The sequence below is a fragment of the Cibotium barometz genome, chromosome 30 (genome assembly GCF_041138505.1).
Source record: "Cibotium barometz isolate CiBa-2024 chromosome 30, ASM4113850v1, whole genome shotgun sequence".
NCBI lineage: Eukaryota > Viridiplantae > Streptophyta > Polypodiopsida > Cyatheales > Cibotiaceae > Cibotium > Cibotium barometz.
Window position 1 is genome coordinate 29,086,524 of NC_141075.1, and position 144,179 is coordinate 29,230,702.

The window sequence follows — 144,179 nt, forward strand, 5'->3', positions numbered from 1 at the left end:
AATGGATGTATGCATGTAGATGTGGATGTATGGATGTGAATGTGAATGTGTATGTGCATTAATGTATCGTCGATATGAGGAAATGAATGAGAATGAGTACACATTGTGAATGGAATGTGGAATAAGTAATGTGGACTAAGGAGGGATAATGTGGAAAGACGAGAGTTCGATTTAAAAACTGTATTTTTGTGACTGTTTGTAAATGAATGTTTTATGTCAAGAATGCTGGGGAAGCATTTTGACCGTCTTGTAGATTAAGGTCAAGGAGACCTAACTGATAAAGTTGCAACTGCTGACGGAGAGTCAATGGAGGACGTGTCACGTAGCAAGGTCGCGGCCGAGGTCTTGACCAGCCTCGGTTAGATTTAAATGGTGAGCTTCCGATACGGTGGATTAGGGACCAAGGAAGCGGCCTATGAGTGAAGCGCTAGGTCACCTGCGAAGGATCCTAGAGGGTGCTGACCATACAGTGCTCGGGCTCTGGGTCGCCGAAGATACCCACACGTGCGTCGTGGAAGATATTGGAACAAGGAGTAAGAGTTGTTTTTTGAAATCGGGCATGGATCTGGTTGATTGACCTTGCTGGTCCTCAAAACGGATGAGTCCATGGCTCTTTTATATGGATCTATGGGTTGATCTTGTTGATCTTCCACAGAGATTCCATTCTATTATATGAATATATTGCCGATTACTATGAGCTAGGAACTATGGAAAAGGCCCCTGAGCGAACAGGTGGTGAGCGTTCTGGTTGCCAATGATGCCATAAGTATACCGATGAATGAATGACTGGAAATAAGGATTCAACCAAAGACTGAGGATTGTCATCAGTGACATAATGGTTTCATTAATGGATTGTTTTAAAGTTAGCTGATGCTAAGAAAAAGGCAATTTCATATTGGGTGTGTAAGTGGTGTGACTAGTTTTATGTTTGCATGAACTTCCGGCTAGGGGGCCTTGGAACTCTTTTCCTTGGTACCCGGGACAAAACCTAACCAAATTCTTAATTGGATCCCATCACTTCAGTGGTTGGGCGGTTGGCTAACCCATGGGACTGGATGGGGTTAGGCTGGACTGATGGATGGGGTTAGGCTGGACTGATGGATCCGTAAATCGAGATTTAAATTCTATTATTACGATAGATGAAGTAAATCCTGGATAGTAATTGTTCTATGGATAGGAATCAACGGCTGTGCCTCTTGATGGGGAAAAAAGCGTTGATCCCAATGATCCAAGTGCAAGTTTCTTCCTTGATGTGACCAAGTACCGTTAGAGGTGCAGTCGGATCAGTTTGATCAGTAATGATCTTGACTACGTTAGAGTAAGGAGTTATCTTGGTGGAATCGCCCGTGCTTTCCGGGTAAAGGAAGTTTTTCCGGTTTCGGTTTTGGATAAACCGACGGATTAGTCTCTTGTCCGGATATTCGTGGGCGAGGCCCCGAGTGTGAGACCCCTGCCCTGCGCACGATGTGCTACTTCCGCTGCTAGTACCCCGAATCCGTTGCGTGGTGGAGACCGGGATCTTACAATACAGTTGACCAATATTCCAGTTTTTCATGCACGGACCAAGCATATAGAGGTCCAATATCACTCTGTCAGGGAGAAAGTATTGGATGGTATAGTGGATTTGAAGTATGTGAAGACTGAAGAGCAGGTTGTCGACATATTTACGAGGCCACTTGGGAGAGAGAAGTTTGAGTACTTCTGTACCATGTTGGGAGTACATGCAATGAGCTTCAGGGGGAGTGTTGATAGTTTAAGCTCATCTTCATCTATGGCTATACATCATGAGCTTGAGAGGGACTGTTGAGATTACAAGCTCGATGATAGTTGGAGCCAGGCAATATGTGCTGGCATGGTAGTAGACAGTAGCATGTGTGGCAATAAATGGCCACGTCTAGCTTGTGTAGTCTTATTCTATTATGCATTATGTGAGTGTGGATATGGCTTCCCTCTATGGTTAGGGTTACATCAATCTATTAGGTTTTGCTTTTGTGTGTGTGTTCTCTCTCACTATCTGTCTTTTATCAATGAGAAGTGTGAACAAGCATTCAAGAACCTAAAGATGATGTTATCTCTGCAGCACCGATCGTGCAACCTCTAGATTAGGAGAGGCATTTTCATGTCTTTGTGGATGCATCAAATGTTGCCATTGGCAGTGCTTTAATGCAACAAACCAAGGCTGGATGGTTTCGTCCAACTCATTATGCCAATTGAATGTTGTCTGTAGGGGCTGAGAAGAATTACTCCATGACAGAGAGAGAAGCTCTGGACATGGTGTATTTTGTTAACAAGTTTAGGCATTATCTTTTGAGTAATCGATTCTTTTTTCATGTCGATGCATTAATTTATCTTGTGAGCAAACCTCATTTGATAGGCAAATTGGCAAGATGGATGTTGTTGTTGCAAGAGTTTGAGTTCACCATCAAACATAGACCCGCCGGCAATGAGCATGTAGTTTTGTTGATTTCCTATCTCGGATATAGACTTTGGAGAGCCAGCGAGGTTTTAGATCACTTTTCAAATGGAGAATTGTTTATTCTGGATATTCCACCAAATACAGGGTATGATGAAATGTTGTTGTTCTTGATGAATGGATCATTTCCAAAAGGCATGAGCCAAGATCATTAGAAGAGTTAGCACTTTGAAGCAGAACATTTACAATTGTAGCTGGACAATTTTACACGATGGGAATTGATCAAATCTTGAGGCAGTGTGTCCTAGATCATGAGAAGATAGTAGTAATCACAGAAACTCATTAAGGCATCAGTGGAGGCAATTTTGTCAGAGAAATCACCAGCCGAAAGAAATTCCAAGCTAGATTATGGTGGCCAACAGTGCTAAAAGATATATGGTAATTCGCTCTAAAGCCTGCTAGATTATGGTGGACAACCAAATGCATCAGATAGAATGCCACACAATCTAGTGTTGCCTCTAGAACCATTTTAAAAGTGGGGACTAGATTTTGTGGGTCTATTCCAACCACCAGCTCAGAGAACCAGCAAGTATATACTGATAGCCACTAATAATTGCAGCAAATGGGTTGAAGCCAAGGCTCTTCGAGATAACACAGCTTGTAGAAAAATTCTTATATGAAATGATTTTGACCAGGTTTGGATGCCCAATAGAACTAGTTAGTGATCAAGGTGGAAACTTAATGAACCAAGTTATCTGGAGTTTAACTAAACATCACATGATTATTCATAAAGAAATCCATAGTGTATTATCCACAAGCCAATGGTCAGGCCGAATCAACCAATCAAGTATTGCAACAAATCTTGAAGAAGATTGTGAATGAGAATAGAACAGATTGGGATCAGAAGTTGTATTCAAAACTTTGGGCATTCTAAACAGCATATAAAGTGGCAATTGAAAGTACTCCCTTCTCATTGGTTTATGGTTCCAAAGTAGTAGTACCAATGGAATTTATAATTTCCAGTTTCAAGGTGGCAGTAACCCATAGATTATTGCTAGAAGAATGAGTCACACATTGACTGGAGCAATTGTTGCTAGCATTGGGAGAAAAAATGCTAATGTCATCTCGAAGTGGCGGAAGCTTTTTGTGGACAAAAATGCTAAATTTAAAATTTTTGATGCAGGTGATCCTGTATTATTGTTTAATTCCAAAATTGGTCCATGGACAAGCCCATACCAAATATTCGCAAATCTTGGCACCAGAACATTTGAATTTAACATCATTAGATTGTGTGAAATCGCCAAAACCTAGATTCAGATTAAAGCCCTATTTTGGAAGGCTACCAGAACCAATGCATGTGCCAGTGTGCACTATTTTTATCACACACTCATATGACACGTGTCCATGTCCACGTAGCAATCATGCATTGTCTAGTGTGCAAGGCTATTGGGTTATTATTATTATATCATGGGGCAGCCTCGGCTTCATTTCTCTTAGCCGCCCTGTCAAATAAAATTGTGTGCACCATCATTCTGCTCATTAAGAAATTATGTGTCTCAATTTTTGCCGTTTGAATGTTTTACGCCAACCCTACATCTCTATTATCAAAACTTGCATTTTTCACAAACACTTTTTCATCGCAAAGTTCATTGTCATCTTGCTCTCGCTTTCTATCTTTCACTTACCATCTCTCTTCTTGCTTTCTGTTTTCTTTTGCAAAGATGGTGGAATTCGAGAAGCTTACTGATGTTCTCGATGTGAATGTCATTCACAATCGTGTCTGGCTAGAAAAGGTGGGGCTACTGCAGTTTGCTTCTCTTCCATAGAACCATCAGGAATTCAGCAATGATTTAATAAAGAAGATGCATGAGGTGTAGAAGAATGGATTTATCAAGATGATGACACAGGGCACCTAGTTGTTTGCTGACTCTGGAGTATGTGGCTCAAGTTTTTCAATTGCTACCGAAGGGAGCAGTAAATATTCCTATAGCATCAAATGGTGATATGGAATTTTACTTGGTTCTAAGGGAGCAGGTAAGGAGAGCAAACTACCCAATTATAAGGATTCCCATAATAGGTTGTATTTCATATTTATTATAGAGACAATATTTCTTAGTCACATAAATTGGCATATATGTCACAGAGGGCCATGGGATTATATTTATATGCATCAGCTGTGGGAAGCCCATTGCATAGGCACATATTCTTTTTCACAACTTATAAAAAATGCTAAAGAGAATAGGCCCTCAATTAAAGATAAAGAGAATAGGCCCTCAATTAAAGATAAAGATTAGCCCTTTACTTGTAGTTTTTGCAAAATGGAGTCCCAACAACCAGTGTGCCAAACCCATTGACAGCAGCAATAGCCAACAAGCAGGGGCACCAGGGCTACTCCATGGAAAAAATAAAAGAAAGAAATCCCATGACAAACTGACTTTGGATGTGGCTCCTGGCACTAGTGAAGAGATTGAGAGGGAAGGCCAACAGATTTCTAACAATATGGAGAAATTCCAAAATCTAGAATTTTCAGAGTAGATTCCACTCCTAATCGTAATTTCTAAGCTAATCCTTAGATCAAAGCAATGAAATTTAAGCTGAAGCGCTTCCTTATCCATCACACCAATCATGCTAAGAGCACACCCACATTCGAACCTTCACATGCTTCCATAAACAAACAATGCATATACATCACATGAACAGTGTCCAAACAATTGTTGAAGACATGAATTCAAGCACATATGCACCATACACAAAACCAAAGCAATGTAAACCATCGCAAGTTTGAAAAGACATCACAATTCTCTAATCGAAACTCCAAGTATTTCTCTAGCTGCATGTATTCTGGCAAGGTCTCTTCTCAAGACATTTCTTTTTGAATTCTTGGGATTGCACCTAATTTCTCAAAATCTCAACTCTTTTTCTTATATGACCTTCTAAGGTCATTATAATTTCTATCTAAGGACAATTTGTTCTCAAGTCATTATAATTTCTGTCTTAAGGATAATTTCTTCTCAAGTCATTATTATTTATGACCTTCTTGGGATTGCACCCAATTTCTCAAAATCTCACAACTCTTTTTTTATATGACCTTCTAGGGTCATTATAATTTTTGTCTGAGGATAATTTCTTCTCAAGTCATTATAATTTATGTCTAAGGTCAAGTTAAGATCCTTCCTTAGCCATTTTTGGTCTAATTTCACAGCCTTATGATTTAGGATCCCTAAGGTCCTTAATCTTGACTCCTTGTCATAAACTTTTCTAAGGTTATCTTAAAATATAAAGCTTTTCTCCTATTTTATTTATAGGATTTCACTATTTTCTTCCCTAATTTCTAGAGATATAAACTATGAATATAAACTATGTTTATTACTAATGAAAAATTGGTTTCACATGGGTCTTTTATTCCTCGATTCTTTTCAAGTAAACTAAGGTCAATTTTTACACATATCTTGAATAATATTTTTGTACATCCAAGCATTGATTATGAGATAATCTGAGTCTTTCTCTCTCTAAAATCTAAGGTAATTATTAATCTAATTTATCCCTAAAATTAATTATTTAAGTCACTTTAAAATCCAAACTCCTTTGAAATAATTTATTCAATTTAAATCCTAAATCAATATTCAAACCATATACATTAGGACTGGTTCTCTCTATAGTCTTTGATTCAATCTAGGTTGATTCTTCTAATTCTAAGGTTGTGTCCAATTCTCTTAATCTAACTTGCTTAGATTAATCTAGGTGTAAAACACATAATTATGTATGGCATCCAAAATAATTTATTCATCGATTAAGTCTAAGGCTAATGTGCTACATAAGGGTCATTAATTCTCCAATTTTGAAATATGTGTAGAAACCTTATCCTTCTTAAAAAACTAATAAATTCTCAACCTTAATCTAGTTTATATTCCTATGGGTGGAAGGGTCAATTTTAATCTATTAAACCCGTTCTAATCGTACATCATTTATTAAAACCTTACCCTAAGGTATAGGTAGGCATTCCTAGGGTATAGTGTACTGAATTAAACTGAGAATTATTGATGTAATTATTCAAATTTGAATCAAGATGATCAACTCAATTCAATTTCAAGAAATAGCAAGAAAAATATCAATTTTTGAATATGAGAGTTAATTGACCCCTTTTGGCTTAGCTTTGGGGTTGGAGTAGAGTCTAATTGTGAATTAGATATGCTTCATAAGCCTGTTGAAGTCCAAAGTTTTCCTAGAGCTCTCCCCAATGTGTTGTAGTGATCCCAAATCTCTTTTACATGTGTAATTCAAGTACCCAAAGTTAACAATGATTGTACTAGGTAAAATGATTGTACTAGGTAAAATGATGTGCATATGGCTTAAAACTATGTAAAGTACCCTCTCCACTACTCTCTTCTCTCCTTCGTGAAAAATTATTGTATTTCTCAAGGGCTAGGGAACCTTTATATACTTAAAAATCATGGTTGGCTACTCCACATACTCCCCTATAGTTAACTCAAGTCTAGCAAGCCACAATATCCCAGGCAACTAGAGCTAGAAATGCATGCAACCATCCATTTCCCATCCATGTAACCCTTACTCTTGATGAACTATCCCTTCTCATGTGCGGTTCACTCCAACTAATAGTCTCCATGCTTATCTCCTTAGTTAATTTATTTCTTTGGCCCTCAAATTCAACCTTAGGCTGTTAACCTTACCCATTTAATCTTAGATAATTTAATGTACACATTTCCATTTACAATTGCCAAGGCTAATATTTTACATCCACATATAGGTCTTATTTTCAATGAGCATAGGAAATATTTGATTTATCATCATTACTCTTTAATTTACCTATTAAAAATTTTAAAATATTTTATAAAGGTATTTTTACCTCTTTAATCATATTGATGTGCTGAGGGGTGCACCTATACACATGGAAGAGTCCTGATAAAAATTGTGCACTTATTGTCTTAATCAAATTTGCTAAAAACTAACCCTATTCACTTATTAATCTTATTTTTCTAGGATCTAAATCTTTAGCTTGACACTTATCTCTCTGGTCTGTCTCTAGAATATGCACCATATAAAGCAATACCTCTTGTTAACTTGATATTTCTCTCTCTAGCTCTCTCTAAAATATACACCATATAAAGAAATACCCATGTTAATTTATCACATGGTAAAAGGTGTCTTACATCATGTTCATTTACCCAAAGTAGCCCCTTAGCTCGATAAGGTTAGCCTCACGGCCTTTTGCAAAACCAATCACCATAGGTCTTGGATCTCCCTCACCCTGCACTACATTGAGCCCTACCATAATACGAAAATTTAAAGGAGGTCGAGATGCTGGATGAGTCACATTGCCAAATCCCTCTCATTGAGGAGATCTCATAAGAAGAAGCCTACACTTTCAGCCACCATCGCATCCAAATTCCACAGTGGGAAAGGCACCATGGACAAGGTTTGACACCTGATCTCACCAATGAGATGACGGCCTCAATTCCAATGGGGCTAAATTTGATAACATCATAGTCTTCAAATGGGTGCCACCAACCCATGTGTTCACCTACCTTATTAGAGGGCCTGGGACCACCACAATAGTGTGTTTGACCATCCTAGCCAATTTTCGACCAATTGGTAAATTATGCTCGTGTGCTCACCTTCCTCATTCACTAGCAGGCCTGAGACCACCACAACTATGTACCCCTTACCATCCTAACCAAAACTCTTGTTATGGTGGGCTACCACACCTCCAAGAGGGAACTCTACACATTCACCTAATGGATGAGCAATATATCACAACCGTCGTGGGGATCTCGAGTCCCTTGAGGCCTCCAAGCTTGCTTGTCAAGCTCCAAAATCCAAGCTCCACCTCCACACTGTCACCGTGGAGTTGCTCACACCATCACATAGACCAATCATCCTCTTTCTCTCACTCTCTCATACAAGCATAAGTACACAAGCATGAAAGAGGCACAATGCTAGAATGCTCTCACTCCTCACTCTCTCTCAAGTCACAAGGGGAGAGCTCTCAATAGCACAAAGGGGATTGTGTCCTTTTCATTATGAGAAAATGCCTTATATACAATTGGCCCTTATTCACACTTGGGCACCCAAAACTTACTTACTAGGCCTTGGGCCCTTATTCACACTTGGGCACCCAAAACTTACTTACTAGGCCTTGGGTGGCCAATATCTCACAATGTACAACCTTTATAGTGCCTTTTCATGACACTTATTGATGTCCTCAATTGAGGATCATGTTGTTAGTCCAAATGGGATTAACAACTCTTTCCAACCAACCAATAAATTGGGTCGAAGACTTTACCACTTAACTCTAAAGCACTTACAAGTGCCCGATGCGCAAGTTACATTGCATCCATATGCTCACAAAGATCCTTCAATCGTGCCACTGGCAAAGACATTTCACCCCTTATGCCTTGCCATCCCATTCCCAACTCATGGTGTAGTGTCCCATTGACAATGCCAAGTGCCAACCTCCCCTGAAGACACAAATGAGATACATCACATAGCCCATCCGTTTCTTCCCCAAGGCCAACCATAGAGGAGCCTTCAACCACCCACACACCGTTGGCACAACCCACAACCTCAACCTCCCATAGACATAATCCACATTCCCTAATCCACTCAAGCTTTGCAAGTGATATATTTGAGCCTCAAGACTTCTTTGCACCCAATCCACATCTAGGAGAGTCATGTGGAGCCCAAGCCAAAGATGCCCATGAAGAGAGGCGCCACAAGTGACCCACGAGCCGGCTCCCACCACGCTTAGTCACTCCTAACAATTGCTTCACGTTTACCCATGAGAAGAATGCGTAGCTCAAAGCTGAGCTCAAGATAGGGAAGAGAGTCAAAGAAAGCACTTAAGTTAGAGAAGTCTTCGTGTTGGAAGTGTGCACACATAGGGACACAACTTTAGCCCATTGCTCATGCATGACATCACCTACATACTTCACCTTAAGCATCACATTTTTCTCCACATCTTGCATCTCACGATTTACGTGCACACATGCACCTACAACCTAACCTCATCAAAATCCCAACCCTCCAAGTACATTTGTAGTGGGGGACCATGGCAACCACAAGCCACCTGGCCCATGGTATGACCCGTTGCATGGAGAACCCTCTACCTTACAGCAGCAGGTACCTACAAGCTTCAATGCATGCAACCTTTGCTTTGCCTCCACTTTCACACCAATGGAGGCATTGTATAAAAACATCTACATTGCCTATCACCTTCCATGATGCCTCACCAAGTGGCCCTACCACCAAGGATACCCAAATCTTCTCGCAACTTTGCCCTGTGCATCTGGCCGACTATTTTGCAGATCGGCCTTGAACCAAACCACTTAACCTCAGCCCTACTACCAACTTCTTAGCATATCATGGACCATCCACACCCTTCCACCTTGGCAGCAACTTCACTAGCAACTTGGGTAATGTGAGGGTACAATCAACACCATAAGGAAGGGGGGTATGTTAACCACTCTATAGGTTCCACCTACTCAACCTACTGTAAGATGATTTGTGTATAAGAATATGGCACAACAGAAAGAGATAACAAGACAAAGCACAATAGACAATGCAATGGATAGAATTCAAAAATTCTGATTATACCAAAGAGGTACAAGTGATGGTGTTGTCCACCTGTGCACTCTCAAGTAGAGCTTAGATGGCGATCTAGACAGACTCTGGATGGAGGATGTACGAAGTGTAGAAGGGTTTGGATACTCACAAGCATTGGATGCCTTAGCTCATGGCAACCATGTCCATATATAGTACTGTAGACAATGTGGTAGACACATATACAACAAGGGTGGTTACACTGCATAGACCTCGTCATCATCGCGTATCAAGAACGCGGCCCACTGACCCACTGACCACCGCCCACTAATGATAGACATGGTATTTGAGGGTATATTCTAGGGAATATTCATCATACTATCGCCTTAGGGGCTCCCGCCCCCAAACTCCCACCAAGGGGGCTGCTAGCCCCCTAGGACCCCCTAGCTGGGGCGATGCCACGAGCCACCTAGGCCCGGCCCCAGCTAATGCTCATACCCCTAACCATATCCTAACCATCATCAATGGTCACAATAATGACCCCATTGTGGCATCTAAGCCAGGGTTCCCACTAAAGACATATGCACCATGGCTACTCCTCATAATGGGGGCCTAACAAATGTGCATTATACATCAAAGGGAGATACATGCTGAGAGGCGAGCATTGAGTGTATACTAACATTGTCATCTTACCCATTCAAATGGGCACTCATCTTTTTTAAGACAATGCTAGAACATATAAATTGGCCTTACCTTATGCCTAATGTTAAATAGAGAAGGTCAGCGAACTCCATGGACATAGTTGCTTAAGAGGCCATACCATTTTTTAGTTTAGATGGAAACTAGTCACTACATAAGTCATTTTTTACAATAAGAAATTTACAATCATTCCCTTGCAATGGAATACTTATGATCTCTTCTATTCTCTACTCTTTCTTGCTTGTATGCTATTGGATTCTTGCATGCTAGATGGATGCCTACTTGAAAAGGTTTTGCTTGTAGATCTCCCTCTTCCATTACCTTCTTCTTCTTGCTCTTCTCTTCTATACTCTTGCTTGCTTGTGCACTATTCAATTCATGCATGCTAGATGGATGCTTGCTTGAGTAGGTTTTTCTTGTTGGTTTCTCTCTTCCATTAGCTTCTTCTTCCCCCATCACTTGTGAGAGAAAACCACCACAAAAGACGAATCTCAATTTGCCTCTATCTAGGCGAAGAGATCTCTTCTTTCACCCCATTGGTAAAGGAGCATTCCGATGTGTATTTTGATGTGCTAATAGAGTGAGTATGTGATGTTGGATGAGCTAGTGCACCCACATTATAAATTTCCATTTGTGGCTCAAATTGAAGGACCAACAACACATGATTCGGCAAGGCTATGGTAAACTCTTAACTTGAACAAGCATTTGAGAAATGCACGTATTGTCCTACATACAATGAGCCCATAGTCTAAAGAGGAGTTTGCAAATGGAAAAATGCTGAGAAATATCCTACAAATTTCCCTCTTAAACCTCATCTAAAGTTTATGTTTGGATGTCCCATCACTTGCTCATTTATGGACAGGCATGCAAAAACCACTAGAAAGTTACAAATCCCTGCTAGTTGTGGAGCATTATAACACCTCAAACGTGAATGACCAATCTCAAAGAGGAACCCCATAATGTATGACTTAGACTAAAAATTTGATGGGATCATTAATCCTTTCTCCATATAGTCATCCAAATGGTCAACATGGCATGTTATGGTAGTCAACTACAATATTCCACCTTTCATGGTGGATAAAAAAGAATAACTTGATTCTTAGCCTTTTGATTCATGTCTCGATTGGTAACTCAACATATGATTCCTTTTTTTATTTACCATCATGTAGAGTGATGCAAGATTAACTTGCCAATTGTCTTGATCTGTTAGGAAAGCACCAAGTATCAAACATGAACATGTACTTGGTACCTTCTATCAAGGAGCTTTGGCAGGGTTTTGAGATGCATGATGGTAGATATAAATCTTACAAGCATCAAAACTTCCTTTTACAAGGCATACTCACATAAACCATTCATAACTATCCAGGCTTTTCACTATCTTTGGGTATGGAGTGTATACAAGATATTTAAATCATTCTCATGAATGATAGTTCTTGCTAGAAAAAGTTAATGTTTTGGGTCCTACATGTGGGGATTAGAATTGGATTCAAGATGGAGTGTGAGCTTACACAAGTGTGTATATACATTTTAGAACTGGCAAAAAGTTAATCTTTTGGGCCCTACTTGTGGGGATTAGAATTGGATTCGAGATAGAGTGTGAGCTTTCACAAGTGTGTATATACATTTTATAGGAGGTTTTTGCCTATGGACCACCCATTCATAACTATTAAGACACAAAATTTTTCAATGGCAAAATAGTACTTGAAGTTTTTTATATTGCAAATTATGGGCGGGTATGTAGTTGCCCAAAGATATTGCTTTGCCAAAGATGAAAGAAGATTCCATAATGCTTTTATGCCTTATGGGAAAGGAGAAAAGGAATCACCTAGCATCTTCTTCGGTATACAAGTTCATCCACCTCGTTGACAAAATGTGACTTACATGTGAGAAGCCGATGGATGTTCTTCTTTAGAGTGGTTTATGAAGGTGGTCAAAAATTTTGTTCACAATTAACTGGAGGGCTCCATGGAAAATGTTTAGCTTGTTCCAAAGAACATTGTTATACATAATTGAGCATATGGTGAGCATGGATCCCGTTGCACACACCCAAGATTATTGACAGAGGAACAAGCTGATCAGATCGTGAACAGGGGATGTGTTATTTGGAAAAGGCAAGGAGAGTAAGCTCTCATATGAGTTTTGCTAATGCATAAACACCTTTCTATTATACATGCAATGCATGTGGCAAAGTGGGTTGACTTGTATCATGAGGAAAAGAGTGCAAGACTCCTTGTTGTAAGCAGGACCTTGCAACATTATCACCCATCTATAGGCATGCCTAACGAGACTTTGGATAGGGCTTTAGGATAAGGGATGATAGCTCTTCAGGGGTGAAAATTTTGAGATATCTTGTGCTGGGTGCATTTTCCATGTAAGATAGATACATGTATATGCAATTTCTATGTTCATGTAGACGATTGCTATGTTTATGTAGATAGTTCTACTTCACATATTATGTAAAAATTTAAACGCTATCTTTTTCCTTATTTGAATAGGCATAATTTCATAGTAGTATGTGGGCTTATGGTCAATATCTTTGGATTGCGAGAGTTGATTTATGATGTACCTTGATGGATTCTAGCAGTGTTCCCTCATTCTCATTAACAAAATATCTTGCTTAAGCTTTGCGGTTGTTTAGTGTCAAAGGCATGGCTTTTGGTCCTCACTCCATTTTCGATCTAACGTTTGATGGCATGGTAATACAGGCTTGTGGTGTAGGTTTTCTTGACTAAAAAACCTAAATATAAGGGTTCCCTTTGTAGAATCCTTACACTTCTAATAGCTTGGTTGGGACCCAACAGAATGTTGCAGTTGTTCGACTTGAACTGGGATTTAAGGCCACTGCTTGGCTCTCTTTAGCTTTGACGATGGGGTGAAATACCCCTGAGGTTTTTGGAACCCAAATAGAAGGGCTTTTGTCATAGAAACCTTAGGCTTCTAACATCTTGATAGGGTTCCAACAACGAGCTCGAGGTGGCGGGGTAAAATTCTATTGCATAGGGAAGTCACCTGCAGATTTGATGAAGAGCTTGGATCTCACTGTGTAGACTTGATCAAATTGAATTCTGACTTCACCAACTTGTAGAGAATGCTTGAAAACACTTGGGAAGGAATTAGACCCATTTGATTTGCGGAAGTGAAGATCTCAAATTTTCTCCCAGAAATAGGCGCCTGCAAAAAACGCGATTTCTCCTTCGTCTGGCCACGGTTTGCTGCATTGTTTCGACTGGCTAGAGCACAAGAGTGTTGGCTATAGTGTACAAGTTTCTTTAATTTCACAATGGAAGGACTACTCCAACATTTTGGTTCATGATGAGGACGCTCACAAATAAGTGTGGGAGGAATGATAGCACCTAAATTTGGTACCAATTTGGCATCAACAAAGTTTCTACATCAACAAAATTTATCATTTTATCAAACTTCGTTGGCATTTATGCCTTTGGAATAATTTTATTACTATATCTTTTTATCACTTTTGTAAGTGTCGGCATATACAACAGATCCACAATTTTTACATGTCGTGCACATTTGCTCCCAACTTTGGTAGTGCATAGAAACTTTAGTGTGTAGGCACAATAAAGGTCTCAATTAGAACCTTAGGATATACATGTATTTGAGTTTTTTTCATATGAATAAAAAATCAAGAAAAGTTGGTTAGATGGTTGGAGGGGAGTTGCATGGCCACTTTCTTGTTCTGGCATCTTCTCTATCTTGAATCTTGTGCAGCAATATCTCCGTTTAGTGATGGGGAGAGTGAGAATCAAGAGAACACCATAGCTTAGAACGTGTGGGTGCAATTTTGGGCAAATTTCTTTTCTTTTCTCCTTCATAAAGCCTAGAGAAAAGCTCTCAACATATATTTTGCTAGCTTTTACCCACAAAATTGGACTACAAATAGGGAACTTCATTGGTGCACATTCACCGGGAGAAGCGGGGATGATGGGGAAAAATTGGACTACAAACAGGGAATTTCCTTCATGAAGGAACATGAGGCATGAAGGGCATCCCTTTCCATTTCATCAAGGTCGGTGCTATGCCAACCCGTTTTAATATATCTAGGAAGGCAAGGCCAAGTTGTCATTTCTGGGGTGGCCGAGTCGGGATCATTGGTGCATTCACTGGGAGAAACGGGGATGATGGGGAGTTGCATGGCCACTTTCTTGTTCTAGCATCTCCTCTATCTTGAATCTTATGCAGCAATGTCTCCTTTTAGTGATGGAGAGAGTGAGAATCAAGAGAGCACCATAGCTTAGAATGTGTGTATGCAATTTTGGGTATTTTCTCATGTAATTTCTTTCCTTTTCTCCTTCATAAAGCCTAGAGCAAAGCTCTCAGCATATACTTTGCTTGCTTTTACCCACAAAACTAGACTACAAATAGGGAATCTCATTGGTGCATTGACCAGGAGAAGCGGGGATGATGGGGCCCTCAAGAGCGCCACATGTGCAAAGACTATACATGTATGGATACATTCAAAGCATTTGTGCTAACCACATCTACTCAGCCACACGTTGCCTCTACCTAGGAATCATAATGACCACATGTCGCCTTTGCCTACACATTCAGTGAGATGGCCAATGTATCAAGAAATAAGGTTTTGTAAATATAACCCTAATTTACAAAGGTTTACAAGATTATGGTGCTAATGTCTTTTACAAGCTATCGTTTACACAGAGTCATATGCATAACTTTCCCCAAGCTACGATTCTAGCTTTCTTACACACTAGTGCATGTGTTTATTAAGGAGATGTTCATGTTATGCACAATACACACACTAAGCCATTAAATAATTTAAGCCCGTAGTTTGTTTTCTTTCAATGATAAAATGCCAAAGAAATGGGAGCACACATGGGTGGGTGAGTTTGCAAGTTTTATCTCTTATTTCATGCAAAATAGGGTTCTTGGGTTCCATAAGAAAGAGTTTCATTATTTTCTCCATAATGTGTATTAAGTGGTTTCTTGAGGGTGAAATGTGCAGGTGGTTTCTTCCTTACCATTGATGGGTTTGAGAATTTTGGAGTTTGTGGAGAATTAGAGATTTTGGGGAGATGAAGAGTGATAATGAGTTTGAGTAGGAGACTTGGGTGGAAGAAGAGTGTGAAGATGAAGCTGAAGAGATATAAATAGAGTGTAGGAGTTTCTTTGAGTTCACAACAGATGGTCTAGTCCAACATTTTGGTTCACAAGGATGCTCATAAGCTAACCGTGGGAGGAATGATGATAACACCTAAATTTGGTACCAATTTGGCTGTCTACATCAACAAAAATTATCTTTTTATCAAACTTTGTTGGCATTTATGCCTTTGTAATAATTTTATTACTATATCAATGATGTGCACGTTTGCTCCCATAGAAACTACAATGTGTAGGCACAATAAAGTTCTCAATTGGAACCTTAGGATATACAAGTATTTGAGTTTCTTTCATATGAATTAAAAAACAAGAAATGTTGGTTAGATGGTTGGAGGGGAGTTGCACGACCTCTTTCTTGTTCTAGCATATCCTCTATCTTGAATCTTGTGCAATAATGTCTCCTTTTAGTGATAGAGAGAGTGAGAATCAAGAGAGCACCATAGCTTAAAATGTGTGTGTGCAATTTGGACATTTTCTCATGTAATTTCTTTTCTTTTCTCCTTCACAAAGCCTAGAGAAAAGCTCTTAGCATATACTTTGCTAGATTTTACCCACAAACTTGGGCTACAAATATTCATTGGTGCATTTGCTGGGAGAAGTGAGCATTAGAAGGTGTGCAAAAAAAGATGAATGCAAAAAGCTTTATTATTTCTATTCTTCAATCACTTTCTAATCAAGGTCGAGTACTATCAATTTTAATTTCATGGAGGTGGAGGGAAGCAGTTAATGTGCATCCATGCCATTATCTTGCCTAGACTAAGAGAAACCAGGCAAAAAACAGACGATGTGCAATGGACACACTCGCATCATAAGCTTCCTAAAGGAGAAGGCCATGGTGGGTACAAAGTCTTGTAGGTCATATATTATCAAGCATTGTTGGTTTTGTAGAGAAGACAAGCATGGCCACTTGACATAACTGTATCACATCAAGAAGAAGCAAGTCAAAGATTTTCAAATGCATAGGTTAAAGCCCAAGACTCCATTCTAAACCTGGCCCTCACATGAACTCTAATGCTTAAAGCGAGAAATCACGGTTGCTTAAAAGTCACCCTTTGTTTCCAAGCTTCAGAATGGTAATCATACATGAGCCTCACCAAGCTCACAACAAGCAAGAAGCATAAGAAGAAGATAATGGGGCCCTCAGGAGTGTTATCATGCTTGTGTAAAGATTTTACATGCATGGATACATTTAAAACATTTACGCCAGCCACACATCACCTCTACTTATAGATTCAATGACAACCAGTGCATCAAGAAGATAAGGTTTGCAAATAACCTTAATTAAAGAAGCTTTATAAGATTTTGGTGTGAATGCCTTTTATAAGATGTTATTCAAACACAATCATATATGTAGAACTTCCCCCAAGCTACGATTCAACCTTTCTTACACACCGATGCAAAAGTGTTTACCAAAAAGATATTCATGTTGCATGTTAACCCTTGCCAAAGACCTCTATGGCATCGATGCCGGCCACCATATCATTTTCACCACCCTTGGGCCACAGGCATTGGAATGACCGGGGAATAGGCCCACTGCATAGAAACAATGTATTTTAAGAGCTAGTGAATGGTTAAATTGATCATATTTCAGGTTTTTGCAAGAAAAGAGTAAATAGGAAATCTCAAAACAACTTTGATTTTGATGCATATTCTTATTTTCTTTACATTCTTTTGTTATCTTAGGAATGTTGTATTCAATTTTTCATGTTACTCTAAAACTGTGTCCTTTGATTTTTGCAATTCAAGGTTTTTTTTTGTCAATTTTTACATTTTTTGTTTTCTGTTATTTTTAAATTTCATACATAAAAACAATAAATTATGCTTTAAATTTAATGAATTAGGTGAAATTGATCTTAAATTTGATTTTGGGACAATTTTGACTCCTTAAACGGAGAAATTGGGTTAGAAACAATGATTTGGGATAGGATTTGCAAACCATATTAATTTTTGTGTTTTATAAATTTTTTTTTCGTTTTTGCGTTAGTGCTATTTACACAGGTTAACCTAGCTTAATCCACCTATAATTTGGGCCACAAGTTATAAGTCTTTTGGCTAGCCGCATTTAATGGTAGATTTTTCAGACTCACTGACACCTTATAAAAAGGAGGTCATGAATGCACCATTAAACATCCCCAAATTGTTGGATTTTATAATCTCACAAACAAGTACAACGATAACTGCCCAATTGAATGGAGATCCTGAATTATTTGAAGCGATGAATGTAGGATTACCATCATTTGCTAATGCATAAGGCACGTCCCCAATATACAATAAAGACACCTCAAGTTGTGCCCGAATCAATAGTCCCAGTGGAAGAAGAAAATGTCAAATCTATGGTTAAATTCCACTTAATAAACTAGGACAATACTTTGAAATCGATGAATCTTACGCATTACTGCCAGTCAATTGCCAAGGGCATCACAGTAATGGGAGTCCTAGATGGTGCTACGAGAGTGAGCATAATCACCAAGAAATGCTGGGACAAGATGATCAAGCTTTGTCTAGCAAGATGGCTGACGAGACTGTCGCCAAACCTATTAGGATGTTACGAGATTTAAAGGTCGAGGTTTTTAAACCTCAGGTTAAACATGCCTTCATTGTTATATGGACTTTTCCAAACAACCCGAATCGTATATGAAATAATCTTAGGATTCCCCTTCATGATAGAGACAAATGTGGTGCACAACTGGTGTAAGAACCATGTCTATATCCAATTCGATGATTCCATTATCAAGGTTTATCTTATGACTAGCCGCATACATCTTGTGGGTAGTGGAGGACTTTCTGAAAAATTTCCAGACACGACCACTCATTCAGCCCCATTACAACATTGCTATACTTGTAGAGAAGAGACCAATGTAGGGAAGGACCCACCCTACAAGGACGCTAACAAACAAGTTATTTAGCCTAAAGATGATCTAAACTAGACACATATGATCGCTATAAGAGATAGTTGGGAAACCAAAGAATCGACATGGGTTACACCTAATGGTGAGGAGCTCCCCAAGGTTGTGCCATTATGAATGATTCGTGCTCTACCTTCTAATGTTAAGGGGATTGGTTATAGTGAACTTAAGTCCACATGGGGTGACTCTGACACAAGCACCAATGGTGGTGAGAAGTCTTAAGCAGAGACCAAAAGTGACACAACTCCTGAGTTACTACTACGAGCAAAACAGAGTTGACAACATCAAGAGAAACGATGGAAAGTGAAATAAAAACTGCAGGGAGTATCTATGAATCTGATACTAAGTCCCAATCTGAAGAAAGGGATGAAGTCCTTCAAAACACCAAGGAGCATCTCCAAAAATGATGAAGACCTAAACGCTATGTAGCCAATCATCATAGAAGGCTGCAAGAGAGGACAACTACTACCCAATGCCTATAATATGTTGGTGCATTTAGTGCACATCTTAAGTTTATTGACAACTATGTTGGTGCATTTAATGCACATCGTAAGTTTATTGACAACTATGCACATCGTAAGTTTATTGACAACTATGGAGAGGAATAACAAAAAGTTATGTATTGCAATCCTCCTCCCACTGAGTTGATAGCCAAAATTGATGTCGGGATAAACCAAAGTTCAATCACTCCACTAGGCAAAAGAAGGACAAACAGTTGGCCCAAAAAGAGAAGGAAGCAGAAGCTACAACTAAGGTAGAGCTGAAGAAAATCAAGAGCCAACACCTAACTTGCGCCCTAAATCTTTTACAATAAGGCACCGCAAGTTAGTGTTTAATAATGCCACATGAAAACCAACAAGTGAAGAAGAAGGAGTCTATGATGGTCTGACTAAAGTAAAAGAGTAAGGCCTAGTTGAACCTAAGAAAGACCCTAAGCCATTCTTTATAGCAAAAGACCTCACTCCGAAGCAGAAAGCTGAACTCATTAATCAATCTCCTCAAGAAATATAAGGATTGCTTCACATGGACTTACCATGATATGAAGGGAGTACTTGATGAGGTTGTGCAGCACTCAATCCCCATTCTACCAAATGCTAAACCTATCTATCAACAACCTTACCCAATGAATCCAAAGTATGCTAAAATTGTTAAGGAAGAGATAGACACATTCATCAAATGTGGATTCATCTATGATATTGAACATTCGGAATGGGTGTCACGCATTGTGGTTATGCCTAAATGGAAAATTGCGAGTATGTGTCGATCTCAAAAAGGTCAACGCAGTAACAAGACGAGATCATTACCTCTTGCCATATTCAGAACATGTCATCGAGCAAGTAACTGGCAAGGAAGCATACAGCTTCTTAGACGGGTATTGAGGATATAACCAAATTTCCATTGCTCTAGAGGATCAAGCTAAAACTACTTTTATTACAAAACACGAAGTTTATGCTTATAGAGTTATGCCATTTTGCTTAACAAATGCACTAGGCACATTCCAACGGCTTATGAACACCGCCCTTTAAATATTTTCTAAGGACGTTTTTTGAATCTTTCTTAGATGATTTGTGCATTCATTCATCATGGAAGGAGAATTTATCCTGCTTACGAAAGGTATTTAAATGATGCAAACTTCATGCCCTATCTCTAAACCCATTCAAATGCCAATTCTAGGTTAAACACAGAGTCATCTTAGGATATATAATTTCCAAAAATGGGATTTCCACAGATGAGAGTAAAATGAAAATTATCTTAGAATTACCCCCACCAACAAGCTACAAGGGATTCCAAAGGTTTATGGGACATGTAGGCTATTATAGGCGATTCATCCTCTTCTATGCTGAGATTGCATATCCCTTGTACAAGCTTCTCATCATATTTAAGTGGATAGAAGAATGCCAACAAGCCTATGATACATTAAAGCAATCTTTGGCTAGCGCTCCCATATTACGAGTGCCAAATTAGGATGTTATCTTCCATGTGTATATTAATGCTTATAACTTTGCAATTGGATGCATGCTAGCCCAGCCAGGTGAACATTAACTGGACTATCCCATAGTTTTTTTCAGTGTCGATAGTTATGCGAGGCTGAGATAAATTATACCAACATGGAGCATAAAGGTTTAGGAATGGTATATGCCGTGAAGAAATTTTGACATTATCTTTTAGCTAATAAATTTGTTTTCTATGTTAATCATTAAGCCTTGCTATACCTTGTTAATAAACCTTGCTCCACAGGACAGGTGGTTGTTGATTCTTCTCGAGTTTGATTTCACAGTGGTGGTAAGACCTCGCAAGAAACATGTCATGGTGGCTGATCATCTATCTCGTGTACCTAATGGTGAAGCACCAACTGGAATAGATGATGATCTACCTGACGCTACACTGTTTAAAGTTGAGGCTATACTAGAGCAGAATGAAAAAATTGTTACCTTTCTAGCTAATGATTTTCCAAAGGCAAATAAGCTAAGAAAAGATCTAGCAAGAAGGAAATTCCTAAAACAATCAGAACCTTACCAATTGATTGCTAGAACTCTTCATTGAAGAGGTAAGGACGGCATATTAAGACGTTGCCCCAAGGAGGATGAATACTTATATGTCATCGAACAAGCACACCAAGGGGTAGCTGGTGGGCACTTTTCAATAGATATTACTGTAATAAAAATACTCCAATCAAAGATTGTGCACAAGGATGTAACGAGTGCCAACAATGTGCTAAACCCTCCAATCAAAGATTGTGCACTATTTGTCAAAGGATGTAACGAGTGCCAACAATGTGCTAAACCACAAAAGAAGGACATTATGCCCTTGTATCCTATTAAAGTTCTAGAACCCTTTATGAAATGGGGCATTAATTTGTGAGATCCATTAGTCCGACTGCACGTAGCACCCAAGCAAGGTACATTTTAATAGCTATAGATTATGTCATGAAATAGGCTGAAGCAAAAGCTTCAAGAAAAGCAGATATTGTGGCAACAGCTAAGTTTCTTTATGAGAATATGATTACCCGCTTTGGTCGTCCTTTCAAGCTAGTGAGTGACCAAGGAAAACATTTTATAAATGATGTAATCCAACATCTCAACATAACATTCATGATCTCACACTGTAATTCCACTCCATACTACCAGTAAATGGTCAAGCTGAGAGCACCAACAAATTCCTCATTTTCGTATTAACAAAAACTATTGAAGCTTGACGCAATGATTGGGAATTCAACTCACAATAGCTTTATGGGCTAACCAAACCTGTGCAATTGGTTGTACACCATTTAAGATGCCATTCAAGGTTGAGGTTGTAATGCCCTAGGAATTCATGATACCCAGCTTAAGGGTAGAGACTTAAGGGTAGAGACTTAAGGGTACATGTTGGACCGACCGGTTATTCATTCTTGAACAACTAGAGGAAGAAAGACAAATTGTTGTGTAGAACATGTTAACACAAAAGGATTGCTAAAAAAGTGGTTTGATAATAATCTTAAGGATAAGAAAATCAATGAGGGAGACCTTGTACTTATGTACAGAGTCAGCAATGAATAAAAGAAACTCAGATATTTCTTAATGATAGTAAATTCAAAATTATGGTCCACTTACCAAGGAATCCTTGTGGGTCGCACATGATAAGAAGGCAGCCAAGGAAAAAGTGGAATTAAAGAAAGATCAAGCTCGACAAGAAGCTAAAGAAAGGCAAATACGATAACAACAAACGGCGAGAAACTATCCTTGGATCTGCACAAGCCTTTGTAAGAGAAGTTGAAGGATGTACAGATGAGCACATAGCATCTCTACAAGCATCCATTCAATTGCCTAGCCCTTTATGGTAAAGTGCTCTACAATGCATTGTTTGGCATAGGGGCTAGTCACAATTTAACTTCCTTCAATGCATGGAACCAATTGGGAAAACATTAACTTGTAACACCTCTTTAAAGGTGAAAGGTACCCATGGTAGAAATACCAAGGTTCTTAGGCTGCTACAAATAGAAACATATTGTAATAGCAACAAGCAACTAGTGGGGGATTTCCTGGCTATGCCTACAAAAACATTACCCGAATTGATAATACTTGGTTGCACATGGATGAAGGCTGCTGGATGTATGATTGTAATAGCAACAAGCAACTAGTGGGGGACTTCCTGGCTATGCCTACAAAAACATTACCCGAATTGATAATACTTGGTTGCATATGGATGAAGGCTGCTGGATGTATGATTGATTGGTCAACGGGGCGTGTCTTTGCCCACGACTGAACATTCTACTAACCCCCTGACACCTCTCACTCTTGTCGAGAGTTAATGAGAAGAAAGCTTCAACATCCACAAAATCTAATGAAATCCCCTCCACTTCATCGCACACTATTCAAGGAACTCTTTATTCTTTTACCTCCATGCGGAAAACACCTCCATCGGATGAACAAATACGATGGGCTAAAAAGTGGCAATCCAAATCTACCTTGAAATGAATTTCTAAGATTTCTCCTTCTGTACCACTTGAACCAACCAAGCAAACAAGGCCTCAACATAATAATCGGCGTAAGAAGCCCAAATTAAAGGTTACCCCAAAATGGATACCTAAATGCTTAGTGAAAGCTCAAGGCTACTACCAGGGTAGCCGTTGTACTTAGATCCCAAAATATAAATGTACACCGCTAGACCCCCTACCGTCGCTTACAAATTCCCACGTCTCAGTGATGGAAAAAGTCTTCAATGGCTCAAATTCATACAAAGGGAAGAATATTGTAGGAGAATCTTCACCACCAACGCCCAAAAAAGTCTAGATCCCAAAGAAAAACCCTGTCACAAGAGGCATAACGATTGATGGGAAAGCTTCTATATCACCAAATGTTATAAAACCATTGTTAGCTATCCAAGCCTCAATCCTATTGGTTTCCTTAGAAACGACCCACTACGCAAGTACAAATTGCCTTTTTTCAAGTGTCAACTCCATTACTCATCTATAAGGGAGAACCCATAAGCTCCTATTAAAGCCCCTTATTGCCCTTAAAGCTGTAGATTGATATGCTGCAACAAGTAACAAAGGGTGCTCCTAGCCAATAAGCACTAATGGAGCAAAGTCATTGATGGGTTTGAGAAGTTTGGATTTTGTGGAGAATTAGAGATTTTGGGGAGATGAAAAGTGGCAATGAGTTTGAGTAGGAGATTTGGGTTGACGAAGAGTGTGAATATAAAGTTGAAGAGATGTGAGAAGAGGGTGTAGGAGTTTCTTTAAGTTCTCAATGGAAGGTCAACTCCAACATTTTGGTTCACGAGGACTATCACAAGCTAAGTGTGGGAGGAATGATAACACCTAAATTTAGCACATCAAAAATCTTTTTATCACTTTGTAAGTGTCGACATATATGGCGGGTTTGCAATGTCGTGCACATTTTTTGCCAACTTTGGTAGTGCATAGAGACTTTCGTTTGTAGGCACAATAAAGGTCTCAATTGGAACCTTAGTATATACATATGTTTGAGTTTCCTTCATATGAATAAAAAATCAAAGAAAAGTCGGTTGGATGGTTGGAGGGGAGTTGCATGACTCATGGAAAAGGAAGTGCTTCTACTTTTCTCTCTCTTCCACTTTCTTGTTCTAGCATCTCCTCTATCTTGAATCTTGTGCAATAATGTCTCCTTTTAGTGATGGGGACAGAGTGAGAATCAAGAAAGTATTGTAGCTTAGAATGTGTGTGTGCAATTTTGGGCATTTTCTCATGTAATTTCTTTCTTTTTCTCCTTCCCAAAGCCTAGAGCAAAGCTCTCAACATGTACTTTGATATCTTTTACCCACAAAATTGGACTACAAACATGGAATTTCCTTGGTATATTTGCTAGGAGAAGTGGGCTTTAGAAGGTGTGCAAAGAAAGATCAATGCAAAGCTTTATTAGTTCTATTCTTCAATCACTTTTCCTAATCAGGGTCAAGTATTGTCAATCACTTTTTTCATGGAGGCGAAGGCAATGAGTTGATGTGCAGCCATGCCATTATCTGGGCTAGACTGAGAGAAGATAGGCAAAAAACAAATGATGCATAGTGGACACACTTGTTCATAAGCTTCCTAAGCAAAAGACCATGGCAATCATATAAAGAAATTCTCGTTAGTACCTATGATTCTACCTTTCTTAAAAGGAATTTCACATCTTCACCATCGAATAGCTTATTATAAGCTCTATAGATATCAATTAACGTGGTGTGAGCTTTTGCGTTGCAAACTCTATAGATATTGACTGAAGCGGTCTAAGCGATTTCCATGTGTTTCTATTGGAAAGCTTGACTGTGAGGCTTGTGCCATAGGCCTCCAATAGTCCTTGACTATGTCGACACTAACATAATTACCAATCCCATTGACAAGCTTGGTCACAAGGCTTGTGCCTACTACTGGTGGCTTTCCTAGGCCTCCCATCCTTGGTGATTATGCTAACACCAACGTCACTATCCAAGGTTGCAAAAACTGTCGTTCCTTTATGAATAACTACAACTACTTATATTATCATTTCCAACAATTAGTCGAGATTAGGTTTGCATCAACAAAGGTTTTTAGTGCTCCTGAAGTAGGTCTGAAATTGATTTCAAGCACATCTATTCTTCTCAAGCTATAAAAAGTAAGTTTTTTTATTTGCTAGACTCACGTCTCTAGACTCATGTCTGCAAGTTCACGTCTGTGCAAGCTCACGCCTTTTTCATATGAGCTAGGCTTACATATTTTATTTTTATGAAATAGGCCTACTTGTGGCACATAATTTTATGGAATAGGTAGGGTTGGTGTGCAAGAGTTGGGCAATAAATGTACTTTAATATCCCAATAATACACCTATGGTAGGGTTGGTGTGAAGGGGTTAGAATTGGTGTGCAAGGGTTAGGTAGTAATGAATGTACTTCAACATCCCAATATAATTGCAAAGGACAATGGTGTGTAAGGATTAGGGTTGCTATGCAAAGGTTAGGTAGTAATGAATGTACTTCAACATTCTCATATCTATAATTGCAAAGGAGAAGAATGGCTCTTTACTCGTCTTGATTTGCATTGTCTATTGCTCTCTGTGTTCCATCAAGCTTCGTGTCATGTGACTATGTGATCCTTCTTGAAGGAGTCACCTTCATGTAGTGTTCGAGATTAGGGTTGCTATGCAAAGGTTAGGTAGTAATGAATGTACTTCAACATCCTCATATCTATTATTGCAAAGGAGAAGAATGGCTCTTTACTCGTCTTGATTTGCATTGTCTATTGCTCTGTGTTCCATCAAGCTTCGTGTCATGTGACTATGTGATCCTTCTTGAAGGAGTCACCTTCATGTAGTGTTCGAGAAAACATTTTTATTGAAAAGGCTTTTCACCACCACACAGAAAGAAATTGTAACCACATTTAATAAGTAATATATATATATATATGTGTTTAAAAAAACTGAAATTTATGAAATTTTAAAAGTTTTTTTTTCTTCTCACGGCTTTTCCAAGTTGAAAAAGTTCTAGGCTAAATCGAGCTTCATGCTTCACTTTTCTCTTTTCTTTCCTTCTTCTCTCTCTCCTCTCTCTCGCTCTCTTCTTTCCTTCTTCTCTCTCTCGTTTTTACATGTGTTAAAAAGCTGACGCCTCGTGCGTTTCTCTGTCGCTCAGCTCGCTGGTTTGGCCCGCCCTTTTAGCTCCGTGTCGACGCCCAATTGCGCCCCCTCCTCTACCTATCAGTTGACCTCCGTGCCGCTGCGCAGCGCCCGCCAACGCTTGGCCCCTTTGCGCCACGCTTGGCCCTGTCTTCAGCTGTTCGCTACGAGAATCCACAAGATCTTTACTTACGCGTGGAAACGTCGCCTTGTGAAGCCGTCTATAGCCTGCCAAAGCCCGGCTTTTTGGGAGTGCTGACCCAATAGACCTAACGTCCCTTGCCCCGCTTGGAGAACCGCCATTTTGATGGCCTTGTGCCCACCAACAGACCTTTTGCACCCTCTCTGGCCCTTGCCCGGCCCAAAGAGCCGCCATTTTGATGTCCCGATCCGGCCGGTGCCTCTTGACGCGCCAATCGGCCTGTCGGCTGTCGCCGTCTCATGGCGCTCCGGATCTGGTCCGTATCTTGCTGCGACGCCCAGTAAAGGCTCGCCCTAAGCCTCTAGCGCCCCGTATAATGCTAGGTTACCCCGTCGTCCCCGCCGCCCTCCGCTACGCCGCTTGGTGGGCCGCTCAGGCTACGTGGCCACACAGCCGGTCTTTTAAAAAAAGAAAAGAAAAAATAAAGCGGTTATATTTAGGAGGATGCATGGTACATATACATACATATTTAGGAGGATGCATGGTACATATACATACATATTACACAAAGCATAAACACTCACATACATGGTTTACTATATTTAGAGACGCATGGAGCAAAGCATAACATAATTGGTAATATGCATAGAGCAAAGCATAACATGGTTTACTTAGACATGTAAATGGTAATATGCATGTAGACGCATAAGCTAAAGTGATTGGATGGAGATCAAAAGGAGAAACAAAGTAAGCTACCTACATGGTACATATACCTACATGGTACATATAGAGAGATCAAAACAAGTATACAAAGATGAAATAATGAAAGTAAACATACATGTAGATACATAGTATGCATGGAAACAGCAACTTACACATAACTAAAGACCCAAAACAAGCTATCCATTGAAGGCCTTAAACTAAGGATGAAGCCCTGAGTGTTGTAGAGTAGGTTTCAATAGCATTTGCTATCTTGAAAAGTGCTAAGTTGCCTTCTAGCTCATTTTCCAACCTAGCCTTCTCCATCTCAAGTCGCTCTTTGTTACATTGCCGATTAGCCTCGAACTCTTCGCTCGTGAGTTATCTCAATGAGATCCATGTGACTCTTGGTCCGTGTGTCTTCTATATCTGCAAACATGTAAACCTAATTTAACCGTAGAGTCGTCAAATTCTTTGAGAGCGTCACCAAGATGCCCTAGCTGCTGCCATCACTTTTTCAAGTTAAATAGCGAGCATGAGGAGGATAAGAGGCGGCTTGGGGAAGCACAAAGAAACGTGCCCTGACCCTTTGTCATAAAAAAAACCAGTGTACTCTCTCCTTTTTTTTTTTCCGAGAAAAGATCCTTTCATTAGTTATATAAAAACGCCCGTAGGGCTACAAAAGATCTCTCCTGCTCCTAAGAGAGAGAAGAGCAGCGAATACATCATGGCAGCTTGGGAGACTCTCCCTAGGTGCTGCAAAATACAAGCATCAGTACAAAGAACTGAGCGGCTAAATCATACAATAGGGGGGGGAAGAGCCAAACAGGTGGCCTGTAGTGCCAACGGGGGGATCCCGTGTGTAAGGTGTAGAAAGGGCCACAGCGCCAAGTGGTGTGAAAGGCCTGGCGCCGTAAGATCGCCTCATCCGAGTCTCCCCGGATGCGGTCGTACTGTCCTCGCAGGGTGTGGATCAACTCTTGCCAAATCCCCCGTACAGTCTCTGCTGGTGGCTCCAATCTCCCCTCAAAGGCCGTAAAGCACCGAGCCCTCCAGGTGAACCAGATGGTGAGGCTGCTGAGGAGCTCCCATCGTAAATCCCTCTCCTGTGTACAGTTGGCGGACGAGAAATCCGGTGCCGGAACCCTAATAAATCTGATGGCCTGACTGCCCTGCTCCATCTCATAGCCCATAGTAGGCCCTGACGAAGTCGACCAAGCAGCGGCACCCCACGTAAACATACCCTCTGGAGAGAGGGGGGCCAGAATACGCAGCATCCGCAGCCAAATCTGCTGTGCCTGAGGGCAGTCCCAAAAGCAATGTCTCTGTGTCTCCATAGGGTGGCCGCATCGGACGCAGGCCGCCGGAAGACCGCTGTAAACAAGCCAAGTGCCAACTGCTGAGCCCCTGTGGGCGACCAGCCACTGAAAAGCCGAGATCCTGCGGGTCTGCCGACTAGCCCAGAGCCGAGCCCAGAAATCCTCCAGGAACTCCTGTGAGAGTCCCTGCAATCGCCAATGCCCCGCTGTCGCTGGAGAAACCGTCCTCCTCGCTGTCAAAATATGCCATCCCAGCCGAACAATATACTGGAAAAAGGTGATCTCTGTGGCCTCAAGGGATGCATAAGGATCATGCCACTCGTACTCCCCGGGGTCCCACTGTAGCCGGGCCAAGGGGCGCGCTGCATATGCCCATATGCGCCAATCCAGGAGCACATCAGCAGGGTCGGGGTCAATATACCACTTCCGAGAAGCGGCAGCCACTACCCGAATCCTCTGAAAGGTGCACTCTGCAACCAAAGGCGACTCCACCTCCACTCTCTGGAGTCTGCCCTCATCCTGAATCTCATAGTAGAGGCATCTGCCATCCTCAGTGCTAGCTCTGACAGCAATCAGGATCTCCAACTGTGTAAAGGCTCCCATCCACCGTGGGGCCACTGGCTCGAGAGGCGTGAACCACTCCTCTGTGAGTGCCTCCTGAATATCATCCCTCATAATCAACCCCTCTCTGAGGTGACTCAGCCTCTCCACCTGGATCTCCTTTGGTAGACTGCAGAAAGCCTGCCAGTCTCCAAAACTACGAGCTGGGCCTGCCGCTAAAGGTCCCTAGGCTAGACGAGGCCGAGAACCCAGCATATGACCCTACTCCGTGCGAACCGCTGGGCTCCAGATGAGCGGCTGCCTGGCCCGCTCCTCAACACAAGAAGGAGGCCGCTGAGAGAGCCCCGGTCTTAGCAGCTCCCAAGCTCTCAGGATACTCAAAGCAAATCTGTCCTCCCATCCTCTACTGAGGCCTGTCCTCCTCATCTCTATGAAGATCCAGCGAATCTCTGGTGCCCAAGTACCCCCTGCAGGGGGCGCCCGAGCCTGCAGTCGCTGCAAGAGGAGCTCTTTCCACGGCTCAGCGCCTGGAAGCAACCCCCGAACAATAAGCTTCCCCAATAAGGCTCTGCTTTGATCGACTGGATCTATAATGCCCAAAGCGCCCTGAGCCAGCGGAAGTGTAATAACTGCCCATGCAACCTTTGCCCGAGCTGGCTGACCGTCCCGCCTAGACCACAGAAAGTTCCTGATCAGCCTCTGTACCTGGCTGATGCAAGAGCTCGAGAAAATCCAGCAAGACGTAATGTACCACATGGTCGCTAACAGCACCTGATTTGCCACCACCACCCTCCCAGCCAAGGATAGTCGAGCTGTACTCCAATACAATAGCTTCTTCCGAATGCTCAGAAGAAGCGGAGCAATCTGCTGCTCAGGTGACAAATCGAGGCCAATCTGGCATCCCAAATACCGCACTGCTGTGCCTGGAGGAATCCATCTAAAACCGGGGTCCGGGCTCCATGCCGGAGTGGGAGCACTACTGATCCAAAGGGCCACTGTCTTGCGCCAATTGATCAATGCTCCTGAAGCTGCACTAAAAACCTGGAGCGACTGCTCAGCCCGAATAAGATTGGCCTCTTGGCCATGCAAAAATAAGCCCGTGTCGTCTGCAAACTCAGCATCAAGCAAATCCTCCCCCCGGACTGGGAGCTGAAGTCCTCTCAAACCAACCTCCTCTACCGTCAAATACATACTCATAGCCTCCGCAAAGAAGAGAAAAAGGAAAGGGGCGAGAGGACACCCCTGACGGACTGATTTGGTCAGCTCAAAACTCGGCCCCCGTCCTCCTGCAGTGTACTCTCTCCTTGGCAAATTATGAAATTTTTTCGAGTAAAAAAAGGACCCAATATCTAGAGTTTGATAGAAGTCACTAGAACTCCTACAAGTATACTTGTTCACACCGAAAGATTGAAAAGAAAATAGAGCGACCGGTCGGTCGGACAAATTAATGTGATGACGGTATATACAGATCGAAACTCGTGGACCGGCGGTTCTTGCCCGCTCAAACGAAAGAGCGAGCTTCCGTGTCTTCTCTCGTGCATTTCTCCAGGTAAATGCCATTGGCCTCTAGCATTTTTTTCATTTAGCCTTATCTCAGGTTAATCTGACCGTTTATCATGCTTTTTACCCTAATCTTGGCCTTCTTCTTGTTTTCATCATGGTTTTCTGTAGGCGATTTTCCTTCCCTCAAAGCGACTACAGCTCAGAATGGCACAGGTATGTTCTTTCGCAAGTTTGAGAAAATCGAGTAAATTCACTGAAGAAATTTAGTGCAGATAAACAACATAATTATTATAAAACAAGAGAAGGATTTTGAGAGAGAGAGAGAGAGAGAGAGAGAGAGAGAGAGAGAGAGAACGTACTAAAGAAGAATCTTTAATTTTTATTCAAATTTTTTGAGCTTTTTCACAAGCAATAACAGACTTATCCGAGCTTTTCCACAAGCAAATATTTAAAAGCAGTTAGACCTACCTTTTACACAGGATTTTTTAAAGAAATTGAACTGCTTTCATATCTTTATACTTGTAGGAAGGATACAAAGTAGTGTTGAACGTGTATGATCTTAGCCAAGGGCTTGCACGCCAACTTTCTACTAGTTTTTTGGGAAAGGCTATTGAAGGAATCTGGTAAGATTGGTTGTTTTTACTAATATCACCTATGTAATGCTCATAAATATTTTGAGGGCAGTGTCTCTCATTAATTTGAAAAATAAGAGAAAGTAGGCCTGTCTTATTTGGAGAGAGAGAGAGAGAGAGAGAGAGAGAGAGAGAGAGAGAGAGGTCTTCTAACATCATAGGGCACACATGATCCATGTGATTGCGCTGAAATACAAGGAATATGATTTGAACCCATGATCTCTCGATTAGGAGGTAGGAGGCTGATGCTTAAACAAGAGAGAGAAAGAAAGAAAGAAAGAAAATTGTTTTAACATCTATGGAAGGCCAAATTGACCTACAAGCCCACTTGCTTGCTTTTAAAGCTACTACAATATTCTTTTGCTTGAATTGCATTGGGCCTAATTCCTCTATAACCCATATCTTTGTGCGTTTAAGTTTTTCCGAGAGAGAGAGAGAGAGAGAGAGAGAGAGAGAGAGAGAGAGAGAGAGAGAGAGCATTAACGCCTACTAAAGACGCAAAGGGTTTATGAGATCAAAAAATAGTACACGTGATTAATGTATAAGAAAAATGGGAAAAATAAATCCTGTGTGTTTAAAATAGGGTCCATATACTGCATGGATCTTGCATGAACATTGGATGCAGGTTTGTAGGTGGATGGTGACCCATGATAAGAAAGCGAGGAGCCAAGTAGCTAGAAAAATTGATGATGGGATAGCCTTCTTGGATAGGGCCTACTACATCTATGTAAGTAGCACACCCCTAAAAGGGTCATCATACAATTATACTATTAGAAAAAGTGTGTCCTTATGAAGTTGGGCTTTACACGTGCACCTAGAAAAAGGAATAGTTTAGCCAAAGTAAAAAGTGGAATGCTCTTCTAAGCAGGCCAAAAAAACTTGGTAAACTTGGTTAGTATGTCGTCCTTTGACATTGATGCAGGCAAAAAACCTTGGTTGCAATGTGTAGCATGCAATAGGTTGATTGTCGTAATGCGCAACAAAGCCTTCTTTATACTTGTGAGTTTTGTTATTCCACTTAGAGAATAGAAGAGAGAGAGAGAAAGAGGATAAGAGTCGACATAGTGTTGGGTCCCAATTTACACACCGAAGCACCCCCCCCCCCCTCTCGAGGCAAGCAAGAGTATTTCTTTGGAGAACTTACAATGAAAATGAATGATGATTGAGGACTGCCAAATGCAAGGACAATGTAGACCAAACGCAGGCTGATCTCGATGTTGTCCAAGCTTCATTGAATTGCTCTTTAATGATTAGTATGCAATCCCAAAACTGAGGGATGCACATATGTTGGTTGAATGCTAAAGATGCTCTACGTGGTGGACTTGGGTATGATGCTAGAAGTATGCACAAGTGAAGCCAACAACTTAAGGCACACTAGCATTGCTGTGAATTGCGGTGTAACTAATTTGTGAATGGATGCTTTGTGTTGAAAGGAATGCGCTACTTATATATGTTTATTTGCTGCTGGTCGGTGGGCTACACGCTGTCGATGTGTTTTTATGGACAACTAATATCCTATTTGCTAGCATTTAATGCTACGCATGATATTAAATCTGCCACTTAATGTTGGCCGATTGTAGTACTATCCACGACTTGCTGCTGCTGGTGTATTATGTTGGTCGACTCAACATATGCTGGCCGATTGGTGCTAGGTGATGGTCCACTGCTGCTTGTGGCCACCAGTGCTGGCCAACTGTGATAGGGGCACCTGTAGGCTGTTGATGGGCAGCTGTCTATGCCCTCTATGGACAAAGTATTGCCCTTATGGGCTGGCCTTTGGCTAGCCCATAGACCTATCAATGCATCTACAATGTACATGCAACTACTAAAAGACCTAAGCTAGGGAATTGACATTCTATATGCCCTAATTGATGAATTCTCCAAGTGGGTAAGAGGACTGACACATGGAGACTCTCTATGGCTGTGGAGACTGACCTACATAGCTCGTGCCTCTGACATGTACTGGATACAGAATTAGTAAAAGCATGCGGGCTCAACAGACCTTAGTAGTGATAAAAAATAGGACAGTCAACTATGCCCCACAAAGGGGCCATGGCATACGACAAAATATTCCCAAAAAGATAAATCCTATTGATAAATGTTGCATTGATGTAGAGCCAGTGTGTCACATGGCACTCCAGTGTAGGGTGCATGTGACATTCCCTCCTGCTTAGCTTGGCGGCAGGTTCATCGCTTCCAAATAGTATGCGAGGAGTTGGGGATACTTGTTGAAATGAGTGATGCTAGAGTGTCAAGTCACCTAGCCAAGTTATCCCACATGAGTTATCATAGCTTTGTTGTACTCTCCTCATATAAAAGAGGACCATTTTCAAGCAATGAAAAATGTAGCAAGCTCTCAAGCCTTTCTATGAGTACAAGTCTCAATCTTGTAACCTAATTGAGCTCGAGTCTTAAGCTAAATTAGCTTAGCTCATTCATTATGTTTGTTATTAGGTATTACCCACCCTAGCTTAGCTTAGTACTAATCACATGTTAATTAGATTAGGATTAGGATCAGGATCTAATTAGATAGTTGATTGCTATTAGGGAGCTTGATCCATGAATTTCAACATGGTATTAGAGCTTGGTTTAAGCTCCCCATTAGCTTAGCTTTAACTCATATTAGTCTAAACTCTTCATTAATAACTTAATTAGCTACTAATCTCATCTTATCCTTTCTTCCTCTTTGTGGCCTAAATTTCACAAGCTTGCCATTGACCATTCTTCTAGTCATTTATGTCCAAACTTTGTGTACATGTTTAGCAACTAAATGCTAACTAGTGGCTAAGAAGAATTAGTCAAAATCATCTCCTACTACAGACCGAAAACGGCGCTAAAACGACGACTGGTCTTTTGCTGATTTCTCTACGGCTGCTAACAATTAGTCCAAGCCACTTTAGGGCTACCTTAGCAATAGTGTAAGCTACCCACAAATGCAATCTTGACTCATTTCATCATCGGACGCGACCACAGTAAGCAAATAACCAGGCAGATTAAGTCGACGATTTTTGCCTGTTTTATGAAGATTTGAGCTATCTTTTCTATATAGGGCTCTTGCTCTTATCTAGGGTAACACCCTCATGCAAAAAGCTCTCTCAATGGTTGCTTCCACATGCCCAATTTCATCCTCCAAGAATCAGCTCACTTAATCATAAAAATTAAGCACTAATCACTGTCATTAGTGCTGTATCAATAGAAATTGGGTCAAGTTAAGTCCAAAATCAAAAACTTGGAGTGTAAATTCACTATGGAAAGTTCTCCTTTACATCAAAATTCATTGCATCCTCTTGCATTACTCAATTGAAGAGAATTTGTTTCATTATCATCCTTGTACTGGGACTAGACACTGGCCGTGAATCATTATCACATGCAAAGATCTTCCCGACCTTCACACTACAAATTTGTATGAGATTAGACACTGTTAACAAAGTAAAATAAAAGCTTGTTAGTAAGACCTTCTCAGTATGGAGCGTGTTGAAGTTGTTTCAAGATTTAATGGTGATGGTTTTTCACATGGCAAAGCAAGACCATGTACTTGCTTATGCGTAAGGGACTTTGGCACCTTATTGAGGATGAATAAGTGGAGGTTGAGCCACTTCAAAACAACAAAGCATTGGGTCTCATCGCTCAAAATCTTGATGATGATGTAATTAGTCACATTGCTGGCATCAAGGATGCCAAGTTGGCATGGTAGGAACTTTACAAGATTTTCGGCATCGACTCAAAGAGCTCAAAGATCAACCTTCTCATGTAGTTTTACAAGCTCGACAAGAAGGAGACCGAGACCATGGCACAACACATCAGTAGATTTAAAGGTATCAAACAACAACGTAGTGCATTAAAGAAAGTCATTGAGGAAGATGAATCTATTGTTGTATTGCTAAAAAGTGTTGACAAAAAACCTTATGAATCAATTGTTGCTACACTTGAAAATGTGCCCAACACTAAACTTCAAGATGTAGAATCATCTCTACTTGAACAAGAATCCAAATTCAAAGATAAAGAATCATTCAAATCACATTCAAGTGAGCAAGCATTGTATACAAAGGGTGTCAGGAATCTACCTGCGGAAGCGTTACACACACGCACACGTGGAGAGAGAGAGATGGAGCCGAATAAGCTTGACTTTATTAGCAATGAATAGATTGGTTATTACAATGGTGGGCATGGGTATTTATACCCTCATGCTGTGAATGGCCGACTCCTTTGTTACGACTCAATGTCACATGAGATACTATATTTAACACCCTCTCTGTAGCTCATAGTGGGCATAGATGAAGAAACCAAGTCGATGTAGATGCAACCATGGACACCCTAGCGTGGCCTTTGCTAGGTACACCTCGGATAATGCACCAATCAACCTGTCTCCACAAGAAAATGCCATCTTGAGCTTTAGCTGCCACATAGAATAATGAATTGCAGACAACTCCACATTCATGATCCCCCATTCGTTGAACTGAGAGCACATCACGTCCAAAAATCTCTGAATGCTTGAACTGTCACACACGACGCCCAAAATTCTGCTACACAATGAACAAGGAACTCATCCCATCCATAGTCTACTACCAATGAACTACGAACACATCACGTCCATAGATTTGTCAAGTTGTTCCATGCCAGATGCATGTGCCTTGAACTCCGACACACGGGTCCAAATCACCAAAACGGGAGCACAGACTGCCCCTCTCTGCCACTCACATGCCTCTCTCTGGCTGAAGCACGTGGTAGCATCCATCCACCAAGCTAGAATGCTGGAGTATGTGCCAGTGAAGTCCTCGCCACACCGGCAGATGCCGTAGCATCCCTCTTAGAATCACTGTCACTGTCATCCTCGTCAGCTTTGCCTTTGCCTTTGTCATTTGTCGAGCCTTGAGCTTTAGCTTTGGATTTGCAATCCCGAGCCAAATGCCCTCGCTTTCCGCACTTATAACAACGGCTCCTAGACTTCTTATTGGATTCCGATGCAGCATGTGCCGATTCTACATCCTTCGGAACCCGAATCTTTCCTTGGGAAATGAGCACTGCTTCCTCCTCAATGAGAAAAGAGCTGAGATCATCAAATTCCAGCTTTTCCTTCGTGACTTGTAAGCGTAATGCCCTCGAGACCATCTCGTATTCCTCAGACAACTTCGTAAGAACCAAGGCAGCTAACTGGGTACTAGTTAATGCACTATTCATAGCCGATAACTGATCATGGATAACCTTTGCCTTCATTAGAAGTGACTGCATAGAGGTCCCGGTTTCAAACTTGATGGAAAACAACTGGCCGAGAAGGGTTACTGCTCGCATTGTTGAGTCTCGATCAAACATTCCTGCAAGCTTTGACCACATTTCCTTGGCAGTCTTTAAAGTCTGAATGGCAGGGGAAATTTCCTTGGTGAGAGATTCTGCAATCGCCGACATCGCCTTCGCAGTGTGAGCATCCCAATCCACAAGAGATTTGAGAAACTCCTCCTCCTGAAGACGTGTGAACCGATTGCTATCCCTTCGGGGACGTTCCTCCGAGCCATCAACAATGTCCCATAAGCCTTTTCTGCTAAACCATAGCCTCATGATCAAGTTCCAATGCGCATAATTGTCTCCATTCAGTTTGTCATCCTTGCTCGAACACGGGAGTCCCATCTCGAAAACTCCGTCCACCTCTTCTCAGTCGACCCGGTCTTCGATAACACACGTCTCCTCCCTTCGCCTTCTCTTCTCCCAGCTGGCGGTTCTCTTGCGGCTGCACTCCTGCTGCACGAGCGGTGCCACTGGCCTCCTCTTGCTCTGCCGCCTGACGACGTTAGGGTGCCGGACGCGGGCGATGGCTTGAACTTCCGTCTCGAGCGCTGGGCACCGCCTTTGTTGAGACTCCTGGAATTGGATCAATGCCCGTGGCCTTTGCCGTGCTTGGCCTGCTCTTCAAGGTGAGCGAGGTGTCGGCGCTCGTGCGGAAGGGCGATGAGGTAGGAGAAGACCCCGACGCCCAGCAGAACGTGGTGCAGGGGCTTGATGCTGCCCGTGTCAATCAACACCAGCCTTCGCCCAGCCGTCGAACGGCCACCGGCAGCCCACTGCCCAGCACTACCTTGTACACGATCCCCAGGCCGCCCTCTGCGCCTGAGCTCTTAAGCCACAGTTCTGCTGTTGCTCAACACGCAATGTGCTGTTGACACGTGCGCCACGTCACTGCACCAGCCTCACTTCCTGCGCCACCTCAGTCGCTGCAGCAGCCACCTTCTCCAACTCCTCCGTGTGCCCAAGAATCAACGAGCACTCAGCTCTGATACCATGTCAGGAATCTACCTGCGAAAGCGTTACACACACGCACACGTGGAGAGAGAGAGATGGAGCCGAATAAGCTCGACTTTATTAGCAATGAATAGATTGGTTATTACAATGGTGGGCATGGGTATTTATACCCTCATGCTGTGAATGGCCGACTCCTTTGTTACGACTCAATGTCACATGAGATACTATATTTAACAAAGGGTGGGAGGTTTCAAAGGACAAATCAATCAACATCTCAACTTCCAAGATGCTATCACTGTGGAAAACTTGGTCATGCTAAGAATGAATGTTGCAATAAAGATAAACCAAAGCTTGTTTGTAACTATTGTGGAAAAATTGGTCACCTAGAAGAAGATTGCTATCAAAAAAAGAAGCAAGCAAACTACATTGAGGCCAAAGCTGTCCCTGCTGAAGACGTGCTCTTCTAGAGAAAGAACCATTGTACTTCACCCCTCTTGTCTCTACAAAAAGTGTGATGTAATCAGCTTCTGAGACCATATGATGCACTCAAGTTGAAATTCATAGCCAAAGAAAATATAATGCCAAAGTAGCATAAGGCCAAAGTAGCCTAGGAAGAGTGAAAGCCTAAAAATTGTACCCAATCTAGCATCAAGGGAGGGTGTTGAAATGAGTGATGTTAGAGTGCCAAGTCACCTAGCCAAGTTATCCCACATGAGCTATTATAGCTTTGTTGTACTCTCCTCATATAAAAGAGGACCATTTTCAAGCAATGAAAAATGTAGCAAGATCTCAAGCCTGTCTATGAGTACAAGTCTCAATCTTGTAACTTAATTGAGCTTGAGTCTTAAGCTAAATTAGCTTAGTTCATCCATTATGTTTGTTATTAGGTATCATTCACCCTACCTTAGCTTAGTACTAATCACATGTTAATTAGATTAGGATAGGATCTAATTAGATAGTTGATTGCTATTAGGGAGCTTGATCCGTGAATTTCAACAGTACTCGGGGAAGAACTCTTCGTTGAGCCATACTGCTTCATGGTGAAAGTGCATAGAGCGGAAGCAAAGGGACACTAGAGTGTGCTGAATAGAGAGTACAAAAGAGAGAGAGATATAGATCAACTATGCTGAATATACTCAGCCCACAATCAAGGGCCATTCAAAAGGGACCAAAAGGACACCAGAAATGGGCAAAAACTGGAGATGAATGTTGTAACACCCCCTCAGTACCAGATGCTGAACAAACTCCGAGAAGCCAAAGAAGTCCTCCTCTGTCAAAGACAAAAGAATGCAGCAACAATAGGTACCAGGAAAGCTCCACAGCAACTCAGCTACAAAAGCAAGAAAACAAGCTGCGAGGTACATTGCTCCTCTAGAAGAAAACAACCATGTAGGTTTCGTCGTGCTGCTCCAAATATCGGTGCCAAATCCAAATCTAAACACAGTGCCACAAAAATTCCTAGAAGCTTGTAGCTCCAAGAAGATAATACCCTCAAAAGAAATAGAGTCCATCTGCTTCAACTCTGTACTGAGAGTAGCCAAATACTGTACAATAGAGTCCATCTGCTTCAACTCTGTACTGAGAGTAGCCAAATATTGTACAATAGCATCCTCCTCGAAGGTCAGTATCGCCAGATGTAAGAACTCAATTGCTCCCTCTGAAAACTGATGTCGGGACACCACAGGCCCAACCAAATCCAAATCCCAATCCTTCAAGCCTTGGAAGTACCACTGTGCCACAGGCACGGTCACGGACACACCTGACCACAATCCAGAATCCTCACACAGAGTAAGGGAAATAGGAACATTCACAGTAGTGGTAACTGAAGTAGTAGTAGCCTCCTCAATAGCATCACAACGTAGAAGCAGGCTCCTCCATAGAAGGCAAAGGGACCAGCAACACATCCTGGTCAGTGGTTGACGAAGAAAGAGTCGGAGGCAAAGCAATAGGAGACACATCCCCCTCAGAAGCTGTGAGCAAAGATAGCCCACTATCTTCCTCAAAAACATTACCAGATGTATCATCCTGGCAAGGAGAACTATGCACAGAAACTGAAGGCAAGGCAAGAGGAGAAACAAACTCCTTAGATGTAGGGAGCAAAATTGGCCCACTATCCTTCGTTGCAGGAACATCTCCAAAAGAAGTAACCATCTGTTGATCACTGGCATCACCGTACAGGTCACAAAGCAACTGCCACACATAGAAAGTAGAAGCATAATCAGGAGCATAGATGAAGTGTCGAAGAACCGAATCCTGACAATTCAGGAGGAGAAAATCCATAGATTTGTCCGTCAGTCTTCCTCCACCGACACACATCCTCCGCAGAGGCAAAGTCCGGCAAGCACCGATTCTTGTACGAGAGAAACTCCATCAAACCATACTCCTTGAGAATAGAAGTAACCTGCAACTTCCATGACTGAAAGTTACCACCATCCAACTTGTCTGCCTCATCTAGGAAATAACAAGAAAGTGGTACGGGAGCCAAATCTGAAGTTGTCATCATTGATCCAACCAATAGGACCAAACCTCATAAGATAAAAGTGTCCAAATCAGAAAACGCTGATGTAGGTTCCTTCCTCCCACCAAAATGCAGCCCTAAGAGGCTAGACAGCACCCGAAAAATCCTCCTCTAGCAAAAAACGCAAAAGCTTCTGTCAACTGTACCTCCAACCTTGAGGTCACCAGAAGAGGGAAGCAAAAAATGTAGATTTGATATAGAGAGAAAAGGCAGCCACATAGGGCTTGGGAATATGCTGTAAGAGGGTGCAAGAGGGAAAGGCATCAACTAGGACTAGGTTGGGCTCTCGTCAAGAAAAAAACGCACAATCTCAGAAGAAGAAGTGTCCTTCACAGGTACCAAGGGTGCCACCAAAGCCCGAAACACCACAAACCCCCTCTGCAAAATGGAATGACCACCGGAGAGGAAAACCCGGCCAGAAGAGGGCTGCTGTCCTGAAAAAACTGGCCGCCTATGTCCAAACTCCACGTGGAATGAAACGCTGATCAGAAAATTACCTGATGGCTGCAAGCGATGAAGCCAATCTGAAGAGAAAGTGATCAGCAGGTGCTGTCCAGAAAACACAGCAACAAAGAGGCTGCAAATCTGAGAAAAACGCAGAGGAGAGGGTGCTGAAAATAGGGCTGAATCTGGGGCAGCAGAGGAGTCTCTGAACCGGGAGCAATGATACCATGAAAGAGTGCATTGAGCGGAAGCAAAGGGGCACTAGAGTGTGCTGAATAAACAGTTGCAAAAGAGAGAGAGATGGAGCAACTATGCTGAATATACTGAAGCAAAACAGTCCCAAGCAAGAGACAAATAGTCTCATAAGTAAGGGAGCAAAATATGTACAAGACTGAATGAAAAGTGAGAGGCCAGCCCCACCTATGTATAGGTGAGGAGAGCTGGCGTTCTGGAGCTGAATAGGCTGGCCGACTGGGAAATACCATACGGGCTGGGAAAAATCCCAGAAAAATAGGGGTGGCCAGCCCACAATCAAGGGCCATACAAAAGGGACCAAAAGGACACCACAAATGGGCAGAAACTGGGGATGAATGTGCTAACACATGGGTACCTTGGTCTCGAAATTTCGTGTAGAATTGTCTTTGTCTTTGACCAGATCCATGCTTCCACCGCTGGAGGAGAATCTGTTCAGTCTCAATAACTTCGGCTTTGTCCACCATGTCCGATTGTTGCTCATTTGTAATATCTTGCAAAGCTGGACCAATGTAGGGCTTCAACCAAGAAACATGGAAAACATTATGCATAGGCCAACTATCTATCTGGAAGCTTAAGCTTCATAGAGACATCATTTATCTTTTTAATGATAGGAAAGGGCCCAAAGTTGTGAAAGGAGAGTTTTGTACAATGTTTGCTCACTTGCTTCAGTCTTTGCTTCATAATCCGGACTCCGGAGATATGCCCAGTTCCCTTCTTTAAAGTTGACATCTCGTTTTGAATTGTTGGCTTGCCTGGTGTATTCTTCTTGTGCTTTGGCAAGGCGCTCTTTGATAGACTCAATGATCTCTAAAAATGTTTCGGTGGTCTTGTTGGAAGGTGGTACCATTCTTATCAGAAGGGACGAGAAACGGCAACCAAACGTTGCCTTGTACAAAGTTCGACTAATGCTAGATGAATGAGTGTCGTTGAGGATGGTCTGAACTAAAGGAAGCTAATGCTCCCACTTTGACTACCTGTCATGGCAATACGATTTGAGAACATCGAAAGCTAGTTGGTTCTATATTTCTGTTTGGCTGTTTGTCTGCGGATGGAATGCACCGGATAGATGCAACTTGGTCCCAAAGTTATCGAACGATGCTCTCCAAAAATTTGAAGTAAACTTGAATACCTTCTATTGAACGCATGTGCTACACTCACATATTGATGACCGCCCCCCCGCCCCCCCTCCCTCGAGAACCCTCCTCACCAATTAACCAAGTTCCCTTTTGCCAAAAGATATTAGTAGTTAATGTCAAATTATGAACATAGAAACTAATGAGAATTAAGTCATAACACTGGCCATAATCTCACTGCAATGGATTATCAAACATGTGGCAATGCAACATAAACTAGATCCACAATGTTACATGGATAGGTATTAAAGACTCACACAAGATCAATCTTTTCCATATGCTAGGTTTGGGGAGCTCTAAGATTTATTGAAGTCCATGCTCGTGCCCAAGGAAATATCTATGCACAAGGACATGCCCATCATTCCCATGCCCAAGGCCATGGAGACTCCTACAGTGAGTATCTATTTTGATGCCCATACCTAAGGCCATCCCCATGCTCATGTTGTCGTGCTCGTGGCAATGCTCATGGATATGGACATGGCCATGGCCATGCTTATAGTCATGCATACTGCCACACTAAGTACTTATTTTGATGCCCATACTTAAGGCCATCCCCATGCTCATACCTATAGCCATGCCCATGTCAATGCTCATGGATATGGTCATGGCCATGCTTATGAATATTAATTAACAAGGGTCGTTTTAAGTATCATCAATCAACATTGCTAACTATCACTGAGCTAATACCTAGAAAAGAGGAGAGGTAGATAGAGGAGGGGACAAATTGTCTTGATTGTATATTTCTGTTTGGTTGTTTGTATGCTGATGGAATGCACTGGACAAATGCAACTTGGTCCCAAAGTTATCGAACGATGCTCTCCAAAAATTTGAAGTAAACTTGGGATCCCTGTCTGTCGAAGGAATATGCGATCAATGTCTTCTGTTGTGGCCATTTATTTGCATGGGATCAACATGCAGAATTTACTGAATTGGTCCACAATGGTTGAAACCAGCCTCTGGTAGAAAACAAAGTGCGGTAGGCTAGCAGTCACCCAAACACAGTTGTAGTCCAGCAAATAAGACAGGCAAAAGGGAGCTAGAGTGCTCCTACACCAAAGAACAGCGACACCTGTTGGTCCCAAAGCTTGGCGTCCCTTTCGGTATTTCTTTATTCACATTCAATGGAAGAGTTTGACTGAATACATCATGGCCATTCATGGCTTATACATAAGCATGTCCAAACGGCCAGTCCCCTGGACCTCATGGCATAGAGGTGTTACATAGCCCTGTGTCCAAAACACCACACTGTTATTCACCTTTAATCTGCCAAGATAATACATCCAATTGGCACATGCACATAGCCAAAAACATAGCGATATATCAGCCCGTAAACTCTTCCAAAAACATGCTAAGTTTATTCCTGTTTCTGCTCCCTTAGGCTGTAAATCCCTCCTCTCACAAGGGACCAGGAGAGATACTCCCGAACAACCCACGAGCCGGAAGAAAGAGGAGTTTGAACCCGTGTGCGTCTGACACCGCCCATTGTGGAATTAGCCTCTTCCGACTGCCCATCTGTCTGTGGATGAAATGATGATGAAAACTTGAGAGTTGCATCCATGTTGTCAAACAACCCTTCCAAAATAAACTCGTCATCCGTGGATCATGGTCACTAATGATAGACGAAGGAATGCCATGACACTTGAAGATGTTCGCTATGAACAACTTCACCATGTGATCAACTTTGATCTTCCCCTCCCCCCGAGAAAAGATCCTTTCATTAGTTATATAAAAAACGCCCGTAGGGCTACAAAAGATCCTCTCCTGCTCACAAGAAAAACAGAGCAGAGAACAAAGCAAGGCAGCCAGGGAGACTCTCCCTAGGTGCTGAAAAGTACAAGTATCAGTACAAAGAACTGAAGGGCTATATCATACAATAGGAGGGGGGAAAAGCCAAACAGGTGGCCTGTAGTGCCAACGGGGGGACCCCGCGTGTAGGGTATAGAAGGGGCCGCTGCGCCAGGTGGTGTGAAAGGCCCGGCGCCACAAGATCGCCTCATCCGAGTCGCCCCGGATGTGGTAATACTGCCCTCGCAAGGTGTGGATCAACTCTTGCCAAATCCCTCGAACAGTCTCTGCTGGTGGCTCCAGTCTCCCCTCAAAGGCCCTGAAACACCGGGCCCTCCAGGTGAACCAGATGGTGAGGCTGCTGAGGAGCTCCCATCGTAGATCCCTCTCCTGTGTCCAGCTGGCGGACGAGAAATCCGGTGAAGGAACAAGGCGAGGCTGGCCCCTAATGAATCTGATGGCCTGGCTGTCCTGCTCCATCTCATAGCCCATAGCAGGCCCTGACGAAGTCGACCAAGCAGCGGCACCCCACGTATACATACCCTCTAGAGAGAGGGGGGCCAGAATACGCAGCATCCGCAGCCAAATCTGCTGCGCCTGAGGGCAGTCCCATAGGCAATGTCTCTGTGTCTCCATAGGGTGGTCGCATCGGACGCAGGCCGCCGGAAGACCGCTGTAAACAAGCCAGGTGCCAACTGCTGAGCCCCTGTGGGCGACCAGCCACTGGAAAGTTGAGATCCTGCGGGCCTGTCGACTAGCCCAGAGCCGGGCCCAAAAATCCTCTAGGAACTCCTGTGAGAGTCCCTGTAGCCGCCAGTGCCCCGCTGCAGCTGGAGAGACCATCCTCCTCGCCGTCAAAATATGCCGCCCGAACCGAACAGTATACTGGAAAAAGGTGATCTCTGTGGCCTCAAGGGATGCATAAGGATCATGCGACTCGTACTCACCTGGGTCCCACTAGAGCCGGGCAAAGGGGCGCGTTGCATATGCCCATATGCGCCAATCCGGGAGCACATCTGCAGGGTCTGGGTCAATATGCCACTTCGAGAAGCGGCGGCCACTACTCGTATCCTCTGAAAGGTGCACTCTGCAACCAAAGGCGACTCCACCTCCACTCTCTGAAGTCTGCCCTCATCCTGAATCTCATAGTAGAGGCATCTGCCATCCTCAGTGCAAGCTGTTAGACAGCAATCAGGATCTCCAACTGTGTAAAGGCTCCCATCCACCGTGGGGCCACTAGCTCGAGAGGCGTGAACCACTCCTCTGTGAGTGCCTCCTGAATGTCATCCCTCATGATCAACCCCCCTCTGAAGTGACTCAGCCTCTCCACCTAGGTCTCCTCTGGGAGACTGCGCAGAAGGCCTGCCAGTCTCCAAAACTACGTGCTGGGCCTGCCGCCAAAGGTCCCCAGGCTAGGCGAGGCCGAGAACCCAGCATATGACCTTGATATGTGCGAACCGCTGGGCTCCAGATGAGCGGCTGTCTGCCCCGCTCCTCAACACAAGAAGGAGGGTAGCATGAATCAACTCCCCCAGGAAGGGTTGGATCCTCAAACTCAAGGTCTTTGCTAAGACCTTGTAGACAGTATTGAGGATCGTAATAGGTCTCCAATGCCGAATATCATCTGATACTCCCTCCCCCTTGGGGATAAGAGAGATCAAGCCCTCGGAAAAGCTCTGTGGCATCACCCCAGTGTCCAAAACATACTGAAAGCCCCTGCGGAGGCCTGGCCCCAAAAGGTCCCAATAGCGCATAAAAAAGGCAGGCGTCAATCCGTCCTCCCCTGGGCAACTATGGCGGGGAAGGACCCTCAAGGCATCAGCAAGCTCAACCTCTGAAAGAGGCTCACCCAGAACTGTACGCATACGATCTGTGACCCTCCTCTGCACATGGGCCCACACAGTCTGTTTGCAAGCATCCCGAGCCTCAGTGGCTGGCTCCGCTGAAAGCAGGTCTCTATAGAACCCAGTGGCAATGGCTCTGATCTCCCCGATCCATCCGGCCTCCCAAGCTGATTGACTCTTGCTCGAGCATGGCGGGGTCTAGTAATCTCAAAAAACTCCCCAGTCACTCTATCACCAAGCTGCGTCCACTGAGAGGCCTGGCGACGATAGTAAAACTCATGTCTCTGCTCCTCTGCCTCTCTAACCTCCTGGCGTGCCTGGCTCAGCTGGGACGCCACCCACTTGCATGTAGGCTGCTGCTCCTGAAGGCGCTGAAGCGAAGCAAGGCTGCCTCTCAGCCGATGCTCCCGCTCGCGAGTCTCTCCCAGCCGTGTCAAAACTGCAGTGTGCAGAAGAGAGCTAAGCTCGATGAGTCCCTGGGCACACTGGCCTGTTGCATCCTGGTCAGAGCACTGACTATCATGCCAGATCCTCTCAATGTCCTCAGTGAGACTAGGATCTGTAAGTACCCTCTCTGGGATCCTCAACTGCAAGCTGGTCTCCCGTATCCTCTCCTCAAGTGTCAAAATAACTGGGGCATGGTCTGAAAATGAGGTGCCAGCGAGAATGCCAACGGAGCCCCCTCGCTCCCCTAACCAGTTGCCCACATAGAAGCGATCAATCCGTGATAGATTAGTCCCTCCCTGTTGCCGGCGATCCGACCGAGAGAAACTAAGACTGTCCTGAGAGCGGGAGAAGGCCCCATGCTGCCATGCTATCGGCCGGGTCCTCAAGCATGTTGAAGTCTCCCCCGACACACCAATGTGCGGCCTCTAGCAATGCATCCGTAACCTGGGTCCAGAACTCTGCTCTGGCACTAGCATGGTTGGGCGCATAGACATTGAGCACGCCCAAGAGCTCATCATGCATCCTCAGAATGACATACTATGCTCTACCAGGCACAATGATCCCTCGATCCACAATGGCCTGCCGCCATACATTTGCAATGACCATACATACTCCTCCCTGTTCACCCAAAGGGCCAAACCCTGCAGACCAAAAGGTGTCCCATCTACGAGGCATCACCGAACCATATCTCCGGATCCTGCTCTCACCCAAGTGGTGCTCCTGCATCATCAAAATATCAATACTACCACCAACCAGGCATCTCTGAAGCTCCGGCCTCAAGCAACCACGATAGCGTATATAATGTGCTCCGCCCAAGGCCCTGTACATTCCATGAGACGATCCTCATGGATGACCTGCTGAGGTGGATGCTGTCTCAGCCGTACGGCGGGCCTTCGCAAGCGGCTTGGATGGAGAATAGTCCCCATCCGAGCGGCTACGAATCTGCCCACCCGGTGTGCTGCAAGAATCACGGATCAGGCGCCAGTGGCTGTCCCATGGCGACTGCCTCCGCTCAGACAAAGCAACCTCGTGTATGCATACATATCCAGGGTCGCGTGCTAAGTCTGCCACTATGCGAACGACCAAATGACGAATCCCTGAGGCATCCACACTCTCGGGATCCAAGAAAAAATGAGCCAACTCTCATAGTCGGCCTATCACATCTGTCACCTCCAGATCGCTCACACGGTGAGAAAACTCAACTGCCTGAGTCTTCAAAGTGCTAAGAGCGAGCTCCAGAGTCCCTCCCGGTCGCATGGGCCATAGAGAGGGAATGAGAAGGCCACCGCTGAATCAAGTGCCTCCTCCCGCGGGCCGGAGGTATCACTACATGAACTCTGATGGGTGCTGGCTCATGGGGGCCCTCTGCTCCAAAAAGCCGTGTGAAGGAGTAATCAAAAGCCTCCGAGCGTTGTCTAGTGCCGAGGCGACTTAGTCGACTGCGGATAGATGATATCCATGACACCCGAATCAGCATGGTAAGTCTCCTCTGCGGTGCTCGAGCAAGGTCGGTGCTCAGAGCCCTCCGGACTGCAGGTGAACGCCAGGGGACTGCCAGGGCCTCCCGGGGAGCTGAGGCGGGCCGCGGGGGGGGGGGGGGGGGGGGGGGGGGGGGGAGGAGGGGGGGGGCGAGGGGGGTGGAGAAGGAGCTGTTGCCGAAACCGGAGCGGGGACGGGAGGAGGCGAAGGTGGAAGCGAGGCGGTAGGGGGGGACGGGGGGGGGGGGGTGAAGGAGGGGGTGCTGGCATATCCTGGTCCTCAGTCGGCGCTGGGGTCTCCTCCTGGAGGGGAGCAAAGCTGTTCCTCATGGCAACCCAGTGATGCTGAGACTCTGGCTGCTGTTGCATCGGTCTCTGTGCGTGCTGTTGTGGCTGTCTCCCTCGACGGCGCCCCTGTCCATGCTGCCACTCCGAGGTCTCTGTGGCCTGAGCAGGTGTCCCGGAGGCTGCCTGCCGAGCCGCATCTGTGGGCGGGCCATCAGGGGCCTGCTGCTGCGGTGAAGGTCGGGGTCTCCTGCTAGGGCAGGCCTTGGCCAGATGGCCGACCTGCCTGCAAATAAAGCACTGGTTCGGGAGCCGCGAGAACTCCACTCTCTAATCAATCCATCCCCCCCCTATCCTAGGTAGCTGAATGACCTTCGGAAGGGAGGAGATGTCAAGAACAAAACTCTGACCGAAGGTAGCCCAGCTGCTCTGGCCACCACTGAAGCTGCTTTGGGGCCAGTCTCTAGCACCAAACCCACCAATGCTTCTAGCCTAGAAAGGAGCAGAAGGTACTCACGGCGGAGTCCAGGGAAGCAAACTGTAACATGGAAAAGGCGCTCTCCCTGCTCGGCCGCTGCTGGGTCAAAGCCATGCTGCCAAGGTCTGAAGAATGCCCGAGCACCCCTGATGTCAAGGGGACTCATGGCTAGGACCTTGGCCACGCTCTGGGCTGTCTCGAATTCGATCTGGTAGTGTCCACAGCCCAGTAGTTGAACGTCCATGATCTTGCCCACATCTGCAAGAAGGCGGGCCTGGAGAAGATCTCGGATCTCCCCTCTGCTGGGGCGAGTGCCGACTATACGGCAGATGGTGGAATGTGCTTGGAGCCCGTTCCACCTCTGCGGCGAGGCTCACTTTCTCTTCTGGGGCGAAGAGAAACCCTGATGGGGGTATCCTCAGGGGCGGGCGAGGGGGCTGCGGGAGAGTCCCTCTGAGGTGGGGCGGGAGGAGCCTCCATCAGTGTCTGAAGCTATGTCGAAGGCGGAGCGAATGCGGAGAGTCCTGCAAGAACCGAGCTGCACACAAAGGACGGAGGGGGAAGGCGGAAGGCAAAAAGAAAACCCCAGGGGACGGAAAAATGAGCCTGCTTACGCACGGGAATGAAATGAGCTTGCTTATTGAACCTGCATATGATAGTCCAAATGCCATCATTCCCCGTTTGTGTCCTCGGAACATCAAATATAAAATCCATGGCAATGCTCTCCCATGGTTTATTTGGAATAGGTAAAGGTTGAAGTAACCCTGGTGTCTTCTGACGGTCAAACTTCACCTTTTGACATATGATGCATTGCCTAACAAAAGCATCATTATCCCTTCTCAAGGTCGGCCAATAAAAGAAAGCCTCAACTGCCTTTACCGTGGCCTCAATGTCCCTATGACTTGCATATGGTGGAGCATGACTTTTCAATCATAACTTTGAGCCGCAACTGTCTAGTAACACAGTCTACCATGCATCAACAAAAAGCCATCCCTGAGAGTATAATGATCATGCCGTTGACCCTAGACATCTGATCATAGAACCTACCAAAATCCTCATCCTGCGCATACTGCTCTTTCATCTCATCAAGCTTATGATGATCATCAAGTAAAACTGTTGAGACCTGTGGCTTGCGTGACAAAGCATCTGTCACAACATTCTTTTTGCCTTCCACATGTACAATCTAAAAGTGGAACATAGACAAAAAGTTGGCCCATCTCATATGCTTGTCATAAAGTTTAGTTTGCGTGAGGAAAATAACGCAAGGTCTGATGATCTGTCTCTGCACAGTGAAATTAGCCCCAAGCAAATAGTGCTTCCATGTAGAAAGAGCTTGAACTACAACCAACATCTCTTTCTCATAGACTTGTAAATGCTTTTTGGCATTCTGTAATATATGACTCTCATAGGCTATCACATGTCCTTCCTGCATGAGAACTGTCCAAGTCCCACATGCATCACACTGGGACAAAAGCCTTTCGGAGATCCGGTAGTATCAATACGGGATCCGAAGTAAGCTTTTCTTTAAGCTTCTTAAAGGCTGCAATTTCTCGATCAGCCCATCGAAACGGAGTTCCCTTCTTTGTCAAAGCATGAAGGGACGAAGCAATCTCAACAAAATATCGTATGTACCGCCTGTAATAGGAACACAATCCCAAAAAGCTGCGTACATCATGCGCGGTTGTCAAATCTGGCCAATGAGAATTGCTTCTACTTTCGAAGGATTCATACGGACTCCATCTTTAGACATGATGTGTCCCAAGAAGTGTATTTCTTCCAAGAAGAACTCACTCTTCTTGCCATTTATGACCAACCTATGCTTCCGGAGTTCTTCAAACACTGTGGCCAAATGTTCCCTATGCTCCTCCTATGAGCGTGAATGCTGTCACATGCATGTTCCACTGTAGTGCATGGTGACAAACTGGCTCATCATCATCAGTGCAACATTGTAACAGTATTAGTTTCTTTCAGGATGATATTTGTCGTACGCCGTGACCCCATTGTAATCCTCAGTCCAGGATAAGTCAAGCACGAGCTGTGTAGGTCATTCTCAGCCATAGCAAGTTAGTCAATCAGTCTAATAAGTCCCTTAACCCACTTAAAGAGATGCATTCATGCATATACAGTCGGTAGAAACCTTAGGGTTTTGCATTAGAAAGCATCCTGCATATTGCACATCATTCATGCATAGCAACTAGACCATTGCATGAACCCCAGATATCATCAGTATTTATCAGGATATTTACTAGAATTTTTTGGGTATTTTTCCCATCATTTTCAGCATTTTATACAAATTTATGCATTTATGATTGGACATGAGCAGTCGGCCAGCTCAGTAGCCAGCAGACTGGCCATATAAATAGAGTCCTTGCTAATTATTCTCTCATTCCATTATATTCAGCCAACAGCATTCAGGCGCATCAGATTTCAGCCTTGCATCCATCTCAGCCCTACGCATTTTGGAGAAGCGTGTCATCCTACAGCTAGAGGAGCATCAACGCTTGTGCCTTCAGCCCTCCATCAGCAAACGTAGCAGTTCTCAGCATTCAGCCATCAGTAAACCTTGCGTTTTCTGCATCCATACAGTTTTCAGCATTCATCATATCATCGTTTTGCTCCAGCCACTTGGTGAAGGTAAAACGCAGCATTCATATTCATTTAACAGCATTCATACACATTTATGCATTTATGATTGGACATGAGCAGTCGGCCAACTCAGTAGCCAGCCGACTGTCTCCATGTGTCCATATAAATAGAGTCCTTGCATAATCATTCTCTCATTCCATTATATTCAGCCAACAAACATTCAGGCGCATCAGATTTCAGCCTTGCATTCATCTCAGCCCTATGCATTTTGGAGAAGCGTGTCATCCTACAGCTAGAGGAGCATCAACGCTTGTGCATTCAGCGCTACATCAGCAAATGTAGCAGTTCTCAGCATTCAGCCATTCAGTAAAGCTTGGGTTTTCTGCATCCATACAGTTTCAGCATTCATCATATCATTGTTTTGCTCCAGCCACTTGGTGAAGGTAAAACGCAGCATTCTACTCAGTCTAGAACAGTCCCAAAACAACCCCTCTCTCAGCCCCCGCTTTGCATCCCTCCCTCATTCCATTGGGAAGGCTCGAGATTGGACATCTTTGGTGTTCTATAGCAGTGTACAGTTCAGCCCAACACTTGGGTTTGTTTGGCTTATCGTGAGTCACACTGTCAGTCTCTTTAAAGATAATAAAGCAAATACTATCTCGGTAACGGGATAGGGGGCCCTTCAGTGGGTAATTCGGGACCCCATACGGTGTACAGTTCTCATCGGTGATGTATGATATCTTATATCCCTCTTATGGCACTGGATGGAGCTAGACATAGATCTGCATAGCATGCTTGTACTACCCCTTCAGCATATAGAGATGCATCTTGCCTTAGCACTCCATCCACATCCCCACCCCCCCTTTATATTGTTTGTATATGGGCTCCACCGATCCATGATGATTCACAGTTGTATCTAGACACATGCACACTTTTTCTTTTCTTTCTTTTTCTTTTCTTTCGATGACCGGAAGAACACAGTTGTATTATTTTTTGTCTCATAGGCCGACTTTGCCTCTCGTAGATGTTTATTATATCTTTCTTTCCTTTCTTTCTCTCTCTCTCTATCTCTCTCTCTCTCTCTCTCTCTCCTCTCTCTCTATCTCTTAAAGTTTGAAGTATTTAAAGTGGATTGCTAAACTCGCGAAAACTCAGGATACAGAAGACGGTGTGAGTATTTGTGTGATAGGATCCTCCAATACGAATACTTCCACTGCATGTTACATTGGTATCAGATTCAGCTTGTCCACACACATCGTATCCTAGCGTGAGGGCATCCTTGGATGGTCCGATTGCGTTCCGGCACGACCACCGACTTCAGCATCATGTCTACAGAGGAGAGTACCCATCAGTCGGAAGAAGTCTCCCCCGAGAAGACCTTGCTCTTCCGACTACCGTAGACACCATAGCTGTTGTTAGAGCTCAGAACCAGCTGCTCATGGAGCGTCTCTAACTCTTGGAGGCAGCAACAGCACGTCCTCCTCCGCCTCCAGCAGCCCCTGACTACATCGCCCTCTTCTTTCAGATGGAACAACAAAGAAGAGAAGACGAGGCCCGAAGAGAGAAGAAAAAGCAGAAGCAGAATTAAGAAAACAACAAGAAAAAGCAGAAAGACAGGGACTATGAGGAAGCCCAACGCAGGATCGACGAAGATCGGCGTCAGGCTGAAATCGTCGCTCGAGAGCACCAACGAGAGCTTGATCGAGAAAGTATGTTACTCGAGCACCAAAGGGAAAAGGAGGCCATTCATCTTAGATACCAACACCTCTCTCAGATTCCCCGCCTTAGGTGCCACCAGCCAACAGTCCTTAGCATCAACTACCGTCATTCGTAGTCAACCAAATTTTAGTAAGTATGATGGTAAGTGTGATCATCTAGCAGTTAATCAGTTCATTCATGAATTTACTGCTCATTTTCCATTAGCTAGGATCATAGATCCTCAGGATGGAGTCCATGTAGCAGCTCCCCATCTCACTGGTGAGGCAGTCACTCTGGTGGCAGCATTAGTCTAATCTTTATACAGACCAGACCATAGGTGTCACAACTTTTAGCTGGGATACATTTATCCATGACCTGAGACAAGATTCCTCCCGCCCTAGTATATGACCGGTCTGGCAGATGAGTTATATGGACTCAGACAGAACGGATCCCCAGTGCTTCCAGTTTTTCGGCAAGGTTATTACTTTGCACAGTAGTTAGGGCTATCTGCGGAGGCCAAGATGGAGCAATTATCGTGGGATTGGATCCTAACATTCGGTTCACAGTTTGTAACCTTTGAACCCCAATACATATGACTGAGTTTTGACGCTCGCTCAGAATGAAGAAATGAAGATGAACGGAGGCAAGTCCAAGCAGTCATCTCAGTCGAGTACCAAACCCCAGCAGCAGCAATCCACTGCACAGCTAGGGAAAGGTAATGCATCTTGTAAAGTGCTAAGGAGGACTGCAGTAATAGGTTCAGTTCAGGGGGTAAGAAAGATAAAGAATCTATGCCCAAGAAAACCCTCCGATGAAAAGGCTAAAGGCAGGCATTATTGGAGGTTATCTTCCTCCAGAGGAGCAAAAGAAGTATGAGTCAGAAAACAGATGTTTTTTCTGTCACATCATAGGGCATGGTAAGAAGGATTGCCACAAAGGGCAAGCGGAACAAGCCGCTAAAGCCCCTTCTGCCATAGTTGCCACAGCAGCCCCAGCTCCTCTAGCCCCGCCTACTACCACCAATGCGGTTCAACTTTTACTTTCTATGCATCCTATGCCATCTGTGGTATTTGATGTTAAGGAGGAGGGTGAGAGCGATGCTGCACAGAAAGGCCTCATCCGAGCTTATGGCTCTGCCAAGGGCCGACAATTTGTAGTCCTTTTCGATATGGGTAGTTCTGAGGACGCCATCTCTCCCCAGTTGGCTAACAAAATGAACTGCACATTAGTCCCATATCATTTGGATGTGGACGGGTTTACACCTGGTCTCTGCACCCAGATTTCTCAGAAGGCACAGCAATTTGCCTTTGATGTTTAGAAGGCCTCATTCCAACGAGATTTCATTGTCTCGCCTCTCTTTGGGTGTTGACATGATCTTAGGAATTCAGTGGTTTCGTCAGTATAAACCTATTCCCAATTGGGGACAAGACACCTTTATTATCTCTAAAGGTTATCCTGAGCTTGTCATGATTCGGGAAGATAGGAGCATTCTTGGCATTCCTATGATTTCTCATCTCCAGGCCCGACGAGCTATCCGCAAGGGAGTAGAAGGAGCATTGATTTATTCTCAGATAGCTTCTATCTCATTAATAACCACTGTCTCATCTTCTTCAATCCCTCTGTTGGCAGATCTCCTTTCTCGTTCAGACATTTTTAAGGATGATCTCCCACCCAGTATCCCACCCTCTCGTCCTGTGGATCACCATATCGATTTGGTCCCTAGGGCAGAACCTCCTAGCAAGTTTTCCTCTTGTCTTTCCAAGACTTTCAAAGGCAAGCTAGAACAACAGTCAGTACTCAAACATTTGAAACCTATTCTTTATGGACGCATTTTCACAGTCACCACAAATCACCAAGCACTTAAGTGGCTCCCGACGATGCCAAGTGCACAGTGGAGTGATCAGCACACTAGATAGGGTCAGCTCTTCCACCAAGTTGGAGGAATGATCAAGTACATCCCTGGTCAGCATAACCCAGTAGCAAAAGCTCTTAGTAGAAAGACCAGCATCCAGACTAGTCAGGAGTCTACCATTCTCAACATCTTTGGAAAAGACTTAAATAACATAGAAGATCAGTATGTCGATTCCGCATAGTTTTGTACTCAACCCAGTTTGCCCCTCAATTTTGAGCCTGGCCATTATTCAGTTCACAGACAAGCAAGTAAGTTTAGACGAGATATCCACTTCAAGGAAGGGCATTGGGTCTATCTGTGTATCATGAAACAAAGATTGAAACAAGTAGGCAAACGTTGTCCCAAGCTTTCATTCCGTAGTTTTGGACCTTTCCCAATAGTCAAAAAGTTAAGTGATGTCTCCATGAAGTTAAAGTTGCCTAACAGCTGGAGGATGCATGATGTTTTCCATGTTTCTTGGCTAAAACCATATGTTGGACCTGAAGTGTTTATGTTTTAGATGAACAGCAGCCAGACGTGGTAGACGAAGCAGAAGTCATTGAGCCCGAGCAGATCCTTCTTCATCGTTGGAAGCATGGTTCCGATCGACGGATACGTCAGTTCTATACGAAATTCCGAGATCGAGGCACCCACGAAGCCGTATGCCTAGACGAGGATCCTCCAATACGAATACTTCCGCTGCATGTTACAAATGTACAATCATGTCATTAAAGAATGTTTCCACAAACGCTCTATGAGATCGGAAATTTTTGTCCATCATCTTGTTAAAGGTGGCGGGAGTATTTGTCAAGCCAAAAGGCATGACCAAGAACTCCTATAGCCCAAAGGTGGTCCGAAATGCTGTGTTATGCACATCCTCTTGTCTAATGCGTATTTGATGATATCCGCTTTTGAAGTCTATCCGACTAAAGACTATGGAGTCCTGTAAGCGGTTCAATATGTCATCGATCCTCGGAATAGGGAATCGATTCTTGATGGTGTTCTTGTTTAGCGCCCTGTAATGTATATACATGCGTCAAGAACCATCTTTCTTTTGCACTAAGAGCACAGGTGAGCAAAAGGGTGACGAGCTTGGCTGAATTAGCCCTTTTTTCAACAACTCCTGTACTTGGCTCATAATTTCCTCTTGTTGGGTTGCACTAACACGGTACGGCGGTCTATTTGGTGGGGTGCTCCCCGGAATAAGGTCAATAGCATGATCTTCTAGGCTTTCCGGAGGAAGTTCTCTTGGCAATGACTTGGAAAAGCAATCTTGGTACTCACGTAGGAAATCAGTCCTGTCTTTATCTAACATAGACAAATTAGATTGAGATTCATCATCTTTTGCATCCTTAACAAAAACCAAGTACCTTGAAAGATGCTTTTTCATTACTCATGAAATGGTCGAAGCCGATACAATAGGAACAGATTTCCCTTTAAGCTTTACATCAAAAATGTGCTCTTTCCCTCTATGAGTCAAAGTAATCTTCATGTTGTACGCGAAACCGGCCTCTGGTAGAAACCAAAGTGTGGTAGACTAGTAGTCACCCAAACATAGTTGTAATCCAGTAAATAAGACGGACAGAATGGGAGCTAGAGTGCTCTTACACAAAAAGAACAATGACACCTGTTGGCTTGGCGACCCTTTGGGTATTTCTTTATTCACATTAAATGGAAGAGTTTAACTGAATACATCATGGCCATTCATGGCTTGTACATATGCATGTCCAATCTGCCAATCCTCTGGACCTCGTAGCTCAGAGGGTTCACACCATAGTTATGGGAAATGCTGGAAACGCCCATTTTGGAGAGAAGAACGCCGTTTCGTGTAGTGTCGGGGCGATGCCCATGACTCTCTTGTTGAAGGTCATAGAGGTATCAATAATATCCTGGAGAAGTTAGAGATTCCATACACGAAACAAGCAGGGTGACTTTTCCCAGGCCATTAATGAGCCGTTTCGTGGGTCGCAAGCCACGTGGCAGGCAAGCCAAAAAAAAAAACAGCCCCTGGACGATGCGATCCGCGACACCCAACGAAAATGAGCAAAAAGGGACCGGGCGGGCAGATCAAAGAATAAAAAAAAGCCCTAAATCTTTATCGAGGGCAGTGGCAAGGGTGGTGGCAAGGGTGGATAAAAAAAAGCGCTTCGAAGGATTAAAAAAACGCCCTTCGAATGGTTTGCACTTCAGTCTTCGAATGATTGAAAAAAAAGCCCCAAATCATTATCGAACTTGGTGCTCACGTGTGGAGATAAAAAATAGCAAAAAGAAATCCTCATTTTTCCACTTGGTTGCGCATAGCAGTGCCTGTCCAGTGTCGATTCTCTCTTTGAACTTTGAAGTTTCTGTAGCTACTAGCAATCCATTTCCTTCCTTTCTTTCTTCCATTCCCTCTGCAGAGAAAGGCACAAGTTGCTTTCCCTCTTCCTTTCTTGCAATTTGCTGCACACTGCACATTGTGCCCATTCTTGTGTTTGCCCTTTTCTTTTCCATCCCCATTCTTGCAGGCATTTCTTTGTCACTCTCATCATTCATGGCATCTAGGCAGCCACATTTTGAGAGAGAGAATGAGAAGGAATTCACCCAGAGTGACTATTGGTGGTAGCAGGTGGACATTGTTAATAAATATGACTCCAAGAGAGGTGGGGCAAGAAGATTTCGTTGCCGATATTGTGGTCTAGAAAGAAGTGGCTATCCAAAGCGGGTTGAAGCCCATTTGCTTGCCTTGCCAGGGTTTGGCACAGGTAAATGCGAGAAGATTGCTCCAGTAGATGCACAAAGAATGGAACGCGAAGCTTCACTTCTTCCCCCTCCACCAAATACTCAGCGCAAGGAGAATACAATAAGTGCTCCAACTCAGCATTCAGCTTCTCATGGAACTCCTGTAAGTGCTACATTTGGCCATCCACCCACTTCTTTGCATACTACATCGTCTCTAGGGAGTGGTGGAAGCTCATTTGATATGCCTACACATCTCCTCCGAAAGGAAAGGCTAGGCAGACCACTCTTCACACAGCATGGCATCCACAAAGAAAGGCACAAGTTGATGCTGCTGTAGCACGTTTTTTCTACTCTGGTGGGATCTCTTTTAATGTTGCCTGCTCACCATTCTTCAAAGAGATGGTGGCTGAAATTGCAGCATTTGGTGGTGGATACACTCCACCCTCTTATGATGCCTTGAGGGAGAGAGTGCTTTAGAATAAGATAACATCCATCAATGAAGCCATTGCACTCGTAAAGGAGAAATGGAGCACGTATGGGGTCTCTTTAATGGCTGATGGGTGGAGTGATATACGCAGCCATTCATTAGAAGGCGTTCTTGCAGCATGTAGAGGAAATCCACTCTACATAAAGTCTACAGAAGCTGGGGTGAGACAAAAAACTGCTCTTGTGCTATGTGAGTTATGGATTGAGGTTGTTGAGTATGTGGGTCCACAAAATATGGTTCAATTTGTTTCATATGGTGAGAGTACCAACAAGGCAGCAGGGGCCTTATTGGAGCAGAGGTACCCACACATTACATGGAGTCCATGCATGGCACATTGTCTCAATAACTTGCGTAAACACATTGGAAAGTTGCATTGGGTAAAGGCCACCATTGACACAGGCAAAGAGGTTGTTTCTTTCATAACCCGCCACCATTACTCTCTTGCATTATGTCGCAGGTTTGCAAACGAAAGAGTTATTGAAGTACTCCGACACCCGCTTTGCATACATTTTCATGATGCTTCTTTGTCTCTTTCATGTGAGACCAGCCCTAAAGCAGATGATGGCATGCCCTGATTGGGAGTCGTGGCCTACTCATAGGCAAGCACTTGGGCAGCTTTGTTATGCTACTATTACACAGGATGAGTTTTGGCCTTGTGTAGAGCATCTTCTCAAGTTATGTTGGCCGATTGTTAAGGTTTTGAAGCATGTGGATGGAGATGTGCCTTACATTGGGAAGATTTATGAGGCCATGGATCGGATGGTTGAGAACATCCGTTTGATAGAGACCGATGCAGATAGAAGACAAGAGTTGGAGGATTTTGCAGTGAGTAGATGGAACCAATGTGATTCTCCACTACATACAGCTGTCTATGTGCTTGATCTAGAGTTTTAACACAAGGGGAGACAACAGCAAGCAGACGGTGAGGTGGTATGTGGTTGGAATGCCACTTTGCAAAGGTTGGTTGGTACTCTAGAGGAAAGACGCAAGGTGAAGGATGTCAAATCCCCATAGGATCTCCTCGTAGAATGTCCTGGTACAAGACTCGAAACCTGCAAACAAACGAAACAAACATGACGGGGGTGCAGCTTGACTCACCTCCCAACCTTGACAGTCGTGGGCAAGCCCACAAGTCTTGGCTGTCCCCACCGAGCCACGAGCTGAGCTAACTAGATGAACGTACCGACCAACCTTGACAGTCGTGGGCAAGCCCACAAGTCTTGGCTGTCCCCACCGAGCCACGAGCTGAGCTAACTAGATGAACGTACCGACCAATCTCTACCTCGTGATGACCCATACCGCCACGAAGCTATCCTTGCAGGCCTCGAGACTGCTGCTGGTCTCGGCTGCATGAAGCAGGTGCACGTCTGCACTAGATCCAAGCTCCTGACCATAGAGCTCTCACAAAGACACGCGAGACTCTATATCACTAATGACTAACCTTGGCCACCCTTTTATAGGCTCTTGGCCGGTCATCGGGCGTCCATACTTGGATGCCCGTCCGTTCATACTTGGGTGCCCGCCCGTTTGTTTATCCCTAACTCATCTCGTCAATCAGCCTGCCTAGCTCCAAGCTTCCCCAAACCTCGAAGCTAGTCTTGTGTGCGTGTAGCACACGGTAGATACCCACTGTGCACATGACATACTCCCCTTCCTCTAAGAGCTCACTCTTGAGCTCACTAAAAAGCCAGGGTAATCTCTCTGAAGAGTAGTCAATGTCTCCCATGTAGCGTCCTTCTCAACACGATCCTTCCACTTGATCTTGTATTCCGTGATAAGCGTATTACGTAATCTTCTTTCACGAAATCCAAGAATCTTTTCAGGTTCGTGTGGAACAAATGTCATGTCCTTGACATCTGTGATTTCTTGAGTAACTAACTGGTATGTTCCACCCAGTACTTCCTTAAGTCTACTGACATGAAATACAGGATGAACTTTCACAAGAGAGAGGAAAATCCAATTCATATGCAACTGAACCAATCCGTCGTGTAATACGAAATGGTCCACAGTATCTAGGGGATAATTTCAGAGATCGACCTGTCCGTAAAGTCTCGGAATCTTTCGAAACTCCTAAATACACCATCGTGCCTTCAGAGAACTCTCTCGGTGAACGATGTCTATTAGAATAAAATCTGTCTCGGTCTTGAGCACTTCTAATAGATTCCTTCGCTACTTGTAACATTTCTTGCATATCTTGCAAAAAATTACGTGCTGCATCATGCTGAAGTCCTGAGAATCCCACTGTAATAGGTGATCTAGGTTGAAAACCATACAGAAGCATGAAAGGACTAAAACCTGCACTCGTATGCTTAGTACTGCTAGATGCAAATTCTAACATAGGAAGATAATCCTCCCATGAACTCTGTCTTTTGGATACATATGCTCGAAGCATATCCTCCAAAATTTGATTCACTCTTTCAGTCTGGCCATCAGATTGAGGATGATTTGAGGAACTCAAATTCAAAGTTGTTTCTAACTTCTCAAAAACAAGTTTCCAAAAATCACTCATAAACTTAGAGTCCCTATCACTGACTATGTTTTGCGGTAACCCGTATAGTCTAAACAATTGCTCGATAAACTGCCTTGCTAATTGCGTAGCTGTAATGGTCTTCCGGGTTGGTAAAAATCTAGCCATTTTTGTCAAGCGATATACCACAACCCAAATAGAATCATGGCCTTGATGTGTTCTTGGTAATCCGGTAATAAAATCCATGGAAATACTTTCCCATTTATTACCTAGCTTTATTTGCTTGACAAACTTGACACTTGAGAACATAATCTTCTACATATCCTTTCATCTTTGGCCAATAAAAAGTGTGTTTCACTAACGATAATGTCCCATGTACCCCAGGGTGTCCAGCAGAAGGGGCGTCGTGACACTCCTTAAGAATCTTGGACCTAATGTCCGGGATGTGTGGTACACAAATTTTGTCATTACGGAATAGTAAACCATTCCGAATCATCCACTGGTCTCCTGTAGCCTGAATGGTAGGCTGCTCAGTCATTGAGTCTTGGTCAATCAATGAGCTCTCGTCGTGGATCTTCTGTCAAAATGGACCAATATAACTATCAGTCCTGCAAAGCCCTCTCAATGACTGAAATAAGTCAGTAGAAATCTCGGTGAACGACAAAGTATTCACCTCTCGAATTCGACTAAGCGCATCTGCAACACTTTTCATGGACCCTTTCCGATAGCGGATCTCAAAATCTCAGCCCAACGAGCTTTCCTTCCTCTCAAATCATCCGCATCACACACATACTTGATTGACTGAGGATCAGTCAATACCACAAACTTGGAGCCATATAAATAATGTCTCCAAACCTTGAGAGCGTGAATCACAGCATAAAGCTCCTTCTCAAGGGGTGGCCAATGAGATTGAGTGTCGTCTAGCTTTTTACTTTCAAAAGCAACAGGTCTACCATCTTGAAATAGAGCAGTCCCGATGGCATGGTCACTGGCATCAGTTTCAAGAACATAAGGCCGACTAGGATCGGGTAATGCTAAGATAGGTGCTTCCTTGACTTTATCTTTCAAAAGTCTGAAGGCCATATCCAGATCGTTATTCTGCTCCTAAGAGAGAGAAGAGCAGTGAATACATCATGGCAGCCCGGGAGACTCTCCCTAGGTGCTGCAAAATACAAGCATCAGTATAAAGAACTGAGCGGCTAAATCATACAATAGGGGGGGGGAAGAGCCAAACAGGTGGCTTGTAGTGCCAACGGGGGGATCCCGTGTGTAAGGTGTAGAACGGGCCACAGCGCCAAGTGGTGTGAAAGGCCTGGCGCCGTAAGATCGCCTCATCCGAGTCTCCCCGGATGCGGTCGTACTGTCCTCGCAGGGTGTGGATCAACTCCTGCCAAATCCCCCGTACAGTCTCTGTTGGTGGCTCCAATCTCCCCTCAAAGGCCGTAAAGCACCGGGCCCTCCAGGTGAACCAGATGGTGAGGCTGCTGAGGAGCTCCCATCGTAAATCCCTCTCCTGTGTCCAGTTGGTGGACGAGAAATCCGGTGCCGGAACCAGGCGAGGCTGGCCCCTAATAAATCTGATGGCCTGACTGCCCTGCTCCATCTCATAGTCCATAGCAGGCCCTGACGAAGTCGACCAAGCAGCGGCACCCCACGTAAACACACCCTCTGGAGAGAGGGGGCCCAGAATACGCAGTATCCGCAGCCAAATCTGCTGTGCCTGAGGGCAGTCCCAAAGGCAATGTCTCTGTGTCTCCATAGGGTGGCCGCATCGGACGCAGGCCGCCGGAAGACCGCTGTAAACAAGCCAAGTGCCAACTGCTGAGCCCCTGTGGGCGACCAGCCACTGAAAAGCCGAGATCCTGCGGGCCTGCCGACTAGCCCAGAGCCGAACCCAGAAATCCTCCAGGAACTCCTGTGAGAGTCCCTGCAATCGCCAATGCCCCGCTGCCGCTGGAGAAACCGTCCTCCTCGCCGTCAAAATATGCCGTCCCAGCCGAACAGTATACTGGAAAAAGGTGATCTCTGTGGCCTCAAGGGATGCATAAGGATCATGCCACTCGTACTCCCCGGGGTCCCACTGTAGTCGGGCCAAGGGGCGCGCTGCATATGCCCATATGCGCCAATCCGGGAGCACATCAGCAGGGTCGGGGTCAATATGCCACTTTCGAGAAGCGGCAGCCACTACCCGAATCCTCTGAAAGGTGCACTCTGCAACTAAAGGCGACTCCACCTCCACTCTCTGGAGTCTGCCCTCATCCTGAATCTCATAGTAGAGGCATCTGCCATCCTCAGTGCTAGCTCTGACAGCAATCAGGATCTCCAACTGTGTAAAGGCTCCCATCCACCGTGGGGCCACTGGCTCGAGAGGTGTGAACCACTCCTCTGTAAGTGCCTCCTGAATATCATCCCTCATAATCAACCCCCCTCTGAAGTGACTCAGCCTCTCCACCTGGATCTCCTCTGGTAGACTGCAGAAAGCCTGCCAGTCTTCAAAACTACGAGCTAGGCCTGCCGCTAAAGGTCCCCAGGCTAGACGAGGCCGAGAACCCAGCATATGACCCTGCTCCGTACGAACCGCTGGGCTCCAGATGAGCGGCTGCCTGGCCCGCTCCTCAACACAAGAAGGAGGCCGCTGAGAGAGCCCCGGTCTTAGCAGCTCCCAAGCTCTCAGGATACTCAAAGCAAATCTGTCCTCCCATCCTCTACTGAGGCCTGTCCTCCTCATCTCTATGAAGATCCAGCGAATCTCTGGTGCCCAAGTACCCCTTGCAGGGGGCGCCCGAGCCTGCAGTCGCTGCAAGAGGAGCTCTTTCCAAGGCTGAGCGCCTGGAAGCAACCCCCGAACAATGAGCTTCCCCAATAAGGCTCTACTCTGATCGACTGGATCTATAATGCCCAAACCGCCCTGAGCCAGCGGAAGTGTAATAACTGCCCATGCAACCTTTGCCCGAGCTGGCTGACCGTCCCGCCCAGACCACAGAAAGTTCCTGATCAGCCTCTGTACCTGGCTGATGCAAGAGCTCGAGAAAATCTAGCAAGACGTAATGTACCACATGGTCGCTAACAGCACCTGATTTGCCACCACCACCCTCCCAGCCAAGGATAGTCGAGCTGTACTCCAATACAATAGCTTCTTCCGAATGCTCAGAAGAAGCGAGGCAATCTGCTGCTCAGGTGACAAATCGAGGCCAATCTGGCATCCCAAATACCGCACTGCTGTGCCTGGAGGAATCCATCTAAAACCGGGGTACGGGCTCCATGCCGGAGTGGGAGCACTACTGATCCAGAAGGCCACTGTCTTGCGCCAATTGATCAATGCTCCCGAAGCTGCACTAAAAACCTGGAGCGACTGCTCAGCTCGAATAAGATTGGCCTCTTGGCCATGCAAAAATAAGCCCGTGTCGTCTGCAAACTCAGCATCAAGCAAATCCTCCCCCCGGACTGGGAGCTGAAGTCCTCTCAAACCAACCTCCTCTGCCGTCAAATACATACTCATAGCCTCCGCAAAGAAGAGAAAAAGGAAAGGGGCGAGAGGACACCCCTGACGGACTGATCTGGTCAGCTCAAAACTCGGCCCCCGTCCTCCTGCAATCAGCACCTGGCTGCGAGCTGTGGAATACAGAGCTGCCACCCCTCTGATCCATCCTGGCTCAAAGCCCAGGCGAAGCATAGTGCCCTCTAAGAATCCCCAATCAACTCTATCGTATGCCTTCTCAAAATCGAGAAGCATCACGACCAAGTCCTCGCCAAGAAATCTAGCTCGGGCCGTCGCCTCCCAGAAAGTAAAGATGTTGTCAAGGATACTGCGCTCCTTGACAAATCCTGTCTGAGTAGCATGAATCAACTCCCCCCAGGAAGGGCTGGATCCTCAAACTCAAGGCCTTTGGTAAGACCTTGTAGACAGTATTGAGGATCGTAATAGGCCTCCAATGCCGAATGTCATCTGATACTCCCTCCCCCTTGGGGATAAGATAGATCAAGCCCTCTGAAAAGCTCTGCGGCATCACCCCAGTGTCCAAAACATGCTGAAAGCCCCTGCGGAGGCCTGGCCCCAAAAGGTCCCAATAGCGCATAAAAAAGGCCGGCGTCAGTCCGTCCTGCCCTGGGCAACTATGTCGCGGCAGGACCCTCAAGGCCTCGGCAAGCTCAATCTCTGACAGAGGCGCACCTAGAACTGTACGCATATGGTCTGTGACCCTCCTCTGCACATGGGCCCACACAGTCTGTCTGCAAACATCTCGATCCTCAGTGGCAGGCTCCGCTGAAAGCAGGTCACTATAAAAAGCAGTGGCAATGGCTCTGATCTCCCCGAGCTCAGTAGCTACCGATCCATCCGGTCTGCCAAGCTGGCGGACTCCTGCTCGCGCATGACGGGGTCCAGTGATCTCAAAAAACTCCCCAGTCACTCTATCACCAAGCTGCGTCCACTGAGAGGCCTGACGACGATAATAAAACTCATGTCTCTGCTCCTCTACCTCTCTAACCTCCTGGCGTGCCTGGCTCAGCTGGGACGCCACCCACTCACATGCAAGCTGCTGCTCCTGAAGGCGCTGTAGCGAAGCAAGGCTGCGTCTCAGCCGTTGCTCCCGCTCACGAATCTCTCCCAGTCGTGTCAAAGCTGCAGCGTGCAGAAAAGAGCTAAGATCAATGAGTCCCTGGGCACACTGGCCCGCTGCATCCTGGTCAGAGCACTGACTATCATGCCAGATCCTCTCAATGTCCTCAGCGAGACTGGGATCTGCAAGTACCCTCTCTGGGATCCTCAACTGCAAGCTGGGCTCCCGTGTCCCCTCCTCCAATGTCAATATAACTGGCGCATGATCTGAAAATGAGGTGCCAGCGAGAATGCCGACGGAGCCCCCTCGCTCCCCTAACCAATCGCCCACATAAAAGCGATCAATCCGTGATAGATTAGTCCCTCCCTGCCGACGATCCGACCGAGAGAAACTAAGACTGTCCTGAGACCGGGAGAAAGCCCCATGCTGCCATGCATCAGTGATCCTCAGTGACATGCAAAACCGGTCCCAAGCTGCAAGCTCCATGCCGTGCACTGTAACATGACTGCCTCCCACCCTATCTACCGGGTCCTCAAGCATGTTGAAGTCTCCCCCAACACACCAATGTGCGGCCTCTGGCAATGCATCTGTAACCTGAGTCCAGAACTCTGCTCTGGCACTAGCATGATTGGGCGCATAGATGTTGAGCACACCCAATAGCTCATCATGCATCCTCAGAATGACATACTGTGCTCTACCAGGCACAATGACCCCTCGATCCACAATGGCCTGCCGCCATACATCTGCAATAACCATGCATACTCCTCCCTGTCCACCCAAAGGACCAAACCTTGCAGACCAAAAAGTGTCCCATCTGCCAGGCATCACCGAACCATATCTCCAGATCCTGCTCTCACCCAAGTGGTGCTCCTGCATCATCAAAATGTCAATGCTGCCACCAACCAGGCACCTCTGAAGCTCCTGCCTCAAGCAACCTCGATAGCGTATAAAGTGTGCTCCGCCAAGGCCCTGTACATTCCATGAGATGATCCTCATGGATGCCCTGCTGAGGTGGATGCTGTCTCAGCCGTACGGCGGGCCTTCGCAAGCGGCTTGGATGGAGAGTAGTCCCCATCCGAGCGGCTGCGAATCTGCCCACCCGGTGTACTGCAAGAATCCCGGATCAGGCGCCAGTGGCTGTGGCCCATGGCGACTGCCTCCTGCTCTGACAGAGAAACCTCGTGTATACTCACATATCCAGGGTCGCGTGCCAAGTCTGCCACTATGCGCACGACCAAATGCCGAATCCCTGAGATATCCACACTCCCGGGATCCAAGAAAAAATGAGCCAACTCCCAAAGTCGACCTATCACATCTGTCACCTCCAGATCGCTCATGTGGTGAGAAAACTCAACTGCCTGAGTCTTCAAAGTGCTGAGAGCGAGCTCAAGAGTCCACTCCCGATCACAAGGTCCACATAGAGGGAACGAGAAGGCCACCGCTGAGTCTAGTGCCTCCTCCCCTCGGGCCGGAGGTATCACTACATGAACTCGAATGGGTGTTGGCTCATGGGGGCCCTCTGCTCCAAAAAGCCGTGTGAAGGTATAGTCAAAGGCCTCCGAGCGCTGTCTAATGCCAAGGCGACTCAGCCGATTGCGGATAGATGAAATCCGTGAGGCCCTAATCGACATAGGTCTCCTCTGTGATGCTCGAGCGAGGTCCGTGCTTAGCGCTCTCCGGACTGCAGGTGAGCGTCAGGGAACTGCCAGGGTCTCCCGGGAAGGTGAGGTGGGCGGAGGGGGAGGAGGGGGAGGCGAGGGAGGTGGAGAGGGAGCCGTTGCCGAAACCGGAGCGGGGGCGGGAGGAGGCGATGGTGGAAGCGAGGCGGTGGGAGGGGACGGCGGTGGGGGGGGTGAAGGAGGGGGAGCTGGCATCTCCTGGTCCTCAGTCGCTGCAGGGGTCTCCTCCTGAAGGGGAGCAAAGCTGTTCCTCACGGGAACCCAGTGAGGATGAGACTGTGGCTGCTGCTGCAGCGGTCTCTGGGCGTGCTGCTGTGGCTGTCTCCCTCGGCGGCGCCCCTGTCCAGGCTGCCACTCCGAGGTCTCTGTGGCCTGAGCAGGCGTCCCTGAGGCAGCCTGCCGAGCCGAATCTGTGGGCGGGCCATCAGTAGCCTGCTGCTGTGGTGAGGGTCGAGGTCTCCTGCGAGGGCAGGCCTTGGCCAGATGACCGACCTGCCTGCAAATGAAGCACTGGTTTGGGAGCCCCGAGAACTCCACTCTCTGATCTATCCACCCCCCCCTATCCTAGGTAGCTGAATGACCTTAGGAAGGGAGGAGATGTCAGACACCAACACTCTGACCGAGGGTAGCCCCGCTGCTCTGGCCACCACTGAAGCAGCAGAGGGGCCCGTCTCTAGTACCGAGCCCACCAATGCTCCGAGCCTGGAGAGGAGCGGAAGATACTCCCGGCGGAGACCAGGGAAACAAACTGTAATATGGAAGAGGCGCTCTCCCTGCTCCGCCGCCGCTGGGTCAAATCCATGCTGCCAAGGTCTGAAGAAAGCCCGAGCACCCCTGATGTCCAGAGGACTCATGGCAAGGACCTTGGCAACGCTCTGGGCGGCCTCGAACTCGATCTGATAATGGCCCCGGCCCAGGAGCTGTACATCCAGGATCTTGCCCACATCTGCAAGAAGGCGGGCCTGAAGAAGATCCCTGATCTCCCCTCTGCTGGGGCGAGTGCCGACTATACGGCAGATAGTGGAATGAGCCTGGAGGCGTTCCACCTCTGCGGTGAGGTTCGCTTCCTCTTCCGGCGAAAGAGAAAGCCTGATGGGGATGACCTCGGGGGCGGGCGAGGGGGCTGCGGATGAGTCCCTCTGAGACGAGGCGGGAGGAGTCTCCATCAGAGTCTGAAGCTCAGGCGAAGGCGAGGCGAAAGCGGAAAACCTGCAAGAAACGGGCTGCACACAAAGAGGCGGAAGACCGGAGGAAAAGGGAAAAAACACAAAACCCCTGGGGGTGGAAAACAGCGCGAAGGAGGGGGGGGGGGAGTGGGCGAAAAGACGAAGGATAAAACCAGGGGGGGGCGGGGCGCTGCTGAAGAAAGGCGAAGAGGCTAGGCGGGGGGGGGGGGCCAGCAGCAGGCGGAGAGGCTAGGCGGGGGGGGGGGGGGGGGGGGGGGGGGGGCGAGCAGGCGAGGAGGGGGGGGGCGCAACGCGAAAAGAAAAAAAAAAGGGGGGGGGAGGGCAGCAACGCGCAAGGAAGGGGGGGGGGCGGGGCGCTGCTGAAGATAGGCGAAGAGGCTAGGCGGGGGGGATGCGAGCAGGCGGAGGGGGGGGGGGGGGGGGGGCGAGCAGGCGAGGAGGGGGGGGGGGGACGCAGCAGGGAAGAGGGGGGGGGGGCGCAATGGCGAGATGAGGGGGGGGGGGGCGCAGAAGCGAAGGCAGGCAGGCGGGGGAAGGAGAGGGGGCGCAAGGGAGGGCAGGCGAGCAGCGAGTAGCGTGCGCAGGGTGAAGGCGGGAGCTTCAGCGAGCCAAGAATCTGTATCCAGAGGATAACGGTTCTTAATTGTCAGCTTGTTCAATCTCTTGTAATCTATACACATTCTCCAGGTGTTGTCCTTCTTTCTTCTAAGCAACACAGGTGCACCCCAAGGTGATTTACTTGGACGGATCTGTCCCATCCTCAAATAATCTTCGAGTTGTTTGGCCAACTCATCTTCCTCAGCTTGGCTCATCCTGTAAGGTGGAATACTAACAGGGTGAGCACCAGGGATCAGGTCAATACGATGATCTGCTGTCCTTTCAGGTAGTAAGTCCAATGGCAATTCCTTAGGAAATACATCTTGAAACGAATCAAGTATCTTCTGTAATTCTTTGCTTTCAAATACACTTAATTCATTGACATCCATAGAAGGTATGAGAAATGAAGAAAGTGGAATCAATACACAATGGAAAGCAATATACAAAGAAGAATCCATTATATTACCAAAATCAATTGTATTTACAAGAGGTCCCTGAGAGAGATGTATACAATCACCTGGGTGTTCCTATGTTCAAAAGAAAAAATATGACTAGACCAATCTATCTGGACTTGAAGAGTCTTAAACCACTCAATTTCTAATAACAAGTCTACATGTTCTAGGTGCATAATATAGCATTCCAGAGTATCTTTGTAGTCCTGAATCCGGATCGGTAGCATCTCCACCTTTCGATCCCATACTTGCCGACCCGCAGGTAGGCGTACCTCATAGGTATGATCGCTCGGCGTTGTATCAAGACCCAATTTCTGCACAAGTTTGTAATTAACAAAGTTGTGTGAGATTCCAAGGTCTAGAAGAATGTGGATTCTATGGCCATTCACTTCTCCATAAACTCGGAGAAGATCATTGTAACATGCGTTGCGGAAGCGTGTTCATGATTAACGCCTAAGCAAAGCAGATAACGCTAATCCTATGTTTAGCAAAGACACAAAAGAGAGGGAGAGAGAGACCCAATCTACTTTATATTGCCAAAACATGCTATATATACAATGATCTTGCTGATTCACAGCTTCATGATTCATACCAAAGATCCTTGCAACCCTCTACTTGCAATCGAACAAGAGAAGCTCCTGTTGATCCACCACTGTGTCCTTGCTGCCTTGCAGACTCTGACAAATGGATCCTCTTGATCTTTGAATGATGATTCTAATGAATGCCTAATGATCGTATTTATAGGAAAAAGGAATGAATTCGTAATCAAGTCGGTTTTGCCTATTTTTCCCACAAAACATTGTCCAAACAGTCATATTTTGTGTCCAAACTATGCCCAAAAGGTGTCCCAACCATTGGGTTATGTCTTGGGCACTTCCGGGAGCTTGTAGGGCTGCAAAATCTGCTCTAAATCTGCTCCTAAATCTACCCATATATTTGCTAATGAGAATATACATGTCTATGAGCATTGGGATGAACGGATGCACATGACATCCCCTTTTGCTAAGCTTGGAGCACTGGGGTAATCCATACACCTTTGCTCCGTTTTCCTTCTGGTCCAATTGAAGATTGCACTTCATATCCATCGGCTCAATCCCCAAGCTCTCTAACTTGGTCTTCAAGTTCTCTTGCTTGGTCTTTAGATCTTCTGAATACTCCTCTGAAATTGTTGAGATGACCTCAGCCTTCTCCAAATAGGATTTGGAGAGATCCACCTCCTTGGGAACTATCGGGTTGACCTCATCCTCCTCCAAATAGGATTTGGAAAGATCCACTTGCGCGAGCTGTGGTTCTGGTTTTGGTTTGGCTTCTGGCTCTAGCTTTGGCTTTGGTTCTGGTTCTGGCATGTGCATCCCAGGTAATGGCACCTCCTCGGAACACCTCTTTCTGTGATCACGTCTCCCGAGAACTCTTGTCTTAGAAGCTCTCTTTTCGTTGGGTAAACGCTCTCAGTCATGGGCTGCTTTATAACCCTAGGTGATTCCTTCTTGGCCTTTGTTGATGCTGCCATGAATTTTGCCCATGTCTCCTTGAGTTGTGTCCATCTTTGCTCGTATAGAAGTGGGTCTTGACGCATCTCTTCTTGAAGCTCTTCTATGAGTTGTTGCCTAAACCTGGCCCCAACGATGATTTGTTCATACTGAGCATAGTGTTCTTGTTTCCTTTTGTATCGTTCATCTTCCTGTCTCCGACGACTCTGCAAAGTCGTGAGAAAGTCATCGTCCATTGTTTCTGAACTCATGATATTATTTTGCTGTTTTTTCTGTTGTAATCAGCCCAAAAACCCTAACTCTAGAGTTCTACATGCTTTCTAAACTCCCTAGGATCATGCTAGGCTGAAAACTAGACTTTTTAGCACTATACTATGTTGAAAATGAGCAAAAAGTTGATGCAAAAACGCAGATTTAACGCAAAACGCAAATCCTAATCTTGCTCGTAAACCCTACAACGCAAACCATAATCTTGCTTGTAAACCCTAAAACGGAAATCCTAATTTCAGAAACCCTAATTCAGCATGCACCAAATATAAGCTAAGAACTGTCCTAGGATGACCTAAGCTCTGATACCAATGTAACATGCGTTGCAGAAGCGTGTTCATGATTAACGCTAAGCAAAGAAGATAACGCTAATCCTATGTTTAGCACAGACACAAAAGAGAGGGAGAGAGAGACCTAATCTACTGTATATTGCCAAAACATGCTATATATACAATGATCTTGCTGATTCACAGCTTCATGATGCATACCAAAGATCCTTGCAACCCTCTGATTGCAATCGAACAAGAGAAGCTCCTGTTGATCCACCACTGTGTCCTTGCTGCCTTGCAGACTCTGACAAATGGATCCTCTTGATCTTTGAATGATGATTCTAATGAATGCCTAATGATCGTATTTATAGGAAAAAGGAATGAATTCGTAATCAAGTCGGTTTTGCGTATTTTTCCCACAAAACATTGTCCAAACAGTCATATTTTGTGTCCAAACTATGCCCAAAAGGTGTCCCAACCATTGGGTTATGTCTTGGGCACTTCCGGGAGCTTGTAGGGCTGCAAAATCTGCTCTAAATCTGCCCCTAAATCTACCCATATATTTGCTAATGAGAATATACATGTCTATGAGCATTGGGATGAACGGATGCACATGACATCCCCTTTTGCTAAGCTTGGAGCACTGGGGTAATCCATACACCTTTGCTCCGTTTTCCTTCTGGTCCAATTGAAGATTGCACTTCATATCCATCGGCTCAATCCCCAAGCTCTCTAACTTGGTCTTCAAGTTCTCTGGCTTGGTCTTTAGATCTTCTGAAAACTCCTCTAAAATTGTCGAGATGACCTCATCCTTCTCCAAATAGGATTTGGAGAGATCCACCTCCTTGGGAACTATCGGGTTGACCTCATCCTCCTCCAAATAGGATTTGGAAAGATCCACTTGCGCGAGCTGTGGTTTTGGTTTTGGTTTGGCTTCTAGCTCTAGCTTTGGCTTTGGTTCTGGTTCTGGCATGTGCATCCCGGGTAATGGCACCTCCTCGGAAACACCTCTTTCTGTGATCACGTCTCCCGAGAACTCTTGTCTTAGAAGCTCTCTTTTCGTTGGGTAAACGCTCTTGGTCATGGGCTGCTTTACAACCCTAGGTGATTCCTTCTTGGCCTTTGTTGATGCTGCCATGAATTGTGCCCACGTCTCCTTGAGTTGTGTCCATCTTTGCTCGTATAGAAGTGGGTCTTGACCCATCTCTTCTTAAAGCTCTTCTATGAGTTGTTTCCTAAACCTGGCCCCAACGATGATTTGTTCATACTGAGCATAGCGTTCTTGTTCCCTTTTGTATCGTTCATCTTCCTGTCTCCGACGACTCTGCAAAGTCGTGAGAAAGTCATCGTCCATTGTCTCTGAACTCATGATATTATTTTGCTGTTTTTGTTGTTGTAATCAGCCCAAAAACCCTAACTCTACTAAACTCCCTAGGATCATGCTAGGCTGAAAACTAGACTTTCTAGCACTATACTATGCTGAAAATGAGCAAAAAGTTGATGCAAAAACGCAGATTTAACGCAAAAACGCAAACCCTAATCTTGCTCGTAAACTCTAAAACCGAAACCCTAATTTCAGAAACCCTAATTCAGCATTTCCAAATATAAGCTAAGAGCTGTCCTAGGATGACCTAAGCGCTGATACTAATGTAACATGCGTTGCGGAAGCGTGTTTATGATTAACGCTAAGCAAAGAAGATAACGCTAATCCTATGTTTAGCAAAGACACAAAAGAGAGGGAGAGAGAGACCTAATCTACTGTATGTTGCCAAAACATGTTATATATACAATGATCTTGCTGATTCACAGCTTCATGATGCATACCAAAGATCCTTGCAACCCTCTACTTGCAATCGAACAAGAGAAGCTCCTGTTGATCCACCATTGTGTCCTTGCTGCCTTGCAGACTTTGACAAATGGATCCTCTTGATCTTTGAATGATGATTCTAATGAATGCCTAATGATCCTATTTATAGGAAAAAGGAATGAATTCGTAATCTAGTCGGTTTTGCCTATTTTCCCACAAAACATTGTCCAAACAGTCATATTTTGTGTCCAAACTATGCCCAAAAGGTGTCCCAACCATTGGGCTATGTCTTGGGCACTTCCGGGAGCTTGTAGGGCTGCAAAATCTGCTCTAAATCTGCCCCTAAATCTACCCATATATTTGCCAATGAGAATATACATGTCTATGAGCATTGGGATGAACGGATGCACCTGACAATCATGCAAGCCAAAAACTTTAGAGTTGAACAGACAATCAGAACATGTACTAGGGCGAGAAAGTACAGTAATTGACGTACCTGTCGAAGACAACTGGTTAGCTGTCTTTGGCTTGGGTCCTAAGTTGGTCTTTACACCCTTTTGCTTCGGACGCTCGTTACGCATATGTCCTTTTTCTTCGCAGATGAAGCAACGTCCCTCCTTCTTGAGCTTCAAAGCTTTGAGGAGACGTTTTTTCTTCGCTGGGGTCGAAGTTGAATTCTTCGAAGGTTGGTCCGAAGATTTTCCTTCTGTTGTGCTAGTCATCGGTGCGGAGAACTTCCTTTTGTGCTTGTTCTCCTGCTCGATAACGGGTTTAGACTTGGAAGAGACCATTGTATCATCATAGATACGAGCGGAATGAATGGCTTCGTCCAAAGTTTTGCATTTGTTGTTTTTAACCTGTAAACGGTATGAGTCGGGTAAACCGGCTACGAAGAAACCCAAAAGAGTTGTGGAATCCATCTTCGTAGCTTTCATCTGCAAGTCCCTAAATTTCTGGAGATAGACCTCATAAGTGAGGTTCTGCGAGGTCATGGTCAAAGTAGTAAATTGGGCAACAACATCAGTCATTCTCTTTCTTGAGGAATTCTTTCTTGAAGATGTCTTCGAACTGTGCCCAAGTCGTTGGTTTAGATGTCACTAGCTTGGACATTTCCCAGTATGAAAGGGGTCTGGTGGACTCGAGGATGTCTGAATATTTGGAAAGTACAAGCTTTGGGAATGGGGGATTATCCTAGAATACAAAGGACCACACTCCTAAAATTTAGGAGAGTTGCTATTTTTGGCCTGACTCCGATGGAAATTTTGTTCGCGTCATTACATCTGGAATTGAGCAGATACCAAGAGTTGGCAAAGTGCCTATGATAGAATGTCTACCAGTTGGGATATTTTTAGAGATAAAGTTTATGGAAGGACCCATCTCTTAGATTGGGACATGTGGCAAGAAAGTGGATCAAAGTGAGACAAGTGGCCTGACACTTGTTAGAAAGTGGATCAAAGTGAGATAAGTGGCCTCACACTTGTCACTTCAGCTATTGTGTGGCTCTCCACTTGTCATTGTAGCCTTCTCTTGCCATTTTAGCTTATGGGAGGCCCAAATCTATAAATTGGAGCCCTCTCTCTTCATTAATGGAGGCTCTCTTGTTGCACACTAGCCTCTACCACCGTTACAGGCTGCCCTAATCATGGCTACTCTCTTTCCCTCTCTCTCTTGAAGGCTGCCCATGAAGAATACCGTGTGTTGAGGACTGTTTTTGGAGGCTTCCATCGCGAAGAAATACTGAAGGCAAGGGTATTTAATCATTTATTATGATTTCTAGCCATTGTACTTGTTGTACTAGTCCTTGTACTTGTTGTACCAGCCACTATAATGGCTGTACAAGCACTTGTACCTGTTGTACCAGCCATTGTACTGGCTATACCAGTCCTTGTACTTGTTGTACTTGCTATACCACCCATTGTATTGGTTGTACTAGCCACTATACTGGTTGTACCAGCCCTTGTACTTGTTGTACCACCCATTGTATCGACTGTACCAGCCAGTGTACTTGCTGTACAAGTCCTTGTACGTGCTGTACCAACCACTGTACTGGTTGTACTAGTCCTTGTACTTGTTGTACTTGTTGTACCATCCATTGTACCAGCTGTACCAGCCACCGTACTTACTGTACCAACCACTGTATTTGCTGTACCAGCCATTGTACTGGCTGTACCACCCATTGTACTGGCTATATCAACCAATGTACTTGCTGTACTTGCCACTGTACTTGTTGTACCGACTGAATGGAGAGTTGTACTTATTGTACCAGCTCTATTGCATGAAGACCCATGGTTTTTTTTGGGGGAAGAATCAGTACCCACACGGAGGTATATGGATCATATTGTTGGCTCGGCATTTCTACAGCCTATGTTGCGGCTTGGTAGCCTCGTGTTGGGCTGTGTTATGGCATTTGTATATGGATAATCCGGCATCTCCTGTGGGGAGAGTAAGGCCCTCAAAGCTTTTACATGATATTATTCTCCTTGGGTAATAAAATACTCCAAGGGGGGGGGTCGGCCCATTCCGGCCTCTATGCGGTGTCACACGTGCAAGCTCCATTTTCAGCATTTGTGGATGTTTTGTCCAGCTTTATGTTTTATGCAGAGTGATGATGGATATGTGTTAAGGATGTTGCCATGTTTAAATGTTTTAATATGCATTGATGGTATTAACAAGTGTGTCAAAGGCCCTAGTCCCCCGGGCACACGCCGCGAGTTACATTTAGGGTTGAGTTCCTTCCACCAAAGCAAAGCTTTGCCTGAGAGGAAACCTGCTGCTAATTGGATCTTTTTTCCATCGTCATATGGATGGAACTGAAAATGGACTTGCCACTTATGTAGCCAAGTGTCTACTATCTCCTCGGTACGCTGCTTTTGCTCGGCCCCAAACTCTTCCGGAGTAATATTGGGGCCTAAAGCAGATGCCAAGGTATCCATACCCGAAAGAGTAGATAGGGAAGTGGTCAACAAAGAGATGGAGTTCTGTAAAGCTTGCATCTGCACGGCGATTTGTGCTTGACGTTCCGAGGAAGAAGCTTCGAGAGCAACTTTAAACTCTTGGAAATGTGATTTTGACACATAATCGTCGAAAAGATCGGCATCGGTGGCTTCCGTAGCCGGCAGGTCTTCACGTTCGAGAAAGGGCTCCAACTCGGATTCTTGGGTTGACATCTTGAAGAGGGCAAGATGAGAGAAAAGCTTGGCTTTGAACAAGGAAGAGTGCTAGAGAGTACGAGGAGGAGTGTGGCAAGAAGCCCACTTGAGGCGTATTTTATAGGCCTTCCCAAAATGCATGTGTAGCTTTAAAGCTTTGCTTTTGTGTAAAAAAAAAAACCATGCTTGAGGGCTTAAAAAAAAAAAGAAAAAGAAAAAATACCCATAAAGCTAGGTAAAAAAGAAAACTAAAAAAAAAACACATAAGCTAGAGAAAACAAGTCACATAGAAGTAAAAAAAAAATCTACATGCTTTGTTCTAAAGCAACACACGCTTATAGAGTTTTTTTTATAAAAATATTGCTTTCGTTTATTTAAAACCCACATGAACGTGTAAAAAAAAACGATGGTTTCGTTTTAAAAAACAGAAAGCATAAGGCCTAAAAAACGCAAGGCTAAAAACGTCAAAAAGCATACGACGGCTGCCCGCCACACATCAACCATTTGATGTACGCTTTCCGCTTTTTTTCTGCAGTACGGCGATCGCCGATTCGAAGCGAAACTTCTCACCTACTCGCCGTCGACTGATTCGTGGAGATCCTATGGTCTGCGCAGGTTACACAGCCGCCAAACATGCTCAGCCAGCTACACGAATCTCTTCGCCTCATCTCTCTCTTTCTCATGCTCTTCACACAGCCAACTTGATCCTTGCTTTTCTCTTTCACTTGCTGAATCACAGCAGTTTCTTGCTTCTCTCCTTTCCGATCAAAAAGCTCTTCTCAAGCAACTAATTGACCCTTTACAATTCCAAAAACCCCTAACACGGGTTCCAGCGATGCAAATATAACATGCTGAAATCTGAAAAAACAGCAAGCTTCTCGAACTTATACCTTTAGCAGGTGCACGTTTGCACTAGATCCAGGCTCCTGACCATAGAGCTCTCACAAAGACATGCGAGACTCTGTATCACTAATGACTAACCTTGGCCACCCTTTTATAGGCTCTTGGCCGGTCATCGGGCGTCCACACTTGGGTGCCCGCTCGTCCACACTTGGGTGCTCGCCTGTTAGTCTATTCCTAACTCATCTCGTCAATCGGCCTGCCTAGCTCCAAGCTTTCCCAAACCTGAAGCTAGTCTTGTGTGTGTGTAGCACACGGTAGATACACACTGTGCATATGACAAAGGATCCGCTTGCAAACTATCGCAATAAAGAGGGAATGTTTGGATGCAGTGACGCACAACATGACAGGTTGAAAGCTGAATTTTAAACCTTTATTTAAATCTATGTCATATGAATCTTTATTTCATGTTTGAAGTGTAATTGTGGTTTTTCAAATTGTCATGTTGTAGGTTTCATGTTGGTGCTGTCATTTGGTGGGAAGACTGGTGTGCAGAAACGCCAGAGCTTCAACACCTGGCCATTCGTATTTTGGGGCAGGTGTACTCTTCATCAGCTTTGGAGCGTTTATGGAGTACCTTTGGTCACATACACTCAAAGAAGAGGAATCGCCTTGGGAGCAAGAAAGCGGATGAGCTCGTCTTTGTTAATGCAAACTTGCGTTTGCTAACAAAGATGCAGCATGTGTACATGTCTGATAAATACATTGGTTTTCATAAATCGGAGATAGACACGGGCTCCATCATTGGTGATGTAGTTGAGGAGGCAGAAGGCTATTTCTATAGCATAGAAGAGTCTTGAGGAGTCATGACTCAGGACTCTAGAATCTAGAGTCTAGACTCTAGAGAGTAGCTTCCTTTGACATTTGATTTTACTCTTTCTTGTAATGGCTAGTCACTAAGGACTTGGTCTTGACTCTTGATTGAGTGATGGATTTAGCTTATTTTGTGATTGTGCCAAGTTCTAACTTCTAAATGCTTTGATTTCTCATGCAACTTTAAAGTTTAAATTTGTGAAGTTACAAATCACGATTCATAAATGTACAGTGTAGTATATATACTATAGACTTTCTCCATACCCCCCTCTTAGGATAACTTGGGATGACGTGGCGTTTCCGTTGCCTCCATCCTCAAAATTGCCGTTTTTGTTTCCATTTCCGTCTCTGTTTCCGTTTTCCCATTTCCCATAGCTATGATCTGTGTGCAAATGGGACCAATGTTGCCACCAAGTGACTTCATCACCTATGAGGTGTGGAGTTGCCAAATGGACTTCGTCTTGGGTCTCTATGATCTTGGAACGCGTAAAGTGGGCAACAAACTGGTGAATAAACTGAGTCACTACCGAATTGTCGCACTTACCGTCGTACTTGGTGAAGTTCGGTGAGGCACGGATAACTGTTGTTGAGGCTATGGTTGGGACTGTGGACGGTTGAGAAAGGTGGAAAGAAGTTACCAGAGTTTGGAATGCCTGTTGGAATTGGTCCCTTAAGTCTTCTCGGGTCTATCGCTCGTGGTTCGCCTTCGCTTTGAGCTCCGCCCGCAATCACTCCTCTTTGGCCTTGCTTTTGGCTTTCTCTACTAGCTGTTCACCGAGTCTTGCCTCACGGTCTCGCTCTTCTTTTTCAGTTATCCATCGACACCATTGTTCCATTGAGGAACTTTGTTCTTTAGGTGTCTCCTGCTGGGCCAAGGTTGCATGTAATTCTACCAGATTCTTTTCCATTTGCACTCTTTCGAGTTGAATCTGGAGTTGCCGTATATGCTCCTATAGCTTCTAGTTGTCTTTGTCTTCTTTTTGCAGAAGCGTTTCTTCATATGGTTCTTCTTCTTTAGTGATGTCTTCGCAGCTTAATGCCATGGTGGATAGGTGAGTGGTTTTTCCCGATCTCAGCTTTACCATCCACAAGATGCCCTCACCCTAGGTTGCTTGGTTGAATCACATCCCAAGCTCTGATACCAATGTAGCATGCGTTGAGCTAGGACCATGTGAAACAACGAAGCCTTCCTTTAAACCTGTGTTTAGTGAGTCTTTAGCTATCCTTTAAAACAATATACATGAATTTGAAAGAGATGTAGGAGAGACGACACTAGATGGGTTCCCAAATTACCCACTGAAGGCCCCCCCACTCCTCTCCCCCCCCCCCCTCCCCTTCCCCTTTGCAAGCAAGAGTATTTGCTTTATTTCTTCTTCTGGAGAACTGTATACAAGCTGAACTGTGTCCACAAGACTGAGCGGACAAACTGACTGACTGACCGCGTGACGCAAGGATAAAGCGACCAAACGCTGGGTAGAACTGTGCATAAGCTGTAGGCGATTGTGAAGCGATCTTCGAGAGAATACACCGGCCCAAACCGAGGGTTTCTTCGAATGGTTCTTCTTCTTTAGTGATGTCTTCGCAGCTTGATGCCATGGTGGATGGGCGAGTGGTTTTTCCCGATCTCAGCTTTACCATCCACAAGATGCCCTCACCCTAGGTTGCTTGGTTGAATCACGTCCCAAGCTCTGATACCAATGTAGCGTGCGTTGAGCTAGGACCATGTGAAACAACGAAGCCTTCCTTCAAACCTGTGTTTAGTGAGTCTTTAGCTATCCTTTAAAACAATATACATGAATTTGAAAGAGATGTAGTAGAGACGACACTAGATGGGTTCCCAAATTACCCACTGAAGGCCCCCCCACTCCTCTTCCCCCCCCCTCTTCCCCTCTGCAAGCAAGAGTATTTGCTTTATTTCTTCTTTTGGAGAACTGTATACAAGCTGAACTGTGTCCACAAGACTGAGCGGACAAACTGACTGACCGCCAGACGCAAGGATAAAGCGACCAAACGTTGGGTAGAACTGTGCATAAGCTGTAGGCGATTGTGAAGCGATCTTCGAGAGAATACAGCGGCCCAAGAGTGAGGGTTGGTGCACTGAATACACCTAAAGAGACTAAGCTTCTTCAAGAGTGGCTGTAGCTATGCAAAGGCTGGAGCCTAAGCATACATGCTTGACTTTGCTTGATTATCTCTGATTATAACTGATGATTTATGGGACTGAACATGAATTGCCTTTTTATATGATGCCCGGATGCTAGTTGGCTGCCTTAATAGCCTGTCGGCTTGCAGAAAATGCCCACGACTAGCATTAAATGCTGGTCGGCTTGCTTGGGCTGGTTGGGTTGCTGGTCGATTGGCTTGGCCAACAATAGTTTGGCCCTGGCCGACTGCTCTCTAGGCCATCATGGATCTGGCCGACTGCCTATAAAGGCCGTATGGCCTGCCGCCTAGTCTTATTGGGATGGCTAGGGGTGCTTGCCACCCCTTGCAAGGCTAGCCCATTTTTGGGGCTGGCCCCTTCTATATGCAATGCAAATAAATGCTTACCATGCATCCTACTGCATGGCTGACATCTACGTGCACCTATATGATGAACACTTGCTGAATTCACCACAGTGGGTTAAGGCTGAATTCTCCACAGTGGGTTAAGAGGACTGACCTGACACTGACCTCTATGGCTGGGAGACTGACATATGTAGCTCGTGCCTGACATGTCCCGGACTGGGGCTCACAAAGGGGTTACGGCATACGACAAAATATCCTAAAAGGTACTACTTCTGTACATGATTCTTGCACTGTTGATGAGCCGGTTTGTCATTGTGTACGTACCACAGTGCATGGGTGCACGTGACAATTGGCTGCAACTGGTTCTTTACCAAAAGAGCAAGAAGGTATTATTATTTCATAGTTCTCTTAACTTCCATATATGCGAAGTATCTCCTTTGCTCATCATTTTCTATTTTCTAAAACATCAAACATAATACACATAAGTGCTCGTAATCACAACTTATGTGTTCCATGTTTCGAAGGCCTTTTACCAACTGATTTGGTTTATGCCTGTGGTGGCCGGTCCACATAAGATTCGCAATTGTCACAGGTACCCTGCACTGGAGTGCTATGTGACACACTAGCTCTCATCATTGCAACATTTATCAATAGGATTTACCTTTTTAGGAATATTTTGTCGTATGTCGTGGCCCCATTGTGAGCCCTAGTCCGGGACTTGTCAGGCACGAGCTACGTAGGTCAGTCTCCACAGCCATAGAGAGTCTGCATGTGTCAGTCCTCTTACCCACTTGGAGAATTCATCAATTAGGGCATGTAGAATGTCAATTCCCTAGCTTAGGTCTTGTAGTAGTTGCATGTAGATGCATTGATAGGTTTATGGGCTAGCCATAGCTAGGCCAACCCATAAGGGCAATACTTTGTCCATAGAGGGCATAGGTAGCTAGTCGACAGTCTACAGGTGCCCCCTATCACAGTTGGCCAGCACTAGAGGCCCACAAGCACGAGTCGGCCATCACCTAGCACCAATCGGCCAACATATGTTGAGTCGGCCAACATTAATTGGCAGATTTAATATCATGCGCAACATTGAATGCTAGCAAATAGGACCCAATACTGTGTGTAAATTGGGGGGGGGGGGTTTCGGTGTGTAAATTGGGACCCAATACTGTGTCAACTCTTATCTGCTTTCTCTCTCTCTTCTATTCTCTCTCTAAGTAGAATTGCACATACTCATGGGTATAAAGAAGGCTTTGTTGCACATTACGACGATCAACCTATTGGTATCAAAGCTACAAATTGCAACCCAACTTGGCTACCCTAAAGTGAGGAAAAACCACCCAAGCCTCCACAATGTCAGGAGAGACATCGTCACCAAGTTACAAGTTTGTAAGATATTGAAGAAGAGTTCTACAACGAAGACAACTCCTACAAAAACACTTCCGCCAAGCAATGAAGACTTCATCAAATTGCTCTTGGAACAAAACAGGTTGCTAAGGCAACAAATTGAAGCCAAAGAAGAAGAAGTTGCACAAGAAAAAAAAGCTAAAGAAGAGGTTGAAAAGCCAAAGCAACAATTGAAAAAGCCAAAGAAGAAAGTAGAAAAGCCAAAAGAGCTATCAGAATTGGAAAAATTATTCCTTCTCATGGAGCAGCAACAGCACAAAGAATGACAAGTCAAAGAAGCTCACCGTGAGGATGAACGAAGGACCGAGGATGCTAAACGCAGGGTTAAAGAAGACCAAAAGCGGGCAGACCAAGCTACTCGAGATGACCGTGAGGCTATGCAACTCCAAAATCAGTAGTTGATAGTCGCTATGAAGGCGCATGTGTTGTTCTTCTCCCTACAATGGCAAACCAAGGAGCAAGTTCCTCCACCACCGCAACCACCACTGCCATATGAGCTCAACCAAATTTCAATAAGTATGATGGTAAGTGTGATCATGCTGCACTATTACAATTCCTTCATCAATTTGCCACATATTTTCCATTGGCTAAGCTTTTAGATCCACAAGATCGAGCCCACCTGGCGGCACCTCACCTTTCCGATGAAGCGGTCACTTGGTGGCAGCATTGGTCGAGTCTACTTGTAGACCCGTTCACAGGGGCTCCACAGTATGTATGGGACACCTTTCTGTCTGACCTAAAGAAAAGGTTTCTCCCTCCACAGTACATAACCAACCTTGAGGATGAGTTTTACAAGCTCTCCCAAAATGGGTCACCCGTGCTGGCTTACTCTAATAAAGTAATCACGTCAGCACTGAAGGGATTGGGTGTTAGGGTTAGAGTTTACAGAAGACAATCAGGCGTGGAAACCAAGAGAGGAGTGAACACGACTTTAGTATGCTTCAATGATCAAAAAGTGAAGTACAATAGCCACATGATAGTGACCCTAAAAGATAAGTGTTCACATGTCCGGCCATAAATGTGCCGGGTGGACCAAAACACTTATAAACTGCATATAAGTGAAACTGAACTAAACTGGGGGAAAAAACCTCCACTAACTGAAGTAAAAAGTGCCCCAGTAACCTACTGATGATCACTAGCACTCCTCTGGGTGCATACACAGCATAAAACCCAACAAACCCCCCTGGAGTGATATGTGATCACTGTACATCATCCACCAAAAGGAAACAAATTCAAAGCATTGCGGAATGCTTCAAATTTCGGACGTGGTAATGCCTTGGTGAAGATGTCTGCCACATTCTGATCTGTAGGACAGTAGATCAGACTGATATCTCCTGCCTGGAGTCTCTCCCGAACAAAATGATAGTGAATCTCAATGTGTTTCGTGCGAGCATGAAACACAGGATTCCTGGCCACAGCAATGGCACTCTGACTATCAGTATAGATAGGTGTAGGCTCCTCCACTGAAATATCCATATCAGTCATGAGACGACGCAGCCAAACACACTCAACAGTAGTAGTGTAGGCTGCTCTGTACTCTGACTCACAAGACGAAGTGGCCACTGTGGTCTGTTTCTTGCTTAGCCAAGAAATGCATGAAGAGCCAAGAAAGAAACAATTTCCACTAGTGGAATGTCTGGTATCAAAATCACCAGCCCAATCTGAATCACTGTAAGCGTGTAACTGCATGTCACCCCCCTCACGATAAAGCAACCCAAGAGACAAGGTACCCTGCAAATAACGGAATACACGCTTCACAGCTTGCCAATGTGACAACCGTGGGCTGTGCATGAATCTGCTCAACTGAGAGACTGCATACTGAATATCTGGCCTTGTATTACACAAGTAAATGAGGCACCCAACAGCCTGAGCATATGTAGTGGCATCAAAGGAAACACTGTCATCTTGTAGTGACAGTTTCATCCCAGGCTCCATAGGAGTACTAATAGGCTTGCAATCCTGAAATTTAAACTTCTCCAGAAGTTTAGCAACATAGCGTGATTGCAACAACCCAATGCCTCTGTTATCCTGCACAAACTGTATGCCCAAATAGTAATGTACAAGGCCCAAGTCAGACATGTCAAATGTCTGTTGCAGTATCTCCTTAAAAGCTGCAATTTTGTCATCATTCGATCCCATGAGCAAGAGATCATCCACATAAAGACTGATGACCAGCAGATCTGTCTCTTCTTTCTTTACATACAGAGTGGCCGCTGATGGACTGTTCACAAATCCCTGAGTGAGTAGAAAAGCATCTATTTTTGCATACCAAGCTCGTGGAGCTTGTTTCAAACCATACAAGGCCTTTTTCAGCCTGCATACTTTCCCCTCATGACCATGTTCTGCAAATCCCATGGGCTGAAATACATAAACTTCCTCCTCGAGGTCCCCATGTAGGAATGCAGTCTTTATGTCTAACTGGTGAACAACCCAACCACGATGTGCAGCCAATGCAATGACACACCTAAGTGTCGACATACGGGATGTAGGAGCAAATGTCTCCTCATAATCAATGCCCTTCTTCTGTGAATAGCCCTTTGCAACTAGACGAGCTTTGTACCTGTCAATGGATCCATGTGCATGTCTTTTCAACTTATAGACCCATTTAGTACCAATGGCTTTCTTGCCTTTGGGCAGATCAACCAAATCCCATGTTTGATTCTTTTTAATAGAATCAATCTCATCCTGCATGGCTTTGTTTCAATGCACATTATCTCGTGCATCCACAAATGAATCAGGCTCATCATCATCCTGTAAACTGGCTGCCATAACCAGATTCAAATCCATGATGTGTGCATGCTCATTGGTCCTTGTTTCCCTACGAGTACGACCAGCAAGAGGACCCTCTAAATGGCTGTCCTGTAATGTCCTCAAATACCATCTAGGTATATGTCTGACCTGTGGTGCCTGCTGTCCCATATTTGGTTCAGCTTCTGGCTCATTTGGCTGCTGAATTTCTGCACCACCTACATTATTTGCTGGCTGTCCAGTACCCTCATGAGTTGGATCACCAACTGTGGAATGAAACTCCATGGGTAATAGACCTTCAAACACATCATTTTCAGCCTGATTTGCCTCATAACCAGCCATGGATATTTCTGATTTTTCATCAAAAATCACATCCCGACTGATGAATATCTTCCTGGATAGTGGGTCATATAACCTGTAGCCCTTGCTCTCACGGCTATACCCAACAAAAATGCATTTTGTGGCTTTATCATCCAGCTTCCTCCTCAACTCTTTGGGTATGTGTGCATATGCAAGACACCCAAAGATACGAACATGCGATACAGAAGGCTTGCGGCCATGCCAAGCCTCAAAAGGAGTAATAGAAACCAATGCCTTTGTGGGACATCGATTCAAAATATGACAAGCACACATTACTGCTTCCACCCAAAAGATATGTGGTAGTCTTTTTGCCTTTAGCATACATCTGGCCATCTCCATGAGTGACCGATTCTTCCTTTCTGCAACCCCATTCTGCTGTGGAGTGTAAGGAGTAGTATACTTATGTTTTATACCTCTACTCCCAAGAAAAGAATTCAGCATATGTGACATATATTCCCCCCCTCGGTCAGAACGGAGAGTCTTTACCTTGCATCCTGACTCTGTCTCAGCAAGTGCTACAAAGGCCAAAAATGCATCATATACCTGTGATTTCTGTGTCAAAGGATAGACCCAGCATATACGAGAGAAGTCATCAATAAATGTTGCAAAATAGAAGCAACCACCTAATGACTTCGTTTGCATGGGACCACAAAGATCACTGTGTATAAGTTGCAACTTTGCAGTTGCTCTTAGAGCCTGATCACGTGGGAAGGAAAACCTGTGCATCTTTCCCAAAATACATCCTTCACAAATGTGATCTGGAGGCTTCTCCATGAGAGGTAGATCTGTAAACATATTATGTCGCTGCATAAGCATAAGACTACCAAAATTTACATGCCCCATGCGAGCATGCCATAACTCCGCATCAACCATAGCTGGAGTAAGAGTGAATGCATGATAAGCAGACTGATCCACTGGCTGAAATGCATCCAACTGATAAAGTCCATGACATAGTGTACCAGTAAGCATCAAGGTCAAGGCATTAGCTTTGTCTCTGACCATGCATTTATCATCATCAAAGTGGACTTGCATTCCACAATGTGCTAAAGAAGAAATGGACAACAAATTCTTCTTTATCCCTGGTACATATAAGGCATCTGTAAGGCGGAGAATGGAGCCATCAATGGCTGTGAGCTGAATCTCCCCAATGCCACGAACTGGATATGAAGCATTGTTGGCACACTGAACAGTTTTGCCAACAGGGGCAGGGCCAACATGACTAAACAAATCCCTACGAGATGTGATATGCTTTGAGGCACCACTATCAAAATACCAAGTACATGCATGCTCTGTCAAACTGAGTGCCTGTGAAGGCCAAGAGGCATCATAGCTGCATGTATAAAAACAGTAATCCCTGTCCTCAACAAAAGAAGCAGTCTCTGGAGGAGCTTTAGAAGCATCATTAACAGACATCCCAGCTTCCTTTGCCTTCTCTTTGGCAATCGTCTTCCCACATTCAGTGATGTAGTGACCTGGCTTCTTACAGTAATGACATTTGCCCTTCTTCTTGGGCTGTCCATCACTTTTCTTGGTATCCTGTGAAGAACCACCATCACCTGAATTTTGATTTGCACTCTTTGGCTGAGATTTTCCTTTCCCCTTTTGACCTGTAGTAAATGCTTGTTCAGCATTTGTGTTCATATTCATATTCTTCCTCATTTGCTCCTCTTGTAGTAAGAGAGCAACAAGTTCCTGATACTTGAGGGGTTCAACAGCATTCCTCATGCTGAGGTTCAAAGAGGTATGGAAAGCCAAGTAAGATCTTGGCAAAGAGTGCAAGATGGTGGACACAAGCTGTGTCTCAGGAATAATCTCATCCACATTGATGAGTTGCTCTCTCAAATCCTGCAGCTTGTTTAAGTGGCTAGACATATCATCTCCTTCATTCATCTTCTGATTTTCCAGCTCTCTTTTCAAAAATGAGATCCTAGCCTCATTACGAGCAGCATACATCTGCTCCAAAGTCACCCATGCATTCTGTGAAGAGCCAGCTGAACGAATATGAGGTATAATGGACCTCTGAACTGACAATGCAATGAGTGACAAAGCTTGTGCATCCCTGGCATCCCATGTCTTTTGAGCATTTGTTCTCTGAACAGGCAATGGCTGTCCTGGAGCCTGTACCTGTTGTCCTCGTCCACGAGCACCCCCTTGGGGAGGAGTCTTTGGAGCCAATGGACCTGGACGTGGTTCATCACCACTAACAAAATCCCAAAGACCTTTTGCCACAAGCACATTTTTCAGCATAAAACTCCACAAGGAGTAGTTCGTGCCATCCAATTTGTCTTCCTTAGACAAATATGTGAATACATCACTTTGCTGTTGATTTGCCATTATGCTTTACGCACAATGTTGTACCTGTTTACCAAAAAACCCAATAGCAGAAACCCTGATAATAACTGTACTCCACTGAATACAGTTCACCCAAATCTGCCTGCACTCTCAATCCTCTGAATGTGCAGCTCAATGCACCAATGACTGAGTAGAGCAACAAATGGCGTACACAATGCCAAAATGCCCCAAAAATGCCCAAATTTGCTGCACCCAAACTGTGCAAAAAAACCTGTATATTTCCTTGCTAGAAAATCTGCCTGTTGTGCCTGTATATTTTCACAGAGAAAATAAAAATGCCCAGTATTCAAAATATGTAATGCTTACCACTTCTGTATTGTGCAGGTACTCAGCAACTCAGTCGAGGTGCTGTACTGTGCATGTACTTTGACTGTACTATTGCAGTCGTGTACTGTACTGTGCACTGTACGGAGCAAGGTAACGAGTTCCACAGTACTGTCCTGCGCAGGTTTGTACAGAGGTGCAGTCTTCGAAGCAGGTACAGTATACGCGTGCGCTACAGGTTCAGAAGTACATTTCAGGTACAGGCGATGACAGGCGCAATCATTCGAAGCAGGTACAGTAGGCGGCGCACAGGTGTAAGGCTGCGCAGTATAGTAGTTGTAGGCGACGACTTGCAGTACCCGACTGAAGGCGACCAGGTACGGGCAGCAGGCGCAGAGGTTACCTGACGGCGCACAGGTGAAGGTGGCTGCGCTTGACTGTACTGCGATGGCTGTTGCAGTACCCGACTGAAGGCGACGTGCAGTACTGAATGTACGGGCAGCAGATGCTGAAGCCGGCGCTTGACTGGATGTACATATGCTGTACGGGCAGCAGCAACAAGTGTACGGGCAGGGCAATGCAGAGCTTCAATGCTCTGATACCAATTGAAGGGATTGGGTGTTAGGGTTAGGGTTTACAGAAGATAATCAGGCGTGGAAACCAAGAGAGGAGTGAACACGACTTTAGTATGCTTCAATGATCAAAAAGTGAAGTACAATAGCCACATGATAGTGACCCTAAAAGATAAGTGTTCACATGTCCGGCCATAAATGTGCCGGGTGGACCAAAACACTTATAAACTGCATATAAGTGAAACTGAACTAAACTGGGGGAAAAAACCTCCACTAACTGAAGTAAAAAGTGCCCCAGTAACCTACTGATGATCACTAGCACTCCTCTGGGTGCATACACAGCATAAAACCCAACAAGCACAACAGTTAGGTATATCCGAGGAGGATAAATTGAAACAATTCATTAGAGGTCTGGATACTAACATTAGGTTTACTATACGTAATTTCGAGCCATAGTCTTATGACAAGGTTCTCACTCTTGCTCAAAATTAGAAAATGATGCTGAACGGAGGTAAGCCCAAGCAACCCTAGACTAGCTCCAAACCGCAACAACAATCATCTATAACTCAACAGTCATCATCTCATGGGGGAAGGGGGCTCATAATAGCAAAGATAATAAGAAAGAACCCCATAGCACTTTAGGAGGCAAGAAGGATAAAAACTTCGTGCCTAAGAAAACACCTGAGGAAAAGGCCAAGGAGGGCAACACTGGTGGATATCTCCAACCACAAGAGCAAACACGGTATAAGGTGAAGGACACATGTTTCTTTTGCCACACTGTGGAGCATGGTGAGAAAGATCGTACCAAGTGGCAGGCTACGCAAGCCGCCAAAGCCTCTGCCTCCATAGTCTACATTAATGCAAAGAAGGGCAAATTTGGATTAGAAGAAATCCATTACCTGGGATATGTTATCAATAGCCTTGACCTTGAAAAGAAAAGGGCAATTCTCGAATGGGATGTTCCCAAGAATGCGCAAGAGATCCGCTCTTTTATGGGTCTCTGCCAAGCATACAATACCCTTATGGACAAATTTTCCGACCTTGCAGCACCTCTTACAGAGCTGCTTAAGGAGTGAAGACGCGTCGATAGAAGGTTTCCATTAACGAGCAAAGCACTCCAGGCATTTCATGCAATGAAAAAAGTGGCCTTTGAGTCTCTGGTTCTCAAATTGGCTTCCTGGGATGATCCTTTCGAGTTAATCACCGATGCTAGCAATCTAGTCATAGGAGCTGTCCTCCAGCAGGAAAGACGCCCAGTGGCTTATTATAGCCAGAAATTAAATGATGCAAAAACGAATTATTCTTTTTACGACAAAGAGTTATTGGGAGTGATCACAACACTTAAACATTGGAAACACTTCCTTTAGGGGAGAGAGTTTACCGTTAAGACAAATCACGAGGCCGCACTGAAATGGTTACAGACCATGCCTAGTGCCCAATGGAGTGACAGACAAGCTGGATGGAGTCAGATCTTCCAACAGTTTGGAGGTATGATTGAATACATCTCTGCCTCAAATAACCCCGTTGTCGATGCTCTTAGTCGAAAAGGCACAATTCAAAATTTGCAGGAGTCCACTGTGCTTGAAATACAGGGAAAAGATCTCAACAGTATGAAGGCACAATACAAGGATTCGTTGGAATTTGCGACTCAATTTAGATTGGCCCTGCAGTCAGAACCAGGTCACTACACCATTCATGATGGCTGGGTATTTTACAAGAATTGGCTCTGCATTCTCAGGGAAAAGCAACATGCACTTCTCCTTGATGCTCATGATTCTGTCGTTTGAGGGCATCGTGGTATCAACAGTACCTTGGAGAAACTTGAGCAATCATTGTATTGGCCAAAGATGAGACGGGATGTCTATCAATATATATCCAAGCATGTCAAATATCCCCTCACTTATGCACCACCGAAGCGGAAAACTGCCAATCTGGTGCAAGAGAGATCCCATGCTGGCAGATGCTTGTGATGTGGCCATGAGGAACAGGGTGGCGGACTGTTTTGCACAGTGGTGCACAGGGCAGCTGCAGGTTCTCTGCAGTGTCACTTAGGGTGGCAACAGGGTGAGCTGGCTGAGAAACAGGGTGGAGCTGTGGTGGAGGGTTGCCAGCAGGGCGCAGATGGGCTGAACATGGCGAAAAAAGGACTCACGGTAGGGCGGATCAGCTGGCAGCAGAGGGGTGGCACCTGGCAGAGCAGCACCAGGGCTTGGCGGTGCTGTGGTACAGCAGTGGCAGCTAATGGAGTTGGGGCGCTTCTTCTTATGGGAGTCCAAACATGGCTATGGAGGCCCTCATATAGATGGGAAAACAGGCGCCAGAGCACCAGGGCCCAGCCTCAGGAGATCCTGGTGTGCAGGAGAGTGGCAGACTGCTGGTCCAAGGTCGGACCTCCAGAGCAGAGCGACGCCGCCACGCGCACCAGTCTGGCAGGCCATGGGAGGATACGGTTTTGCTAGAGAACCGTTACGAGCACTTATCTCAGCACTCCCCGATGGGGACCCCCCCCCCCCCCCCCCCAACCCCCCGGTCGGCCCGCAGCCCCCTCGCCCAGGCACTCCCGCCACCGGTCGGCCAGCCAGACTAGTTCTGCCGATGCCTCCCAATCGAGGGAGCTGGTATTTTGAAGGAGATGGTGGCCCCCATTCGTATCTATGTGGTTTTGCATCACTCTAGACCTTCCACTCCAGAGAGTGGCGTGATGGTCTTCTCCTTCCCGCTGAGTGCAGCGCCGGGGACAGATTGGAGCACAGAGTTGGTGTCTGCCGCTATCCACGGGCAGGCCATAAAGCTCTCACATCATCTGCATGATCTGCATATCACTGACGTGCTCACTTCTGGCCCTTGGCACGGATGAAGGTGGGTTGTGTGTGAATCTGCAAATTAAATGCTAACACAAAAACATGCTAAGATATAAAATGAAGGTTCTATCATACGTACCACCTATTCACACACACAAAAGCTTATGAGATTTAGGCAATCCAGGGATACATGCCCATGGACCACCGTGGGTGTCCTTGGACCCCTATCGGATGCTTCACAAGCAGTAAAAACAGTTCACACCTCATTTCCATGCATCAGTCAAACATAAAAGAAGGCAAAGCACATGCTTTGGTCAATCTCCCATTCTCAAAAGCTTGTACTTGAAATATTTTGGACTTCGGCATGTGAACCAAGCCCCTATGTGCCTCCCAGTTCAACTCTCGATGGTCTGAGTCCAACTCTCTATGAGTGCACTGATAGCCATTGATCAGGGGGATTATGTCTGGCTGGTGACATGTGGTGTGTACCTACCATGTGCACATCATCCATCCATAAAGCCTTCATAATAAATAACATGGTTGGACTTTATACTTACCACTTGCAAAATCACATCATAGGCCTCAAAAGGCTCAAGCATTAGCATCCGGTGTCCCCTGTATCCGGGCAATGTCCACACTAAAAAACAAGTTTTTCTCATGCAAGTCATTTCTAGGCAAGCATGCTTAATGCTTTTGCGCTTTTGATTGGACAATCTCTTATCTTCCAAGCTTGTACTTCATTAAACGAAGAAGCAAGGGGTCAAGCTGGCGACACCATGCATACAATGCACATGTTTAGCATCATAATCATAAATCCAAGTATAACAATAATACACATGCAAGTCCATGCATACGATGCATATGTTGAGCATCACCATCTTAATGTGCATGAGGCTATGTGGGCTTGTGCTTGCAACCTTGCCACCCTTTGTGGTACTGAAGTCTGAGACGTGTTCTTGGTCCTTGTTCTCTGTAGGCATACAGGGATAGTGGTGTTTGGGAACGAGTATTATTTTGGAGGAGGTATTCAAAGCTGTCCTGAAGGCCAAACACCATACGGAAAACCCTTCAAAGTTGTAGAGCTGGGTTTTACAGAGGTTCCTAAAGAAGTGTTCGAGGATTATTTACAAGACATTAGTCCAAGATATACGGCACAAACATACAGTCTCTTACAGCACAACTGTAATAATTTCAGTGATGAAGTCTCGCAGTTTTTGTTGGGAGTCAGTATTCCTGATTTCATACTGAAGCTTCCGGAAGAAGTCATGAGCAGTCCTATGGGTGCCCTAATCAGTAAGTGTTTTTCATTTTTGGTATTGTGTTGAAGTCTTTTTAAGTTTCTATTATATAATTCTCTTGGGGAATTTTGAACATATTTTGAGAAATAAATACTGTGAACAGTGCCCATGATACAGCAATTTGAGACTATCCTTAGGTACGGTGGTGTTCCCCAAGTACCAACACATGCTGGTGCAGCTCATCTGCTGAACTCCAATCAAATCTCAACCTTTTCAGATGTGCCCTCCTCTCCTGCCAATGCCAATGCCAATGCCAATGCTATTGCCACAGATGGTGCTAGCCAAAAGCTCCCTTTGAAAGGAACAGGGTCTGCAAATGTGGCTGTGGGTGCCTCGACACCTGTGGCTTCCACTCATGTAGCGTCAGAAAAGAAGCCTGAGAAAACTGAAGGTGACTCCAGTCGTAGTACTGTACCTGACAAGCTAGGGGAAGCAAGGGTGCGTGTGCAGGAAGAGATAACACGTGAATTTGCTGCCCTTATGGCCGAGGGTCGTTTACGAGCAAGTGAAGCTGCAGCACTTGCCACCCGGCGAGTCATGGAACGCCATGGCAGAGGGTCTGGTCTGGCTTCTCAGAGTTAGAGCACTCAGTGACACTTCCATTCATGAAAAGATCATTACTGCACTTTTGACTTGATTGGATTTTATCACATTCATAGCACATGGTAAAAATACCATGTGCAGGAACAGCTCATACTGTTGCAAGGTATTGCAGGTCGCTTATGTCTGTGGCTTATGTTTCCATGCTACATTGCAAGGACCATTGTGGAACGGTTTACATTACACACAAATCAAAATAGTTGACCATTCTTTCAGCAAAACGTATCGCTGACATTGAACATTCAAATATGGTATTTGAAGGATGTCATTTCTATGTTTCTTCACCATTTTTGTGGAAGTGCATGAGTTCTCTTTTTTGCGGTTTTGGTTCAAATTGTTGCTTTCTACCATTGAAGTTTTCTAAGTAATATATAACGTGGAGTCTTCGCCACCTTAGCACACTAAGCCTGTTGCATCTGCCTCAGCCTGTCTGGAGTTGCTGGCCTGCTCCTGCATGCCAGATTTCAGGTACATTGTCCATGAGAAAATGTGGCTACATATCTACAGTAATGTTTGGAATTGTTGTATCAAGCATTAGTATCATGCCAGCTCTCAGTTCTGTGGTGAATACGCACAATGCAACCATTCTGAGTGAAGCCCACTTTGAATCCTTACTCCACTGTCTAGAAGATATGCCTTGCACATGCAATCCATTAGCAAGTGTTTTGACATGTCATCTGGAAAACCCAGTAAGCACCTCACTTCATGCCGTATTTCCATTGTGATCTCCAGAATTTCTGTATTTTTGTGACTATCCTTGCGATCAATGGGTGCTAGGTTAGCTAATTTTTCCATGCCAGTTTATATGCCTTGTATATGTAATCCATTAGCAAGAGATTTGACATGTTATGTGGAAAACCCAGTAAGCACCTCACCTCATGGTGTGTTTGTAGTGGTGTGTTTTCCATCGTGATCTCCAAGGATAGTCATGTAACTATCCTTGTGATCAATGGGTGCTAGGTTAGCTCCTTTTTTGACGACAGTTTCTACACTTTCCTCGTTTCTTTGTGTATGTTTTCTGTTTCCGCAGTAGTTTTTACTCTCAAGACACTGTTATTATCTTCAGAAGCTACATCTACCACTTGATTGTCTCGCTACTGATGACGTTGACCACCTTGCTCATGACCAGCATCTAGATTGTGGCCAATTTGCTAGCTTGTTTTTGTCTCTAGTTTGTGGATAATGTGTTTGGAGGTTTGTTGAGTCAATAATGGCCTCACAAAGCATGTTTAATTTTTTGTGGGAGGAAGAGGAGGGAAAAGGAAAGCATAGAAATCATTCAAGCTTTTGTCCGTATGACGATATGCAGGTGATAAATGTACCATAGGCTCACCTTTTGGGAAAATAAGCTTTTCCCCATCCATAAGGTGATGAAGCCGATCGACAAGGGAGAATGTTAACCACTTTAGGGTTAACACTTGCATTGCACCACAAAGAAGCTCTGACTGCCCAATCAAGTGCACCCGACGCCCGTTTTCTCCCCTTATAGTCATTGAGGCTTTGCTCTCATGCTGATCTTAATTTCCTTGGAAATGACATTGGGGATAATCACATGGAATGTGGGGTACTTGTCCTCAACTAAGATGGATGCATTGGATATCTGGTAAGATTGAAATGGTTATATCCCCACACCAATGAATACCAATTGGTCCAAAATGTTAATTATCTTTGAGATGCAAACATTCATGCTCAACTCTCTTTTTGACATTGTTCAATCTTTTTGTTTACCAACCTTTTATAGTTACTTGAACTGTGAGCATCTTGGATGTGCCCGATGGTGCTATTAGACACACCATGCGAATATAATGCATGGCCTTTCCATTTGAAAAAAATTCCTCGAGCCGAAGAAGCTCAATTTTTTATTTGGACTCTGTAAGATCCATATTTTTCAAGTTACGGATGTGACGAAACCATAAACGGTACCGGATTTGGGGAAAGTGTGGAATACGGGTGGGCATCTAACCACCCAAAATTCAGAAACTTTTGAGCATCATATCTGAGCCCCAAATCTTGGTCAAATGTGGAAAATATTTTAAAAAAAATAAACAAATTACTAAGCGGGTTAAAGAAAAAAGCAAGAGAGTATTGGAGATAGGAATTGAATCCACAAGAGGTGTAGCCACTCTACAATGCTTGATTTTTTTTTGGTGATTATGGTGTAAATTAAATATGATATAAAATATTTTTTATTTTTTAAGAAATAATAATAAGTATTCATGTTGACTAATCCACCACCTCCACCACTGGCTCCACTTTTCTCTCTTGACTAATTCATCACCACCTCCACCTCCACCTCCACATCCGGCTCCACTCTTCTCTCCCCCTCTCCACTCTTCTTCTTCCACCTAGTAATTAAGCTAGATTAACGGTGCATGTATACATACTCCTTTAAAACAAATTAGGGTAAAGGTTTATTCTTAAGTTTTAAAGTATATAAAAAGGATAAGTATTATTAAAAGTGGATGTGCCTATGTTCCTCCCAGTTTGGAGATTAAAAGTAATGCAATTGCAATCTCATGTTGTTGAAAATCCCGTTATGGTTTTCAATTAAATCCCAAATGATATCAAGAATTGATGTACACAATTGAACTAATGTAAGCCAAATAATTTGACGAGCTTGTTGAGGTTAAGAAAAGGGAGTGCGGCTTGGCACAGGAAAGTGTGGTCACCGAGGTCGGGTTGTGAATATGGCTGTTTTCTAAGCTTAAACTAAAAGTTGTTATTATACTAACATGATGTAAAAATATAGCATGTAGCTTGCATCTAAGTAGTTGATGTGTTTGTATAAGTCATGTTTTCAATTTAACATTTCTTTAATAATGATTCAAAAAAAGGTTTTGAATCTAGGTAAGCTCCATCCCTTTAACATTCTCCATATGAAATGAGAATGCATCACCATGGATTTTATCACTGGACTCCCATCTGTTTAGGGTGGATATGCTTCCATCATGGTAGTGGTCAACAAGCTCACCAAGGTCGTTCATATTTTACATAAAGAATGCATTCATTGCCATTGATATCCAAGGTCACTGGTATTTTACATGTAAATAAGGAATTCATTGCCATTGATATTGCTCGCATCTTAAAGAAACAGCGAGGCTTCATGGTCTGCCTCATTGAACAGTTAGTGTGATTTGCATGCAGATTCCTTGTTTGAGGTATAGTACGCACTCTTTGGATATGAGTACCATCTACCATCCTAAGACAAATGGTCAAACAAAGAGGGTGAACCATGTCATTGAAGATATGCTAGAGGTTATTGTACCCGAGAACCTTGTTGGTGGGTCAACTTCTTGCATTTAGTGGAATTTGCGTACAAAACACCATATTAGGAAATTTGGCAAAATCCACATACTTTGGGAATTTTGAAATGGAGGGACTCCCATTAAGTTTGGGAATTTTATTGATTTTGGTAATTTCATTATAATGATGGAACTTCTTCCTTGAAATCTGACATGAGGATCAACGGTTGGAATTAATGTATTTTTGTTTGTATTGGGGTCTCTAACACAAGGACAATGTTTATTGGGTCTACAATTGATGGTGCTCATAAACATCGTCAATTGCAACATACAGTATCATTGCCAATTATTGATCAAAATCATTTTATAGGTGGTGTTTATAAACACCTTTTAGGCCTCACATACTTTATGTCTACACTCAAATAGAAAACACCAAGAAGGCTATTCTAGCTGACTGTGTGAGCTGTTTGCACATAAATGTATGCTCTCAAGTTCCTTTGCGCAGATGTTTGGTGGAATTTTGATCCTTTGTGTAATCTTTTTTCCCTTTGTGACCCATGTAAATACAATCGAGTTCACATCTTCCCAACAAACTAGATCTTTCCTGTTGTACATCCAATACTTATTCCAACAATTGGCATAAACCTCAGCATCAGTCGTTTAGTAATTGTTGCCCAATAATGTAAAATTTCTTGTAGTTCTCAGATGACCTATTTAGATCGATATTATGTTGAGCTATGCCTAGCCAAATTGGGAAGAATAGATCCGCCAATCACATAAGGACAAATTCTCCCTTCCTAACATTAACCATTGTGGTTGAAATGCTTCCTTAAGCCTTTTGTTGATTGGACCACAATAGTGATCATCAAATTCTTCCATCCCTAAGAGTTGAAATGGTTGAAATGTTTCCTTAGGCCTTTTGTTGATTGGACAATAGTGATCATCAGATTCTTCCATCCCTAAGAATTTATCATCAAGATTCTCATCCAAGTTAGGTCTATTTGTCCCTTGTGTTCTTGGCTAGAAATTTGCGTACAACCCAACATTTTGGACATTAGGTGCCTCTAGCTCTTGTATTATGTTTTTCCAATAATGGATCATTGGTTGCATGTACAAAGAAGAGCTTCTTCTGGCCCTTGTTCATTCGACCGACTATGCCAATATTTTATGTAATCTTGCATCCACTGAATTGATTTTGGGTGCACCTTGTATTGCATAACTGGCACATTATCTTGCACAAAGAACCAAAATTGTAATTGCTTTGAGTGCCTTACCACCAATGCATCATGGCCATCACATAAGTATCCATCAATAAATCTCTTGAATTGTGGATTGAAGTGTGGAAGTTGGGTAATCAAGAATGGTGTTGGAATTTTGACATTGCTTGAACATATACATCAAGTGTGGAAATGTACATATTTGGCTTGTCCTCAATCGTTCAAAGAACCTACTAAACATTGCATCAATATCCTCATGTGTATGACCCACCATTACAAAACCCAATTGAATCATCTTGAAAGCCCCCTAAGCAACCAACAAAGAAAGATATGTAAACAAGTATCAATTCTTGTTCTCTGACGCACAATTATCCAACTGTAGCATTAGGTTATGTGGTAGTGTTTTGAAATCACTATGTTGTGTGCAATTTTGAAATGTCTTTGTTTGCAAACAAACCTCAGGTTAACAACTACATAAGAAGGTATCCCAGAACTTCCATCATAAACAAGGGTCCCCATAATCAAGGTGCTACTCGATCTTGGCATCCCACCATAAGCAAGGTCCCCATAATCATGTCTATCAAATCTCTCCAAGTTTTTGTAATGCAACAACTGTGTTGTTGAGTTTTTGAGGATGCATTAGCTTGTTTCTTTCCTCTTGGCACTTTATGGCTCCTGTTGTAGCACACTTTGAAAACTCACTTGTCTTGGCAAGGATCACATGCTTAAACTTTGTATTCCAAATCCTATTGAAAGTAGACTAATTTAAAGTCATATTCATCTCATTTAAAATTTCAACTTAATTACACACATCTAGATCACTAATTGGGACTCTTGCTCCATCAGCCCCACCACAATCTTGCTCTTGTGGGGTTGTTCCATATTTTAAGGGAAGGTATAACTCTACTACTAAAACATACATCCATAGTGTGAACCCACCTATATGAGTTGGCACTATAACTACGCCATAATAGTGGTAAACCAAAGTGGCTATCATACAACCTATAAACCACTGATAGCATATCAACCATAATCTTACAAACCATATAAGTGGCATAAGTGCAGAGGTGTCATCCTAGTGTGTCATCCATATTCAATATCTCAACACCCCCTCTACCTTGCACTCCAAGTAAGCTTCTAATCCTACAAAGCTTCTTTGTACCCAATTCCTTCGTGAAAGTGTTAGCCACGTGAAGCTTTGTACTGACATAAATGAAATCTACATCACCTGCTAGAACCTTATTCCTCACAAAATGATAATGTACCTCAATGTGCTTCATCCTAGCATGATACATTGGGTTACCAGCCAACTGTATGCTACTTATAAAAACTTCGCTATCCATGGGCTCACCCATATTTGCAAGTAACTTCTACAACTAAGATACTTCATATGTTCAATGGCCGCCTTGTACTCATTAATAATAGCCCGTGTACTTGTTCAACAAAGCAATCGTCGGGGTTGCTTCTTGCTGCTCCAACTTATAGCAACACTCCCAAAAGAGGACATATATATATGTCTAAGTAGGATCACATTCTCTCCCCTACCTTACTAACTTTATAGCTTCTCAATCTGCTCTTCTCCTTCATGCCCCCTAATAATTTATTTTCCAATGGTGACTTAAATTTCATCATGTTAAAGCTCCCACACCCATATTCCTCCTCACCTTCACAACTCTCAAACTCTATACATTGTAAATGGATACTTCACCTTAAAGGTTCCTTCTCATAGCCTCATGAAGTTCTTGCTTGGTTTTGGTTGTTTAGGTCCCTACTAGGGTTAATCGTAGAAATTGGAGATTCAAGGCAATTCACGATAGTGGGGGTACCTTCACAAAGTGCTAGGAATATCTGATTTTTGAGGTGTCTGACATGGCCAGCCTCTAATCCTAGATGAGATATACTTGTAGGCCACTTCCCAGCTTAGTTTGGTCAAACCAAGGCTCAATTTGGTTAAATATAGGGTTTTAATTACAAAAAATAGCTAGTTGAATAAAGTTGTCCAACTGGACTCAAATTTGGTATGAGGGCATGTTGGAACTCCACAAATGATTTTGTATGTTTAATTTTTTAAAACTCCACCCATACAAGAAATTAGATCCAGACATGGACAAGTGGCATGTGGGACTCCCTGTCTGATATGATGATGACCACAACCCAATGGTCGGATCAAGATTCTATTTGGACAGGGTTGAATCATACACATGTCAAACCTTAACTCAATGTTTAACATGTGCTTGAACCGTACACGTCAAACCTTAACATGTGCTTGAAATACACATGTCAATCCAGCACAATTTGCCATGTTTTACCGATGTATTGAAGTACCCTTGGAATCAAGGTTTTGTACCCCTAGCAACTAGAGTTTTGTAAGGGTTAAGCAATTCAAGTGAAGCCAAGACTTTGTAGGTAGTAACACAACAATGGTAGGGAGGGTCTTCACAAGGCACTGCCCTTCTTAACAATCTACAATGATCCTCTATAGTTTGTTTCTCCACCCCAAAAAAACAAGGCAGTAATGACCCCAAAATCAAGATATTGAATACAGGTACTATAGGTCCACCACAATTTTCCGATTAGTAATAAAGTAATTCGATGGACCTTGTTATTTTTAGTAAGCACTGGGTAAATATAATAACTGTCATTTTTAGCAAGCACTGGGTAAATATAATAACTATCATTTTTAGTTGCTGCCATGTAAATATCAAATCAAGAAAAGGCTTGTCACACATAATCTGGGTGGACCAACTAAGTAGTGTTAAATTTGCAGCAATGTGATGAGCTATGGTGGATCAATTGCTAGAATCAACATCATTAGAAAAGAGATTAGATGATAATTAAGATGTGATTAGTGAGCAATTAATTGATAGCTTAATGTAGGCATGGATAATAAAAAACTAGCCAATTCTCATTAGGCCAATGTCTCAATTTATAGGGTTTACATCTAAGCATCTAATCCCGCTGATCTCTCCTTGATTCACTCCACCTCTTTTGCTGTTTGCTTGATTCTCTCCACCTCTTCCTCCCAGAATATCTCCACACCTCCTAAATCTCCTCATGCTACCCTTTATTTTCTCCCAGTAGATACTTCTCACCTTTTCACAGCTTCTCTCACATTTACATATTCTCTTTTACAGCCTCTTGCTAAGGGCTTGTTCCCACACACACCCTATTCACTTGTATATTTCAACACCTCCCCTCAAAGTAGTGAATAATCCTAGCACACCTGGACCCTATCCCAAGTTTCCCTCTTACTTGGTAGTCCACGATCAGTGCCTCAAGTCCCTAAACTCATAGTCCTTGACACTCTCTCTCTCTATGTGTCCAAGGCTACTACAAGTGCCCGTGACCTTGACTAAAGTGCTCACACATACATCATCGGTGGGTGGCTGAGAGGTGGTTTTACTCTGTTGGGGCAGGTTACATTGGGTTGTTGGGTTTCTCTCACTCTCTCTCTCTATGTGTCCAAGGCTATTACAAGTGCCCGTGACCTTGACTAAAGTGCTCACACATACATCATCGGTGGGTGGCTGAGAGGTGGTTTTACTCTGTTGGGGCAGGTTACATTGGGTTGTTGGGTTTCTCTCTCTCTCTCTCTCTCTCTCTCTCTCTCTCTCTCTCTCTCTCTCTCTCTCTCTCTCTCTCTCTCTCTCTCTCTCAGAAAAGATGATATGACTCCACTTCCTTAGGAGCCTCCATGAAGTTTGCCGATGTCGTTCCTCCTCCACTGGGTTTGCTGTAGCAGTCTCTTGCCATGTGTCCTGGCTTCCCACAATTGTGGCAAGTGAAGGTCCTTCCTCCTACTCTGCCTCTTCCTCGTCCTCGTCCTCGTCCTCGTCCTCGAGAGAATCCTCCTTGGGTGAAGAATGCTTTTTCTTCTCCAGCTGTTGAGTCCAGCCATTTCTTCTCTTTAACTCTGGTCTCTTGCTCTAGTAGAGCTCCTTCTATCTCATGCAGCTTCAATTCAGGTACATTCTTTAATATTGCTACAATGTTTTCATATTCACCTTTGTCCACACTCTTCAGAAGCATTGCTAGTGCCTCATCATTTTCTACCTTTTTGCCAATAACTGACAGTTGTTGCTTAATGCTTTTATATTTGTTCAAGTGTGTGATTAAAAGTTCACTTTCCTTTTTCATATCCAGTTTGTAGAATTTCATTAATAGATTTATCTTTGAATTTTTTGCTTGAGTGTGCCAAATAATTTATTGAGTTCATCCCATGCATCTTTTGCCCATTGTATCCCTGTGATGTGATGAATGATTTCATCATTTAAACTGAGTGCGATAAGTCCTAATGCTTTCTCATTCCTGCTCTTCCACTCATTTTTCCCTCTCACCTCTGGGCATTCATCTCTTCCCTCAACTAGCCCCCACAGATTTTTTCTCATGAGAAAATACATGGTTTTTATTTGCCAGGTAAACTGCTCCCCATTAAATTTGGCTATCTCTTGTGCCGTACTCATGATGATGTGAAGGGGGTCTTACCTCGATCCAATTTCAAGATTCAAGGGTAGTGTCTACCCTTTTACAACTCAATCTGGTGTTTAGGTGATGATTACAATAGATTTATCAACATAAATTCACTAGAATTGCAATATGAAGTTATAGGGATCTGTATCAGATACCTAATGGTTAATTTAAACCCTCAATTGCACCAAAATATAGTGATTAGTAGTACTGATTAATCATTGATTAGCAAAATAATCCTCTATTTTGTGTGCAAAAAATAGAGTATGCGGGGAGTCCAGATCTGGGGCCTTAGAGTTCAAATGAGCTCAAATCCTTTCAAGGCCATCAATAGCAATTAGTCTTGTAGAGGATTAAGCCAAGAAACACAAGATTTGACCAAACATTGAATGCTTAATCTCTGTTTTACCAAAGTCACCTGCAGATTTGATGAAGAGCTTGGATCTCTCTGTAGACTTGATCAAATAAAAAATTTTCACCAGCTTGTAGAGCACCCTTGAAAACCCCTAGGGCCAAGAGAAATTAGAGCTATTGTATCTGGTGTAGACAGGATCTCATATTTTCTTCAGAAAACAAGAGCTAGAAAAAACACAAATTTTTGCAGCTTGCGTTGGCGGTTTGCTGGTTTGTCTTGATGGGCTAAAGCACAAGGCTTGTGTCTATGTGTGGCTAAAGTGGTTTGGGCCAATTTTATGTATGAAGGGAGAGAGAGCTCCTCCACCAGCTGGGGGTACAGAGGCTAATTGAAAAAGAGGTAAAAAACTTAATTATCTACTAATCTTGATTAGCTAGGTGATTAGCAATGGGCTCATAAATTTGATAGATTCTAGGCTAGGCTCTGATACCATGTTAAATTTGCAGCAATGTGATGAGCTATGGTGGATCAAATGCTAGAATCAACATCATTAGAAAAGAGATTAGATGATAATTAAGATGTGATTAGTGAGCAATTAATTGACAGCTTAATGTAGGCATGGATAATAAAAAACCAGCCAATTCTCATTAGGCCAATGCCTCAATTTATAGGGTTTACATCCAAGCATCTAATTCCACTGATCTCTCCTTGATTCACTCCACCTCTTTTGCTCGATTCTCTCCACCTCTTCCCAGAATATCTCCACACCTCCTAAATCTCCTCATGCTACCCTTTAGTCTCTCCCAGTAGATACTTCTCAGGTTTTCACAGCTTCTCTCACATTTACAGATTCTCTTTTACAGCCTCTTGCTAAGGGCTTATTCCCGCACACACCCTATTCACTTGTATATTTCAACAAGTAGGAACTAAGTTGGATTTCATGATGGCTTTCCATTCGAAAGTTACAGACTAAAGTAACTAATAGCACTATGTTAGATTTACTTAGAGCCTCTACGTCAACTCAATTATGGGATCATTAGATACACCTTCTATAGTGTACTTTTACAATAACACACCTCACACATGTTGAGATATCAAGCTCAACTAGTGTGGTGGACATTGATGACTTACATGGGGGATAGGCCATGTACTTATGACATTGGCATGGTTGGTGAGATTATGGGCGACATGCTATGTGACAACCACATTTAGACTAGTAGAGTATGGCATAGTTATAGCACCAGCTCATATAGTCAAATTCACACTTTAGGGCCTTATTATTATTTATTTGAGTACATTCACATATAGCATGTACTCTTATCTCTGTATGTTATGTTGATTGAGCAAAGAAGAAGAAGAAAAAAATTCAGCCATCCATGTGTGTGTGTGTGTGTGTGTGTGTGTGTGTGTGTGTTGTGTTGTCTACTCTTGTGTGTGAGTAGAAAAAAAGAGCTCAAGCTCACCCCTCTTCCCTGCATTGTGACAAGCTAGACAAGAATAACTTCTAAGCATGGAAGTTTAGAATGAGGAAATCCCTTATAGAAAAAGGATATTGGGAGTTCATTACAGGTGAAGAGAAGGAGCTAAAGATTTTGGAAGATAATCCCACTCCACAACAATATAGGAATTTAAAACATTGCATGAGAGAGCAAACAAAGTGATGTATTGGCTCTCTGTTAGTGTGTCAGATCCAATGATAAATCATATACAAGGTGCAGAGTCACCTAAGGATGTATGTGACACCTTGGTTAAGTTGTAGAGCACAAGTACCAAGGCTAAAAAGATGAAGCTAAAGTAGGAGCTGCATACCATGGCAAAAGGAAAGCTGTGTGCATCAGTGATTACACACTCAAAGTGAAAGGGATTGTAGATTCCCTTGCATCTATTGGAGCCCCTGTGGATGATGATGACTTAGTGTCTTTCACTATGAATGCGCTAACTAAAGTGTATGACCAATTTCAGACATCTATTCAAACTCAGGAGAATTGGCTGAACTTTAAAGATCTATGTGCCTTGTTGATCACTAAGGGAATGAATATGGGGAATAAGTCATCCTCAAGTAATATACAAGATCATGACTTCTACACAGATTTAGGTAGAGCCAGAGGTAGATGTTCATCTAGAGGTCAAGGTGTAGGCTGGTTGTTTGGAAACATAAATAATAGTCAGTAACAACATGATTCTAATTAACATACACGTGGAAGTAATCACTTTAGAGACAGGGGAGCCAAAGAGGCCATGGTGGATGGCAAAAAATCTGCAAATAGACAATAGCATTGAGTGCTATTATTGTGGTAAATGAGAAAATATGGCGAAGAGCTGCTACAAAAAACAGAATGATATAAAGAGTGGAAAGTTGCAAAGGCAACTATGCATCATCAAGTAAACAAGATGATGTGGTAGAAGTGAGTAGTTGATGCAACACATGCTCACTACCACTTTAGGAGATGTATTAGAACCGCAAGACATTTGTTATGTGGATTTTGATGCTTCAAACCACATGACCAGTCATGGTGAGTGGCTCAGAGATATGCAGAAAATGCAAAGACTAGGGTATGTGGAAACGGGTGTTGATACTGCGTACCCTATTGCTCATGTTGGAAAGGTGCCATTATCTATGCAAGATGGCAAAATGAAGTACTTGCTAGGTGTACTCCATGTCCCTAATATTACAAAGAACATGGTTTCAGTTGGGAAAATGGTTGAGGAGGGTTTATAAGTGAGGTGTAATCCTCAAGGATGTTTTATAGAGGAGATGAAAAATCAATGCCGCCTGATTGCAAAGGATAACATAAATGGCAAAATGTTTACTTTGGATGTAAACATCCTTGAGGTGAAGGTAACCATGTTTGCACATGGAATGGGTGTCATTTATAGACATTGATATATGGCATATGTGTATTGGTTATGTGAATGTGCAGCGTGGCTAAAGTCCATGCAGGCCCAAAATATTATTGCAAGTTTTCCGAAGTTTAAGGTTGATGGTATATGTGTGAGGCATGTCAACTTGGTATGTGTGAGGCATGTCAACTTGGTAAGTAGGCCAAATAGGCTTTCCCACTAAACATGTAAATACAAGGCCGTTGGGTATTATACATTCTGATGTATGGGGGATCGGCCAAGACTGCATCAATTAGAGGATGCAAGTACTATGTTACATTCATTGATAATCACACTAGGAAAGTGTGGGTTTATTTCATGGTGAAAGAGAAAAGTGAGGTGCTTTATCACTTTTAGAAATTTAAAGCTATGGGGTTAAGAAGGAAAAGTGTATGCAGATTAAATGCCTAAGATCAGATGGTGGGGGAGAATATTTCTCAAATGAGTTTAGTGATTTCTTAATGGAGCAGGAATCAAGAGGCAGTTTACATGTAGGTTCGCTACGCAACAAAATGGTGTTATACAAAGTAAAATAAGCACATTGTAGAAGTTGCACGTGCCTTGATGTCTGACAAGAATATGCCCCATTACTTTTGATTTGAAGCAGTAGCAACTGCTATTTTCATTATGAACAGGACCCCCACTACAACTGTTCATGGTATGATACCTAAACAAAAGTTTACAGGCACAAAATTGGATGTTTCTCACTTGAAAGTGTTTGGTTGTATAGCATATGTACATGTTCTAGATGAAGTGAGAACCAATTGGATCCAAAGGTAGAGAAGTGCATCTTCCTTGGTTGTATAGCATATGTACATGTTCTATGTTCTAGATGAAGTGAGAACCAATTGGACCAAAGGTAGAGAAGTGCATCTTCCTTGGTTGTATAGCATATGTACATGTTCTAGATGAAGTGAGAACCAATTGGATCCAAAGGTAGAGAAGTGCATCTTCCTTGGTTGTGTTGGAGCAAAAAGGTTATAGATGGTATGACCCTTCTATTCGTGAGTTGCGAGTGAGTAGAGATGTTGTTTTTGATGAGATGAGTAGTTGGTATGCACCAATGAAGAAAATAGAAGATGTAAATGTAAGAAACAACGATGTTGTCCCACATGTAGAGCATTAATCATAATCACCTAGGGGACCCATAGAGTCCTCTAGCAGGTCTGTTAATAGATCTTGGTGTCAGGCATGTTGAGATCCAATTCGCATGATGTTGTTGTGGTACACATGTATCACATAAGGGAAAAGATAAAGTGGATCAGCCATATATTATGACTGATGTGTTAGCATGTCACTCATTTGTGGATGGTGAATCTAGTGGCTCTCTGAGCAGAGCCTTGATGAGGATCTTGGCATTCCATCAGTGCTATACCTGGTGTATGGAGAACAAGGACTGTGTTGAGGACACCTGGCAATGATCCACATATACGTAGGTCTACTCAGACTAGATACTCAATTGATAGACTGAGATATGATGGATATACAACCCATCTCTATGGTTACATGGTTAAAGCAATAGAGGAGGTAGAGCTCACTTGTTTTGAGCAGGCACTTGTAAATAAAAAATGAAAAGATGCCATGGATGAGGAGATGGCTGCATTGGATGCAAATGCAACATGGGAGTTAGTGTCTTTGCCTGAAAAGCTAATTGGATGTAAGTGTGGGTGTCTGTGAGTAGGTATAATGCAAGATTGGTTGGCAAAGGGATATGCACATACTTATGGCATTGACTACGAAGAGACATTTAGCCTGATTGAAGGATGGCAAACTGTGAGAGCTTTATTGCCATGGCTGTAAACGAAGGGTGTATCTTTGCATCAAATGGATGTGAAGAATGCTTTCTTGCACGATGATTTGCACGAAGAGTAAGATTTGGGGAGTATCTTGTTACCATTGAATTTTAGTTATCCAGTGCAGATTTTTCACTTATGTGAAAAAGGCAGAAATAGGGATCGTGCTATGTGGATGACTTGATTATCATTGGTGACAGTGATGTAGATATGAAGGATGTGAGGTTTCTTTTGCAACAAAAGTTTGAGATGAAAGATTTGGGAGAGTTGCGGTATTTTCTTGGGATTGAGATTATGAGATCACTTCATGGCATTTTGTTGTTACATAGGCATTATGGTTTGGACATGTTGTCTAAGTATGATATGATAGGCTATAAGGACCATACTATGTACACATGCATAGTAGGGAGTTTGATCTACATGTAACAAGGCCATACTTGAGCTATGTTGTTGGTTTGGTGGGTCAATTTATGCAGGCCCCTAGGAAGACACACTCTTGGATGCGGCTAGACGGATTCTCAGGTACACCACTATTGATTTTGAACTTTTTTATGAGGATGAAGTACAAATACAAGTGCAGGGCTGTAAGGTTCCCCCCTTCTAAAATAGGGGAAACACTTAAGATAGTCCACTAAGTCTTAAGTTGGAGAAAATTTCCTATTCATCAACACCTTGACCAAGTAGAGATTCAAAGATACGATTCATAGGTAAGACCTAGTCCTATCCCGCAGGGGGAGCATGATCTTCTAAAAATCAAATCACCGATAGGGTAATTGATCATAAATTGGGCAACTACAAGACTTGATTTCTAGAGGCAACACTTTTTTCCTCATCCATGCAAGGCACAGCCGCCGCTGGCCTAGTCTTCTAGAATAGAGTTGCCCAAGAACCTATTTATCAAGCGTAGGACTTTCACTTAATCTGTTGGAAAGCTACCCGACTAATCGGGTCCACCCGTCCGTAGGATGGTACCATCGGGGCATTCCATCCTCCCACTTTCTACCCTACTCACGCGTCAATTTGTTTTTTAATTAATCCTACCACATTGTTTGACATAAATAAACATGTTCCTTAATTAAGGCCCTTTTCACAAGATTTGTTAAAACAGTCTTTTTCCACAATACAATAATGCCAAAGACAAGATTTATAAAAAAAAAGTTTATACATGAATCAATTCCATACAAGCCATCGGCTCTCTTATTCTTTTCCTTTATACTATCGATGATCTAGAATTTGGCCTTCTAGTCTCTACATGCTGGGCAAAACCCTACGAGACCATACACCTCATCGTCGGCCGCTGGCGAGGACTCAAGCCGGCCTGTCGCCCTCTCAGGCTCCATCGCTCGATCCTCCCGCCCCCCTCAGAGGGATGTCTGTGCACTAGGGTGGGCTTATTCACCGCACTAGCCTGGGCCCTCATAACTAGACAACATCATAATCTCTCGCCTCAATCGGCGAATCTTATTCTCCCAATGGTATGAGGGATACCTTGGGCTACTCCTGAGCTTTGCTCTAACGACGTCGCCCAGCTACACAAGCACGGAACGGAGTTAGCGTCGAAGCCAAGAAAAACTTGCACTCTTTAAAGATAACAATTTCAATGCAATTCATTGAATACAACATCACTCAATTCGTAACTTCATACAATTTTATGTCATTATTTTAAAAGGAAAAGATACACATTTATTAACACTAATATTAAAAAAAAAACTCTTCTTTAAAAGATAACCAAGCTAACCTAGCCACCATTTCCTTGAGGAGCTTGTAAAGGGAGGGTTGGTGGAGCTGCATTGGGAGCATCTTCTCTAATCTCGTTGTTGCGCGCTCCTCCCAAGGCAACATTCTGACGTTTTCGGGAAGGGGCCATCTTGGACGTCTTCTTGTAGGGCTCACTGTCGCGGTCGAAACGCTCCAGTCAGATCTCAATTTCTGAGATCGTTTGCTCATTGTATGAGCAAAAAACTACAGTGCATGAACCCTCTCTAAGGCAAAAACCTCTTAATAAAGTCCACGCAAATGGGGGGATTGTGAGATGTCCTTAACACAAAAACGTTTTGCTGAAGGGGAGAAGGGCTGTGTAAGTCTCTTCACACGGGGGGGAGAGAAGAGTTAAGGACACTGCCTCGCCTTATCTGAAAAGTGACAAATGAGGGGGTGTGGAGAGGGGTGGCTGTACTACAGCAAGTACATTGCACAGGGACAGATGGCGGCACAACAGAGCATACGCTACACGCAGAAATGCGTGTTGCCCATGGAGCACCTCGAGGGTTTATATAACTGTGGGGTACGGGTATGGGTGTTGCGCAAAGCAAGGATGAAAGGATGGTGTACCAGCAAAGGCTGTAGATCAGTGGCCTGCATGGCTCAGGGAGAAAGGTACGGTGTTGGTTAAACAGGAAAAGGAGTGGTATGCATGTACCTTATCTGGTCAGGGGCAGCATGGGTGTCCACGTAGCGGTACGTGTGGACCACACAGTGGGCAGTCGTCCTTTGGTTCTTGTGCGGCCATCGTACGGGCACCCTGGTAAGTGTGTATGGTCCAAATTTTGGGGTGGGGTTCCCAAATTTGGGACGCTAGCCTCGATTTGCGTGCTGGACCGCCCCGAGGGGTGATTTTTTTTTTAAAAATCCGGGATGTTCTCCTGGTCGTTGGAGTGCAGACCGTTCGTCACAATCGGACGCCCGGTCGTGCATTTATTAAGGTTTAAAGGTCATCGCTTTTTAACAAAAAATGACTGAAATTTATGTATAAGCTTGATCCGATGTCCGTTTTGGATGCTGTAAAATCCTATATTACGGTAAAATCATGCGCAAATTCCAAATTTGGACTTAGAATTTGAAGATTCTAAGTAAAAATGACTCATTTCATAAAATCATTGATTTTTATACCATAAAAACTCATAAATTTATCTATTACATGAACATTTCTTTATTAGTGAAGATGGGTATGTTACATCCTTCCCCCCTTAAAGAAATCAAGATGTCCTCATCTCATCATGAATTGGGGATAATCCTTTAAGAGTGTAGCTTCATCTTCCCAAGTTGCATCCTCTTCAGGGTAATCTTTCCACTGTACTAGATGTTCTACAAGAGTTCTATTTCGGAGTTGCCTTTCCCTAGAATCTATGATGCTACTGGGTTGTAATTCAAGGACTCCTTGAGTAGGGATTACAACTTGTTCATCATCAAGAATATGATCGAGACTGGGTACATAAGGTTTTAACAAACTTACATGAAATACATTGTGGACTTTGATATGGACTGGGAGTTGGAGTTTATAGGCACTTTTACCTAGACACTTGATAACTGTATAGGGACCACAATACTTAGGGCTGAGCTTCTTATATTTCCCAAGTGATAGAGAACTTTGTTTGGGTCGCACTCATAGAAGAACTTTCTCTCCTTCCTTGAAGATCCTTTCAGACCTCTTGGTGTCAGCATAATGCTTTTGTCGATCTTGGGCAGCTTTAATATCCTTTTGGATTGCCTTGGTTTGTTCCTCCATCTCTTTGAGCGTTTCCTGGATGCCTCAACGCTTATGGTCGGATCAGAGAAATTTAGAGGAGACAAGCATTCTTTCCGATAGAGTGCTTTGAATGGTGATATTCCTATATGCTCTGATGATAAGATGCATTGTAGGCAAATTCTACCAGAGGAAGGTATTGAATCCACCTTCTTAGTTCCCGTCCACAATATGCTCTGAGAATGTCTTCAATTACTTGATTGACTCTCTCAGTTTGGCCATCGGTCTCTGGATGATAAGCTATGCTAAAGCAAAGTTGAGTTCCCAGGGCTTGAAATAAGGACTGCCAGAACTTTGAAGTGAAGTCAGAATCCCGGTCACTTACTATACTTTTTGGGAGACCATGAAGTTTGAGGACTTCCTTGATGAATATTCGAGCAACATCAGAAGCTTTGAAGGTCTTCTTTGCTGGTATAAGATGAGCTACTTTGGTAAGTAAGTCCACTACTACCAGAATGGAGTCATATCCTCCTTGAATAGTGGGGAGACTTGTGATAAAATCCATACTAATGCACTCCCACTTCATTTGGGGAATATCCAAGGGTTGAAGTTTCCCAGGCATCTTGACCCTTTCAGCTTTGATCCTTTGGCATGAGAGACATTGCTTCAAGTACCGAAGGACATCATTTTTCAAACGTGCCCAATGAAAGCTCCTTCTTATGGCATTCAATGTTTTTGCATAGCATGGGTGTCCTGCAGACAGTAGGACTATCATGAGCTTCATGGAGGATTAGTTTCTTTAAAGCAGGATCCTTAATAGGGATACATAGCCTGTGAGATTGAAGTAGAGGCTTCCTTCATGAGTGGAGTATCCCTTGATTAGATTCTTCTCTTTCTCTTAATTTCCCCCTTCTTCTACTAATTTCATCATCCTCTGATAATCTGGATCATGAGATGAGACTTCTTCCACCTTGACCAGTATGGGATTATTTGGCATTGAAATTGCACTTAAGAAAGATTTGCGATGGCTAAGTGCATTTGCTACCACATTATCTTTCCAAGGGTAAAATTTGATGTCGAAGTTATATTCTTGTAGAATTTCAATTCATCTCCTTTGCCGCATGTTGAAGTTAGGCTAGGTGAAGATCCACTTCAGACTTTTGTGGTCAGTTACAAGCTAGAATTTTCCCCCCAAGAGATAATGTCTCCATAATTTGAGGCAATGAACAATTGCTAAGACCTCCAAATCATGGGTGGCATAATTTGCTTCATATTGCTTCAGCTTATGGGAAGTATAAGCGACTGGTCTTCCTTCTTGGCCTAAGACACTACCAAGTGCTAGACTACTGACATCAGTAATAACCACTTCAAATTCCTTGGTTGGTGAAATCAGGAAGTTTCAAGACTGGGGCAGAAGTAATAATGACCTTGAGCTGATCAAAACTGTTTTGATGGATTGGCAGCCACACTATTTTGCAATCCTTCTTAAGAAGATCCGTCAAAGGTGCAGCTACCAAGGCATAATCTGTGTTAAAAATCCTATACTATCTCGTGATTCCCAAAAACCCACAAACTTCACGAACACTGATTTAGGGGATAGCCACTCCAGAATATCTTTGACCTTGGCAAGGTCTACTGAAATGCCATCTTTGGAGACAATGAACCCAAGATACTCAATTTTATGAGTAAAGAAGGTACATTTGCTCTTCTTGGCATAGAGTTTGTGTCTACGCAACATTTGTAGAACTCTACGTACATGCTCCTCATGCTCTTCCATTGATTTGGAGTAGATTAAGATGTCATAAAAAAAAAACAAGCACAAATTCATCCAAGTAAGGACGGAATATATCTTGCATTAGGCGGTTGAAGGTTGCAGGAGCATTGGTTAACCCGAAATGACATTACAGTAAACTCATAGTGGCCATAACGGGTATTGAAGGTTGTCTTGGGTATATTTGTTTCTTTGACTTTGATCTGATAGTAACCAGACCTCAAATCTATTTTTGAGAAGACTTTGGCCCCATGAAGCGTGTCAAGAAGTTCGTCGATGCGAGGGATAGGATACTTATTCTTGACAAAAAATTGATTTAGTCCTCGATAATCTATGTAGAGGTGGAGAGTTCCGTCCTTTTTTTTGGGGAAAAGAACAGGTGCCCCCCAAGGAGAGCTACTGGGGCGTACGAATCCTTGCTCAATGAGTTGGGAAAGTTGCTCTTTAAGTTCAATGGCTTCAGGAAGGGACATTTTATAGGGCGTTTTTGAGACGGGTTGAGCCCCAAGGATCACCTTGATTTCATGATCGACTTCTCGAGGAGGCGGTAGCCCTGTAAGCTCGTCAGGGAAGATGTCAGAGAATTCTTGGAGCCAAGAGGGTTCTGTCTCCTTACTAGGTTCAATGGCTTTGTTGAGCTTGACTAAGAAAACTTGCTGACCCTTACATGTTCCCTTGAGAAGATGTTTTGCCTTGACTACCCTAGATTTAGGTTTTCCTGTTATCCCCTCTAGACAGATATTACTTGGCCATGCTCATTTTCAAAAGTGATACTCCCCTGGTTACCAATGAATGCTAGCTTTGTTTGCAATTAACCAATCCATCCCAAGGATTCCATCATAAATTCCTAATGGCAAGACTCTAAAGTGGCCATGAGTTCGCTCATTACCCAGCTCAAAATCAAGGTTTCCTATAGAGTGGTGAGATACTACTTCTTTCCCACTGGCTAACTCTACAGTCATTCTTCTAGCTGTTTTATGACCCAAGTTTAATTTTTGCAAACACCTAGGAGGAGAAAGAAATGAATGGGTACTACCACAATCAATCAAAAGCTGAAATGGCTTACTGTGATAAGTGGCTGGGGTTTGGATTACACCAAATTGTTTATTCCGACCTTGGTGTTCTACTGCCGCATGGACGGTGGCGTGCTCTTCTTCAACCATTTCCAAGGTCGGTTCTTTGCTTATAATACAGGCGGTCCTAGCAATTGCTCCTCCGCGGCCTCTGCCACGTCCACCACCTCTTGCACCTTGGTGGATAGGGGTTCCATGGCCTTGATTTCCTCTGCCACCTTGGGGAAATGATGTTGCCATCTTGGGATAGTTGGTCCTAAAGTGTCCCGGCTCATTGCACGCAAAACACAGAGGGCCTTCTCTGGAAGAAGCAGCATACGAGCGGGGGACAAAAGAGTTGCTTTGTTGCCCTCTGTTGTAGTAGGGAAAATTCTGTTGGGGTTTCTTGTAGGGTTGATCTTTAGGATTTGCCTCAGGGTAAGATCTCTTTTGAGGCTTAGGTTTGTCAGTCCTCAATTCTTTCATAAGGGGCTTTGCTCGTATGAGAGCATCATGTAATGAGCTTGGCCTCATTGCTTCAAGGGTTCATTTAACCCTTGGCAGAAACGAGCCACTCGCTGGGAAGTAGTCATAGCTGGGGCATACTTCCGAAGAGTGATAAATTTGGAATAGTATTCCTCAAGAGTTAAGCTGCACTGCCTAAGACAAAAAAACTCATTAATCTTTATGGATTCATGGGATGGGGGAAGATATCTTTCCTTCACGGCCTGCTTTTGATGTCTTCCCACGTTTGAGAATGCTCGATGACTCCCTTGTCATGGCACCACTGTTTCCGAGTTTAGCATCTCCAATGAGTCGAAACCGTGCAAGCATAGACTGATTTGCTACTCCAGTACCGACGCGGCAGAGAAATAATCGTCCATCGCTTCAATCCAGACTTCAGCATCCTTCTCAATCTTTGAACCTTGTCCTTTAAAGGAGGGAGGTTGCATTTTCTTGAGCAAGAGCTTCTTCTCCTGGATATCAGTGTAAAGCACATTGGGAAGTGGAGGGTGATCGTCCTGGCCATCATTGTAAAAACAATTTTAAGATTACAAGATTCATACTTGCACAACGCTTATTTTGGAGAGTAAAACATTGAAATCATTTTATTTTCAAATATTTACAAGGATGAGTTTCATTACAAAGATCTGCGTGACTAATATAATTAGTCTTATTTGCCATTAAGGAAAATTCCTAAGCTTGACTATGACATAAGGGTAGAGCGGTCCACATAGGTGAAATATGGGGGTTCCACTATAGTTTCTAAGACTCTAAAAACTGATGGTGAGGGCGGTAGACTCTGGATTGGGGTAGATCCCAACACAGCTACTATGTCAGCACAGGTAAGACCTGCATCACTTGGTCATAGACCCAGCAATCCTGAGGTATGTAAATCCCATCTATAGTCACAGGGGTGTCGGCCCTGGGGGTACCGACGAACCAAAATAAACGGATCATCTTCAACTTTTCAATCCAACGAATCCGCTTTAGGTCGGTGGTAAGGTTCCCAATTCGATCTGCTCGGATGAAGAAATATCTCGGCCCATGACTCCAGAAATCTCTACCCCATCCTCTTTCAATACGAGAGAAATGAGGGAGGGACATCTTCTCCAGTATCTGCAGCACCATGGTGTCACGGAACTTGAAATTTGAGGAGTGACTAGCAGTCTCGAAGATGCATTGGAAAACTAGAAACTTCGAGTAGGCATCTTCCTCTTCCTACAATCATTCAAACATCAATTCAACTTGTTTTTTTAGTAGGATGTTTTTATTAATTAGCATTATGTTAGGTAAAACATTCATTGCAAAACAGTCCTTAAATGGCAATTCCTAGGAGCTAAGATCGGCTCTGATACCAATTGTAAGGTTCCCCCTTTCTAAAATAGGGAAAACACTTAAGATAGTCCACTAAGTCTTAACTTGGAGAAAATTTCCTATTCATCGACACCTTGACCAAGTAGAGATTCAAGGATACGATTCATAGGTAAGACCTAGTCCTATCTCTACTTGAATCTCTACACAGATGAATCTCTATACACCAATGAATATAAGGTTTATAGTCCTAAATGCTTTTGTAAACTTTATATTGACAACATAGTTCTAATTTGGCTTGTGGCCTACACTCCATCTTGTCAAACATCATCGTATAATAGTACTCATCTTTTGTGTAGCCACATCCCTCTACACACAATCTACATATATGATGGAGGGGTGGGTTCAGAACTCCAATGAGGTGGTGTTTGACCATCAGTAGTACCACCACCACCACTACATTGTTGGTTGCTCCAAGATGGTCTTAGCTATCCTTGCTAATTGCCAGTCCATGGCTTGAGAGGAGTTGGCCATCCATTTGAAATAAACACCAATTCAAAGAAAGTATGTTTGCATATCCAATGCATTAGGGCTACCATAGATTGCCATAATTCATAGAGGGCTGCCTTGCATGTATTAGGGCAACATGTGGCATCCCTAACCCATGCCCTAATGGCTGTCCTCTTGCACCTAAGTAAAGAGGTTCTAAATTTAATATTTGTAAAGTCCATGTACCAATTATTGCATTCATATGAGCTGATCCGATGATAAGGACCCTCTTATTTTTAAACGTGCACATGAAAATTTGTTAAGCTTTTTGGTTGGGTATTTATGTTTTTTTAATTTAACTAGAATAAGAAATTGTATAGAGGGAGGAATATTTTTTGTTTAAAGGTGATAAAAGCACCAACATATATACCGATAAAATTACTAACATAATTACTAACATATATACCAACAAAATCACTAACATATATATCGATAAAATTACTAACGTAATTACTAACATATATACCAACAAAATAACTAACATATATATCGATAAAATTACTAACGTAATTACTAACATATATACCAACATATATATTGAAAAAATTACTAACGTAATTACTAACATAAATATAGACGTTAATAGCTATGCCATTACCAACAAAAATACCAACGGATATACAAGTTGTATCTTCTCCTCGGTGCTTTATACCCAGGTAAATATCCAGCATTCATGGCAGTTCCTAGCAATAACCAAGAAGTCATCAAGTGTTTAGACTTGGAGACATAAGTCCTGGCTGGCCTGACTATAATCAAGTGTTTAGACTTGGAGACACAAGTCCTGGCTGGCCTGACTATAACCGAGGCAATATACCAATGCGTAAACCGAGCCTCGTAACTCCCTCTCCTTTTTTGAAGCTATCTCCCTAAGAACTTTAGTAAAAAGCATTGGAATTCAATGAAGCTCTTGTAGAGAATGAGGAGGACTTGTTGGAAGCAGATGCTAATGAGTACAACAATAAATTTGTAGAGTTTTTAGGAGAAATAAGAGAGGTGGATACGTATTTAGCAGTCTCTCCAAAGCTAGTATATCAGATGTATGCATAGCTTAAAATGTTATTTTTTATAATTTTAGTTTGTATAAACCAGCTACATCTTCAATGCAATGTTAAATAGTTTTAGGCTCCAAATTGTTCTATATTATTATTATTATTTTGTTGTTGCAACCTTATATGTGTATGTGCCTATCTATGAACATAGGGAAAAAGAAATATATGTGATAAAGAATACTTGTGATGAGAGAGGGAGATTAGAGATACAATTATCTATCTACAAAACAAATGTGGGGTTCTTTTTTAAATTCTAACATAATTTTTTGGGGGAGGAACAATAAGACTTAATAAGCCTTAGTCTTGGTAATAGCTTGTGATTGTGAGATAGTAAACACATTATAGGTTTTTCTTTTTCTTTTGAGCAAAGCTGAATTTTTGGGAGAAAAACTAAGTCTTGGATTTAATCTAAGGTTTGGAAAGAAAAAACCTTAGTAAAATACATTATGGGTGAAAAGAATGTGGGGGAGAGGGTGAGCTTGAGCTCCTTACAAGTAATCTTCTTCACACAATACCCACACACAAGAGTAGACAACACAAGAAAGAGAGATGGATGGCTGATTTTTTTTCTCTTCTTCTTCTCTACTTAATCAACATAATAAAAAGATAAGAGTATAAGTATAAGTGAAGAACTCAACTAAAATATAATAGGGATCTATAGTGTGAACCCAACTAAAAGAGCTGGCGCTATATCTATGCCATACTCTAGTAGTCTAAATGTGGCTAGCACATAACATGGAATCCACTGGCAACATATCAACCATAATCCTCACTAACTATGCCAGTGCCATAAGTACATGGCATATCCCCCAAACGGGTCATCAATGTCTCATCAATGTCCACCATCAATGTCTACCACACACTAGTTGAGCTTGATATCTCAACACTCCCCCTTGAGCTCAACTCTCTACTCTATGGCTCTAAGTAGGCTCCTGAACTTGCGGAGCTTCTCTGTACCTAATTATTTCATGAAGATGTCAGTCCCCGAATCCTTTGTGTTGACATACACAAAATCTAAGAGGGCTGTCACATAGCATGTCATCCATAAGGCACATATTAACCATAATCCTCACCAACCATGCCAGTGCCATAAGTATATGGCATATCCCCGAAGTGGGTCATCAATGTCCACCACACTAGTTAAGCTAGATATCTCACCAAACATGCCTTGGGGGGATATGCCATAGTTACATGGCATATCCCCAAAGTGGGTCATCAATGTCCACCACACTAGTTAAGCTAGATATCTCACCAAACATGCCTTGGGGTTATGCCATAGTTACATGGCATATCCCCAAAGTGGGTCATCAATGTCCGCCACACTAGTTAAGCTAGATATCTCACCAAATACACCTTGGGGGATATGCCAAAAGCATGTGGAATATCCCCCAAGTAGGTCATCAATGGCCGCCACACTAGTTGAGATTATCTGAACACTCCCCCTTAAGCTCAACTCTATACCCTACACTCCAAGTAAGCTCTTGAACTTGTAGAGCTTTTTTGTACATAATGCTTTCATGAAGATGTCAGCTACCTAATACTCTGTGCTGACATTCACAAAATTTACATCATATGCTAAAATCTTCTCCCTCACAAAATGATAATGGACCTCAATGTGCTTCAACCTAGTATTATAAACTGGGTTACTCCCCAGTTGTCATCAATCACAACAAATGATAACATCCATGCTTTCCCATGTCACCTAGTAGCTTCTAAGACCAAGTTGCCATTATAGCATCCCTGTACTCTGTCTCTATACTCGCCACAAGGAAATTGTCGACTGTTTCTTCCTGCTCTAACTCACAGCAGAAACCCTCCTAAAAGAGAACATAAATTGACTAGAAGATCTCCTATTTGAGATATTACCAATCCGCATCTGTGTACCCATGTAGTTGTATGTCTTTGCCTCGTCTCTGCCACCACCACCCTCATAAAAAATTCCACAATTAATAATGAACTTTATGTACTTGACAATCCATCTAGGCACATCTAAGTGTGGCTTCCTAGGACCAGGTCCTACATAAAGTGACTCACAAGTTCAAATTTGGCCTAGCTGCCCACTGGAAGGACTGAGGCTGGCGTGTGAAGGGCGCCGGTGAAGGAAGGTGTTGTGCAAGCGTGGCTACAGGCAACTGGCTGGGAAGTCACCTAGGTGAAAAGCTTGGGTGAGCTGCTGGAGTAGTAGTGGGGCTGGTGGTACCGACTCCTGCAAACTAGAAGAATCAGTGCAGTGCAGAGAGTAGAGGTGCCGACTTGGGTTTTTGAAGACAGGGAGGTGGTCGCCTACGACACCTGGCTGAGCAGAGCTGGCGAGAGCAGAACAGGTTAAAGTGTTGATGTGTTTGTGGTTGAAGACGCTTGGTCGTTAGATGCAAGGTTGTAATTCCAGAGGCTGTGAGGCCGTGGTCGAATTCCCTTGGCAGTAAATCCAAGCTTGAGTGTTTGTAATGGTGGGTGAGTAAGGCTTATGTGTCAGAAGAAGCTTGTAAGAAGTGTTGATTGGGAATTTAATTGCTGGGTGCTTACTTTGATTATGGTGCCCCTGTTTTGGCTGTCTTTCTGGTGTGGGTGGTGTGGTGAACTGTGAGAAGTATTCTAGCCGGTGGTGGCTGGTGGTGCCCCCATTGGTGTTAGTGTTTCCAAAGTTGGGAGGTGAAGGGCTATAGAGGCATGGTCTTTTTTTCTTGTTTTCACCTCACAGCAGCGATCTCCCACACGGCCTCACCACCCTTCAACTTGCCACCCTTCGAATCTCCACCACCTTCCCTTATATAAAGAAAGATGCGTTTTTCATAAAAACGCCAAAAAGCAAAGGTTTAAAAATGCATGCTTTTCAAATATTATTTTTATCCTCAAAGGTTTTAAAAACCTTATGACTTGAAAAATCCTTTTTTTTTGTCCCCTTTCACACTTGGGTTGGCCACATATTGATTTTCCTTTTCATACCCAAACTAGATGCTTGTCCACACTATGTCCCATGCCCGTGCCCACGTGCTTGTTGTCCAGAGGGAAAAACACAGGGTCGTAACACGTGTATGCAGATTGAAGAAAGCATTGTATGGTTTAAAGCAGGCACCAACAAGAGCTTGGAGTGACAAAATAAGCAAGTATCTTATGAGCATTGGTTTTCATGTGGAAAACTCAGATTCTTCACTTTATGTGAAGAAGACACAAAATGGATTGGTTGTGATAGTCATTTATGTCGATGACTTGATTGTGACAAGTGATCATGGGAAAGACATTGAGGATGTAAAGACATCTTTAAGCACTCAGTTTGATATAAAGGATTTGGGTGAACTCAGATTCTTTCTTGGTTGTGATAGTCATTTATGTCGATGACTTGATTTGTGACAAGTGATCATGGGAGAGACATTGAGGATGTGAAGACATCTTTAAGCACTTAGTTTGATATGAAGGATTTGGGTGAACTCAGATTCTTTCTTGGTATTGAGGTGATCAGGACATCCCATGGTATATGGGTGGTGCAAAGGCAGTATGCCTTAGACATGCTAGAAAAGTATGGAATGATAGGTTGTAAGCCTATGATGACACCTTTGGAGCAGAATATGAAGCTTATGGCTGATTTGGGTGATGAACTGGAAGATGTCACCATGTACAAGAAAATGGTTGGTAGTCTTATCTACTTGCGAGGCCGGCGGACTTATGTTATGCTATGGGACTAGCGAGTCAGTTTATGCAGAGTCCCAGGAAGCCTCATTTGGATGATGTCAGGAGGATTATGAGATATGTGAAGACCACTACCCATTATGGTATATTTTATGAATGAGGAAAAGAGTTGAATGTGTATGGTTACACAGATGCAGATTGGGCAGGAAGTTCATATGACAGGAGATCTACTAGTGGGTATGCGTTCAACATTGGGAGTGCTACAGTGAGTTGGAGTAGCAAGAAGCAACCCACAGTTTCCTTGTCTAGTACCAGAGGTAGAGTATAGAGGTGCGGCTATGGCCGTCGGCTATGGCCGTATGTGAGGTGATGTGGCTGAAAAAGCTACTTGGTGATTTGGGTTAGAATTGTGATGATGGAGTTGTCATACACTATGACAACATGAGCAGTATACAGCTAGCTAGTAACCCTGTCTATCATGCGAGGACCAAACACATAGAGGTCCATTATCATTCCTTAAACTTGGTCAATTGAGCGATCGATTGAACAGTTTTGGCCTCAGCAGCATGGGCTCGTGTTAGCACCATTGCATCAGTTTAGGATTAGAGCAAATTCTCTGAAGACTCTTCCATCTTACCTTGGAAGTACTCTAAATACGACCTCTTATCACCTAAATTCAAATTTCTATTTTTGGAGATACTTATCTCTTAATAGAACTATTCTTGTCTTCTTATTTCTTTTAGGATTTTTGGAGCTAATATTTTTATTCTAACACTTTCCTAATGTTTCTAGCCTTATTGTCTCACTCTTCTCTAAGTACACTCTCTTTCCTTATTGAAATCTATATTAAAAGAGGCACATACATACAAGGCTTAGGAGGGACCTTACAATCTCCCCCACTTAAAAGATTCGAGATGTCCTCATCTCGCGAGCTAGGGTGGTATCTAAGTAAATCCTCTTGTCTCATCCAAAGTGGTGTCCCCACTAGGTAAAAATCTTCTTTTATCTAAACATTGTTCTTAAAGAGTCCCTTATTTCATGTGTTTGGCTCTTTTTGTTGTGCCTCCAAAAGGTGTTTATTATTCTAAAGTTAATTGGCCTTATTATCCTAATTTCATGCATCCATATACTCTCATATGATATGAACCTTCGAATTCCTTATTCTATATCCCCATGTAATATGGTACTTAACAATTTGTCATGGAAAAACGTAAGGGAATCAATCCTTTACGCAATCTAAGCTATGATAGCAATTTCATAATCTTAGTATCGTCTTGTAGAATACCTCTATTCATCATGCACATTACTTCACATGAATCTTGCACCAATCCTCTTCTATTTACTCACAGAAATACTTCTTGAATTCGGTTATCTTTAACCCTTCTTGAATTCAGTTATCTTTAACCCTTCTTGAATTCGGTTATCTTTAACCCTGCTATCCCTATTTCTTGACCTAATTTTTGCTCTAGCTCATGATTCCTTGTAGCCAGGGGTGGGCTTGATGTTCCTCTTAAATTAGGAGACCTCTTCTTGATTAACATGGAAGGACTCATGTTCTTCTCAACACTTTCTATATAAAAAAACTTTATCATAGTCTCTGGCTATAATTATGGCTTCTGAAATAGAGGATGGTTTTGCATTCTTAACGAGGTTATTTAAAGGTAGATTAAGCTTCCAAATGAATCGATGGAGAAGAGTTACCTCATCCATCTCTGGAGCTAATCGAAGAAGTTTTAGCAAGATTTTGGTGGTATTCTTCTAAGGCCTTCCCTTCTTGGGTTAGCTCCAAAAATTCATTCATTTTATCCTCTCGAAATCCTTAGAGAACAAAACCTTTCATGAAGGTGTACTTCATGGCATCTCATAACTGATTCTAGTTTCAGTGGTGGGGATTAGATTGAAAACATGTTCCTTAATTAAGGCCCTTTTTACAAGGTTTGTTAAAACAGTCTTTTTTCATAGTACAATAATGCCAAAGACAAGATTTATAAAAAATGTTTATACATGAATCAATTCCATACAAGCCAAACCGGCTCTCTTATTCTTTTCCTTTATACTACCGATGATCTAGAATTTGGCATTCCAGCCTCTACATGCTAGGCAAAACCCTACGGGACCATACACCTCATCATCGACCGCTGTGGTGGCGAGGACTCAAGCCGGCCTGTCGCCCTCTCAGGCTTCGTCGCTCGATCCTCCTGTCCCTCAGAGGGATGTCTACACACTAGGGTGGGCTAATTCACCGCATTAGCTTGGGCCCTCAGAACTACGTAGCATCATAATCACTCGCCTCAATCGGCGAACCTCATTTTCCCAATGGTATGAGGGATACCATGGGCCAACTCCGGGCCTTACTAATGTCTCCGCCGTCCGGCTACACAAGCACCAGCACGGGCCATCATCAACGGGCCATCGTCAAGGCAGGGAGAGTTGTACCTGTACCTTAATCTAACCAAGATAACAATCCATTTACTCAACTAAACCATAAGACTAGAATCCATGTTACCTTCTTAAGAAAGTAATCCTTTTCACAAAGATTTTAGCATTTCAACTTAAGAAAGCAATCCTTTTCACAAAGATTTTAGCATTTCAACTTAAGATAAGACATTCTTTATTAAGGCATATACTGTTGTTTAAAAGAATACAAACTTTAACTAGTAAATCAATCAAATAGATCACTATTAACAATTAATAGAGAAGCCGGGGCCATACCTCAACCCCTAAGAATGATATATAATTGAAAAACAAAATATGTATATACCTTATAGAAATTTATCGTTTATCGTTTCCTTTGCTCGATAACAAGAGCTTTAGAACTTGACATATGAGAATAGAGTCTTCTAATACCTTCTCTTACGATTGAAATCATCCGATCATCCCCAAGATTTATCTTCTCTTACTCGTACTGTGACTTTTCTCTCTTTCGAAGGTCTATGGCAAAATAGCCTTCTCTCGCAGGGCTACGGCATACTATTCTTTCTTTAAAAGAAAAAAATAGAGTTTTGGTCTCTTCCTCTGAAAGACCATAGCAATCTAACCTTCTTTTCTAAGATATTAGATAAGAATAAAGGGATATATACATCTCAAGCTCTAGGATTACCTTGAGGCTACTTGCTGCCTTCTTACAGTTTTCCCTGTGTAGAGACTCTGACAAAATCAGCAAATTGTTTCGGCCATAACTCTCTGATAAAAACTTAGAATATCATCATATAACCAGTCAAAAGAACCGGAAGGCATCTAGTCTACAAGCTATTGAGGGTAGAATAGGTAAAAACATCTATATATAGTTGCAAACGTGCCATCTTTAGAAACGCATTGCTTTTCACATTTTTAGTATGCATGGACTCTAAACACGACCTCTTATCACCTAAATTCAAATTTCTATTTTTGGAGATACTTATCTCCTCTTAATAGAACTATACTTATCTTCTTATTTCTTTTATGATTTTTGGAGCTAATATTTTTATTCTAACACTTTTCTAATGTTTCTAGCGTTATTGTCTCACTCTTCTCTAAGTTCACTCTCTTTCCTTATTGAAATCTATATTAAAAGAGACACATACATATAAGGCTTGGGAGGGACCTTACAGAGCTGAGCATCAGCTAAGTGATGTTTTGGTCAGGTGGGGCCAGCAGGGCCATCTAGTTGGATGTTTAGAGGTGTGAAAATTCTATGCTAGTGGCAAGTACAATTGCAGGTATCAGTTGAGTTTGATTGAAGGAAACTAGGGTGTTTGAAGCAGTCAGCTGATGGGCATATCAAAGCAAATGGTCACCAATCATCAGGTCTTTTCAATGGGGCCACTTCTGAGATGATTTAATCACCCACGTAGGTTTTTAGCTTTTCATCATGAACATTTTATATATTTTTCCCACAACACAATGTAAACAAGGGGTGTTCGACCAAGTGTAAGGCCAGCCCAAATTCACATGTACATTATTAGGTGTAGAAGAACTTGGTATTTATTTTACAAAATGGCCACACGTGAAGCCTAGAGGTGGTAAGAAGAGCTGTGTGCTAGTAGGAAAGGTCACTCCACTTTGGGCTGGTAACGCTGCTGATGTGCGCTGTGGGCGGGATCAGTCCATAATCTCTCTCAATTGGGCACCGTTGGGTGCCCAGCCATTTTTAAAGGAGTTTCTATAAATAACAAATGTATGAAGAAAAATGGGCAATTCCTTGTGCAAAAATGAGAGCTCTTATATGCACCTTATCTTTTGCTATTGTGTGAGAGCAGGTTTTCAATTCGCATTACCATAGCTACCAAGCTATGAGAGGGGCCGTTCAAGAGATGCATAAACTGCGTTGGTGAGATGAACATTGGGAGGAAGGGAAGCGTTGGCCCTTGCTCAAGGGGTTGGAGCGTCTCCTGTGTGGGAAGCTCAAGATGGATTGGTGTTGCATCACCCCCACTGACTTGTAAGCGAGCTCTACACTCTCTCTTTTGTTGAGCCTTGAAAGGTGTCGTGTTCTTTGTAGAGTGAGTTAAGGCCAACTTAACACTTTCAAAATAGTGTCCTAGATTATTCATGGGAGCTTTGGGATATCCTTTAGTTTTGGCTATGAAGGGAGGGTGCTAAGTGGGACATGGTTCACATCTTCCTCCTCCTCCAGTAGTGTAGGTTCAGCTGTGTGGGCTCTTAAATTCCCATTCATCAAGTTTAAAGTTGAGAATTTCCTTGTAAAAGAGAACTTATCAGAACTCAGACCTTTGCTGAGGACAAGAAGATTGTGAGACCTGCCATGTCTTGTGGGTGATATTTGCACTCAATAGGCTCATACTCATTTTGAGATGAGCTCATGCTAATGTATAAGGGGATGATATAAAGTCTTTGAAGGGGATGATATAAAGTCATCTCCAAATCACCTCAGAAAAGATATTCGATTGGCTATGGTTGATGACCCATGGAAGGTCAACTTTCACCTCTCACTGAGTCCTCCCTCATTGCATCTAACAATGTGGGGCTTAGTTGGATTGGTTCCAAAGGCAGAGGCTTCGAAGCTGGTTTTATTTGAGGTCTCTTAAGAATGGATACGCGTTTGACCAAGGCCTTAGGTGAATTATGAGGTTCACTTATTAGTTTTATGATTAGATTTGAGATAGGGTTAGGGATTAGCTTAGGGTTAGTGGTTCTTACTCGTATACTTGCTCTAACATTGGCTCTAGTTTAGCCTGTACCTTCCTCACAAGCTCTTGGGCTTGTTTTATTCTCTCTTTTTCTAACACAGGGTTGGGCTACTCCTTGAGTTTTTTTGGAATGTGTTCATAGTCTATGGGTTTATTTTCTACGGGAATATTGGATTTGAGTGGGAGATCACTGACTATCTCCCATAAGGGAGGAAACTTCATAGCTATTTTATGAACCACTTTCAATCGTCACATGGCATCGTTGCTCTTGATTGTGCATTGCATTTTCATGAGCTCGTTAAGATCTTCTTCTTCTGGACCTCTCAATCTAGTTCATTAGCCTTTTTAGGGCATGATGCAGCCTTTGGGGCTTGTACCTCTAGCTCTTACTCTCTTGGTTAAAGCTTGAGATTTTTGGTTCTTCGTTACCTTGGATGTTTCCCAACTACCCTCGACTTGGTCTTCTAGAGCCTTGTGATAGCATTAAGAGGGGCTGTAGAAATAACTCCTCCTCATATACTTAACAAGTTAAGGCTCATCAAAGTGTGACTGATGCCCCTACCACACTAGGGTGATTGTCATTGTGTTAGCATAATCCTTGAAGGCATGTTCAAATCCACACTTGTAACATGTACCTCCACATGGAATGACATTGGGGTTTGGCATGAGATTTGAAGATGGAGTTGGGGTGCGATGATTCTATGAGGACACTTATAAACATAGTGAGGGCCCTTGCAATGGAAACATTGAAGATGCGCCTATGTGCCATATTGTTAAGGTCTCTCTCTATTTATTGCACCATGGCTTCAAATAGAGAGGTATAGTCGATGGCTAGAGGTTTCTCTGGATATCAATATGAATCATATTTATTATATGTCTAGAATAGTTGTCCTATAATTCTAGACTCCCAAAGTCTTATCATTGTACTATTGTACTAGTGTAGTTCTAGGGGGAACCCATTAGAGTGGTAATATCAAAGGCAGTAATATCGAAGGTGGGTAAGGCATTGGTGGTACTAATGAATGGGTGCTAGATTAGCATTTGGTATGGGTAGTAGGGCTAGTGGTTTCTCTGGTGCCGAGTTTCCATGGTACCAACAATGAGTTGTGTCATAGTTTCCATGGTGTTGGCCAATGAGCACAATACTATTGTTGTCTATGGTTTTGGTGGCTAGAGATGTTCACAAAGCCTCTTGCTCTTAAGATTGATCATAAGTTGATCGATGAGCTATACACAGGGGTGCTACATCCCAAGTGGAGATACTTGGTTCTAGTAATATATAGCCCCACATGGTTTCTCCCTATTAAGGTTATAGATCTGTACAAAGGGGCTACATTTGGATCTAGTAGTAAAGAATCCCACTATGAAAGTGTTTCTCAATACCTCGTAGTATCTAGACTTTTTGAGACCTAAAACCACTAGCCTGCTTTGCCTTCAAAGAAAAGTCCAAATGAGAAGATCTTGATGGGATCATCAATTTGTCCCATGGCTTTACAAATTTGATCAAGATATTTAGTGGGATCTCCAGTTGCATTAAATTTGGTCATCATCCTTGAGATGTTGATTGGCTTAGTTTTGCCAACTTTGAGCCTCTACAAACTCCCTTTCTATTTTGAACACCATCCTCAGCATGTCTTCTACATATGGCGGTGGAATGAAAGGAGGTGGTTTTGTGAGACCCTATATTTTAAGGTACAAGATCTCTTACCTTATGCGGTTGGGCTACACGATTTCCAATGGCACTTATCCTATGCCAGCATGGCCTTGAGGTTGCAGGCTCACTATAGCTAAGGACACATTTTGTGAATGCCCTTGTGGATCCCTTTGTGATGAGGTATTCCCTGGCATTGGCTCTTTACTTGTCCCCGCGCTCCTTGTTCCTCATCAATAGAGAAGAACTAAACTTGGTTCCATGTTAAAGGAACTTCTATAGTGGGCACTTGTTATTGGGTGTATTATGGAATACTTGCCCTTGGTGGTATGGCAAAAGAGACATGTCTTGTTTGCTGGATATGTGATGAGAATAGAAGTGATAAGGATGAGAGGTAAATAGATGTGATGATATGTGATGCAAATCATATAGATGAGAATGAATAGAGAATGGATGTGATGAGAATAGAAGTGATGAGAATCAGAGGTAAATAGATGAGATGTGATGTCATGTGAATGAGGATGAGATGAGATGTGAATCATCAGATAAATGTGAATGAATAGATGAGTTGAGATGTGAATCAAATAAATGTGAATGAATATATGAGATGTGATGTCATGTGAATCAGGATGTAAATGAATGATATAAGATGTGAATGAATGTGTTAGCATGTGAATCGGGATGTGAATGAATGATATAGGATGTGAATGAATGTGATAGCATGTGAATGGGGATGTGAATGAATGATAAGGGTTGTGAATGGATGTGATGTGATGTGAATCGAGATGTGAATGAACGATAAGGGACGTGAATGAATGTGTTAGCATGTGAATCGGGACGTGAATGAATGTGTTAGCATGTGAATCGGGATGTGAATGAATGAGATGTGATGTGAATCAGATAAATGTGAATGAATAGATGAGATGTCATGTCATGTGAATCAGGATGTAAATGAATGATATAGGATGTGAATGAATGTGTTAGCATGTGAATGAATGATATGGGATATGAATGAATGTGATAGCATGTGAATTGGGATGTGAATGAATGATAAGGGATGTGAATGGATGTGATGTGATGTGAATCGAGATGTGAATGAATGATAAGGGATGTGAATGAATGTGTTAGCATGTGAATCGGGATGTGAATGAATGAGATGTGATGTGAATTAGATAAATGTGAATGAATAGATGAGATGTCATGTCATGTAAATCAGGATGTAAATGAATGATATAGGATGTGAATGAATGTGTTAGCATGTGAATTGGGATGTGAATGAATGATATAGGATGTGATGAATGTGATAGCATGTGAATCGGGATGTGAATGAATGATAAGGGATGTGATGTGATGTGAATCAGTATGTGAATGAACGATAAGGGACGTGAATGAATGTGTTAGCATGTGAATCAGGATGTGAATGAATGAGATGTGATGTGAAATGGATGTGATAAGATGCGATGGATAGATGTTAATGTATGTGAAGTGATGAGATGTATGGGTAGATGCAAGTGGATGAGATTTGATGAGGATAAATGAGGAAATAAGTGATGAGATAGAAAAAGATGTGATTAGATGAGAATGGGAATACTTATGAAATGAATGTGGATTGACGTGATTAGATGAGAATGGGAATACTTATGAAATGAATGTGGATTGACGTGAATAAATGTATGGATGATGTGGATTGATGTGTGGATAATGTGGATTGATGTGGATGGATATATGGATGATGTGGGTTGACGTGTGGATTGATGTGGATGGATGTATGAAAGATGTGGATGGATGTGTGGATAATGTGGATTGATGTGGATGGATGTATGGATGATGTGGATTGATGTGGATGGATGTATGGATGATGTGGATTGATGTGTGGATGATGCGATTGGATGTGATTTGATGTGGGAATGATGTGATGTGATAGGGATTGATGAAGAAAAAAATTTGTGGGAAGATGAGAAAAGATGGAGACTAATGTGAAAGGATGTGGAGTGATGAGAAAAGATGGAAATATTATTGGAATTGTATTTGTATGTGAAATCTGTTTTTAAATGACTATTTTATGTCAAGAATGTTGGGGAAGCATTTTGACCGTCTTGTGAATGAGGTCATGGAGACCTATCTGTTAAAGTTGCAACTGCTGACGGAGAGTCAACGGAGGACGTCTTGCGTAGCAAGGTCGGTCGAGGTCTTGACTAGCCTCGGTTTGATTTAAATGGTAAGCTTTCGGTACAGTGGATGAGGGACCAAGGAAGCAGCCTATGAGTGAAGCGCTAGGTGACTTGCGAAGGATCCTAGAGGGTGCTGACCATACGGTGCTCGGGCTCTGGGTCATCGAAGATACCCACACATACGTCGGGGAAGATATTGGAACAAGGAGTAAGAGTTGTTTTCTAAATTCGGGCATGGATCTAGTTGATTGACCTTGCTGGTCCCCTCAACGGATGAGTCCATGGCTCTTTTATATGGATCTGTTGGTTGATCTTGCTGATCTTCAACAACGGAGACTCCATTTTTGTTAAAGTGAATACTTGCCGATTACTATGAGTTTTGAACTATCGAAAAGGCCCCAGAGTGGACAGGGGGTGAGCGTTCTGGTTGCCAGTGATGCCATAGGTACACCGATGAAGGAATGTTTAGAAATAAGGATTCAACTGGATAATTAGAGAACTATGATCAGTGACACTATAGTTTCATTAAATGATTGTTTTAAAGAGTTTTAAATATGTGAAAAAGGCAATTTCATATTGGGTGTGTAAGTGGTGTGACTATTTTTAAGTTTGCATGAATATTATCTGATGATGAGTTTTATATAAGGGATCTTTATCCCAGGATTCTATTGGGTTCACTAGACTATAAGGAACCCGAGAATCAGTTGGATCTTAAGGAAAAGAGTTTTCTCTATTTTTGCGAGATGAGGACATCTCGCGTTTTTTAAGTGGGGTAGGATGTAAGATTCCTCCCTCCAACTTTTGAGGTGTGCAGGTGTAAGAACCTCCCCTTCTTGTCTTATCATTATTCCCCTCTCTGAAATAAAAGAAAGATATTGTTTTACCCTATTTTTACCTAGAGAGAGAAAATATCTAGAGGGAGGTAATTCAAAATTGAGATATTTTTGGATATAAAAATCATCCTAGTGTCTAAAATGGTTTCCCCTAAAACAGATATTCAAAAAGAAATTTCTAATGTACAATTGGAATAAATTGAAATCAGGTAAAAAGGACCTTAGCCTAAGGGTCCAGATTTTCTAAAATTTTTGAATTAAGGTTCCTATGGACCAATTAGATTAATCCAAATGTAGGGAGGAGATAAATGCAAGAATAAAAGAAAATCCCCCAAAAATGAGTAAATGCTCACATAAGATGAAGAGTTGACTAAGGACAAGGTTATTGGTAAAAAAAGAAGAGATATTTAGAAGAAATGATGCATTTTTGACACCTCAATGTGGAGAATTCCCCTCATGAAGGAGGTGCCTATTTCACATGTGTGGTTGAGTTTTAAACTCACAAATAATGAGATATTTTCATCTCTCCTCTCTCCTACTTCAACTAGATCCAAAAAGTAAGCTAAACCGACCTAAAAATGGTCAAAAATTGGCCAAACTGATGTAGAAAATTCTAGAATCAGATTGCTTGGTTAGAGGCTCATTTTATCCTATAAATGAAGCCTCCCCCTTCGTAAATGGTTAATAGTGTTTTATGCAATGTTACTCTACTCCTCTCTAGAGCCAAAAACAGTGAATTCATTGATAATTCATTTATTTTTGACCATTTCCTCTTCAAAAGAATTGGTGGCCACTCTTGTTGCAAACAAGAGTAGATCCCTCAAACCATCAAGCCAAAGGAAAGCTCACAAAACTCCTAGTAAGTTAGAAATTCTACTTTTTCTTATTCTATTTTATGATTTTCTAATTTTTACTTTCTTTAAAATGAAAATGGATGTTATGCCTTGCTGGAAAGGCTTTCCCCCTTCTCTTCATTATTGAATTCAGCCTTTCTTTATCCTAGATGTGTAATCAAATTGATGGAGTTAAACTTTTCATATTGTTTACTCTTAATAAAGTGGAAATTGATTAGATCAGAATGATTTAAATCATCTTGGATAATTTCTAGTAAATTTTAGAGTGAAAAAAATTGAAAAATGGTCAGCCATACAAAGGAGGTTATGGCAAAATTTTCTTAAATTTGGTGAAGTAAGTTTTATCTTTTTATTATTCAAAAAGAGTAATCCCCACCGCTTGTGTATTCTAAAAGTGTTATTTTTATTCTATGCATAGAAAAATGCATATTAGAAATATTTTTATTATAAAAGTGTTATTTTCATTATAATTAATTTCTATGCATAGAAAGATGCATATTAGGAATATTTTGATTATAAAAGTGTTATTCTCATCAAATTTTGATTTTATGCATAGAAAGATGCGTAAAGAAATTTATTTTTATTTCAAAAGAGTTACTCTCATCAATTTTGATTTGATGCATAGAAAGATGCATAAAGAAATTTAATTTTATTCCAAAAGTGTTATTCTCATCAAATTTTGATTTTATGCATAGAAAGATGCATAAAGAATTTATTTTTATTTCAGAAGAGTTATTCTCATTAATTTTGATTTTATGCATAGAAAGATGCATAAAGAAATTTATTTTTATTTCAAAAGAGTCTCTCATTAATTTTGATTTTATGCATAGAAAGATGCATAAAGAAATTTATTTTTATTTCAAAAGAGTTATTCTCCTTAAAATTAAATTTATGCATAAATAGATGCATAAACGGATTTTTATAAAAGTGTTATTTTCCACTGAAGTTGTTCTTATGCATAAATAGATGCGTAAAGAATCTTTATATAAAAAATAAGAATTCTCTTACATTCTATAAATAGATGTGATAAGATGTGATATGAATCAGATAGATGAGAATGAATAGAGAATGGATGTGATGAGAATAGAAGTGATGAGAATGAGAGGTAAATAGATGTGATGATATGTGATGTAAATCAGATAGATGGGAATGAATGGATGGATGGATGTGATGAGAATAGATGTGATGAGAATGAGAGGTAAATAGATGTGATGAGATGTGATATGAATCAGATAGATGAGAATGAATAGAGAATGGATGTGATGAGAATAGAAGGTGATGAGAATGAGAGGTAAATAGATGTGATGATATGTGATGCAAATCAGATAGATGTGATGATATGTGATGCAAATCAGATAGATGAGAATGAATAGAGATTGGATGTGATGAGAATAGATGTGATGAGAATGAGAGGTAAATAGATGTGATGAGATGTGATATGAATCAGATAGATGAGATGTGATATGAATCAGATAGATGTGATGAGATCTGATATGAATCAGATACATGAGAATGAATAGAGAATGGATGTGATGAGAATAGAAGTGATGAGAATGAGAGGTAAATAGATGTGATGTTATGTGATGCGAATCAGATAGATGAGAATGAATAGAGAATGGATGTGATGAGAATAGAAGTGATGAGAATCAGAGGTAAATAGATGTGATGATATGTGATGTGAATCAGATAAATGTGAATGAATAGATGAGATATGATGTCATGTGAATCAGGATGTAAATGAATGATATAGGATGTGAATGAATGTGTTAGCATGTGAATCCGGATGTGAATGAATGATATAGGATGTGAATGAATGTGATAGCATAGGAATCGGGATGTGAATGAATGATAAGGGGTGTGAATGGATGTGATGTGATGTGAATGAATGATAAGGGACGTGAATGAATGTGTTAGCATGTAAATCGGGATGTGAATGAATGAGATGTGATGTGAAATGGATGTGATAAGATGCGATGTAAACTAGATAGATGTTAATGTATGTGAAGTGATGAGATATATGGGTAGATGCAAGTGGATGAGATTTGATGAGGATAAATGAGAAAATAAGTGATGAGATAGAAAAAGATGTGATTAGATGAGAATGGGAATACTTATGAAATGAATGTGGATTAACGTGAATGGATGTATGGATGATGTGGATTGATGTGTGGATAATGTAGATTTGTATGGATGATGTGGATTGATGTGGATGGATGTATGAAAGATGTGGATGGATGTGTGGATAATGTGGATTGATGTGGATGGATGTATGGATGATGTGGATTGATGTGGATGGACGTATGGATGATGTGGATTTGATGTGTGGATGATGCGATTAGATGTGGATTATTGTTGGATCTGTATTTGTATGCAAAATCTGTTTTTAAATGACTGTTTTATGTCAAGAATGCTGGGGAAGCATTTTGACCGTCTTGTGAATGAGGTCGTGGAGACCTATCTTTTAAAGTTGCAACTACTGACGGAGAGTCAACGGAGTACGTCTCGCGTAGCAAGGTCAACCGAGGTCTTGACTAGCCTCGGTTTGATTTAAATGGTTAGCTTCCGGTACAGTGGATGAGGGACGAAGGAAGCGGCCTATGAGTGAAGCGCTAGGTGACCTGCGAGACGAAGGATCCTAGAGGGTGCTGACCATACGGTGCTCGGGCTCTGGGTCACCGAAGATACCCACACATACGTCGAGGAAGATATTGGAACAAGGAGTAAGAGTTGTTTTCTGAACTCGGGCATGGATCTGGTTGATTGACCTTGCTGGTCCCCTCAACGCGGATGAGTCCATGGCTCTTTTATATGGATCTGTTTGGTTGATCTTGCTGATCTTCAACGGAGACTCCATTTTTGTTAAAGTGAATACTTGCCGGTTACTATGAGCTAGGAACTATCGAAAAGGCCCCTAAGTGGACAGGGGGTGAGCGTTCTGGTTGCTAATGATGCCATAGGTACACCGATGAAGGAATGTTTGGAAATAAGGATTCAACTGGATAATTAGAGGATTATGATCAGTGACACTATGGTTTCATTAAATGATTGTTTTAAAGACTGTTGAATCTGTGAAAAAGGCAATTTCATATTGGGTGTGTAAGTGGTGTGACTAGTTTTAAGTTTGCATGAATATCCGGCTAGGGGTTCTGGGAACTCTTTTCCCTAGTACCCGGGATAAGCTAACCAAATTCTTAATTGGATCCCATCACTACAGTAGTGGCTAGGCGGTTGGCTAACCAATGGGACTAGGCTAAACCCAACAAAGGAAACTACAAGGAAGCTATTGAGCATGAAATGGGCACATTAGATGCAAGGCAAGATGCCCAAGGATCTATGCAAGAATAAATATGGCAATGTCAATCAAGGGATACATCAAGAGACAAATGCTCTACGAATGCCTATGTTTGTTCCACAAATGCCTAAGGATGGTGGGGACATGAACATGAACACCACGATGTATACACTTCATGCAACGCATGATGGATTCTACGTTGGAAGGGTTTGAAGGGTTGTTGAATGCATTTTGGAAGTCCAATGAGGGTCAAGCATAGTGAATTAGATTGCTGGAAATTCTTGTAAACTCGTTATGGATAGCCCTATACCCTTGGGATTTGGATGCATAATGTTTGGACGCTACACAAGGCTCTTATGACATTATGGGGTAGATATTATTGCTTAATTTGAAGGCTTTTTGAGTAGTTTACAACCATATGTATGCAATTTTGGTTTCCCATACATGGTGTGAGCATGAGCTTGAAGTTTGACATTATCATATACTCCATCCATGTGGATTGTGGTTGTACATATCAATGGTTTCAAGGATGAAACCTCTTGAGTGGGGATGGTTTGTAACAAATTTTATAGACTCATATGAATAATGGGCCCAAGGCCAATGGACCATGTCCATGGACAATATTAATGATAGTGTGAAAGGGATGGTCATGTATATATACCAACATAGGCCATAATTGGAGGGAAACTTGGATAATCATTTGAATATGAGAAAGTAACCTCTCTTCTGTCTAAACCTAGGCTAATCTCCTTAATCTAGGCTAATTCGAGGCTAAGCTAGATGTTGCTTTCTTTCAGGAGGTGTGTCCCCTAAGCCTACGATACCAAAGCTAATTGGTCAACATATGGCATAAGCTCTAGGTTTGGCAAATTACTACGCCTAGATGACCATATCTAACTAGGATTGGTTTTACACTTTGGAAAAACATTAGAAGGACATAGTGGATGCAATATGAGGATTTTACCTTAGGATAGTTGAAAAATGACCTTCTTTTACTCAGTATTAATCCATTTAAATTCATCTTTATAAATTCTGTAAACTATATGATTTTAGAGTAGCTTACATTACTATATTAAACTCTAGCAGGCCTTCTGATAGTCTAAATGAGTTTTCAAATTAGAATCCATGAAAATTGAACCATTAAAATCATAAATTTACCTTACTACCACATTCTACCAATCTTCCTCTATCTTATCACCATTGAATATCTTAAATTAATCTTTTTAATTGCTATGATCTTGCACACAAAAAATATATATTTATGAACACTTCCAAGTCCATAAAATACTGATAGAAATTAACAAAACATCTCACAAAATCCCAAATAATCAAGTTAAGCTCTATTGCATATGATTTCTTATGTTCAAACAAGTCCATTTGATGTAAGATGCAAAAATGCAATAAATCAACCATGACAAAAGCATAAAGAAAATTAACTCAAGGTAAAGAATTGGGTGCACCCCCCCCCCCCCCCCGGGCGCCCCGCGCGAGCGATGTGAGTGGCTCCCAATTATGAAAAGTGCATGCCAAACAATGTAGAAAGGCTTTTTTTAAAGCCTTATAATTAGAAGGCTTGATTGACGAGCTTAATCATCAAATTTTTATTAAGAAAACATAAGTACATTAATATGATGGCTTTTTCTTAGGGGATTGAAGCTTAATCCCTTCACACAATGTAGCCATATATTTTGGAACCTCTAAGACATTGTTAAACACCCCATGTAACGAAACCTTCAAGAGATGCTTAATCATGTTAGTTACATACAAGCAATTGGATGCCTCACACTCAATCCCAATACGACAGTATATAATTAGCACAACCATAAATACCAACAACACTAACTCAATATATAGCTCACTATACATAACAAAAAAGCACCCGTAATACTAATAGTACTAGCATGGCCATAAATGATAGGCATAACAAAATAAATACCAATAACAAAAAAGCACCCGTAATACTAATAGTACTAGCATGGCCATAAATGATAGGCATAACAAAATAAATACCAATAACACTAGCTCATTATATAACATAGAATCACCCATTTAAAAAAAACAATAACACTAGCATGGCTCCAAATGCACATACACCAATAATACTATCTCTAGCCTATTAGTATTTAATAATGGAAGCACCCATGATACTCGGGGGGAGCACTACTAAGAAACTCTATGTATCACATGCATTCAAGGGGTATTTTAAAAACCCCTTTACTTGTAAATTTTTCATGAGTAAAATGACCCCTTTTTCTTTCTGGACTTATGGGATTTTTTAAAAAATCGATAAAAAAACCCCTTCTGTAAATTTATTTTTGAAAATTTACCTTAAATTTGTGAATTAAAAAACCCCTTCATTTGAACTCAAGTGGTATACTTACATATTTTTAGGTGAACCCTTGAGCCATGATACCAAACTACCAACATGGTGTAATGGTATTTCAGGCATTCCCAATCTACCATATAAGAATCTAGCAAACGAGAGAGAGAGAGAGAGAGAGAGAGAGAGAGAGAGAGAGAGAGAGAGAGATTTGTTTATTATGTTGTGTTTAGGGAGTAAACAAGGATTGTAAGATAAAATATCATTAAGTTTACCACATTCTATCAAGTAATGCATAAACCCTTCTGGTTAATTTTCGATAAACCACACAAAAAAAAAATCTACACTTAATCATACTTTTTTCACGAGATGATAAAAGTACGTTGAGGTATAGTATAAAGAATTTTAAAATCGCTTACTTTGGATTTAAAGACCCCTTATCTATGTATACTATGTGTAATTCCATAATAAAATAAAACCCCTATTTTGAACACATGTATTAGCATAAGAAATAGCTCTATACTATGGATTTAAATACCCCTTATGTATGTATACTATGTGTAATTCCATAATAAAATAAAACCCCTATTTTGAACACATGTATTAGCATAAGAAATAGCTCTATACTTAGCCTATTCATGCAAAGCCTATATATGCAAGTGGCCTCCTAATTACAAGATTGAGAAGACTATATATGCAAGTGGCCTCCTAATTACAAGATTGAGAAGACTTACTTAACTATTAATGGAAAAAAATTATAATTTTATTTCATTCCAACAAGTAGAAGAAGCCCAAAAATTAGTTTAAAGGTAAACATTGTGACAATAACATAACTTATGATTCGTCACACCATTTTTTATGTCCAACTTTTAAAAAAAATATGAATTGAAAATTTTAAAAATTATAAAACTTCTCATGTAGCACTTTTTTGATGTTCAAGTGGAGACATGGGAAGTATACACTAATTCCCATGTTAATCAACTTTAAATGAGGCAAGCACCTTGAACCATTGGGAATATCAATTTATATAAAGAGAAATATCACATCATTAGGCTATCAATTTTAATCACACACTCATGCAAAGAGGGTACAAAACCCCTAGCTCTATAGAAATCATTTGGTAGCTAAAAAACTAGAAGCTTGAATATTTCTCTTGGCATTAAGATATGTATGTTCATAATGTCATAATGAATACTCCCGTAAAATGTATGCTTAATGTTTTGGGGTAAAAGAGACTTATAAAACTACAATGGATTTTTCTTTCTTTAACACATATAACTCCAAAAGTGGAAGGGATAGGGAAATTTGCTATTCAATCTTGAAACTTGTATGAATTTCATATTAATAAACACAATTGCCCAAAATTTATCCAAAAAAGAACACTTATGTTTGTTTTAGTGTTTGAGGATATCAAGGTTTTATGCTCCATAATATACACTAATTTGATGACCCAAAACCATACTCACAATATATTATAATATGAAAGATAGATCAACAATTTTATAAAAAGGAGAGTCTAGAATGCACATGACAAAATCACTTCGTATCACAAGACATTAGTAAAGAAGAAATAAAGAATAGAATAGAGACTAGTAGTTGTCATTGGGCATGCTCATAAAGACAATGATTGTACTACTACACTCAAAAGATTGAAAATAGGAAAACATCACACACTAGTATGATTTATATTATACCTACAAGCTTCACAAGTAACTCTCATACAAGAGTTTAGCATTTCCAACTATGAATATAGAGGCCTATTTTGTGTCACTGAAAAACCTCTAGAATCCCAATATAGCTCAAAGAAAACAATAGAGGAACACAATGTTAATAGAATTTTAATCAAAGACTTGAGACATAAACAATGGAACCTTGACCTCTCAACATCAATGATGTCTAGTGAGAAGAGGCAAGCTCAAGTGTTCTAACTGTGTAAGGGATTTTGCAAATGGACCTTCTAGCACAAACACAATTAGTTAACCCAATTTTTAGTGTTCATCTTATATTTTAGACTTCTTTTTTTAAATCACTAGCCATCCCCTCCACATCACCTTTTGTTGTTTTTTCTTATGTTATTGCCTCTCCTTTAGGAGTGATAGGGTATCACAAATTGGGCCTCATGAGCTAATGCGGAGGTTGAATCATGTTGCTAAACATGAATCAAATTTGTAATAGGCTATCACAACCTAGGCCTCATGAGCTAATATGGAGGCTAATTCATGTTCATGTAGAATGCTAGACCTTGTTACACATTATAACTTCATAGTCTTCTCTTTGGGTTTTCTAAATAACAACCATGCTATGATCTACCTTAGCATAGATGGGGTTGAATGAGAGAGTACAAACTTTTAAGGGGAAAAAATTTAACAAGTGCCCAATATTCTTTAAGATTGCTTTCTTATTCTAGTTCTTCACTCAAGGCCAATGTTTGTGTATATCTTACCCATGGTAATATTATCCTTGTGTAATATAAGCAAAAATGATCATCCACTATATACTAACAAGTGGCCAATATTCTTTAAAATTGCTTTCCTATTCTAGTTCTTCACTCACGGCCAATGTTTGTGTATATCTTTCCCATGGTAATATCCTTGTGTAATATAAGCAAAAATGTTTGTGTATATCTTACCCATGGTAGTATCCTTGTGTAATATAAGCAATAATGATCATCCACTATATACTAAACTCCTGGGAGACAATGGAGAGTAGATGTTACCGGAGGGGCTTCAGTGACTTTTTAGCATCCCAAATGAAATTAAAATGCATTAGAAGATAGAAATTTAAATGCATTAGAAGCTAATAAACAATACACCTCAGCATCCATTTTTTTTATCAAATTGGTCCGTAGGGACTTTGAGCTTTTACAAAGTATATTTGCACACATAAAGCTACAATAGATCTACAAGTATGCTTTGTAATTATTGAATTGGAACATGATAGTCTATTCCCACAAAGAAGCTGCATGTGCATCTTTTTACTAAGTTCATCCAAAATAATTGGTTATGAAAATTTATTCATCTGCACATCGATTTAGAGTTGCATTAGAGGAAAGGTATCACACAAAGCAACCAGCTCAAGTGTGGTCATAGAAGGGTTGTCTAGACAGAGAGATTGGGTTACCCAGGTACTAGATTCAAATCATCAAGCTGCAATCCTGAAATCAACAGTTTTAACAAGATTGAAGCCATCTCCTGCAGCATACAAGGGCATTAACAGGGACTCCTCTTTCACACAACTGAAATTTGAGACTAGATGTTGCTTGCTCCCCTTCTTCCCACTTTCATCATCAATAAGCTTAGTATAATTGAAGCAATACACATCCTTGATCTTGAATCCAACACTTGACCCCTCCAAAAGGAGGCAGATGAGGCCCAGTCTCAAGGATATAATTGCATACCCTTGTTGGGCTTTGGCTGAGCCTGTTGTTTTGCTCTCCCTGCTCTTCTGCAGGCCTTTTGAAGAATCAAACTCATGGTCTTGCATTTTGGTGCCCAATTTGGGCTTTGTTTGCTTCCACCTTTCATATGAAGAGCATGCAGATGCCATTTTATTGAGCTTCTGTGACATCACTAAGAAATCTAGATGTGTAGGTAAGCATTTGGGTGCTGTATATTTCCAGTAACTAAAAAGCTTCATAGTCCTTGGCACCACTGACATGGCCGGATAATAGTCAAAGAAGCTTTCTTTCCCCTCTTGTTTAGCAGAAAACAAGGCCTCATCTAGCTCTTTCAGCTGGGTCTCTGATAGATCAACATCTTTGGTATCACCCATTTCATGGATAACTTCAATTGCTGAACTTCTAACCAGAGAATGAGTTCTGTCTTCATCTTCATCTACTGCCTGAGTAAATGGACAAGTAGGTGAAGTTAACTCCAACCTTAGCCGGCCACCTTCTCTTATAGCACGAAATGGGCTAGTGGAAGCACTGTCCACCCTTTGAAGCACAAACCGCCCATTGAATTTGAATGACCTCAGTAGAGGCCGGTCACTCGAGAGAGATGAAATTGGGGGAGGAAATGTCCGGACATGTGTGGAGAGCCGATGAGCAGATAGAGTAGCCTTTCGTCCAAGGCTGCAAGAGGGCTCTCTTAAACCAGCAAAGTCGCCTTTAGGCAATGTGTTATTGCTTGTACTAATGTTACTGGTATCAGCAATTACACCATGCTTAGGCAATGTGCAACTGGCTATATTGTTTTCACCATTATAACAAGCTTCTAGGCCAGGGGCTGGTTTGATTTGCGATACAGTTGGTGCAGGGAGAATCACAGTGCATGAATTGCTTATGCTCTCGGAACCCAATTCTTCTGTGCAGTAGCAAAGCTCCTCCCTTCGATATGTAGGGCTAAATACCACTCTCTCACGTCTGGGTGATTGGATGGGAGACATTAAACAGAAGCTTTTGCTTAACACGGGGGATGATTAGGAGGGTTAATTATCAGAGAAGACAAGGAAGAGGATCAGACTGAGCAGGGTGGATGCTCACATCAACTTCCAAGAGCAAGGAAGAAGCTTAGCTTAAAGAGGAGAAGAAGGGTTAATTAAGATATGGAGCTGGAGGGGGAGGTGTATACTCTTGTAGAGGTTGAAGGCAACTGTGAAGGCAACTGCAGTCACAGAGCATATATAAGAAGAGATGTTAAGGAGACGTGAATATAGTAAGAGCAATAACACCAGATTGTTGGGGCCAGTAGGAGAGCTTGGCAAAACCATTACCGCACAAAATACTGTCAAGCTGCAGGGTATAATGACCTAAAAATGTTATTGAATGGGGAAGAAGACGAGCTGTAGTAAGCAAGCGAGAAACGAGACAACACGCCCCCAGAGTGTGGAATAATATTGTAAAGGTCTTATGATCATATGGACAATATAATATGGCCAAAAAGTGCAAGCCATGGCATGGCCGGCCGGCGCTCCGCCGCTGCCCACGACGGACTTTTGACCTAAAAAAAGCGACGGAGATCGACGGAACGTCTAGCCTGCCGGCAGCTTCGCCACGTCACGGGAAAGTGCCGCGCTTTATATTTATACGCTTTAAAATATATTTATATATATACACGTATACGGTATAATCCTACCTAGCCTAAGGCCCATGGGACTCACCTTATCGCCACCATCACCACGTCTTGCAAAGTCTACACACGTCAACCCTCTTTTACTTTCTCTCTCTTCCACACACCACACACACACACAAGGTAGTGGGTTTTAAAGATGGCACACCTTCCCTCTAGCTTTCCCTGTCACCTTTTTTTTTAAACGTTTAGCCAGCAAGTGTGAAGCGTTGCATTGCAAGAGAGATTACTGAAAGAAATGCCATTTAACTCTTGCACCTTGCAGATATGGTGGGCATCAATTGAACCACAAATATCGAACCCGTGCAATCGATGGCACAAGAATGGGGAGGATCTAAGAGTACATCAAGCTATTTGTGGTGTGAAAGTGATTCAAAATAAGTCCTCATTATATTGTTACATTGTATGCATTAATTATATATTAATACATACTAATGATTTATATATTTTTAAGATATATATTATGTGGTATTAATGTTTTATATTGATAAATATTAATGTCTATTTACGATGATTTATGCTAAAATAAGCACTATTAGTATTTTTTTCTTAATGCCAGATTTATATATCTTGGTAATAGAATATGTATGTTGATATAATTTGATTTTACTAACTTATATATACACTTTTACATTATAATAATCTTGTATGAGAATTTGATTATATCTCATTCATATATAATAGAATATTATTTCAGTTTATTTAAATTTATACAATTATTACCTAAATTTTGAATATGATAAACTACTTATTTAGTAATTAATTAATACCTTTCTTTCATATTTACATCTACATCTTTAGTATTCACAACAAATCCTTGTTTATGTCTACAACTCTTCAACACTTCCCTTTCCTACAAACCTAACCAATCTTTGACCTTCTAAATCTCTTTTACTAATAACAATAACCAGTCCCCTACCCTACAACCTTAGAACAAATGCTTAGCCTACCCATTCTCTTTATATTGAACCTAATGCCCTACCACCACACCTAGCCTTCTCTACAAATCTAAAACAATAACCCATTCAAACCTCCAAGGTTCCTTCTAAACAACATTAGTCTTTAGTCAAAAGAAAAAATTTTCAATCACTGAGAAACCTTGTTATTACCAACTCAAACTCCACTACATCACAACATGTTCCTACTAGAGCAAACCAACATTCCCTATCAAGAACCTCCACATGGCAAAGTGCACTCGGCTATCAAGGCATGGGTAGCCTATGCACCACATATGTGGATTCACTATTTATGTTTCCCCAAAAGCTATAATAGATTCTAAAATTTTATTTTATTTTTTGAAAAAATCTTTCTTTGGGAAAACTTAATCCATACCATCAAATCATTGGTATGAAGCTAGCAAATCTACATATGTGATTATGAGATTAATTTGCCACAAAATCTTTGTAATAAACAAGGGCATGTTGGAATTACCATTAACATGTTTGCATGCCTTTGCTTGTTTCTCCTTAATTAAGATATTTTTTAAGATAGATAAGAATTTATCTCATTTTTCTAGTTACTTTTCAACCGTCACATTTAAGTTTATCATAATAGGTGAAGTATCTAGTGTTGAAACTCCTATCATTTCTCATTGATCACATATCACTTATCACTTGATCCTTCACGTGCATATATTTTCCTCCACTTTATCTCTTCAACTTTAAAAGTGAATAACACTTCCCTCTAAAATAATTTCCATTTCTTAAAAGCATGCTACTCATCCTATATATAAAAACTAGGTAAGTAAGGTGAATGATACGTCCTACTCCACCTTTTCTAACTTATAATTCAATTTAGAAGTTTCTATTATTGTATTGATGTTGTATACTCTTTTGGCATGAACATAAAACAAGATGTTTATATTTTGATGCTTCAAAAAAATGCATGGTTTATAATATAGGAATGCTAGTCTAAACCCATGGCTTGCATAAGAGGTGCACCCTTTGTCATCTACAATCCCAAGCTACCAGCTCCCAACCTTAACCTTGTCCCTCCATGGAAACCTTGTATATTATAATGAGGTATTCAAAAAACCACATTGTTTGTAAATCTTAACATTTTCAATGCACTCCTTTTGTACTTTTGAGCTACTCCAAACTTCTCTTTTGACATTTTAAATACATTGTAATTTTAAGCTACTTCAAACTTCTCTTTGGACATTTTAAAACATTGTAAATTTTAAACTAGCCCGCTTTGGACCAACTTCTAGATTCTTTCACTTTTTCACTTCCATAAATCCATTAAAATATAATGCCCTTTTGTTGATCTCACATGCTATATCACATAGACCTCCCCCTTTTTGCATGAAAATGTTGTTATAAGTCCATAAAAATTAAAAACCCTTTTGTTCTATGCATGCGCTATCGGACCTATTCCTTGGTAAACCCCATGCACACCCCCTAACATGACCTCCTTATTCATCCCTTAACTCTATCGCCACCAGAACTTTGTGGAAGAGAGAGAGAGAGAGAGAGAGAGAGAGAGAGAGAGAGAGAGAGAGAGAGAGAGAGACTCAAAATAAAGGCAAACAAGGTCTCTACTTGTTAAAACAAGATTCACTATAATTCTTTAGGATTATAAAGGATTCAAAATAAAAATTGATAACATGAAGTATACTAAAGTGAAATGAGATATAAAAACACAACAAAGTTGCGTTGCGTATATGTGTCTTTAAAGAATAAATTTAAAACAAGAAATGATATGGGAGAGCTAAATAAATTTGAGCACAAAGAGAAAATAAATATGGAGATACAATTTACTACAATGCTAACAAAAAAATTTAAGAGTGATATAAATGAACCCATGAGGTGGATACATAACAGATCACACAAACAAACTTATCACTAAAGTTGTTGGTAAGAATTTCCAATGCCATGATTGAAGATCACTCCAAATACACGGTTCTAAAGCAACCAACAATTTAAAAGCAACCATCAGGAGACATGCATCATCACCATAGATAAGATGCTATCTGTGCCAAGAATAAGACATGGATCCTTATCCTTTTCACCATGGGGTAAAGAGGAAAATGTAATTTTGAATAAGCATTTTCTTAATACTTTCATCCAAATATTACTTTTATAAAAGAAATTAGAGGCGGCATTTTCCCTTTTCCTTTCAAGATGAGGTGGATTTTACAGAAGTTCAGCAGGCTCCGAGATGAAGCAGTTCCCGTCTTCTCCCAAACTGAGAGAGAGAGAGAGAGAGAGAGAGAGAGAGAGAGAGAGAGAGAGAGAGAGAGAGAGAGAGAGAGAGAGAGAGAGAGAGAGAGTTCAAACCTTTATTTTTTGCTCTTTTGGGTTCTTTGGTGGTGAATCATGATGTGCTCAATTATAGTCTTCTTTGGCACCTAGACTCTAGAGCTTGACGTGTAAATCTTGGTTTGATGCACATATCATCTTGCTATACATAAAAGGTTTGGATGTCATGGTTTTGAGAGAGAGAGAGGGGGGGGGGGGGTTACCCCTTGCCGTATATGATGGCCATCAGGGCAAGGGACAACACAAGAAGGCTTAATAATCCTTACTAAGGTGTGAAAAGGATGGCCATTAGGGCAAGGGCCAACACAAGAAGGCTTAATAATCCTTGCTAAGGTGTGAA

The 144,179-nt window shown here is 42.7% G+C and overlaps 2 protein-coding genes across 2 annotated transcripts; one reads left to right on the top strand and one right to left on the bottom strand.

Annotated features, from left to right (window-relative positions):
• The first annotated feature begins 30,455 nt into the window (after positions 1-30,455).
• On the top strand, positions 30,456-92,264 carry LOC147621360 (uncharacterized). The gene is made up of 5 exons (XM_086824097.1): positions 30,456-30,567; positions 30,690-30,734; positions 31,047-31,144; positions 91,059-91,375; positions 91,484-92,264. The coding sequence occupies exons 2-5, from the start codon at positions 30,726-30,728 to the stop codon at positions 91,960-91,962; spliced, it is 903 nt and encodes a 300-aa protein (XP_086680223.1). The 5' UTR covers positions 30,456-30,567; positions 30,690-30,725; the 3' UTR covers positions 91,963-92,264.
• A 46,061-nt stretch (positions 92,265-138,325) lies between these two features.
• On the bottom strand, positions 138,326-140,331 carry LOC147621361 (uncharacterized). Its single transcript, XM_086824550.1, has one exon. It carries the CDS (start codon positions 139,894-139,896, stop codon positions 138,652-138,654), a length of 1,245 nt encoding a protein of 414 aa, XP_086680676.1. The 5' UTR covers positions 139,897-140,331; the 3' UTR covers positions 138,326-138,651.
• Between the last annotated feature and the right edge of the window lie 3,848 nt (positions 140,332-144,179).

What these genes read in the sequence shown, in the direction of transcription:
- LOC147621360 (XM_086824097.1), top strand. An exon ending in AAGGCTATTGAAGGAATCTG is followed by an intron (nt 31,145 to 91,058) that starts GTAAGATTGGTT and finishes TGTTCTCTGTAG; the next exon opens with GCATACAGGGATAGTGGTGT. An exon ending in TCCTATGGGTGCCCTAATCA is followed by an intron (nt 91,376 to 91,483) that starts GTAAGTGTTTTT and finishes TACTGTGAACAG; the next exon opens with TGCCCATGATACAGCAATTT.
- LOC147621361 (XM_086824550.1), bottom strand. Translation starts at nt 139,896, where the DNA reads ATGTCTCCCATCCAATCACCCAGACGTGAGAGAGTGGTATTTAGCCCT.